Consider the following 144179-nt stretch of genomic DNA (forward strand, 5'->3'; position numbering starts at 1 on the left):
ATAACTCGTCCTAAGATGCTAGCAGAACAAGCGCTAAACACAGACTGATGGAACATGCGCACAATCCGGGACGTCCCCTCTCCTTGTCACTCGTTACGCAAAACATCGCTCGTTAAGCGAGTCATTTTTTCACAATTTATTTTGCTTGTTATGTGAGGTTTCACTGTAGTTTATGATGTTTTTTTGTAATTATTTGTATTAACCATTTCAAATCTTACATTTTGAATATTATTTTGGAGTGTTTCCATTTTTTGAATTTGAATGTAAACTAATAAATAGGCTGATAATGTCTGATTTCTAGTAATACATTACTTGTTTTAATACTGTAATTCTAATATAGTTTATTTATTGTTGTTAAATTACAAACGATTAACTTGAAGATTTATTTTATTTACAGTTTTAAGAAAAGAAGAATATCCTATGGTAAATATTTTACTATTAAAAGTCTATTTATTTATTTATTATTATTTTAGTTTAAAAAATATCTCAGTTTACATACCTCAATCTAAAGGAAATTGGTTATAAATCACAATTCATTCATTAGTTGTTAACTTAAATTATTCTTTGATTGTAAATGATATTTTCTAATTATATACAATGGTTAAGTACTAAATTTGTATTTTTAAATATTAAATAGTTCATAACTCTTGTAACATGAATACTATTAATGATTAAGTGCAAAGTAATTGCCACTAGAGATAGGCATTAGATGCCAGGTCTTGCTAAATTTGATATAACTTTAATTACAATTATTTTAATAATTAATTTAGAAGGTTCTGAAAGAAAAGAATCAGCCTGCGGTGCGACTTGAATCCACAACTCTTCTTACCTGTGTGGTCACATTGTCAATTACACTAGCTGAACCTTCGTCTGATCCTTGCTTCCAGAACTATTAATTTAGATATAATCATACTTGGTTACTTATGGCACCGGCCGGAGACAACTCGGCACTCGTGGCCTATCCAGCTGGCACTGTAAGTAACAAGTATGGTTATATCTAAATTAGTAGTTCTGGACATGAGGATTTGATGAAGGTCTGGATAGTGTAACTGGCGACATGACCACGTGGTAAGCAGGAGTTACAGGTTCAAGTTCTGTTTTTGGGTTGATTCTTCTCTTTCGGAACCTTCTAAATTAATTAGTAAAATATTACTTTAATTATAGTTATTAAATTTAGCAAGAGATGTGCCAATGCCTACTTCTAGTGGCAAATTACTTAGCATTTAATTATTAATAGTAGTAGTAGTAATATAGCCCAATATAATCCAGCAAGCATTTGGCTTTAATATATAACTATCAGGTTTTAGATGTTGATATTTGTACTATTAAGTAAATAATATCAATAATTATCTAATTAAGTTTCTTTAAGAAATTGTTTGTTAACTAATATAACAGAACTATATACAGTATATGCATCTCATCAATCTCTGATATTTGTTTAATGTTAATAATTGAACACAATTTGACAATGTGTAAGGTTAAGTTTATTAAAAGATAACTGCCGAGAATAATTTTCTTTATTATAAGAAATTTTTTAAAGGAAATGCTTGTAAATGAGTCAAATCAGAAGTGTGCAATTGTTTCCTACTTGCAACCTTAAAATTTTGATACTAATTACATGTCTTGCTTACAACTTTAATGCCATAATTGTCAATTCCTGTATCATTCTATCATCAATCTTATATTAAAATCCCTAATCAATTATTTCCTTAATCCGCTATGAATCCTAAAACCTTGATATCTGAATTGACAAAGTCCGCAATCTTTCAAACGTCTTCCACAATTTTCAAGTTGCGCAATCCGATTTAGCCAATGATTTCAAATAGTTCTCACTTATTATTATTTACATTATTGACTTTGTATATATTTTACACATTGCTATTATAAATATATAACATCTTTGTCACATTTACAAAATACTCTTTTCTTATCTAATATTTCAAAGAACAATAAAAATGTACTGTAGATGGCAAAGTCCACCTTTTTGGTCATTATAATTAACTTTTCTTTTATTGTGGCTAGATGATCGAAAATGTAGTTAATCTGGAAAATTCGTTAACAACATAAACAACAGTTTATATACATTTTATTTTATATTTCTCATTTCTTCATTATCATAGCAATCACTATCTTTTTTTTAGACATCATTTTCACAGTGTTTACTTCACAAAAGACTGGAGGTGACTGAAACACTGAAAAAATAATAGCTATGGGTTGTATTATTATTATCAAGTGTCTGACATTACTCCCCAAAGATACAAAGACACATCTGAGTTAGAAGTAACTTCGTGTACCTGTACCTACACCTCTCGACCCATTTCATTGGTGAAATAATATGTGGTGAAGGTCCCTAAAGTTTGATATTAATCAAGTTCAATAAGTTTCGAGCTGCCTGTTATAGGATATATAGGACACTCCTTGGCAATATGAGCAGTAGTCTACACAGCTCCACACGGGCAAAGTGGGGACGGCAACATTGACCATTTACGTAAGAGAAATGCACGTCTTCCTCGAGCCATTCGGAATCTATTAATTTGTGTCCAATATTTTCTTGGTAGTTCAAAGCCAGGTTGTTTGATAGTAAGGTCTTCTACCAAATGTTTATTTGTTAAGTTATACGAGGCCCATTTCTGTCTCCACTCCTCCTCTGGGGAGATGACATTGTGGGCCAATTCATTTAATCTCTTCCAAAAAGGTTTTCTGGATTTCAGTTAGTCCAGAGAATAATTCCATAAATCATTATATACGGGTAATGTAGAGTTAATGAGAATATTTCGCAACATCTTTTTGATACTATATTTTCTCCTGATATCTGGTAGGGCTATGTTAGCAAGTGTTGGAAGCCAGGGTAAAGGTATCAATCTTACAGTTCCAGCCCATGTCGTCCTAATCAGTTTGTATTTTAAACCCTAATAAGATTGTATTCTCGTGGCAATTTTTGACTTTAGTTTTAATAGGTGTTGTTTATATGCAAGTCTACGATCCAATGTCGTCCTGAGATAAGTCAGGTTAGGGCTAAGATCCAGAATTTAATTACAGAATTTGATGTTGAGTTCAGTACTGGTCTCTCTATTATTTAGATGGAAGCAAGTCAAGATAGATTTATTGGGGTTTGGTTTCAGTCCCCATTTATGTAGATAAGTTTCCAATTTTTCCATATCAGTTATTGATGATCTTTTCCAGTTCTTGAAAAGTATGATTTTGGGTGGCTAAAGCAGTATCACCTACATAAATGAACTTTTTGCAATTTAGTCTGGGTAAATCACCAGTATAGACATTGAAGAGAGTGGAAGATAGAACAGAGCCTTGAGGCAAGTCATTTTGTAAGAGTTTATACCTGCTTTTGTTTTCTCATAAGTTTACCCGAAGTTTACAGTTTGATAACATCTGGTTTAGTATTTTTAGTACAGATTTGCAGTAAATAATTTTTCCTATTTTCAATAATAATCCATTTTTCCACACTGTCATAAGCTACTAAAAGATCTATAAACACTGTATGTTTTTTAGTTTGTGCTTGAAGCCGTAGTTAGTCAGTGTGAGTACTTGTTCACAACAGCTTTTTCCTTGCCAGAAGCCAGTTTGTTCTGGAGGTAGGAATGGTTCGATTATTGGAGTGATTCTTTGCAGTAGTATACGCTTGAATAACTTTAGAAGTATGCAGTAGAGAGAAATTGGACACTTCTTTATGAGGTTTTAAAATGGCAAGGATTTTTGCTTGTCTCCATATCTTGGAGAGCTTACCATTTTGTAGAATGTCTGTAAATAATTTAGCTAGCCAGTCTCTTGCTTTAAGCCCAAAACAGATAAGGAATTTAGGCAATATTATGTCTACTCCTGGAGCTTTTTACCTCTTGAGAGTAGAGATGGCAATGTCTATTTCATTCCTGGTTATTTTGGTTGCTAAGTGTGTTTGATCATCTGGGAGTTTCCTATATTCCTTGTTAACTTTCTTCTGTTGAGAGTCTAATATTTTAACCCTTGATATATTCATCAGGTGTTTGGCAAAGTCCTCAGCCATGATTTTAGGTTGGCCCCTGTTAGGAGTGGAAGTGTTGCCAAGTTTTCAAAGTAGAGACCAGGCTTTCCTGCTTGATCAAGTCCAGGCTGTTCACTGTATCTACCCACCTTTCTCTTCTGGCCTCATCTAGTGAACTGACAAGTTCTGCTATTGTCAATTTATTGGTTTAAACTTTTTATACAGTTCCTTACTTTTTTCACTCCAACCAGGTATGTAGGATTTACAGTACTCTCTGGGTATTTGAATTTTTGCAGATTTAATTATTAATTTTTGAAATCTTTTATAGTTTTTACATTTAGAAGATATTCTATTTATTGATATATTTATAGTTCTATATAATGTGTATAGTCGTACTAATTAGCTTTGCAGAGATTCCATCTTAGAATAAGGGCACCTTTTGATGGTTGGGATTGATGTGGTTAAGGTAATTATTACTGGTTTAGTTGGCTTATAGAGAAGAGGTTAAGGATCTTGCTGGAGGGTTATAGAAAGGGATCGTTAAATTTTGAGATGAAACAAAGATAGGGTTATGGGTGTTGAGTGAATAATAACTCTTGAAGTTACAAACAATGAACTTATTAACACGTTTACTACCATGAGAAGCACAGCATTTTTTGTTCGAAAGGAAAGTAGAAATTTTTTATAATTGAAAATCTTAGAATACAGTAATACCTGTTTTCGTTGACTTCAGTTATAGTCGGTTTCGGTTTTCGTCGATTGCCTTGGATTTCGTCGGTGTGTCCAAGTGACCTTGCTGCTAATTTTGCGAAAACAAAGGGTGACCCACGCGTTTTACTGCTCAGTGTGGCGTTATTTCTCGTTGTGTGAGCATTACCCCGCGACGGCCCACCATCGGCCAACGTTTCTGTTCCCCAAACACTGGAAGTTTGGTCGTGGGTTTGTGCTTCGCCAGGACGGGCTGATCACATGGAGTTTTCTGGGTTTTTCTCCTTGTCTGTAACGGTCGAATAGGGGCCAGTTACCCTTAAATGGATTTCCCAAAAGGCATTATTCCCCCGCGATATGACCATCATAAATGCATACGACTACTATTAGATGACAGTTACGTCACACTTTACCACAGGTCAATATAGGTTAGAAACTCGTATCCAACTAACTTCTACAATACAAGACATTACCCCGAGCATCTAGCCAAACAATTCCATTGCTTTCCTTTAGATTAGTTTCTTTATATTAATTTCTTATTGGTTTTAGTATTTAATGCTATATTAATTCTCTATAAAATGTGTTTTTGGTATGTATTTTAGACTGTCTAGAATGAATTAATTGGATTTACATTGATTCATATGGAAATAATTGCCTCGGTTTTCGTCAGATCTGATTTCGTCGATTGTTTTCGGATGAATTATCGACAAAAACCGAGGTATCACCGTATTAGAAAAGATTCAACAAGATATTAAGCAAACTCAAAGAATACTCCCACAGAATTCCTAACAATGAACATCATATGCTGATTCATAGAAAGCAACCTGCATTACACTCAGGCAAGAATGTACTGTACATGGAAGTTCTTTGACTTTTTACATTTATAGGTTTTCCATATGTCTATTTTTCTAAGAAATGAATTATGTTTTATAAACCAGAAATCCAGATAAACAGAGTTTCACTGTATTCTTATCTTATATTCAGATTTATTAGCTTTTTGATCAATTAAGTTTTTCGTACATCCTACAAGCATGCTAATGGGTTGTTAGTATAAGTGAGAGTGGTATTTAATACAGAAATTAGAAAATTACTATCAGATATGTTTTCCAGAATTTGTTCATTTATTACAATGAATTATAACACAATCATAACTTCTATTAAAGATGCAAAATGAATGTTCTAGGTGTTTATTTCTATCTCTTAACATCAGTAAATCTCCAGTTTTCATTTTGCTGCTTTCTTGGAAACCACTAGAGTATCTTCTTCAAACCTAAGTATTTTCAGGCTTAATCCAAATTAAAACTGTACAGCATCAAATTTAAAAACAGATAACGTTGATGTTGCAAGTTTTATAGCATGTTTTGCTTCTAATGATTGGCTGAGAAGCCCAAAAGTACATGACTTAAAGAAGATACTGGGTCTCCAAGAAAGTAGAAGATTAGAATGTTTCAATTCAGGCTTGTAAATTCCAGAATTACTTAAATTCAGTTATTAGACTAGAAATTTGGAGGAGAACTGCTTATGATGCTTCTTGACACAGAAAACAGAAACAAACTGCTTTCTGTGTGTCAAGAAGCATCACGAACAATTATCCAAAATACAGAAGTGAAAAACTTGATCATTTTGGGCCCGTATTGGAAGAAGATCTTCCTCAATTGGAGAGTAAAAATTAAAATCTTTCATAGTTTAAAGATATAAAAAATGTTAATAAGTTATAAGAGAATGCCATACATTAACTCAATACAATACTATGGAATCTTTATTTTCATATATTTTTATAAGTAAAGATAAACGTTTCTTTAAATGATAATTTCTGTATCGTTTCAGTGTAAACATGTTTTAGCTGCCAGACTCAGTCAAGCCATGGGACTTTGCAAGGAAGTTCAATATTTGGATAAAACCTTAGCATTAATGATAGCCAACATAGAATGATGTCAAATTGTTTTTATTAGTAACATAACTCATTATAACAATGTAATATTGTACTGCTTACAGATAAATATTTTAATATTATATGAAATTTATTTATAATTTAAATTATCAATTTTTGTCACAGATATACTTCAAATTTAAGATTAAAAAAAAACAAGTGTAATAATAATAAAACTGTAGTAGTCTACGTTTGATGCTTGTATTTTTGTACATACAGTAGAGTTGCAATTATCTGATATCTGAGTTTACAATTATTTATCTGCAGTCGAGTCATATATGATATTCCACTTTGAATAAAGTGGAATATCATATGTATACAGCATGCAGCACATTATACAGCTACTTAACCAATGTAGCTGTATGATGTGTTGTATATTGACAGACAAACTGTATAGAGATTCTCACTTCTGCCTATCAATGTATCACATGTCATCATGGCGCTAACTTTGTTCATTTATCCGTACCAGTAATTTATGTTTGTCCAAGTAAATAAATCTAAATAAATAAACCAAGTAACTAAGCTTTCATTATTTATTCTAGTTTACCAAGTGATAAAAAAACCATACATTAACAAATTGTATCTTGAATCTTTTTTAGAGAATTCCTTTACAACAAATTCAATGGCTGATGCAACATGAACTCCCAAAAACCCACACCACGTTCTAGCACACTACTTATAAGAGTAGAGTGGTGAGACTATAATCTGCAATATATCCTGTATATTATACAATTTGTAGTGTTATAACTAATAGTGAATATGTAATCTAAAAATTAGTTATTAGCTTTTCATATCATTATTGCATACTCATGACAAACAATATAAGTGAAAACTATGACTTTGGTATTCATTTCTTACAATTCTTCTAAAATTTTTTATTTATTTAGTACATTTTTATACACTGAATTTCATCAAAATGTTTATCATTGAGAAATATAATAAATATCTAAACAGTAGATTTCACGTGATTCGGTGTCTCGGTTTAATTTCTTACACTTTATACCAGTGGCATAGCGAGGGGGGTGTAAGGGGTCTATCGTGCACTGGGCGCCACTCACAGAGGGGTGCCCAAATGGTCTCCAAGACAAACCATAGGTGTTTCTGGAGGGGGTGTCAATAAAGCGTCCTGCCTCGGGTGCCAGTTATGTTCGCTACGCCACTGCTTTATACTCTAAATTATATTCACAAAGTTAGAGTAAATTAACTTTGGGATCATAAGCATCCATTTTTATACAGCAAATTAAATCAATAGTTTTTGATTATGAAGACTTAACTTATGCAAGAATGCTTTTGTTCTTAAGGTTGCATAAAAAAGTCAAAACCCTCTTAAAAATACTTTTTTTTCAATAATTAAAAGTGTATATTTATATTTGTATCATCTAAATACTTTAAATGTGATTACTGTTTGGATTAAGGTCACAGTAATCAATACAATAATCTGTTTGCAGTCATGTTAAGTGTAATTTAAACTTTTCATGTAACCTGTCTTTCCATATGTAAGACCATGTTAAGCGCTTTCAAGGTCCTGGTCACAATTTCTTTAGAGGCATTATGCAGATATAGAACAAAAGCATTAGTAGCCAGAAGTGAAATGAGGCTTAAAGAAGGCAAGGCCATGGCCATGTATGCTCTTTCATTCATGTGCCTTTGTCTGTGTATGCAGTACCAATCTGTATACACTTTATTCAAACCTTTATTTATACATTTCAGGGTAATGATCTTAGTTATATGGTCTCCTGGTTCCCTACTCCACTTTTTATTCACAAATAGTTGTTGGAATTTCGGAAATAATGTATTTATTAAATAAAATGGCACTAGGCGCGTGACGAGGGTTAAAAGATGACTATACGGTATATATATATTTATAAATACTACATTTAGGCATAACATTTCGCTTTCATAAGCGTCAAAAAACGAAAAAGTTCTATATGAACATTGATTTTAAGATTAACTTCTAAGGAAAAAAAAAGGTTAATGTCACCCTTGGTGCCAAGATGGCGGCTCGTCTCTGATTCCAGCAAGGAAACAGTGGGACACACATTCTAACCTATTCTAATAATTTTGTTGGTAATAATTATGGTAATTTATTAGAATAGGTTAGATTAGTGCGTCCCACTGTTTCCTTGCTGGAATCAGAGACGAGCCGCCATCTTGGCACCAAGGGTTACATTAACCGAAAAAAATTGAATTTATGATAATTAAATTTAGAAAAAATCTATAATAATGTTTAAAACTACAGAGAAAATCGAATCTGATCAAGAGAAACTTTATATATCAGCATCAATTGAAGACGTGTATCCTTGACCTGGTTCTGCTCACGTTCAAGCGAATTTTGTGATAAAAGTGTATTACTCAATAGAAGAGAACGACCTGAGTTTCTAGCCATTACTTTATATTAAAAAAAATCCATGAGATAACATTGGTATGTAGAGAAAAGTATATTTTTCTAGACGATCTTCAAATACACGAGATACAACTGCATACCCTACACAAAATCTACGTAGGCTACAAGATAAACATAAGGATCAGCTGGCATATAAATCTCTTCTAGAGACATTGTAGAATTTAAATACTTTTTGGAAATTCGAGAGGTTAGAGACCAATAAAAATCTTCAAGCCTATGGTACCCGGTATCAATCTAATAGAAAAACATGGTTTTACACACTTAAATCGTTCATTTAGTTTGAGAAATTTACAAGAAAGTCGAATTTGTTTAGTCTATCTATACTTATCAAACAAAATACTTTCATATTTTTAGAATTTGTGAAAATAATCTCCAGACACAACACGATCTTGATAATTTATATAGCAAAATCTCTTAATATTCCTTAAAAATCTCTCCACTTTTTCGGAGAAATGAATGATTTTCGGTTAGAAGTTGATCTCAAAAGTCGAATTTATGACTTTAAATGTATAATTTAAAAATATTAAACCATATCTGAGTGATGCAAAGAGGTACTTCATACAACGCAGTTCCTTACAACACGTGAAATTTATGGAATTGCGAGTGAATTAATTGTAAACAATACAATTCAAGATTTTTCCTATCAAATCCAATTTAAATATATAAATTCTATCCAAGAAGAATAGGGCGAATGTTTTACTTTCTGGCCAAAAATTCCTGGGTATAAAGCTTAAAATTCGCAAGATTTTTTTCCTATAAAAATAGCTTGCGTGTGAGGGGAGAGAACTATCTAAAAAATGTACACGTGGGACATATTTTCTAAAAATAGGTATATTAAAATCTTAGCGACCTCTAACTTTACCGGCGATTTAAGAAAAAGCCACATTACAGGGGTGAAGTTTCATCCGAGGCGATAAATAGTGACTTTATCCGCGTTAAAACGGGAAAAATGAATGCTTTAAATGTAATTAACGGTATTAATTAGGGGGAAAATTACTTAAATTTCGCGTTGCTTACGATAATTTGATATTAAAATCAAGTAAAAGTTAATAGATTATGTGGGAAGAACAATAAGCAATAGCGTTATCTCCAGACTGCACCCACGATATTGAGTCATGTGGTATGACTCACGATCCTGTAGTAGGAAGTCTGAACGTGTTTCACTTTGATCTGACTTGAAACCGAGTGTTTACATAGAAAGTTTCATTACGATACTGTATCGGTATCTAAAATAATAATAAGTATACATTAAAAAAAATATGATAATTCAGAGTTATAGAGAAAATACACTCGATCAATCGTGAGTGGGGCCCAAAAAACACTGCAGTACATTTAAAAGTTTTATGAATTGCACATAAATTTACGTAGGAAATTTCGTGTAAGAGTGTATTTTACACGAAAACACTTATTGTAAGTGGATTTTTAAGATAAATTTATGTTTTTAAGCTTGTAAAATCGAAAATCTTCTCGCTCACTGGATTTATTACAAAGAAATTCGCAATTTAATGAGCGATATGTCTGTTCTAGAATATAATATTTATCTATAACAATAGTGTATATATTTTAAAAATATTTTCTATCTTTGAGTAAATTTCATTAGATTTTTGGCAAATTTGAATGCCATAAAGTATATCATGTTAGTTCTTAATGGTATTGATAGATACATTAGATATTGTATGGAGAATTCGTAATTTTGAAGCATTCCTTAGAAAAAAAAAAATCTAAAAAATCGAGTAATTTTATGTCTAAATTCATCTAGAACGAACATATTTTTTCAGATTTAAACAATAAAATTCCAATAAATTCGATTAATAGATGCCTTTGTTTAGAATAGAATCCGGGTGGAACGAACTTGGAAAAAAACGCTGTCACTTAATGTTTCAATTCATTAGAAACTCCTTAACCAAGGAATTGAGGATATTTTTCGATTTTCGTTAATAACTTTAAGGATCAATCTTCTATAAATTAGTCGAGACGAAAGATTTTCTGTTTTTAGTACAACAAGAAACCCAATTCTCAGAATGGTATTCCCATTTCGACATCGTTTCCTTTAATGCACAACTGGGAAGCTCGCTTCTAAAGGTCAAAGATCTAAAGATAACATTAAGTTGAGAAAACAGAAAGTTTTCGGGGATTTTTTTAGAGGTTTTGTGGCCAAAATTCCATCGTAAATTACCAGACTCGGTGAATTTCTTTAATTATGGAGTAATACCTTCCGTATTAATGGCACCTTGGGATACCAGTGACATTAATGATGAATTTGTGCCATTAATACCATTATAATGGTGAATTTTATACTTTTTTTTCACGAAATTTTACAGTATTTTAAGGCACTTTTTAACTAAAATTAAAGCGAATTTATCCTCATTAAATCGATTTTATACACTTTTATTAAAAGCTTATTATGTTTTAAGGTAAATTTATACGTTTTTACGCTCCTAAAACCGAAAATTTGCTTACTACTTGCGTTTTTTATAGAGAAGTTCGCACCTTAATGAACGATATGACCATTCCAGAACGCATAATTTATCTATAACAATAGACGAATGATAAATTGACACGTGTGATGACGTACGATATTTAACGGAAAAATGAATTTAAAATTCATATTTATTTAAAAAAAATTAATTTTAATGTAAATTATTCTGTCATAACCTTTATAAAATTACTCTAATTACGCAACCAGAAAAGTTTTTTCACGTATTAAATTAATCAGCTTTAAAGCACTAGCGACAGAAAAAGAAAAGGCAAATTAAAAGCAAATTTTCTAATTTAGTTATGATAAATTCTACTGAATTTAATTAATTATTAAACACGTGGATAATATATTAACATTTTATGTAATAACTCGATTATACAAACGTATGAAAGTCGCTTAATGACTATTAAACATAATGAAAAATACCTCATACGTGATCAGTGAACGTTAAAAATGTAAAGAAAAAAATGTACGAATGATATGCCCGGACACGAAAACGTGTCCTGCAGGTAACAATGAGTGCAAGTTAGAACATGAAAAGCGATGACGTCAGCTTCAAAACTAAGTGTCTCGCGCGTTAGTAGTGTGACGCAAATTGCCTCGACCCTCCAGGAATTTAAATATCTAATTAAATTATTATTATTATTATTCCGAAGAAGTTGAATAATAATAATAAATTCTCGATTGCTGAACCGATAATATTCATTTATCAAAAAAAATTATTACGAGTTTTGAATATATATAACTAATTATTCGATTGCTGTGTGTGTTTTTAAGGCATATTTATGGTTTTTTGAGTGATTTAAGTCACATAAAATGTTTTTTTTTTTATATGAGTAAAGCTACTTGTGATTCTAGATACATTCGAAAATACTTGGAAGTATTTTTTTTCTTTTAAATAAAGAAAAGCATAAACCTAGAAAAAGTTGCGTGTTTATGCGTAAGATCGAGTTTTTAATAAAGTAAAATGGAGAAATTCGTAAATTTAAAGATAAAAAATCAGTTGTTTTTACTTATTTATTGATTTATTACAGTAAAATATACAATTTTATCCGTTCTAGAACTTATTTTGTGTCTATAACAACAAAAAGAAAGGTAATTAACAATTATGAGGACGTACTACGTTCAGCAGAAAAAATTATTAAAATAATATTTAAAAAATAAATTTATGAGATAATATTAAGTAAAAACGTGTAAATAAGTAGTCTACACTATTTACAATATTTTAATACAATACAAAGTAGCAAACTTCTCTAAAAAGTGTACATTATAATACCAGTTTATACATTATATCGTCGAAGATTGTTTTAAAAATGCCATTTTCTCATAAATGCTCATTTAATTAATGAGCTAGACTATTTTTTCTTTAAAATTACTTATGATAAATTATTATTATATTGTTACTAGAAATCGAAATACAGAGATTCGCAACGTATAATACTCAGCGAAAAAATTGCAAATGTTTAATTTTAAAATATTTTTTGGTAATGATATTGAGTAAAACGGTGAAAATAAATGTCATACGCTATTTAAAATATTTTAACACAAGATAAAATAATAAGTTTTTCTTAAAAGTGTATATTTTGTTAACAGTTTATACTCTCCCTATTGAGGATTTCAGCAAAAAACATGCCCATTCTGTAAATGATATTTCGTGATAAATGTTAATTTTAATTAGTGATCTACACTATTTTCTACAATTATTTTACGGATTTATTAAATTTTTTCTATACTAGAAATCGAAAACCGGGAGACTCGACAGCGTAACATATTTAGAGGAAAAATAATCAAAAATATAATTAAAAAACAAAATAAACGCAATAATATAGAGTAAAAATGCGTAAATAAGCACTACACACAATTTACAATGTTTTAACACAATAGAAAATAATAAAATCCTGTAAAAAGTGTACAATTTTCATGTAATTTTACACTCTTCACCATCGAGGACCGTAGCAGAAGGTATCCATTTTGTAAACGATATCTCATGATAAATGCTAATTTAATTAGCGTTGTAGATTATTTTTCTTTTAAATTACATTATGATTAATTTTTTTTTTTTTCGTTACTAGAAATCTTTATAAAATAAGAATTTAAATATAAAATCGACCGGTTGACGTCTAGCAAACTTAGCAGTCGATACACGCTTTTTACTTAAACAGTATAGTAGAGTTACTCGTGCGTTAATTATCGATTAGCTGATGTAGAAAGAATGCTTATTATTCACCACATCAACGTCATGTTTCTTAAAGAATATCCTTACGTACAGAAAGGGATTAAAATCCTCGGAAGTTAAAACCATTTTCCTTATTTAATCCCTCAATCTTAATGGGACTTAAATGGAGGAAATTCCCTTTTAAAAAATCCCTAAAAATCCAATTATATATATAATTATTATTAAATTCGACTTAATGTTAATTAATTTATTAATTAGTAAGCCCTTACGTGAACGAACTTGTTTTGTTTGTAGAATATTTTGACCTCAGCATAAATATATTTTAAAATGTTACTCACCGTGATAAATATTATTTTATATTTCCTGTTAATTAAATTTATACTTTAAAAAAAACTAAGTTTAAACTGGATTTTAATACATTTATTTTTAAATTAAATATTAAAAAAAGCGGGAAAATCCGCTTTAAAAATTACATTATCAGCTCATTACAGCTACTGTATATACGGTATAAGGATTTAATCTGTGTTAATCTTTTATAATAATTTGTAAACAACCGTTAATTTCCTGTACTTTTTTTTTTCTATAATTAAAGTAAAAAGCTGTAGATATTTTTCTATAATACGTTATTGATCAATTAGTTTAAATGTTAATTTCATCGAGTATTGTTACGTAACGGGTTAAAAAATTTCAAAAATTTAAATATTATAGAAAAAATGATTTCTCTGTAATTTGCAATTAATTAATTTTTAGATTTAATTAAATATGTGAAAATGAGGTATAAATACGACAACATTTCTCTCGAATTTTTAATTAATAAATTAAAATTAAAATGTAAAATTTTTAGAAAAATGAAGCGTAAATATAAACATATTTCTCCGTAATTATGAATTAATTAATTATTAGTTAAATGCAATATTACGGAAAATATTCTCTCTACAATCTGCTACTAATTAATTGTTTAAATTTAAATAGAAAAATTTGTAACAAGCCTATTCTAGAATGAATCTATAACTTTAGTACGTTAATAAAAAACTGAAAATAATGATTATATAATTTAGAAAGAAGCGATATATTGTCTATTTGTATTTTAATTAGCCGATTAAAATTAAAAATAAATAAAATAACAATTTAAAAAATTATAATATAACTTATAATAGACTAACTGTTAATATATTACAAGAAATTAATTTTCTTAAAATTAATAGAAGCGTTTAAGTGAAAGAAAGATACATAATTACTGCAGTTAATGTTATATCAAAATGGACTGGAAAAATAAATGAAGCATAAATATAAAAAATTTAATTAATTAATTAAATTTTAATTATCAAACAAGTTAAAACAAGAAGAATATAAATAAAAGTGTTTTATCTAAAATCATTTATATCTAGAATTTGTCATGATAATATTTGTATATAACATTTGTCTATTATATAATCCAATAAATAAAATGTTAATTAAATTCATTTTTTTAATTATTATTATTTATAAACTGACTATTTATAAATATAAATTCACGTGTTTCTTCCAGAAAACATGTTAACAAGACTTTTCCTGTTTGAGTAGAGTAAACCAACACTTTGAATGAATGTAATTTTTTATTTATTTATGAGTAAAAATATTCTTTTTTTAAAAAAAAATTGGATCATAATAAACATTTTTAATTAATTGAATATACAGAGTGGCCCAAACTGGAACAAACTATCAATATTTAAAAAAAAAATAGAAATTTAATTTATTAAAAGTTGATAATTTCTGCCTTTAAACAATTTATGGAGTGTTTGCAAGTAATAAAGCATTTTGTTGATTAAATATAAAATAAATATAAAAATATAGAAATCATTGCGTGTCTGTCCACATTAATTAAATTATATGAATGAAAATAAATAAAAAATGGTAATTATATATTGCTTTAATTAATTAAATAGTTGAAAAAGTATATTTAATTTAAAGTATATCCATTCAAACTGATACAATATGCCTACTATACATATACAATACACACAGGTCCCTACACGAAAATCCTTGTTGACAAGTTTCTACAGGAAAATAAATTTGTGAACAGTATGTTTTTCTTTATTTAATATTATAGATGACAAACTTATAAATTTTAATCTAATCCTTTGTATATAATATGTACTTAATTCTGTATAAGAAAACATATTTTAATAATTATTATATATAAATTAAGCCTTATAATTTTATGAGAAATAAATAAATATAAAATTTTATATTTATTTATGTATTTCCAAATATTCCAGATTTTTAGTAGAAAATATAACAAGGGCGCAGTATTTTTAAATAAATCAATTTATTTATTTATAATTAATGTTATAATTATAATTAAAATAAATTAATGTTTTTTATAAATAATGGATAGAAAAATGAATATTTAAGCTTTATTTTTATATTTTTAATTACTTTAAATTAATCAAAATTATTTATTATTCTACAGATTTAATTGTTTTATAGACTATAACGATAATAAAGAGCGTTTTATTAATAAATAACTTTATTTTCTACGAATTATAAAAGCCTTTATTCATATTTTTCAATCGTTTATGTAGATTGAAAGAAATTCCCAATATTTTTTTGTGGAATATAAAAAGCAGCAATTTATATATTTTTTCCATAAATTATAAAAACGTATTTTCACGTTTTTAATTCGTTTAAGTTGGTAAATTTTAAGAAATCCGCGATATTTACTGTGGAATATATCGAGAGAGATTTTTTTAATAGGTATATGAACTTTTTTAATATATACGCGAAGACTTTAAGATAGAAGAAAGAATTATTTATTAATATATAGGAAATATCGAGCCATATCCTTCGATTTCAAAACAGAAAATAAGCAGTGACCTGATTGTCTGCACGACAAGAAAAAACAACCCCGAAAACAGCTGACCCGACATGGAATTAGCCTCCATTTAAAGATCCGAAACAACAACAACCAACCAATGACGATTAGCAATTAAACACTAGCGTATTAGCCTATCGTAGAGGCTAAGGGTCACGTGCGCAGACGTCATTTTCGAATCGGTCCAATCATCTCCCGCGGTAGGCGATGACGTCAGGCGGACTAGAATTGAATAGAAAAGGGTGCGACTGGTTCGGAGATTTTTCCTTAACATGGCACCCACGATCGGTGTTAATTTAAGAGTTACGGGACACTGTAATCAGGGTGGTAGGAAGTATATGGAGGACGCTTTCGTTGTCGCCTATCAGCAAACGGAAGACGAAAAGGATTTAGAATATGCCTACTTTGGTATCTTCGATGGACACGGTGGACGCGAAGCAGCATTGTTTGCCAAAGAACATTTGATGGATTACATCGTCAATCAGAGGAATTTCTGGTCCAAAGACGACGATCTCGTGTTAAAAGCTATCAAAGATGGTTTCTTGGCCACCCATCTCGCTATGTGGAAAGAAGTTGGTAAGTATAAAGTCGTTCGATGTCGAAATCTACCGCCCTATTTTCTATCTCGGAGGCGTACGGATAGACGCGCGACTCCCGTCATTCCACGCGACCGATCTGTCTATCCCGTCATCCTTTGCTCATTTGTTTTTAACTGTCTTTCCCGTCATCCTTTGCTCATTTGTTTTTAACTGCCTCTCCCGTCATCCTTTGCGACTGTATAAAAAATATATATATATATATATATTTTCTCATTCCATTTTGTGATATAATTTTTAGATATTTTTATGTAAAAATACAAAATTTAATTCTAAAAACGCGAAAATATCATTTACTCCAACGAGTTTAGACTTGTTTGCGTGTTATTTAGCATATAAGGAAGACAACATATTTTGAATTTTTAAATTTATATCATGTGTCTTCATCAATTACACAAAATTTATAAATATTATGCCTCTTTTCTTAAATTATTAACATGAATATTGCTTGATATAAACAAACTCTTAATTTAAAAATTTAAATTTATTCAAAATGTAGAATTTTGTAAAAATTAAAACAATATTGATCATAACAACACAAATTAATGTGCCTATCTCTGTTAATATCTTTTCTGCAGTGATTTTTCCCCGTAAAGGTGAATACCCTCGAAATTTATCCTGTATCTCTAGTGGTCGTGAAACTTCTATTTGGTTTGACTTTGTCCTCGCTCGTAATCTTGGAAAAATATAAATATCTTCTATCTCCCGTCGGTTCTGATCCTCGGAGAGAATTTATAAATTTACAATTTCTGGGCGTAAACAAATCCCGAATACTTTATATTGTTTATACTCATTATAGGCAATGACTATGAGATTTCGTGCCCTACTTTATGAAGAACAGTTACATTTGTTATATATTATATATGCAATAGTTTAAGATTTTTATTGTATTAATATTTTATATGTTAAATTTTTATATATAATACATTAAAGTAACCTGATAATTACTTCAAATATCAAACGAATGGCCGAATTCCTTATCTGTCTTACGGCCCGATAAATACGGCGAACGGCCGGATTCTGTATTTTACCGAATACGTCTACATCTTGTAGTATTATTGAAATATAAGACACACGTACGTGACTAATTTAGCATCTGTTAACTAGGAAAAATGTCATGAAACTTCTTGACTTCGGTATCTATCCAAGTTTAGAAACAAATAAAATGGTAGACCTAGTTTGAGTTCATTGAATAATAATTTCGTGTATGATGAAACTTTCAAATCTAAACTCTTATCTCTTAAATTTAAGCTTAAGTATATGTAGAATAACTGAATATTTGAGAATTATTTTAGATCTTAGCACGTAGCTTTATTTTAATTATAAGATCTTCGAGGGACAGATTAACAGATAGTAAAGAGAATTTATTAGCGAACGTCGTATTAATTTGTATTGTTCCTAAGAAGTTTTATCATTTTCGGACTTTTATCACGGCGAGATAATCAAACTTTGCAATCGGTCGATCGACTAACGACGTAACGAATGTCCTTTCTCAAAAATTGTTTTAAAATCAACTGTTTGATGACATATTTTGGAAAAATAATATAAAATTAGGAAATTAAACCAATTTCTTAAAATTAAAATGTCTTATAGAGAAATAAAGATTGGAATTTTTCAGATAATTCAAGGAGTGTTAATAAAAATTAAATTTATTCATAATAAAAATGCTTGTCATTTGAAGTAAATTCTAGTTTATAATTCTGCAGCCGAGTTGACTTTTACGGATTTTTTTGTTTTTGTATACACAAATCAAAGCAACTTTTAATTAAATATTTCTTTAGCATTCATAAATAAGAAATTTGTCTTGTAAAAAATGTTTTATTAAACAAATCATTATAATTTGAACCAAATTACAGTTTAATTATAACGAAATGCGTATTGACGGATCCTAACTACACTTTATTGACAATGTTTGTCGATCGGTTCGTTTTTAAACACTCGCATCCACATTTCTTTCGCTTACGACGAATTTAACGAATGAAACACAAATTGTATAAATAAATTTCTTAAGTTGCTAGATGATTGCTTAATTTATATGAAATTTTTACGCTCGCTCTTCTCTGCATGAAATTCACAATACCTGTTTATTTACCATACCTGAATACATTTATTTGATTATAACAACTGTTTTAGAACTTATTTTAGAAATCAGATACACATTAAGATAAGAAATGATTATAATAATTTGAGGATTTAATTCGACAGATACTTGTTTATATTATTACCCAAGTTCATATGTATACAGTATTGATTTTAGCTTAACATGTGCCTTTTTTCTCATGTTCAAATTTAAAAATTGATGTTTTAAATTTGAAGATTGAAAATTAGAAGTAAAGAAGCAGAGTATTCATTCTTAAAGTTTATATAATGAAACTTTTATGTTTCCTGTTTATTTCACACACATTAATGATAAAAACATTAAACTTTTTTTTATAAATAAACTGTAATAATGATTAGAGATTAAATTCTACCTGAAAATACAATTTTAAAAAGTAAAGCGCATTTAAAACAAAATAGTACAGTATCTCCTATATTTTTACTGCTCAAAAAGAAATTTTACTAACAACAAACTCAATGGTATATCGGTATTATGTCGAACAACCCAAAAACGATTCGCACGGAAAAAAATTATCCAAATTTCCTAATATTTAGATCGTCCGGGATCCGAGCGATCGTCCGTTAGAAAATAGACGAATGATAAGTTATACGAAATTGAGAATTTCTTCTTTTATAAAAATATCACAAATATAGAAAATATGGTTCTATATAAAGATTTTAAACAGCATTAAGTGTACTTGACTTTTAATTGCCGGTTTACATTTGTAGATTGCTAACAGGTGTTTATACTAATAAAGTAAATATAAATAATTTTATGACCACGCTCCAGTTATTATTGATGCAGCAAGGACCTTTCTATAATTTATATTTTTGCTTATTACTGAAACTTAGGATTTTTTAAAAGTTCTGTAACGAATTTTTCCGTTTATTTAAGGCGTATTTATTTTATATCGTCGTCTTATTTTCCTTGCAAGATTTCTTTAAAAAATTGCTTTTATTACTCAGTACGTTTTCTTAATTTATATTTTTACTTCTTAATTTTCAATAATTTAACACAAATATATCAAATCAGTACTGATTTTATGTATTTAAGAGCTAAGATATAGAAATTAGTGCCTTTTTTTTAAATATAAGGATGCATATAATTTGTCTGTAATAATAATTTATTCTACACTGCAGCAGATATATATATTATCTAGAATGCTTTAGAAAAGAGCCTTAATATAAGTTTAATTCTTGATCTTTAAGTAATCTGAATGTATCGAATGTTGCAGAATTATTTAACCAACTGTTTTGGAAACTATCAATAGAGAACTGGAGATTTAGAGCATGATGACTAAAATAGAAATCAGAACATTGTAACTGTAACTTTATACAAGGGAAAATTTCTTAACTAGGTAAATTTAATATTTATTCCGCTTCTGTTTAATACAAAAACAGTTTTAATTCCAAAAAGCATAATTGATATTTGATATCTATAAACAGACAAGCGAGTTTTCAGGTGTGGTCGTCATCTTGAACTTGTTAATCAGAGAACTCGATATTACGTTTAGCATTGTCGATTTGTTTGATACAGTTTGCTTACATTATTTTCGCATATTCTTGTCATAGTTAATTTAAGAACTGTAATAATAATAGTTATAAATTCTCAAATTTAAGTACAGGTTGTCTGAAAAGTTACTGTGCAGTGGAAAAGGTGTAAAAATGAAGTTTTACATGCAATATTGCAGGTAAAACTTCACTTTTATTCAAAGATATTTATGCATATTTCCTAAGCAAATGCCAGAAATGTCTCCAGAGACCTCAAAATCCAGGGGAGTGAGATCTAGAGACCTAGCTTGCTGATTCTAAGGGAGATTATCTAATTGGCAAAGAGATTTTCAAAAAAACCAGAATACCTTTAAGCAAACAGTAACACTATGTAGCAAGGTGGAAACATGGGTCATACAGCTTACAGGTCTTGTATGCAATACTCTGCATATAATTAATGTCATAACTTTAATGTCATTGGAAATTTGTAATATGCAGTGAGTAGTAAAGACATTGCTACTCACTGTACAGTAATTTTACAGGCACCCTTTATGAATTAAATATTTATCTACTTATTAAAAAACATAACACTGTGTGAAAAAAACAGTGTTACATAATATTCAGAGTTGCTTTATAATTATTGAAGGATCACCTTAATAGAAAATAAAACAAAACATTTTTATAACAATTTTTTTTTTTAAGTAAGAAGCTATGTCAGGATGTAACTAATATTTAGACACACATGCACAATGTACAAATGTTATAGGGAATTCCCTCATGCAGCACAGACCAGTGATGGTGAACCATTTTGAGTCTGCGTGCCATATAGTAAGCATACTTATCTTTAAAAATGTTTATGCCTGTCAAAGTTTTAGACTTTGAATAACAATATTTCATGAAATGTGCCTTAATTAGAATAAATGTAACAAAGTTGATTTAAAAAGGAGGATAACAAACAAAGGATAATTGAAAAAAAAAAAAAAAAAAAAAAACAGGTGATACATCAAAATCACATGATACTACACGTCAGATGATTTCTCCCAACGTGCCACTTTGGTCACACATGCCATAGGTGCCCTGGCATAAACCAAATATGGCAGTAAAAATTGAAACAAGATGATTTAGCATCAAAAATATAAGATATAAGGTATTCTGTGTTCAGAATTTCTGTAATATATATTATAAAATTTGTATGTAAAGATAATTGTCAAAGCAAATGCATTGTCTGTCATCATAATGCATATCAAAAATACAATTTCCTCATTTTGATCAAAATACAGTACAAAACGGTATGTAGCGAGGTTGCGGCCGAAGTTTTCAATGCAAAACGTGAATGTCGGGCATTCGGCGCTGCCTTCCTGTAAGCCTAAAAGTTTGATAATGGCATTTGGAACATCAGTGGAATCACGCTCGACTTTCCAAACACCGTTGTCAAACTTCTACGGGAAGGCGGCGCCGAATGCCCGGCATTCACTTCGACCGCAACCTCACTTTTGTTTATTCTTTTATTTTTATCAAATTATTTTGATTTTTCTTGTATTGTGAATGTTTTACTCGAAACATTAATAAATAGTTTAAATTTACCCGCAATCACTGACAATATGTATTTTGTGTATCAAATTAATATTACCAACAATTATAAGTAGAAAATAAACCAATGAGTGAGGCTGTCAAATATATTTCTTTCCCTGATATAAACTGACTTTCAAGATCTTTTTGAGTTAAAATCTAGACCAAAATCTACTAACAATTTAAAAAACTTAATTTCATATTAAATCAATTTAAAAGCAAATGAAGAAAAACTAATTTAAAGTAAACTACAGTCCATTATCCAAATCAGTTGGAGACTGGGGTTGTTCGGATAACTTATAAATAATAATCGTGGCTATTGTATCATTAAAAATTATTTCTTTATTTTGTACAAACAAAATAAATATATTGAAAAATATAAAAACAAAAAAAAATTATATTTTGGAAGCTCAATTCAATATTCAATTCGGCACGACACAGTCCAACTGGAATGCTTTCGGTTGATCAGCTTTCGAATAAATGACGCTCTACTGTAGTTACGTTTAGAAACATTCTATTTACATTTTGTCTTCATTAATTTGGGAAAGATTTTGTATTTAGGATTTATTTGTATAATCTTTAGAATGTCATTTAGCAGTTTCAAATATTTAAAACTACTAATTATGATTATTTAATTACCTGTATTGAAGCAGAGATTGATTTTGAGTTAACAAAACACAAGTACACTACTGACTATTCAGCAGACCTCAATTAAACTCATTACAAGTGGATCTGATTTGTTGTATGAATGAAAGATAGGAAATGATGTCCTAATTTGCAAATATAATTATGAAAAATTGTGATGCTTCAGACTGGTGCTTCTTAAACTATTTACTACATCAACTAACAGTTTTCTTTACCTCATGTATTAGGGATCAGCATCATATTTTTATTAATATATTATTACTTTGATTGCCAGATTTTCACATGCACATGTACAAATCTATGTATGATATGAAGGCACGTGACACAAATCAATGATATAATGGCATAAAAAAGCAATGAAAGTATCTATTGTAATATATTAGATTCTCAATATACACCCGTAGTTGTGTATATTTTCTTTGTTGACTGGACAATTGTACAGAAAACAATCAATACATTGCTGTGAATTTGATCTAGATCTATGTTGCTCAAAGTTCGTTTGTCCATGTATTGGCACTGGTCCGTGAGCCATTGGCTGCTAATCTGCATAGTTTTGCATACTCTTGTTAGTTTTATATATATATATATATATATATATGTACAGTACAAGAAGAAAATATGGTACATGGTAATTTAATATTGTTTTTTCCCCTGCAAAATTTTGGATTAATATTCCAAACTAAAGTCTTCACAACATGTCCAGTCAACAAAACAAACAGATACAATATTAAATGTGTATGTTGTATGTGTGAGATCCGACTTTTATCAGATCCACTTTTTTTTTAATAATTCGTCTTAGAAATTTTTCCCTAGTATAAACATCCTGTCGAAAGACGGCCCTGGACGAGAAACTATGCGTCCCGGCCAAATAACCATCAACAATCCTTTGTCTTTAGCTTGTAACCTGGATAGTCTTGCAACATTAGTTTATAGTTACCGTTAGAACTCGTTGCATGTTTTTAGTCCCGGGAACACCTCTGACACAAATCGTCATCCGCTTACGATCACATGATCTAATTTTTTAGGCAAAAACTACAAAGCCACTCCTTCCACCCCCTTGGGGGAGTCTCCTATCATCTGCCGGACATAACGCCGTCGCTCGTCGTCCCCGACTCGGACCTTTTCCGAACGTCTCCGCGCTCAGTCGCGAACATATATAAAACTGTGCCTAATTGGATACTAATCTCCCCGTCAAGGAAATCAAGTGTTAACTCTCTAAGGAACTAAATTGAGGTATGAACCGCAATTGTAAGCTCTCTCTCTCCCCCTACACGCATTAGGGAAATTAGTTAGATATTTGTAGTTGTGTCCATTGTTATATCTTAATAAATCTTGTTTTATTGTTAAATGGTCTCCTTCTTGTCTCGAATATCGCTTCGCCTTATCGTCAACCCCATCCATCTTCCCTCCTATCCACTCGCAGAACGCGTAACGATCAGAAACGAACAGCCATCCTTGACAAGTGAACCGGAAACGGGAGATACGACATCCTCTTACCTCCCCGTTTCACATATTGGTGACAATCGAGAGGGGTTTCGACTCTTTCGGACCCCCCGAAGTCACATATGTAACATTCTAATATATACAATGGCCACTTATAATCATGCATTTTTAAATTTGTATATTACAGAAAAGTATATTTGCATTACATTATTAAAGGGCTATAATTAGTAAAGTAACTAGTATTAAAAAATAACTGGCTAGTCAAAATCTAACACATTTTAACTGAAAGATATAATTTTCGTAGTATATATACCATCAAAAATCTACAAAAATATAAGTCAGCGTTTCTCAACCTCTAACAAATCCTCGGTCCCCCATCAATAAAACCATTACGTAGTATTGCCCCTTCACTTCAAAAAAATTTTGTTGGGCGTCAGCCTCGGCCCTCAAATTCGTATTGCATCGAATAGACTAGTGACTAGTATAATGTTAATTGTTTAATTATTGTACGATATAACAAATAAAATATCTAATTATTCTTAATATAATGTTTTACTATATTGACCAAAAAATTGTTTTTTGCCCCCCAAAATTAAATTGTTACTAATTGCCCCCAACGTGGAAAAATCACCCCCGTTGAGAAACACTGATCTATGTGATGTTATCATACAACCTTATGTTTCAGTATAAATTCATATGGTTTCTTTTATGTTTTTAACAGGCATTAACTAATATCTCAAATGCAAAAATTGTTTTATGATAAAGCTTTTTTTTTTATCTATTTTTAAATAAATTTGAAAGCAAATATATTTACAATTAATTTTTAAATAAAAAGAAATAATAAATACCATATTGTCTTGAATGTTCACTTTTTTCAGGTTCTGGTATCTATGAAAATAGGGTGAATCTTAGATTTGACGTCACTAATTATGATGTATCTAGTGCCATATGTCGTATTGTTGTCACTAATATAAATCATTAAAATGATGCGAGGGAATTAGACTATATTTGTAGTAGTAAATATCACGAGAGGTCAACTTATATGATAGACTAATTAGAGTGACCTAAGTGCTTGGATGAAAATCCCAGAAAATGTTGTGCAGTGCTCTTTCGAGAAATGTTGCATTTCTTATTCTTTAAATGGCAGCAAGGCTGATTGCACATGGAAAGATAACAGTGTCTAATCAAGTGTTAGTTCAGAAGAGCCTAATACAAAGTGAAGAGGTTTCTGACTTTGATACCATGGAGGATAGTGATAGTATGTAATAAACACTGAACAAATTTTAATTAACAGAATTAGTACCGTTGACATAAATTTGTCTCGAGTTGTCTATTTTTTCAAAAATAAAAATCCTTGGGTAAGCATGCAAAAATTAACGTGTCTTATGTTTGAGTACATATATTACTATAAATTTCAAGGGATTAGAACAGTGATTCTCAATGTTTTTTTTTTTGTCATGGTACACTTTTAATAATTTAAAAATTTGGCAGCACACACGGTTATTTCGGTAAGTGATTCTCAATCGGAATCACTTACCAATTTCGGAAATTCCAAACGTGCCCTAGGAAGGTAGAGCCAATTGAACTTCTTGTGTGACGTTGCTTATGTATAGGTATTCACAGTGGCGGCACACTTCAAAAATCAGTGGTTGAGTATCACTGGATTAGAAAGATGGCTGTTCCTGGAACAACCATCTTTCTAATTGTGTAAATGTAAATGTAATTGTGTAAATTAAACTCAATTCAATTATGTAAAATATTAATTTTATAAATGGATTAAATCATTGCACATATAATAATAATCTTATGGTAACCAATAAACTTTGAGGAATTAATATTCTTAAATGTAGACAATTTTTATCTGTAAAAGTCTATAGATGTAAATTGTATGCAAACAAATAAATATGAAGACAAATTTGTGTTTAGAATACTCTGGAAGAAAAGACACAACCTGGAACAGTTGCTCGAGGATGACTCTCTTCTTTTCTTTCAGGATATCATAAATGTAAAAATTTATTTATTTACTTTAACATAATTAAATTTATTATGAGATGATGGCTTAACCACCTACTTGTAGACAATTATTAGTTACCCTTAATATAGCCTGATAAAAAATTACCAGATTGTTTGGTATTTACCAAATTATGTATGTTATTTTATATATATAATTACACTACCTAGACCTCCAACTGATCTTCACTTCCAGATCAATTAATTGATCAATCAACTTAAACACAACCATGGCCACTCACCGTACCAACTGGGAATGACTTAGCACTCATGGCCTTCCATGGTTGTCAGCTGACTTGTGCTTTATATGTATATGTATATATATACACACACACACACAACACACACACACCACACACACACACACACAGGTATCCCTTGCTTAATGCGGGATTTGATTAATACATGAGATTACTTGCAGAAATCCATTTTTATGTGGTGGCAGAAATTTTAATTAACACAGCTGTAACAGCTGTCTTTATTAACATACATATGCTTTTCTTGGCAAATAAGGTGTTGGTGAATTTGCTATTTTTGTGTACTAAAATAAAAATATTAACCAATAATTTGTTCTAGAGGATAGTGATTATTCAATTAAGTACCAAGGTACCTTCGTATTTGATTAAAGTAATTTTGATATACTAGCATTTAGGGATTAATTAACCACATTAATCAAGGGATACCTGTACACACCATGCCAGGATTAAAACATAAGTTTGAAGAGAACAATGAAGAGCCATGGATGCTAGTCATCTCCAGTTGGCACTGTGAATGACCAGTGTGGTTATATTTAAATTAATTGCTCTAAAAGTAAAAATTAATTGGAGGTCCAGATAAGGTAACTAACTATCAATGCAATTGCACAGTAAGTGGGAGTTGCAGGTTCAACTCCAGTTCTGGGCCAATTCTTTTCTTCCAGAGGATTCTAAGTTAAAATTAAAAATTAATGTATTGATAAATTTGTTTTTGATGCAATCTGACAAAATAATTGTCTACACCTCATTAACCACTCAGCAGTGAGGGACGTATATATACGTCGAGGGTGATCATGTGGCAGTGGTGAGGGACCTATATATACGTTAAATTCTTTTGGGGGTATCACCAAAATCTAGCCAAAAACTACCGCAAAAAAAAATTCACATAAAAAATGAATTATGTAACAATAAAAAAAGACTTTTCTTTACTAGACATAACTGTTTACAAATACTTTTTCTAAAACGGAAATGAGAAAAATTGCGTGAAAAAATACTTTAAAAATTTTCCAGGTATATTCTCCACTACTAAGGGATAGAACCATACCTGACTCTCCCACTGCTGAAAGGTTAATTAAACACAAATGTGCATCTATATATATAATTGAGATACGTTGATGATGATAAGTGCAGAGCCCAAACGGTTAGGAGTTGAAAGTTGAAATTTGGTACACAGTTAGGGTACGTCACAAAAATGTACACTAAGAAGGGATTTTTCAAAATTCCTCCCGTTGGGGAGAGGTTGTTAACACTTCCCTCGTGGGGGAAGTGTTAACGCTTCCATTCTTGACACTTCCATTGTTAACAATGAACGTGCAGATGCGGTTTTAAGCGTTTTTGTGGAAAATCAAACATATTTTTAGACCCATCTAAAAATTCTCTAATTAGTCTGGAAACAGGGAGACCCAATTCTTGCATTCTGTAGGAACGGGTAAGATCGGCTATAATGTAATAATCTTCACTATCGTTACGTTTTGCCTGAGCAACGCCGGGCTTATCTGCTAGTAATTCTATATTTATATTAATCAGATTGTTTATTGTGTAAATTATAAATTAACTTATTCACAATTATTTTTAGAATCATCACCAAAAACTGATAAGAATATCCTTCAGTATATAATTAGTGACGTAAAAAATTCAGTTGCAGCATTGCTACAAACTTTGTACGGGTTAATTATTGTCACCCTGTATAATAATTTATAGAATTATTGAAAACTGTTCACTCTTGTTTCTTTGTAAGTTGTTTATTTTTGTTCCATCTGAAGATGGAGCCAAATTGACTTCTAAACACTTTCAGAACTAAGCTTAATTTTGTTCTTATTAAATGTTAAGTAATTTTTCAAATTTTTTTTTAAACTAGCAGAATACCATGAGCCTTATATCAGCCACACATTCCTTTGTAAAACAAAAAACAACCACTGCAAAGTAAACTGGAACTATATATGTGTATTTATTTGCTGGAAATTTGTGTTTAGGTGTTATTCTGTTCGTTCCTTTGTAAACTACATACACAGATAATTCAATATTGCAAAAAGTTTCTTGTTGACACTCTGTATAAAATGACAGGAAAATTTCAGAACTTTGAAACAAACCCAATATTTCCAGAACAAATCATCAGTTCAGAAAACAAAATAGTTTATATCTCATCTTTAGACCCAACCCTATCAACACCTAATTCATTCAAATCCTCTGAGAATTAAGAGAAGTTTAGCTAACAAAAATCTCCTTACAATATACATATACGACGGAGTCTATTTACAATGAATGTTTTATAAATTTATTTTCCTTGACATATTTTGTAAATTATCAATCTACTACATGATCATCATCTATCTACTTTTACCTGATTATTATATTATATGATTATGATTATTTTCTCTTTTGAAAGGAGAAATAATCATATCCACAACCTTCACCACACACACCATATAAGAGTTATGGAAAGAATATGTATATGTAGAGAAAGGTTGACAATTAAAGAGTTGAGATTTAAGGTGTTGTTCTTGTCTTTAGGGAATGTGAATAGGAAAATGTATCTCTCTCTCTTCTCTCTACATGTTATTTTGCCACTTAAGTTATATTTTAATTGGATATAATCGTGTATATACATCACTAAAATAATTTAAAATCCTTAAATCCTTAGCCTGATAGTTAATTAACCTAAAAAATAATCCAGTTATTACTTTATTGCTAATAACTAACTAATACCAAAGCCAACTACTGCCATATGCTATTGGGCTAATAACAGCTATAATATAATTATTAAATTTATTTAGAGGGAGGCATAGGCACCATCTTTTGTGTTAAATTATTTAGTAATTTATTAATATTATAGCCGTTATTAACCCGATAGCATACGGCAGTAGTTGGCTTTGGTATTACAATGTATTGGATTTAATAGAGTCGTTTGTTAATAACTAACTATCGTATTTACTCGCATAAGACAAGGTGTGACTTTAAAGATCAAAATAAAGAAAATTAGATTTATTAATACAATTCTAATTTTATGCCAAATGCACGTAAATGCACACATTGTCCCGCAAAAATTACTGGCATTTTAAACTTTAAGGAAAAATCTCGTAAAATCGACAACATATCTCTCTCCGTCCGACAACAACCACTCTCCGTCAATTACACTAACGAGTTTCTCCGAATTCTGATTTCCGAATAATCATCTGTTTTCACCCGGCAATAAATTTAAACTTATATCAGGCTCCCATGTGATTTTAGAATTTAATTCAAACGCTTTGCATTTCCTATTGCTATTCATCTTTACTCCCGATAATACACAAGAACGATTTAAATGACCCAGATAAAATACTTTTGTTTTTAAACACCGTAGGGTGAGCATCGTGTAAAAGATGCGAATACACTGTTCACAAAAATTATTGCAAAAACACAAAGAATCCTTCGCTGCGCGTATAGGACAACCTAGGTTTTTGAAGTAGTGAAAAATGAATAAAAACCTCGTCTTATATGCAAGTAAATATGATATTTATTAAATCTAATAATAATTATTAGGATTAAAAATGGTAAAAAATATAGAATTTGATAATTATTTATGTTGTAATTAGCAAAATAAATTATTTATAAATAAGTCTTGGTGCATGATAAGCCCCTAAATAAATTAATGCTAAATGATAATTGTAACAATTAATTAATTTAATACTAAGTGGGCCGAAAGCTTAATAGTAATAATGTTAGAAATAAATGTTTTATTTCATTAAAATATACTGAAATGACATTTAAAAAGTTGAGAAATTGTTTCTAAATATCCTGGAAACAACACAATAACTTTACACGTGCAAGTAATAAACACATTATATGCCATATAATTATCAATCTCACTTACATATACATTTTTATAAAATTTATCCTGGGTTAAAACCAAATGTTTTTGAACAATTGCCAGTTTATGATCTGTCTGAATGACCTTCAAAATTTCTTGGTTTTTGAATTGCTCGAGTTCGACTTTCCTCTAACTACAAATTAGAGAAAGGTTGAACTCGAGCAATTCGGGTAATGCTACATTAAGCATAATGTTACTTCAATTATGTCATTAAAATGGACTTTACAGTAACCGTACTAATGGTACCAAATTCAAATTTTATAGTCTGAATTACTACTATTTACTGTTTCCTCAGCTCCTTCTCTATTTTAGACTTTCAACATAAGCTCTTGAAATTATAGGACACAAACACATGTCAGCATGTGAATTGCCTTATCAATTCATTAGATGCCAACAAACTTGAAAATAATGAACTGATAGCAGTTTAAAATTCAATTCTTAAAGCATTAATCTTACTCTATTATTAAACTAATCTGTTGTTTAAAGTAACATTAAAACACATAAAATTTGCAAAAAATCATTAAAATTCCAGTTCCCTTTACAATATAACAGTGTAGAAATCAATAAAATGTTTACATAAATTGGCTTTTTTAATCAATGTACTGACTCCGTTAGTCATAGAATAACAGTTTAAATATAATTATTAATATTAAAAAATAATATTTACAATAAAATTTATACCTTAATAGTTTACAGATAAGAAGCAGATAAAACTTCAACAGTTTGGTTCAGAATCCAGTCATGTAAATAGTGAGAAAGCGAACACCTGCTTATCATGAATGTTACTTTAACACCTGCAATTCTATTGTGAGAGAAAGGGGAAAAGCTAAAATGATTGCATTTCTTTTTTTTTCTATATTCATTTAATTTTTTAAAAACTGTATTAAAATATAATTACAAGTTCTTTAACCTTCTCGTACCTGCACAGTTATACAAAGCTCATTAATTTTGTATTTTAATGCAAAGACCATTAGAATATGCCGTTAACGTTTCGATTGCCCGTTTTCCTTCATTACTTCCAATCTTAATGGAATGTGTTGTTCTTCATACATCACTACTACTAAAAGTAGTTTTCCTTTTCCTAATATAAAAGAATGAAAATTTTGTATTGTTCATACAAATTTTTAAGTCGTTACTAGAATTATTTTCCAACTTTACTATCCGAGTGGTTATATATAAAGTATTCTTTCTTATCCGACTTCATACATTGGTTCTAATTAATTTTTTGATTAAATTACTACAGTCAATTTTTCTGGTAGCCCCATTTTACCATGCATTCAACACAAAACTGCATCCGTTCAAACTAATCTGGCTTCACGTGCACTTTAAACACATTCTACTAAGCTCAAGCTAAGCTCAAAACCATTGCATAGTTTTTCAATTTTTAATAGCCCTTGTAATTTGGATTCAGTAAAATTGCTTTATTATCTAACATTTTTAAGAAATTTTACTATATTTTATTGGTTTTAGTGGTGGTAGTATTACAAGTGTACTTCCTTATAGAAGTAAAGGAGCTTTGTAATTTTGATTTAATGCAAGAATTAGTAGACGTGAATTTGTGTGTGGAGTTTTTGCCATTATATTTAATCTGATGTAAGAAAGAGAAAATCAAACTATCAAATTATATCATTTTAATTTCATGATATAGAATTCGGCACAAAAAAAGTTCCTTACAAACCAGTGTTTTACTTGGAGTTACTCCTGTTGTAGCATTTATTCAATTAATTGTCTTCTGATTCTGTTCTCTTAATGGAAATTACTTGTCTCATTTTTTAGCTCTTTTTACAGAGGAGCCAATGACCTGCAAATGAGTATAATACTGTTATTCGAGGAAAAAAACTCTACAAATTGAAAGCAACGATGTAAAAAGAGCCGAACGACTAGTATTTGGTTAGCGACAAGAAAATGCACTTTACTATTTTGCAATCTTTCTTAACAGGCGACCTTGTTTTAGTATATCAAACAACCTTGACATCGCCGGGGTTCACGAATAGCACTTGCCGGATGCTCCTGCAGAATATTTATTATTAGATTTCTAATTCACATTTTAGCCGAATGACATTTTTGAACAATTAATATTTCATTAAAAATTGAAATATTACAACTTAATTTTATCTAAATCAAACGTACTACAATTTATTATAAATTAGAAAAAGTGCGAAATGCAATGTCGTGATAGACTCTAGTGGAAGAATATAAGTTATCTCGACATCGTTAATACGAATCTTTCAATTATTAGCAAACAAAAGAATAAATTAGCATTGCTTTTTGTCGCCGTAACTGTGGGGATATATGATTATGTTTATATGAACACATTACTTGGCTCCATCATCAGTCAAACTAACAAATATAACAAGTGTTGGATCTGATTTCACGTTTCTCTTACGGTAAAGCTTTAATATGGAAGAAAATATTTCTAATATCAATTTCAGGTTATAGATTTATCATGAAAACAATCTATTTTCTTTAATAGACAGATTATATTATAGTCTTTTCTGATAATAATATAGAAATGTGGGTTCTACATCATCCTTGAAGGGACAAATTGGAGGTTGAACTACAGTATTTCATTTCCATTTATCCATTCTTCCAAAACAGAGATTATAATGACGTCTACACCTCGAAATTTGAAGCAAAGAGCTCATTAGAATACTGATTATGTCAAATAAGCATTTCAATTTAGTCATTGCCAAGTTATATTTTCTTTCAAAGTCTGAGAAATGTAACATTTTTATGTATGCTTTAGGAAGTTCTTTTTAAGCATTAATAAACATCAAAATGATTATTATAATGATTGTGTATAAGCAAATATACTTAATTAAACTAAATAGAGAATAAAATAAGGTAATAGCAAATATTACAAATTAAAAATAATACAAAATAGTGTTTTGACTTTGTAAGAATAATTATTTATTTTCTTAAGAAGAAATTTGAGATAAGACTTTAGTACATATACGACAGATAAAGAAAATAAGAATATGATTAGAAAAGTTTTGAATGTAAATCTTAATATAAATTTTTATCAATAATATATTTACACACTTCCACCAAATGCAAAGAAGTTTCTCGGAAACACGTTTTAAATAAAATTCCTCCCGAAAAACGAGAATAAATGGAAATCAAAACTTTTAAGTTCATTGACCTCGCCGAACACACACGGCCATATTATGTTCACTTCCTGTAACAATGAACTTGGCATTCTGCCAACTCATCCATTCCACTTTTGAACTTGACCTCCTTTGTAAACCCAAACAAATCTTTATTGACATACCTGTCTGCTCGGAAGTTTAGGCCGAAAGAGTAATTGCCTAAGACGTTACTCGACAGTCAAATTTATATATTTATTACTGTTAACGGTAATAAAATTGATTATATTTTTAGGAAAATGGCCCAAGACGATGTCCGGACTACCCAGCACGTCGGGAACTACCGCTAGCGTGGCTTTTATCCGAAGGGGAAAGATGTACATCGGTCACGTCGGCGACTCGAGAATCATTCTCGGCTGTCAGGATCCAGGTAATAAAAAGATTCCTCAAAACTTAAATCTGTAGATAGCATCTTAAGTATAAAAAATTAAGACTTAGTTTTGGGAAATGGTACAGTATCTGCCTGTATAGTAAATATCTGAATAACATTTGTATATAAATTTCTAACTGTATTCCGTGTAAATTTTTATATTTTTGATTTGTAGAAACGAAACTAAAATTGTTCTACTTTCACTACATTATTTTGAATCTAAAGATTCATCTATTACTTAATTATTTGTTTTAATTACAAATAATAAAATCTCTCAAGATAAAATTAAATAAATTTACATAAAAATTGTAATTAAAAGTGAAACTCTTAACTTTCAAAGAGTAAGGGTAATTTTTTTGTGTTATAATTGTGAAAAATGTTAACGTTTTCTCAAATACAATAAACATACATTTGAGTAAATACCTAAAAATACTTTATGACTCCATTTTCATTCTAACAGCTATCAGTCATCTTTAAGAGAGACTCTTAATATCATATTCAAACTTGACAGTATATTTATCTTAGTATTCCAATATACTGTCATTTGCAAGAACACCTTTCACACACATACAGTCCCAATAATCATAGTGACTAATATTTTAATAGCTATTTTTTAAAAATTTACTACTTATATATTTAAAAATTAGTAGTTAGTTTACTTTACTTGTTTCAGATCCATTAAATTAAATATAATTTTGTAAAGATTTAAATTAAGTTGTTTATTGTAAAGTTTACAAATGTAACAGTTAGTATGTTAATTTGTTTCCACTAGCTTCCAAATGTTTAATAATATAATTAGACATGTTAGCAATTAACAGTTGAAACTCGTCACAAATTTTCAACGTTCATTATGGCATTTATTAAATCTTTGACACACAAATCCCACAAACGTTTCCTATTGAATTTAGATCTGGACATAGTTACACCTATGGGTACCTTACTCTCTTGATACACCCAACCATTAATATTTCTCCTATTAAATTTATGTAACTTGCTCAATTCTTTCTCCCATTAACCAGTTTTAAAATGGTTTGTCCGTGTTTTCTAAACTCAACTCAAATCTTAACAGATGACTACCTTAAACTCATTTTAACTGTTCCAGTTCATTTCTAAGGTCGTTTCAATAGTTGTGAACTTCGTCCAGGCCACTGCACCATATTCTGTGATGAGAAATTCAAACTTCTTATCAGAGAATATGATTTAAAAACCAGACTAATTGGAACACAATGTGATGTCATGCAAAGTCGAGACAAGCAACGATGTGGTGTGCTTCCAAGCCAATTATTTCATTCCTCTTATATCATTATCAAATGTAGAATATATAACAACTCAATAAATGGTCCAATAAGACCTAGGAATCCATAAAGACAAATCTGATCTAAAAAGGTCAACAAAATTGTCAAAAGCCTACATAAATATACTGAATGTATCACGTATGGTGATTATGGCAACTACCGACAATTAAAAGTATTGATTACATAAAAGCTGTTGAAAAATAGCTAATTTAAAAATACCAAACTACCTGAAATCTTTAAATTTTTACTATTTTTACTTAACTGTATGAAGAAGCAAAGACAAGTAAACACCTGGATACACCTACCTGTAATTTTCATTCCAGAATGTATTTTCAGGTCATCAGTAAGAAATCTTGAAATTCTCTGTTGTAGGGAATGAATTTCACTCTGAAATGGAATTGTGTAAAATTTATTATACCTTTATACTTTTGTGACATCTTTCTTACATAAATGTCAAATATATTTCTGAGATAAAGTTTTTAAAGCTACAATTATGACAAACTTGATATGAAATATGTTGATTTTATACCTTTCTTGTTTGATTTAAGATTTAAATTACACAATTTGCATATAGCAACAATTTATTTTTAGATATTTTTAAGGAAACCAAAATATTAGAAAGTATTTAATATTTTTAATGCATGCATGAAAATACATTACATGCATGCATCATATTTATTTCTTACAAAAAATAGCAAGTAAAGATCTAGATCAAAAGTAATATATGAAAATGAAATAGCCACTATACATAAATATGGAATGTGACCACCCCTTGCAGTAATGCAGGCTTCACAATGACATTACATTCTGTTGATAATTGGTCTTTGCTACTCTAATGAGCTACTAGATGCATTGTCCTTCCAAGTCTCTGCAGATGTTAAGGCAGCAACAGCATCATCTGAGAGCATCCTACATTTGCTCTATGAAGTTAAGATCTAGAGATCTCACTAACCAATTCATGTATGCAATTCTCTCCTGATAATTAACTTATTCTTTTATAATATAGATGTACTACCTATTGTACTTGCACAGGGGTCAAATAATGGAAGTCTGGGATTTCATCCCAATATTTTCTGGTAGCTGAAATCCTCTTGGAAGCACAGAAATCTATGCACCCACTTAATGAGATGCTATCCCAAACCATAATGCTTCCTCCATGTCTTTTTCATGGATATTATAGCTGTCCCTTGTTTTCTCCAGATCAAAGCATGCCTTGAATTGCTTTGTAAACCATATCCTTACTCATCTGTGAATAGCACTGTTCTCCAAACTCATGTTACGATTTTACAAGTTTGAACGTTATAGACTTCAATACTTTGAAGTACTTCGGTGTAATACTACACTTGATTTAGTGACAATTTTAGAGATTACTGCTATATTGAGGTTTGACTGTATATATGAATATTTTCATCATCACGTAAGTGTTAATATAGTGTTAGGTTGATTTTAAGTTAACATAAATATTAAAAAATCAACAATTTAAGTTTTCTTACAGAAATTCTAAGTTATTGATAACATAATTAAATGGAGTAACTCAAATTATTGTTATAAAATATACAAAGCATTTTTATTATTATAAAATAATTTGTTGTTTACTTTGAGATTTTATTTAGCTAAAACATCAGTTGAGATAAAAATATAGAATTTAATTATTTTACCAGATTAAGTCTAAAAATAATCAACATATATTAATTTTTTATAAAATCTGATATTTTAATTTGTAGATTCAGATATGTGGTTACCTCAGCCGCTTACTAAAGACCATAAACCAGAATCTCCTGCCGAGAAGGAACGTATTTATAGTGTGGGAGGGCTAGTAATGAATAAAGCTGGAGTGGAGAGAGTGGTTTGGAACAGACCTAGGCTCGGTCATAAAGGACCGATCCGCAGAAGTACGCATTTTGACAAAATACCGTTTTTAGCGGTGGCAAGATCGTTAGGTACGAACTTATTACATCTTTTAGTAATAGCATGCAAATTTTTTAACGATCAGTAAATTGTTAATTTACTTTTCATTAAGTTTTATAAACGTCAAGGTCATTTAGAAATATAGTTTCATGTTTTTCTAGAATAAATCATTAAGAATATATTTATATTTTAATTCAGGCGATCTATGGAGTTACAACTATCAACAAGGAGAATTTGTAGTGAGTCCAGAACCTGACGTATGTGTTGTTACTCTCGATCCTAAAAGAGACAGATGTGTTATTCTCGCATCCGATGGATTGTGGAATATGGTGACTCTATGGGATGCCGTTCGCTTAGTACAAGATGCCGAACAGGAAAACGAACGTTATATTCTTGAATCGGCACATAAATCATCTATAGTAAGTACTTGGTTATTAATTCTTCATCCGTTTTAGCACAAGATATTATATGAATATAATGTGCTTTATTATTATTTATGTAAAGTTAATTGCTAAGTATACAATAAGGAATGCTTACAGGAACCAATTAATAGAAATTAAATATATTCACACCTTTAACGTGTCCAGCATAACGTTAAGTTCCATAAAAACGTTTTCGATCCCTTTCAGAGATCTTCATCAGTTAAAGTTTACCAAGAAACGAACAAAATTTGAATTTAAAAAGAACGAATATTTCAAAACTGGTCGTGCATCTAACGGTGAAAACGTAAATGCGTTCCTAATGACGTCACCACCAACGTGAAATTTAAACATGCAAAATAATTCTAGTTCCCGTATACAAATTACCCAACGGTAAAAACAAAATTAGACAGGAATGAAGTGAAGCGGCTTCTGCGGAGACGTAAAATTATGTCATATCCGTTTTATAGAAAGATTTCCAGGCGGTTGATAAAACTGTCCGAGTCTCTATGATTGATGCAGTGTTTGCTGATGTGTGCTTTGTGTATCTTTATTTTTTCTGTGTGTTTCACCACTTGTGCTGATCTGGTAGGTTTAATAATCTCTGCCTTGTCCCAATTAACTGTGACATCCTGCTCCTTGGCGAATGCAGCAAGTACCGTACTATCTATGTTTTTATTGACCGCGTATGTAGAGAGGGACACATAGTAATGAAAGTATACTGCAAGCCGGCTTATCAACCTTACATCATTCCCACGAATTCATCAGACCCAGAACACCTAAAATTAACGGCTTTTAAATCATGGATAAAGAGAGCTCATACGCACTGTACCAGCATATATGATACGCACAGAGAGTTGGATTACATACGCGAAATACCGCTTCAACATGGTTACAGAAGACAAACGGTGGATACCCTCATTAAGACCTTCCAGCCACACAACCGACGTATAAAGGAGAACGAGCAGAAAGAAAGGATTGTCCTTAGTTACATACCGTTTTTAAACCAAATTACTAAGAAAGTGGTCAGAAAAAGGAATATCCGCATTGTTTATAGACGTAATCCCACGGTCTATAGGCTTTTGAGAAATGATAAGGAAAGATATAGATACAATAACCTCACAGGAGTGTACTCGATACTGTTGAGAGATAATAGATTCAACTCAGATCTGGTTTACGTAGGGGCGACCATGAGGAATTTGAAAAAAAAGGATCGAGGAACATAAATATGCGGTCAATAAAAACATTGATAGTACGGTACTTGCTGCATTCGCCAAGGAGCAGGATGTCACAGTTAATTGGGACAAGGCGGAGATTATTAAACCTACCAGATCAGCACAAGCGGTGAAACACACAGAAAAAATGGAGATACACAAAGCACACATCAGCAAACACTGCATCAATCATAGAGACTCGGACAGTTTTATCAACCGCCTGGAAATCTTTCTATAAAACGGATATGACGTAATTTTATGTCTCCGCAGAAGCCGCTTCACTTCATTCCTGTCTAATTTTGTTTTTACCGTTGGGTAATTTGTATACGGAAACTAGAATTATTTTGCATGTTTAAATTTCACGTTGGTGGTGACGTCATTAGGAACGCATTTACGTTTTCACCGTTAGATGCACGACCAGTTTTGAAATATTCGTTCTTTTTAAATTCAAATTTTGTTCGTTTCTTGGTAAACTTTAACTGATGAAGATCTCTGAAAGGGATCGAAAACGTTTTTATGGAACTTAACGTTATGCTGGACACGTTAAAGGTGTGAATATATTTAATTGCTAAGTGTGTTTGTTACAAAAAGTTCAGTTTCTAATCAATTTTCTATATTGAATTTGAAGAGGAGAGTGGAAACATGCTATAATATTTATTAAAAAAACAAAAGTATTCATTTAAAAATAAAAGGATAATAAATGCAGGTATACAATAAATGCATAAATACAGATATATATGCAAGCATATATATCTGTATTTATGTAATTTAATAAAATATGATTATTTAACCTATTTTAAATTTTACCACTAATATATTCAAGTTATACTATTGTCAGTTGTACCACTTTTCCACTGAACCCCTCATTTAAATTCAATTTTTTGCAAAAAATACTAAGTTCCATTTAAAAGTATTATTATAAATACATTTATTAATTTGATATGTAAAAATTTTTCCATTTAGAACAAGCAGGCTAATAATCCATCTAAACTCTTGGTCGATCGAGCTCTGAATCGTTGGTATAACTTAAAAATGAGAGCCGATAATACTAGTGTTGTTACAGTATTGTTAGATCCGCCAGGACCTCCTAAAAGTGAAGTTTTACTCAGGCAAAGGGTAATGCAGAAATTACGTCCAAGAGATGAAATCGATTCATCCGGAGGCAAGTTAATTATAAAATAATTTGCTTTGTTTTTAATTTTAATTGTGCTTTTTATATAAGTAATTCATGTTAGCAATAAAATTTTTTAATGTAAATTAAATCGAAATAGCAGAAAAAACTCTGAAATTTATGTTGTATGCTTGCAAGAGTGAGATGATAATATAATTTATATATATAGAATGTAGAGCCAAACATTGCAACAAGCTAAGATATAGCTTGTTGCAATGTTTGTCTCTACACCGTGTGTGGTACCCTCTCTCCCTATTATCTTCAATTAAAACTGTATTTGTTTTCTTGATAAAAATTATTTTTATCAAGTGCACTGCTGTATATAAAATAAATATTTAAAATTAAAAGAATTAAGAAAAGTAACTATTATAATATTTATTTTTCAAAATATTTTATAGGTCAAGTAGAAGGAGATAGTTGTTATGCTAAATCTATTAGAAAAACCGAACCAGAACAACAAGAGGATTGGCTCCATAAGAAAAAACTCGATTTCTCGGAAAGTCGTAATACTTACCTACCAAAACCAGTCGTACTATCGCCGAAGAGTGTTGTTACGAAACGTGTAATGGCAGATAAACATTCAGAATGTAATTCGTGTTCTTCACCTATGTGTAGACAAGAAACATGTAAGGAACAAAGTTCACATAAACTAGAAGAATTTGATTCTTTAGATAATGCATTGTCTAATAATTCTGACATTGAGTGCTCAAGATTAAAACCGGTGTCTAATCAAAATTACGTCGATTCAGTTGCTAATGCCTGGTTAGAAAAGAAGACAGATGCAAAATTAAGCATTAAAGATGTATGTTTAAGGAACTCTCTGCAGTCTAGTGACATTTCTGGTAAGGAGCAAAGACGATTATCATCAGATAGGGAGAACAAATTTAGTGCTGAAAAACACTGTTCATCCGAGATAAACTCTACAGATATGGACGGTATCAAACAGAGTTCTCAATCGGACGACGAACAGGAAGGAGAAGGAGACGACAACGACAGACGGAAATCTGAAGACGATAAATCTGAAGTTATAGTGGGTGTAAAACGGAAATTTTCGGTAGACAACTATGGTTCTAATTCGTCGGCACCGCCACTTAAACACCTGTGTGCACACAACCGTAACCAAAGTTGGACAAGTGATAATTTTTCTAGCTGTCGAATTGCAGCAAGGGCAATATCCAGTCCACACTGCACGAGGACTCGACACAGACTTCGTAAAATGAAAGCATAATTTAATTGACTTTTGTACAGTATAAAGATTTAACATGCGTCGCATGAAGAAATTTCTTAGATACAGCCGTGCACAAAATTAAAAATCTGTATAGATTTTCTTATGCTGGCGAATATGAACCTACTTTAAGTATGTAATTCGAATGTGTTTCAAGAAGACAGCTTGTAAGTGAACATATTTAATACAATAGTATTAATAATTAAATATTTCTTTCGCGAAAGTAGATGAAAGAGATGAATTTTTTTTATCTGTGCAACTTTTTTACAGACTAAATTATACCTCATTTGAGTTGTATCTAAATCCTCTATTGAGGAATAGGAGTCATTGACTTGCTCATTTTTAAGAAACTTGTATCGACAGTAAACAGTATATATGTATGTGCATACATACATACATGTATGTATATACTATAAACTGTTGACTACGAATGATGATTAATTAGCTTGTAAGATGTTTCAATGTGTTAGTAAATAGAAGACCAATCAAATGACCTCATACAAACAGTTAGGTGCTCATGATCCACTGTTTGAGCCCTGTTAAAAAGGTTTTTTAAATAGATTGTAATTATTTATTTGATGCACATAACTAGGTTTAGAAATACAGTATAACTTTACTAGAGTTAAGAATAGTATCCAGTTATTTTTATAAAATTCTCTCCGATAATTGGGGGAAAACAAAAATAAAAAAAAAAAATAATAATTTCAATTGTAATGTTTAGAAGAATCTCAGATTCCTCTATGCCAAATTTTCTGTCTTCTAAAGACAGTCGACTAATTCTTGTAGCGTAATTACAATCATTTCACTCATTGCAGTTATCGCTACATATCTGTAGCTGTTAAAGACATGCAAAATAAATAAAAAAAAACCCATCCAGGTGTAAAATGAGGAATGTTGCAGGTACTTTGGAATAACTTATCCTTTTCATAATGCAATATAATTTTGTAATGACAGTCATATCATTTTTAAATGTTAAATACAGATGTCATATGTAGGAAAATAAGACTGAAAAAATAATTTAAGACTTTTTTTTACAAATCTGCTGTTTATTAATATGGGGAAACAAAAAAAAAATAATAAATAAATTACACTCGTTCAGGGGAGTGAACTCTGTCCATATTCTGTGATATACCCTGATTTTGTGGTGAAATAGTTTTATTTTAATGTCAGGATATAATGTAAAAACTGCTGTACCTCGTTAGCTTTATAAGATTAGACGATAGTAATTTCGATGTCTTGTCGGATATGTATTGTGATGTCAATTGAAAAGTAAAAAAAGAAAAAAATATTGAAAAAAATTCATTGTCATTTCTTATTTAAATTTTCAGTAATTCATATATAAATAAAACTTTTATATAAATTATATTTATTTTGTTTTCTTTCTATACTTAATTTATTCATTCTTAAATGTGTAGTAGATTTAGAAAGTGAAATTATTTTTAATTTTACAAGAAAATAACTTCATTGCGACAGTAACGAGCAAAGATTCTCACATTATTTTATAGAATTGCATACATTCATTTTAAATGTTAAATGGCAAGATTGGCTACTTGTTTGTTCAAATGGTTATTTTTTTTTTATGCTCCTGCATGCATTATTAGTAGTAACAATTAAAAGTATTTATTATTAAATGAACGTCATTGACTTTTGATATAATAGAGTAATATAGGAGAGTAATGCTGATTGCTATATTCAAAGATGTTACAGCTAACTACAAAATTAAATGCTAAATACAGATCTTTATACAAGATGTGATAAGAGATGGCCGGTATTGTGGTAAAGAGAGAGATGTAAACGATAGCTGCTATAACACTCGGTGGCATAGCGTGGGTGTCGGCCACCCCCTTATTTAGGTATCTGAATTTAAAAGACTAAAATATACAGTAATTCTAAAGAACTTTTCGGCAAGAACAATCATCATTATTGTGTATTGTACAGGTGTATTGTACAGGTGTATTGTATTATTATTATTTATTGTGAAATTTTGCACCCCCTAAAAGTGCCGCTCCTGCTGCCCCACTATGCTATGCCACTGATAACACTGCTTAGCAAACATTCTACACACCATGTAGTATATTCTTTAATTATTCCAAGATCTCTACGGGTGGAAGTAAACAACTCTATGTTGTTTACAAAATTAATTATATCGGGGCTCCATAAAATCAAGCGTCAATAGTACGTGCAAAGTAATTTAGTGAAACTAATAGCAAATCTTGCCAATTAAAATTCTAAAAAAATATCTACATATAATAATTAAGTGTAACTTTATATAAAATGAGAAACAAATTTTGAACTGTCAAACAAAGAAGAAAGTTCTTAGCAATGCAGTAAACATAAATCATTATAAAATATCAGATAAGCCTCATAAGCATAAGATTTGTCTAACTTTGTATTTTCTACAGTTGTAACTAGTTTTTATTTTGTAAGGTTAAATAACAAATACAGTTATTAAAATTATTTTCCGATAGTAGAAAATAAACTAATTTACGTTAAATTTACCAATATAGACTGCTAAATAAGACGACAACACAGAGTCACAGATGTTTTCATATTTCGTTCTCTAGGATTTATGATTTACATTAAATGTTAATACTGTACATGTACTATTTTAATATGATTTTATACACTTTTATTCTTATTTATTGTTTAGTAACATGATTTTATGTGCTTCTAACACTTTTCTAGTTATATTACGACTTCAATATTTGTGGTGGACAGACGTAAAGTTGAATGAAATGACTTATACTTGATTTTTATTTTTCATATAACTTTTTAGACAAACAACGTATAATCGAAAACGACATAACCCGAGGTATACCTATACAATATATATCTGCATTAGGTGCAATAAAACATTTTTGACATACCTTGATACTTGGCTTTCTTCAATCAATAAGTTGTAAGTCAAACTTGTAGCCAATCAGATAAGCAGTGTTAGTTGCAACTTTGTACTGTATTGTGAGATGTTTCTCAACTATCAAAATGTAGTCACTGAGCTTTGAATTTGTAATTGATACTTCAGTCCATAATTTGAGATAAACATGGAAAATACAAGGGCATTTTTTCAACCTCCAATGGCCATAAAACAAAGATAAGTGTAAGTAACAAAATGAATTTATTATCAAAAGTTAGGTACAAACATGGTTACTTTTCACCATAATCACCGTGAAGTTTGAGGCATTTGTCATATTCGTGGACGAGCTTTTCCATCCCTTCTTCATAGAACGTTTTCGCCAGGGAAATGAGATGGCCTTAACACATTGTTTTGAAGATTGTCATTAGTCTCAAACTTTTGCTCTCCTAGCCACATTTTCAATTCAGGAAAGAGGTGGAAGTCTCCACCACGTTTAAACACCCAGCATATAGCCCCGATTTAGAGCCAACTGAGTTCCACTTCTTTCCCAAACAGAAAAACTGGCTAGGAGGGCAGAGGTTCGAGACAAATGACGATCTTCAAAATAACATTAGGGTCTATCTCGAGTCATCGGCGGCAACATTCTACAAAGAGGGGATGGAAAAGCTCATCCACAGATACGACAATCACCAAGAAGACTGAGGCATTTATGTCGAAAAGTAACCATGTTTGTACCTAACTTTTGGTAATAAATTCATTTTGTTATTTACATTTGTCTTTGTTTTATGGACCATCGAAGGTTGAAAAAAAAAAAAAAAAAAAACAGCCTACCTATATTGAATTAGGCTGAAAATGCCGAGTGAAAAATAAATTTTGAGATAGACAGGTTTAGCAATAGATACATACTTCACAGTTTCAATTTATTAACTACAGTTGCAGGCTCAAGAAGAGTAGCTTCAACTTTATAGAACACAAAATATATGCCAGAACATTAACATTTCATTAGAATGGCTGGCTTGCTAATTAAAACTTCATCAGTAAGTTGCATAACTTTCTCAGTGAAAAATATAAGCAGCATTAAGACACAGCACAAAGTTAAAATTGTGTGTGGCTCTATTTGTTAAGTTTTATATTATTATAAAAAGGCTTAATTTAGAGATGAATTTTTTTAAAAATTGTAAATGACAATGAGTAAAATTTTCATTAGTTCTGGCCCCACTCAAGGTAGGATATGACTGTCACCTTACTAACCATTAAACCACCAAAATTTAATAATATCAATCATCCTTACATATATTTACCATGCCAAATTTCAAAATGTTGAGATTTGCAAAATTGGATACAATCATATTTTTACATGTTATATACCTAACAAACAGAAAAGTAAAAACATGTCTGTGTTGCAGGCACAGATTAAGATGACAGTTCTCTATTGTTACCGACAAGACGATAAACAGTAAGATGGATGCATAACAATATTAATAGCTGGTAAACTTAAACAGTATGAATTATCATGTGCATATCAATAATTCAATATCAATAAGTTTTACATTATTTCCCAATTTATTGGAATCATATAAGCTAATCGGGTCAAGTGATTCATTTTAACTAAACGAAATCATTGTTAAACGACATTGGCCGTCGTCTTTGTAACTTTATCAGTAACAAGCAATTATTTATTGTGATGGTCCCAAATAATTGCTTGTTACTGATAAAATTACAGTCAGACCACAATTATTAATTTTTTGATTTAAAAATCATAACTTTCGGTCCAGATCCTAAGTTCATATATAGTTAATCCGGGTCTTTGACTCCTAAGCTTTCCATATCTGATCTCAGTTTTAATCTATCTTGACTGTTCTGGAGATTAAACAAACATACCACTGAGCCTATTACTGGTGTGCATCTTCTAATAGAGTTCGAAAACGTTCATAATGATCTGTTTATTAGAAGATGCACACCGGTAACAGGCTCAGTGGTATGTTTGTTTTCTTTACTCTGATGTAGTATCACTGTTGTTTGTTCTGGAGATTAATGAAGGACAGGCAGTCAGACAAAAACAGGAATGTGCAGGTCTGCAATTTGAAAATTGCAGCCCAATTAATACTTTTTTGTACATCTAATCCTAAGTCTACTTCCAAATCAAGTTAATTTTCTTTAAAACTTAGTTGCAAATGTGATTTTTCACAAATCATTTTTAGATTCAATATTCTGGAGTTAAATGAATTTCTGTAATTTTCTTAATCTTATTTTTAATAACACACACTTCAACGTGGAAGCATTTAAAGAACTTTGAAACTTGGATCATACAAGTAAATGTAAGTAATCAATCATCAACTAATAAACTCTTTTATAACCAAATAACTAGGTATTAATTATTGATGGATGTGCCAAGTCTATCTTAAGTCTGTTTCATAATCAACTATTCTGTTAAGTTTCAATAAATAGCTTGCAAAGTTTTTCTAATTTACTTGCAGAAATTTGTGTGATGCTTGGGATTAGTTCACTCCGTGATGTCTTAGAATATGGTCAACAATGTTTTTTTTTATTATCTTCTTTAAATACAGGGTCCTCCAGACAGAATACAGTAGTTTAAAAAGATAGCAATTATGTTCATTGTTACCCAAGAAGTATGTATCGTACATCAGTTGATAGAATAACTGCGAGTTTCATCTCCCATCTGCATTCAAATGTCTTTTTGTCTACTGTCTCAAGGAAGTCCATAAACAAAAATGGTGACTTTGCAACAGAGAAGGCATTTTGTGTTTTGCAGTTTGTAAACTTGGAATTGGTCATCATTGTGCAATAAGTGTTTGCCTTTCGTGGAGGATCGCTTTGAAATTATCTACGGAATCAATCGTCGTGTTGTACAATGACGACAGACTCCAACTTCGCAAACTGCAGAACAGAAAATGCTTTCTCTGTTGCCTGTTGTCATTTTTGTTGTCCAGCACTTCCTAGAAGCAGTAGACAAAAAAGACATTTGAATGCAGATGGGAGATGAAACTTAGACAGTTACTCTATCAATTGATGTACATTGCATACTTCTCAGGTAGTAATTAATATAATTATAATAATTTAAATTGGTAGTATTCTTTTGAGAAGATCCTGTATGAATCTTAGCAAATGTACTGTACACTTGCATTGAATATCAGGCATTCTATAATACCTAATATTCAATCCAAGTTGGAATCTCAAGAAATTTTTTGTGGATATGGTAATCCAGATTGTCAATCTATTTCTCATTATCTGACTGACCTTTACAGCAGATAAATCTATCCATAAATGGACCAGTCCATGATCTGATGTTTGTCATGGTTTAATAAATTAATCAAGTCAGTATGCTTTATTTATTTAATAATTTTGAAATGCAGACTTCCTTGATTATCAAATTTGACTAATTTCAAAATCAATAATTATCTTATTGCCTATATTTGTTTAAATTTAGAACAGAATTCTGATTTTCTACATAATTTAAAAGATACAAATGTTTTATTTAAATGTATTTATTGCAAATGCGCATTTATATTCTACCTCTAAACTAACGGTTCCCAACCAGTGGTCTGCAAGAGCTAAAATACAGTCCGCGAAAGATTTTAAAACTTATTCATTTTAAATTATTATTCCCACATTGATACAAACTGAATTTAATTTTTACTAAAAATGTCATGTTTTCTATTATAATAGTACTGTTAAAGCATGTTACTCTTAAGTTTAACGATTACTTGTGTCAACAGTTTTGATTAAAGTTTATTTTTAGATTGATACAGTTTATTTTTCTTAAACCTTGTGGTCCCTGCTAACAACAATGAAATCAAAGCGGTCCCTGGTCAAAAAAAGGTTGGGAACCGCTGCTCTAAAGGTAGAGTAGAGGTAGAATGTAAATTCTTTCTAAAATGATATCAAGATTCTATAGTAGTACCAACAGCAAGCAATTTTATCATCATATACAGTTATGTTTTGTACAGACCGACTGATAGGCTGTTTTTAAGCCTGAAAAAATTTTTCCAAAACTAGGAGTTGGCTTTTGCAGTAGGTATAAAGTTCAAACCTTTATCAGTGTTTCAATAGGGTGTTTATAAGACAAATGTTCATCAGGATAAGATTTATTTCAATTAAATTAACCAGGAATAAGTAAGACATACATGCATGACAGTAGGAAGCTTAGGTTAAAACGATGTCATTCTTCCAGTTATTTCCAGCAGAGGCATAATGCTGTGACTCATGACACACTAATCTACTCGAAGAAGATTAATCCAGTTGCAGGAGGAGTTAAAACAACCCAGTTGTTAGAATATTGATCAAGTTAGCCAATTCCATTCTGTTCAAATGAAAAAAAGTTAATTGGTTCAAAATCTTGATCAGGATTAACTCTCCTTGTGTAAACGTAGTTCAAAGAGTGTGAATAAGTTGAATGGTACTCCTAACCATTGCTGTGCATATCTAATTGTAACTCCAAAAGGTTGCCACAAATATTTTTAACTAGAACTCTTACTTGGTGAACTGAAGTTAGAGGACAGGGTACAATAAATAATGTAGTGCCAAGAGTTTTAAAGTTGGCTGATTGATGTTGGTAACATCACCAATGCAACAAAGTCATACTATAATGCTTTACTATTGCATATCGTAGCAATTCTATCACGATTCTACGCCGTGCAAACCATTAATATTTTATCGAATGTATTTTGAATGGAATATGTTTACCGATAGACTTTGTGCTCTTCTCAACAGAACTTATTGAAGATTTTCAAAACTTGCTTATGGTATAAATTATATAATGTAAATAATGCATAATTATATTTTTGAAGATTCATGCTACATTTGGTATCTTAATAAAATTGGTAAGGGCATAACAATATGCTTTTGCTATAGTCATATCCATATTTGTTAATTGTCTAATTGTATCCTATGGTTCCTACCATACGATACAACTTACATGTGAGAATCAACTTATATGGCAGGTATAAGGCAGAATTTTGAGTTGAAAAGCATGTGGTCAACTGGCATATACAACATTTCTTTTATTCTTACTCCTGTCATTAGTAATACTCTATACAGAATCAAATTGGAATTAATCAGATATCTTGGAATTTCATATCTATAAATTTACTTCCATTTATTCATTAATGTTGTTGAATGTTCCTAGTTTGTCGCACATTCTAACCTAACCTATTCTAATAATTTGGTTGGTAATAATTATGGTAATTTATTAGAATAGGTTAGGTTAGAACGTCATCCTCATTGTTTCCTTTCTTCTATTTGCTCGAATCAGAGACGAGCTGCCATTTTGGTCAGCGTAGGTAAATTTAACCAGTAATTGTATTTGAACAAGAGAAATCAAATTGTATTGTATGTTATCTAAAAACATGCTATATAAACAAGAAAGCATAAATATGTGCAGTTTAAGATAAAATCAATAATAGTAATTAAATATAAATAATAAAATTTTCAAAACAGTGAAATGAACACTTACCTCAAGTGCTTACACTCTCTTTCTTTCTTTATTTGTTTTGTTCATCTGGAGATTCCAGCCTACATACTCGTAACAAATGTCTACCTTCGAAGTAAAGTGAACCGAACAACTCTTTCAAACCATTGTCATTGGAAAAGAAGTAACTGTATTTTGAGATGAAGAAATATTTTCTTTTAACTTCTGTACTATTTTTTAAAACGGAACCAAAATAGTCAAAAGAAAACAGAACTAAACTTTCTTTGTTTCTTATTTTACTTTAGCAATTTCCTTTGTAGGTTAATGTTACCTTAGGTTCCAAAGTGGCAGCTCGTCTCTGATTCCGGCAAGGAAACAGTGGGGACGCACGTTCTAACCTAACTTATTTTAATAAATTACCATAATTATTAGCAACCAAATTATTAGAATAGGTTAGGTTTAGGAAAACGTGCGTCCCCCACTGTTTCCTTGCCGGAATCAGAGACGAGCTGCCACTTTGGAACCTAAGGTAACATTAACCCCTTTGGATTATAGCTCATTGTTTATTTGTTTTGTTCGTGAAAATGAAAAGGAAAATATATTGCAAATAAAAATGATTGCAGAAATTGATGTCAAAGATATTGCAAACGATTAACCTCTGAATACTTTCCACCATTTTCAATTGCGTGGCTCATGCAAATGAATTTCAGGAAGTTTGGTAAAAAGCGCGCGTATTGTTGAAATATACCACGTTCACCGAATTCCATCGTCCTCTTTAATCATTGTAATCATTTAAAAATAAAATACAGCTCCAGAATACCTAATATAATTATAACCCTTAACCCGTGAGGTGAAAAAAAAATACGCAACTCGTGAAGTGGAGTCACTCTGACTCCAGAACTATTGTTACAATCTGTGTAATTCAGAAAAGGAAGAAAAAGGGTGTACTATAGATTACTATCTATGGAATTTCAGGACTTTGATTATATATTTAAACTCAGAGGACCGAGACGAGTTCAACGGTACCCTATTTTTGGACCGGAGACGAAAAATAAAAAAGTTATCATACTTTTTCACTTACCATACTTTTTTAATGCTCTCATGAAGACGGCACCATAGTTGCTAGTACTGCCATCTTGCGATAAAGTCTGCAAACCATGACGTCGGACTACCGTCATCTCCCGGAGGGTTAACACGTGATACGAGAGCGGAGAGAGCGACGCGTCTTCCGATCATCGCGCGATCGCCATTTCGGTTAATGTTACTTATGGCAGCGAACATGGCGACCCGACTGACCTCTCGTATGGGCGCCACCACACGCCGCCATGTGCTAAACTAGTGATCGATTCACGGTAGTTCTTGAACAAAGTAAAAAAAGGGGGGAAACGTCTACTAAAGGCAATTTTAACGGCAAGCGACGGGACCCCGGATCGCGATAGCGAGGCCGACTTAGCGGAGAGCGACGCGACTCCCTATTATCGCGCGATCGCCGAAAAAAGTATGATAACTTTTTTATTTTTCGTCTCCGGTCCAAAAGTAGGATATCGTTGAACTCGTCTCGGTCCCCTCAGTTCAGATATATACTCAAAGTCTCAAAATTCCATAGGGGGTAATCTATAGTATCCCCAATTATAACCCTTAACCCGTGAAATGAAAAAAAAAAAAAAAAAAAAATACGCAACTCGTGAGGTGGAGTCACTCTGACCCCAGAACTATTGTTACAATCTGTGTAATTCAGAAAAGGAAGAAAAAGAAAAATATAATATTAAAATACTTTTTACCCTTTATTTAACACACTAGAAATATAAAGTAAAATTTTTAATAATCAATTAGAATTTTAAAAAAGTCAAACTTACTGAGGACGCAGTGCCCCCACCTCACGTGTTAAGGGTTAATAAATAAATTGTATGTGGCGCCATCTGTAATGAGATTTTGTTAAAAAATCTTTTTGTGTTATTAATTATTATAATTACACTTTACCAACCTTTAACATGCAGTCTATTGTATTAACGTAATCTAATGCTTTCGGTCAATTAATTGACCTTCATCAGGATCGAACTTTATAATAAATTATAAAGTTACAAATATTGTTCATTTTGGAAAGTAAAGATAAGAAATGTGTTTTATTTGTGTTCATTGTATTTTTTTTTAACTTTTAATAAAGTTCTATGAATATTATTCTTCTAATTTACATACTGTATATATGTATATATGATATTAATGACATAATGTGCAATGTTATCCAGGGCCGGCCTTCTCGATAAAGGGGCCCGGGTGCAAGAAACTATTTGGGCCCAAATGTTTTTCTAAAATAAAAAAATTTACAAACACGAACATATATTAATGCATGTTTATTTAAAGCGTGATTTTGTTCTTGCTAATACATTAATTACTTCAGAAAAATTACAATTTTTTGCAATTTCTTTTTCGATGCTTAATATAGCAAGTGCATTTAAGCGTTCTGCACACATGCTGGATCGAAGATAATTCTTTATTAATTTTAATTTGCTGAAAGAGCGCTCAGCACTTGCTATAGTAACTGGCAACGTAAAGAAAAGTTTTAATACAGTTAATACATTTAGAAATAACTCATTATAATTATTATTTAGTATGTATTGCAATATATCTTGTGCGTTATTTACATCCCTTTCATTCAAAATCAAATCCCGTAGCAAACCAATTTCCTGGATTAGGTTTTCATCTACATCTTTGTTATAAAAATTTACAAAGTTTTTGGAACATTTTTCTAATTCATGTTTTTCTAAGGTTTTCATATCAGTGATTAATTTGAAATCAGAAATAATATTTGGTATACTTTTAAATCTATCTTCTATTTGTACAATAACCGTATCAATTAGAGTGTTAAAAAAATAACATCTAAATTCCTCTACCGGGTTTTCTATAACTTCATCTTCTGCTATTTCGGAATATAACCTTTTTCTTTTTCGTATTCGTTTTTCAGGAAAATGTTCTGAAATATTTAAATTACGTGCTAGCACTTTTGCTTCGTCTAAAAATGTGTTAAATTTTGTTCTTAAATTTTGGATTTCAGTTTTAATTTTATTGACTAAATTAAAAGCCGACTCAAGAATAATTGTTTTTGCTTGAAATAGTATATTGATTGCGTTGATTTTAGACAACATTGCAAACCATACTACTAAACATAAAATAAATGGCATTTCTTGTATTGAATCCAATAGACTTTTAGCTTCGGATACCGCTGTATTATCGTTACTTACATAAATAAATTCTTCTAGGGCATTACAAGTTTGTTCAAACTGTGTATACACTGCTTTAACCGAATCTATTTTGGCTTCCCAACGAGTGTCACATAATGGTTTAAGAGTAATGTTTAAATGTTTTTGTAGAATTTCCCATCTCTTTGTAGATGCAGAAAATAAGCAATATAAACGTTGCAATATCCCAAAAAAATTTTTACAATATATACTGCTGGAAGCGGCATCACAAATTAATAAATTAAAAGAGTGTGATAGGCAAGGCACATATATTGCATGAGGGTTTAGAGCAATTATTCTAGATTGTACACCTTTATATTTCCCTTTCATGTTGCTACCGTTGTCGTATCCCTGCCCTCTGCAATTCATAATATCTAAATCAAGCTCACTTAATGTTTTCAATAGAGTTTTTGCTAGTCCTTCTCCAGTCACATCAGTTGCTTCAATAAACCTTATAAATGACTCATTTATAATTAATCTTTTCTCTTCAAAATTTACATACCTAATAATAACTGAAGTTTGTTCCTTATGGGAAATATCAGGAGTACAATCCATTTGGACACTATAGTATGTGGCTGCTTTTATATCGTTTTTAATTTTGTTAAGGACTTCATCTCCTAACGCAGAAATAATTTGTTCTTGTGATCTATGTGCTAAATGATGCACAATTCTATTTTTCGAATTTTTTATTCTGTTTATATGATCCATTAACACAGAGTCGTATTTACTTAAAAATTCGATTAAACTTAAAAAATTTCCATTATTAGGCGTTCCTATTATTTCATGGGTTCCTCGAAGTGGAAGATTATTACATGCTAAAAATAGAATCACATCTACAATTCTTTGAAATAGTAATTTAAGTCGTTCCGTTTCCTTATTTATATTAACTTGATTAGTTTCATCAATAGTCGAACATAAATTTAGTCGTTTTAGTAATTCTTTCCAAGCAATAAACGAATTAAAGTGACAAATAGAACGCTCATGATCTTGAATTACAGTTGACAGCTTTCTCCAGTTACTATAGCCACCTATAAACCGTGTAGATTGTTCATTTCCTCTTCTTTTAGAAAATAGTATACAACAAAAACAAAATACCGAGTCTTGCGTTTTTGAATAAATTAACCAGCTGCGAAGCTGGGTTTCACCATTTGGCATTTTTTTAAAGTAGTACGTAGTGGAAAATGACCTACCTTCATCATTCTTAGCAAAAACTCCTTTGTGTTGTACAGGTCCGGTTTTAACACAAAACATTCGAAACTTATCAGTTATAATACTTGGCCATAAATCTGGATCACTTATGTTCATTTGATCATATTCGTTATTGTCATTTTCGACGTTATTTTCTGATTCGATCATATTTGTATAAACATGCGGTTCTTCAACGAATTTCACAGTTTCAACATTTTCATTGCAAGACTGTGTAGTTTGTGCGGAACTTTCTTCTCCAGTTGAAGCTTGAACTGTAACTTCTGAAGTCGAAACAATTTCATTGCTGGAATTACTTCGTAGCCAAGAAAACAGATCTACTTGTGATTTCTTGAAATTTAGCTTTTCTACTTTTTTCTTTTCTGCTAATTTTCTTTTTTGACACCCAGAGGGATATTTCCTTGGCATGGACATGATTAGATGTAACAATAATTAAACGTTTTGTAGTATGACACGTCTTTCTTTCTCGTGCTGAACTCGAACTCTCACAACTTCTCGGAGGCTCCTTGTAAAGTATTGATCTTTTAGCAGAGTGGGAACAAAAGAAGCGCGACCTTGTCAATTGGACCCACGTGCGGTCGGGTAATACCACTTGTAAGGTCAACACCTTACAGAGGGAAAACAAAGGAAGCGCCGGCTTTGTCAATAGGACCCACCTGTAGGCTGTAGTCAGACCGAAAGTTCCAGAAATAAGACAGACAAAAAAAGATAGAAGAAATTATAAAAGAAACATTAAAACTACGATTATATACCAGGGGCGTGCCGTGACATTTGATGATAGGGAAGCTGTGTTTCTGTAAGAAGCCGACATCCAGGGGCAATCAGTCAATTGCGCGTCAGTGATGGTCTAGGCTCCATTCGTATCGTTTATTCGATAAGCCAGTAAAAACCGTAGACTTCTCTAAATGCATTTTTAATATCACGATTACATTCCGAATCGCTAGCCACGATATAAGGGCTACAATTAAAAGTAAAATAATAAAAACTTACTCGGTGAAATAAAATATGTGGTGGATGTACTGGTACATACAAAATATTCTTCAATTATATGAATATACTTTTAAAGAAAATTATAATTAAATATAGCTTTGCAAAGAAACGTACAGTACATAAAGATATAAAATATTCTTTACTTTTAAAATTTTAAAACAATGTACTTAGTCAAATAGCTCCCTACCAGTGGCTAATGGATGGAATCGAAGACGGTTGCAGAGGACTGCCAAATCCCCAGGGTGCTGATACCGGTCAATGTCAAATACCTCTTTTGTCGCATCACTAGTATATCTCAAAGGACGCGACAGGGCTGTTGTAAATTTTAAACGTTTCTCACCATAGCCGTAAAAATCTAAATATGTTAAACTTAAAAGTCATTTGTTTTCTAACTAATTCGTTTTAGGACCAGGTGTTGTCCACGGAAATTTCCAAAATTTACAACTTTTCGGTCACTCTCGTCGAATTGGAAAAATTTGTCTTTATTACATCTAATACAATATTTCGAAGAAATCAGTCCCCACTATACTCGGCTGTATATTGGTTCGGTTAAGCTTTTGTTTAAGTAATATTCCGGCTCTTTCATCGGGGTTTTGTTTATGTCCCCAATTCCCTAATCGCTTAATTATTTAACTACTTCTTAAGTAGAAATAAGTCGAAACCGGTTACTTTCTACTCGAATATTTGTAGTATCGGGAAAAAAGTGGAAAGACAAATTTTTATGACAAACGAATACATAAATCGTATAATTTTATATGGCCGACGGCCACAGTATTATTTTCATTTCTTAACGCGGGCTATATGGTTTTGAAATTTTTTTTAAAAAGTCGAATTTAGGTGGGGATCCTCGGGAGTTCCCCGAATCAAATAACAAAAACTAAACATTCGCATCATCGAGAATTAGTTTAAAGATTGTCGAAATTCAGAGATCTACAATAATAATGTTTACGATAAAATGTACTTTTCGTCATACTGATAACGATAGGAATATTGTCAAGTTTTCGTGTGCATTCTTGATAATGTTGGGGCCCCCTCAATCGCGGGGCCCCGGTGCGTAGCATCCGCCGCACCCCCCGATGGCCGGCCCTGATGTTATCTGGCTCACTGCTGTTATCAGAATTAGTACTGTAGCCCTCCTTTTGAAAAGTTTGGGGAACACTGATGTAAATGATAAGATTAATTAAATTATTACACGATATAATAGGCAAATCTATGTGAGGAAATGATTTTTAATATATTTAAAAAAATCAGAAATCATAGCAGTAACTCCCCGAGAAGTAAAAAAGTCACTAACTGACTGCATATACAGGAATCAGAGTCGCCGATTTTCGGGGGTCGATTTCTTTTCCATCCAAACACCCGAAAAAATTCCGAATATCTCGTTTGAAAGAAAATTGTTTACTTAGGTAGTGTGTAAAATTTTGAGATTTCCTATAAAATGGTTGACAAAAATATAAGCAACTGAAAAGTGCAAAAATTGACAAAAAAAGCTGTATTTTCTTCTTCGTCGTCGTCATCTAGCACTGCAGATGTCTCAGAGAAAAAACTACTTGCTCTAGAAAGCTTAAATTTTAAACTTAAGCCTCTCTCATTATCAGCGAAATGCTCACAAAACTTCTAGGTCAACAGGTCAAAGTTCACAGGAGTTGCCCATAGAACTAATTCAGTTTTACGGATTAATTTTTTGGTCATTAAGAAAAAATTGCATCAAAACAAATGACTTTTATTCAAAATGTTCAGGACCCGAGATCTAAAACTTGGGGGTCAAAATCACTCATTCAAAACTGTAATTTTAGCTTTATTATTATAATATTAATATTTTATTTTATTTGTAATATCATTTACATATTTTTTTTAACTTTATTTCTCATTTTATCAAAACTTACAGTAGAAAAATTTGATAAAATTAAAAATAATCTAAAATAAAGTTATTTTGAATTTTTTACAACCAAATAACAAAAATAACATTACAAATGTAATAAAAATGATATAAGAAATATATTAAAAATTGGTTAATGTTACCTTAGGTAGCCAAGATGGCGGCTCGTCGCTAATTTCATCAAGGAAACAGTGGAACGCACGTTCTAAGCTAACCTAACCTATTCTAATAAATTACCATAATTATTAACAACCAATTTATTAGAATAGGTTAGGTTAGGTTAGGTTAGGTTATCCGAACGGACCACCCCCCGAAAAATTCCTGGGGATTATTCGACCCGTTCGGATTCGATGCCGGGTCACCCAGAGCAGTAAGCTGCCACCTTGACCACTCGGCCATCCGGCCGCTGGCTATCAGCTTCTAGAAGAGTATTAATTATTATAAAATGGCAAAACTTAATTTTTAGGGTTGGGATAAGTTTTATAAGAAGCTTTTCTTAATTAAAATTTTTTTGATTTGTATTGTGTTGTGTCTTCTATTTCTACAGGAGAGTTTAATTAGGATATACTCATAGGACAATTTCATAGGAGATATTCATTAGAGTTGAACGTAAATAAATAATATTTTCTTGTTTCTGATGAATTTTAGATATTAATAACAGACAATTAAAGAAGTATAATAAAATTAATTTTATATTCTACAGATAAATTTTCTACATACGTAATAAATTAACAAAATAGTTTCACAGATTCTAGTCGCCAGGGGGCGTTTTGTCGCAACTCTATTTCGAAATTTTTGAAGGTGTCGTTTGTTTGTGTAGCGAAAGTCTGTGTTAAATTATTTAAAAGATTAAAATGAAATACGGACAATTAGTTATGGGTCCTGCAGGTAGTGGAAAGGTAAAACTATTAATTCAAAATTTAACGTGAAATTTAAGTAATTGTTTAGTTTTAAGTATTAAAAAGTAACGTCGTTGTTCAGTCACGTGGCTCTGGAACCACGTGAGTCTCGACATTGACGTGTATATTGTAGATCAACACAAAAATTATGCTCAAAATATGTCGTTATTGCATGTTAAATAAATTATACATCTTTAGCAGGTAAATTATACATAAACCTTTCAAAATTAATAATGCTGACATTTAAATATCAAGTTAATGTTATTGTTTACCTTAACTTTTATTTATATTCTGTTATGATTGAGTAATTCAACGAAAATTAATGTAAGTGCTGTTTCAGTTAAGTCTGTCTATAGACCAAAGCAGCTTTTACTCTAGAGGATTTGAATAAAATTCATTTGAAATTTGCTGTTAGATTAAACAGTATAAATAGTCAGTTTCTCTTCATTTTATATTAAATAAAGAAAATTATTGACGTTGGTTATAATTATTTGTGATGTAAATTAGTATGACATTCTGTCTACATAAAGAATTGACTTGAGAGAAACATCGTGCGTGATGTCCCTTCTGTTAAACCAATTGGCACGTTCCCTAATGATGATGGCATTTTTTGCTTAATATTCCAGGCAATAAGTAGATTTTGTTTCATTTTCTCTCACTAGATGACAGAACAACTTTTCTGTTGTGTTAATTTTTTCATAGGATGCATTAATTGTAAAGAACCTTGCATTTAACAACTACTATAGCGAACTTCCTCTTATTCCAATATTCAGGTTTATTCTGGTAGACACACGTTTAACAAATCGTGAAGAAATTGGAGGTAACTTGCCACAACTAAGCAATTAATGGCTGATGCTTATTGGTTAATACCCAAGTTGATTCTTCCCATAGGCAGACTGTAGTGTAGAGGTATACTGAATATATTGTTAGTTGTGCTTGGAATCTCTAGTTGCTTTCTAACTTGTTGCTCATGACTATAAATGTATTAACAAAATTGATATTAAAAACATAAATCAATAGCAGAATATGGTTATATTTTAGCAGCAAATTATAATCGTAAAAAGTTTTTTCTGTTTATTTTGAAATTTGATACTTGAAAGTAAAGCATTCTATTATTGAAGCAAACAGCTCTGCCTTTCTGGAAATCACAATGAAGACTTCCACTTAAATTCTAATACTTTTTGGGCTTTCCATCCTCCTTACATACCAGCACTGTTGTAAGAATCTGCACTTCTCTGTCACATTACAATGGTGTTGGTATTTCTGAGAATGGGCTGGAAAGTCCATAAGTGCTACAGTTTAAATGGAGTTTTTTATTATATTTTTTTTGAAAAAACAGTTTTATATGTTTAAGGAAATTGGAGGAATAAATTTTGACTGATATTAGTAAGCTTATTATTTCCTCTGACAGTATGATGCAATTTTGGAAATGTTTCCTTGTCAAGTAGCTAAATAAGCAAATCAATGACATAGATAGTTTCATATTAAATAAACTACGTCATGGCTTGCTTACTTAGCTGCTTGACAAAGAAACATGCCAATATAATAGCGAGGTCGCGGCCAAAGTTTTCAATGCAAAAATGTGAACGTCGGATGTTTGGTGCTGTCTTCCTGTAAGCCTAGAAGTTTGACAATGGCATTTCAAACATCGAGCATGATTCCACTGATGTTCTAAATACCATTATCAAACTTCTAGGCTTATAGGAAGGCAGCGCTGAACATCCGACATTCACGTTTTCGCATTGAAAGTGTCTGCCGCAACCTCGCTATTCTCTAGATTTATAATTTCACAAGGCTTGTGACATAGGTATAAACTATAATGTGTTGGAAATAATGTTTCATTTTCATATCAGTTTTTATTTGATTTTTAATTTGTACTTACTCTAAGATATTTTCAATTTATTTAGATTTGTTTTTATTATTATATTTTTTCACTATATGAAATATTATAATGTTTTCTTTTATAATTTTATTATTATTATTCAATAATCTGTAAGAGAGAAAAGCAAAAATAACCCAATCAATCTGAATACAATCACAATGAAAATAAGTATATCAAACATTGCAAAGCCTGATATGTATATAGAAACACAACTAAATGATCACTTTAAATAATTGGGCTATAACTTAGTATTAATCATTAAATTAGCAGAGTTATAGCCCAATTATTTAAGGCAAACATTTAGTTGTTTCAGAATGAAAATGAAGTATTTTATGCTGTATCACTTCCTTTTTGCTTATCTATATCTATATTTATATATATATATAATCGAGACAAGTTGATAATAATAATAATTAGCGCAAAGCCCAAACGGTTAGGAGTTGAAAGTTGAAATTTGGTACACAGTTAGAGTACGTCACGGGGGAGAGGGACAGGAATAAGGCTTAACACTTCCATCAACAATGGAAGTGTTACGTAACAATGGAATTGTCAACGATAAAAGTGTTACGTAACAAGAGAAAGCGACGTGCAAGACGCAGATGCAGTTTTTTTTCGTTTTTGCGGGAAATCGAACATATTTTTAGACCCATCTAAAAATTCTGTAATTAGTCTGGAAACAGGGAATCCCAATTCTTGCATTCTGTGAAAATGGGTAAGGTTGACTATAATGTAATAATCTTAATCTTCACTATTGTTAATTTTGTCTGAGCAATGCCGGGCCCACCCGCTAGTATATATATAAAAATGGACATGTTTGTGCCTATATTTCATTCTGCAGCCAAAACTATACATCGCACATGAATGGTGTTTGTGTGAGGTAGTAGCCCCAAGTCTCCCATCGTACACTATGGTGGTTGCGTCTCGATAGCTGTAAGGGTGTGGGAGATATGGGGGTTGAAAGTGATTGACTTCGAAAATGTGTGACGCTTCAATGAGAATGTTCCAGTTTTTTTCTAGAAAGTTTTAGAACCTAGAGGTGAAATTTGGTACACAGGGTACGTAATGAAAACGCACACTAAGAAGGGATTTTTCGAAATTCCCTCACAGGGGAGAGGGAAAGCATTAAGTCTTAACCTGAAAAACAGCTTTTACTGTACTATTTTAGATGGGATTTTTTGTTTTTAATTACATTTAGTCTTCATTGAGTACTTAGGGGTATTAAATTGATAACATTTCAGACATTGATATAAATATTTTTTACATATTTAGATTTTTTACCAAATGTTCAAACCATTTTAAATTCAAATTTGTTATTGCATATTGGTTCGATTATAGAACGATTGTAAATGTTCCAGAAAATTTATCAAATTAAAAACAGTTGGTTTGATTCTCAGCAATTCTCAGCGGTAGGTGTTATGTAACAATTTACTATGGTTGTTGAAATATTGAATGTAAATAGGGCTTGCTTGCAAAATCCGTGCGAACGAAGTCGCGGATAACAGCTGGGAGATATGTGGGTTGAAAGTTTTAAGAATGGAAGTGTTAAGAGAAAGCGACGTACAAGATTTACAGGTGTTTTTATGCGTTTTTGCAGGAAATCGAACATATTTTTAGACCCATCTAAAAATTCTCTAATTAGTCTCTGTAAACAGGGGACCTAATTCTTGCATTCTGTGAAAACAGGTAAGGTTGGCTATAACATAATAATCTTAATTTTCGCTATTGTTACTTTTTGCCCGAGCAATGCTGACTTATCTGCTAGGAAAAGAAAAGTCTTTTAACGCACGTCTTTTATATTAAAAAAAACTATATTGCATATAAATGTACGAACAAAAAAAAACCCAGTGAAGCGGGTACTTGCAACTAGTATAACATATAATCATTTGTCAATTGAATGCTTGTGTATAAGTCACAAATAAATCATAAAGTTGTGTAAAGAATTTTGATAATATCATTGATGCATGAAATTTTTTAAGTAGATAAAAAATTTTATCTTAGTAAAGTAAGAAGTAATCTGTAATAAATCTGTATATATACAGATAGAACTGTATGATTTGTTTGTGACTTATACACAAGCATTCAATTGACAAATGATTCTATGTTATATAAGCAAAAAAGGAAGTGATACAGCATAAAATACTTCATTTTTATTCTGAAACAACCAAACGTTTGCCTTAAATAATTGGGCTATAACTTTGCTAATTTAATGATTAATACTAAGTTATAGCCCAATTATTTAAGGTGATCATTTAGTTGTGTTTCTATATACATATCAGGCTTTGCAATGTTTGATATACTTATTTTCATTGATTGTATTCAGATTGATTGGATTATTTTTGCTTTTTTCTCTTACAGATTATTGAATAATAATAATAAAATTATAAAAGAAAACATTATAATATTTCATATAGTGAAAAAATATAATAATAAAAACAAATTTAAATATATATAAATGAGGATGTTTGTTTGATCGTTCAGTATGCACTCCTAGACTGTTCAATCAATTGCTATGAAACGTGGCAGTTACTTTCAAATACTTCTAACTTAGATAATATTGTACATCCCACCCCAAATTATTGATTGGATTATTATATATTGATTAATTTTTGTCTACATTTGATTGCTGGCTTCCAGGTAGCACTATCTATTGGAAAAAAAATTAACTAAATATAATTATTACAAAAAAACATAGCATTTAAAAAATATATATATATTACATTCACTGAATTACTGCGACAATGATATAGCACAAAATAGATTCGCCATTATTTCATTACTGCAACAGGTAGCATATATCAGTTGCCTGTGTGAAGTGTAGTAGTGTTTTTGCCCCTGTACATCATACTTTTGCTGTTAGCAATAGTGTCATGCTGGTTATGTATCTAACTCCATTTGGGGAAAAATTTTTAAATTGAAATAATGTGACTTGCAGTACAAATCAGAAGTTCATATATAGTTAATCTGGTCCTCTTTCTGTTACGATTTTCATGTCTGGTCTTTACTTTCATTTATCTAACTCCATTCTTGAGATTAAGGAAGGACAGAGATGGATGGATGACAGTGGAAATTTATAGGCCTACAATTTTTTCAACCCTCCAGTAACTGAATGCATAACCCTCCAGTAACTGAGTGCATAAAACCACTGAACACCAGTAGTTGGTTGCGGGTTTGCGCGTGGCCAGTGAACTGGCCACATAACACTTAAATTGGAACCAGCTTTATGTAAAAGTCTTTCTAGGATACATTCTCCTTGACAGATCACCCACATGTTGCATTGTCGTAACCAAATAAATCAAACCAATTCTAATAATTCTTCTACAAATGTGATAGTTACGAGAACATGCTTAACTACTAGAAAACCTGGACATTCCACTTCCTCCCCTGATTTCATCTCCTCTTACTAACTCATAAACCCATTGTCCCAAACATCTTTTACTGATACTGCTTAAGATGTTGTACTGACTGCTTTAACACATTTTAAACATTTTCTTCTTCTGTACACAATTTAATGAATTTTTGAAATGTGTTAAATTGGTTACTTGGTGTGATAAACCCTTACATAAGATAAAGTTTGTAGTTATATAAATCAAATACTATAATATAATATAACAGAAGGGTTAGAAGTATGAAATAATCTAATAATCTTGATGTTTGTACTTATTTTTTGCCTGGGAACACTGGGCTTACCTGCTAGTTATGATATACATCACAACTTTTTAGTGTCCTTTCTTTAGGGATGGCAAGTTTATTTTTGTTATCTAATTAACAGTTTTGTTGGCATTACATTAGAAGATTTATTGTTTTGTTTGTATAGTTGGTACTGGAACTGATGTATTGATACTTTAAATATCTTCTATCTTTTTTGAATAGATTTTTTTTGACTTCTATACATTAATTTTATGAATTTTTATATTTTACAAATGTTGTTTTTATAATTGTAGTCCACATATTGCAGTACAATGGTGAAGTATGCTCAAGACGTGGGACGACAAATAAACGTCGTTAATTTGGATCCAGCTGCCGAATATTTTGATTACGAGATGGTAGCAGGTAAAATATTTAAAATAAATTTATAATGTTTGTATAACTCCAGTGAATTTATCATTAAAAGATGAAACATGAGAAATTTATAACATATATTACTTTTTGTTGTAATTAAGACATTAATATCCATGTTACTCTTAAAGTTGGACAAAACTTTATTGGCACTTCTAACAAATACTATAAATTGTAGCATATAATTTGACTTTTTAAGCCTGAAAAATTGTGTATGATTAGTAGAAATGCAGTACCGATGCGGGGGTTGCACTACATGGCACCAAAATAGCCACTTAATATTTTTATTAAAGTGGCAATAAAAGCCCTAGTTTATTTATTTTGACATTTAGCATGAAATTGAATCACAAAGCACACACTTCAGGAAAAACAACAGAATGTTGTGCTCCTGTGTGATGGGTGCAGGAGCACAACAGAACAATTTTTTGGGGTTTCACTTTGATCTTTTCTCAGTAGACTAAAGCATAAACATTTTGGCATGACAGAACATTTGACATACTGTTTAAGCATTGTGGTCAAATGTGTTATTTGGCATTATCAATTAAAAAATTATTCCTGTTTCCAAGTGACAGTTTAACTTGTTACTTTTGCTTTCCAGATGCCAAACTGATAATGCTACCAGCACCTGCATTAACTAGTAAGTAAAACTGGTGGCAATAAATAATTTGAAGTGGCAAAAAAAATTTAAAACTGGTAAAATAGTTGGCGATTTTTTAAATTTTTCACAGCGACTCCTGCTGACGATATGTCTGTATTTCAGTTTTAGTCTACTGTAAGTTTGGTGATTGAGGTATAAAGCAAGGTATGAAGCCTTCATGACACTTATTAATAATTATTTTGTAAGGACTACTGTAAGTGTCTACAATTAGTTCCCATTCTGTCCACATTCCTCGACTCTGTAATTGGTGTCCCTGCTTGTTTTTGGTGTCTGTACTTGTCTATACGCATACTTTTAGTGCCTGTATATTTGTACCTATATCTGTATACATATCTATTCTACTGTGAATGTTATTTTTATTTTACCTGAGATTCACTCTGTGACTGTGTTTGAATTTCTGCATGTGTATTTATGTATTAAATCATTTGTGTTTAGTTTCCCTCAATACTTTTTTTTTTTTTAATTATTGTAACAATCTCTATGTAACTATTTCTATATAACTAATCTTTTGCATTTTGTATATTTTGTTACAAACTAATTTTATTCTAGTATCTAACCTCCTTTACTCCATTTGTCACGCATTAATTAAACAACTGTATCTGTAATTTGTTTCATTGTTTTGAGTTTGTACTGGGTTATACTTGTTGTGGCACCCAGATACATTGTACACAATGTGTTCAAATAAAATATATGTCTATGTCTATAAAGCAAGGATAATCCTAAGCTAGAATTTTGAGTTAAAAATCTTGAGATGACAAGTTAACTTACACACTGCAATTTTCATTATAAATAAACAAGGTATTAGAGTTGTGCTTTGAGTTTTTATAACTCATATTCAGTTGTAGAAACATTAAATTCCAGTAATAATTAAGATTTAAATGACAAAATACATTTGAAGGAATAAAATTTAAAACGGCGCCTTTAAACAAAGTTCTTAAGCTTCGTATGAAGCTCGACTAAAGCATAATATTAGCTGTATTCTTTGTGATAATCTTCAATTTTCAAATAGAATTTTCTTCATTTGTCTGCGAAATTTTGAATTTTTAAAAGATGGAGGAGATTTCTGATCGAAAATAGAAGATTTTCGTGTTTACAGAAGTTTTTCTTGTCATTTTTTTTTTATTTCCTTCTTGTAATTTTGTTATTAAGTATTGATATTATAACATTTTAATTATGTTTAAATTTATTTAACAGAGTTGATATCAAATACTGAATTTAATGTAATCATTATTTTCTGCTTACAGATATAAGAGAATTGATACATGTTGATGATGTAATGGAGGATGAGGAGTTGAGGTTTGGGCCAAATGGAGGTCTTATTTATTGTATGGAGTAAGTAATCATAGAATTTCAATTTATTTAATAAAATTTACTCATTTCAAGTCATATTCACAATTAAACCAAGTATGTTCCTAAATATTTTTATTCATTCCTGCTCATTTTTAGAGAAGAATGTATTTGAAACTGATTCTAAAAGTGTTTTTCATCCAGACAATATAAACAAAAGCAATAAGCCAGAATGTTTGAAAGATAAAACTTTAAAACAAAATTGTTGTTAATATTATCATACGTGACTAAAAATCACTCATAATAAAAGGCAAGACAAAATATATAGACAATATATAAATTTGTAACTGGATGTTACAAGTTGTATAGGACAGGGATGGCGAACCTATGGCACGTGTGCCCAAAGTGGCTTGTATAGAGAAATCATCTGGCACGTAATGTATCATACGATTTCCATTGATCATCTGTCTTTTTCAATCATCCTTTTTTCAATAAGCTTTTTGTACATTTATTCTAATTAAAGCATATTTGTTTGATTTCTTTAGATATCATTATTTGAAGTCTAAAATTTTGGCACACACAAACATCTTTAAAGCTAACAAGGGGAGGGCACGACCTGGGAAATTCACTCTGGGATGAGACTTGGTATATAGGTAGTACTCCTTTAGGATGTTTAATCCTCAAAACAAGAAAATGCAATGGCCGGCCAATTTTAAGAAAAAGGCCTCTAAAAATTCGAGCTCAGCTTATGTACTAATAAGTTTCGCTAGGTCGGCAGCTGCCGAGCAGCTCGGTCGACATCGTTCTCGGCTACCACCAAGTCGTTCAGGGTTCAAATCTCGGTCTCGATTAGTATTTTTTTTTTTTTTTTCTTTCTAAAAATTTTTTAAAATAAGTATTTTGAATATATAAATATTAAAATTTTATTATAATAAACAATTTCATTTAAAAAAATGTTTAACACATATTACATGCCATTTTAATTATAATAATACAAAATAATTAATAATAATAGTTATAAATAATTAGTTATGGAACAACAGTTATTATTTATTATTCTATTGTATCAAATTTTTCAAAGGTTACTACTATTATTAATTTTCACCACTTAAAAATAAAAAGTATAAAACATGTCTTTTATATTCATCGGTTATTTCCATTTTAAGAAAAATAAACAACTAAAATGTTCCCAATTCCAACAGTATTATATAAATGAGATCCAATTTAACACTTCAGTGTAAAAAGTATCACATTAGACTGACATTTTCAACAGCAAAACAAGATTTTTCTCAAGGTCATAAAAATGTGCATGGACTTATGGACTGACCTGATATTTGGAGACAAGGTGTCAATTTACTTTTGGATTTGGAAGAGATCATGGTGTTTCGTAATATATCACACCATAATACAAATAGTTTCAATATTTTACAGTAAAATGTCTGTGAATGAAGATACTATCAGTTTACCAATAGTTGTTGATGATTTATTAATATACTTATTAATTATTTTGTATTATTATAATTAAAATGACATGTAATATGTGTTAAGCATTTTTTTAAATGAAATTGTTTATTCTAATAAAATTTTAATATTTATATATTCAAAATACTTATTTTAAAAAATTTTTAGAAAGAAAAAAAAAAATACTAATCGAGACCGAGATTTGAACCCTGAATGACTTGGTGGTAGCCGAGAACGATGTCGACCGAGCTGCTCGGCAGCTGCCGACCTAGCAAAACTTATTAGTACATCAGCTGAGCTTGAATTTTTAAAGGCCTTTTTCTTAAAATTGGCCGGCCATTGCACTTTCTTGTTTTGAGGATTGAACATCCTAAAGGAGTACTACCTATATACCAAGTCTCATCCCAAAGTGAATTTCCCAGGTCGTGCCCTCCCCTTGTAAGTGTACTTACTATATGGCACGTGGGCTCAGAAATGTTCGCCACCCTGGTATAGGATATGATAGACTGTTTAATAGTAAAAGAGATGAGTTTCCACTGTATCACCAATAACAAGATTTTCTGGCTTAACTAGAAATGAGGCGTTAAAGAAATTTGGAAACAAGGTAAAGTTTGTAATTAGATATATAGATGATCTAATAGATATATTTGTAAGTATAAACATCTTAAATCTGATAGTTATATATTAGTCAAATGATTCCTAGATTACATTGGGCTATATTACTACTACTATTGTTAATTAACCTATTCAACGTTGAAATTTTTCTCTGTTGCCTGTGATACCATGTTGAATTTTCATCGACGTTAAGCCTAACAAATTTTTCTTAATCGTGGTTATTGTGTCGTTAAAAATTATATTTTTTATGCTGCACAAACAAAATAAATATATTGAAAAATATAAAAACAAAAAAATTATATTATTGAAGTTCGTTTTAATATAAAAATTGTGATGCATAGCGACATCTAGTATCAAAAACGTTCTGATGCAGACACAAAAATATTTGGGATCGCCCACGTAGGTCAATGAGGTCAACACGAAAATTTTCGGGAACAACGCAGGACAGGTTAAATGCTAAGTACTAGAGGCAGGTGTTAGGTGCTTTCTTTAAATTTTATAATTAATTTAGAAAGAAGAAGAAAATAAGGTTATGGAAGAAGAAAATCAGTCCAAAGCAGGACTAGAAGCCATAACTCCTGCATTGCCAGTCACACTACCTGGACTTTTGTCCAATCCTTGCTTCCAGAACTTATTAATTTTAGATAGAACCACACAGTGTTACTTAATTAATAATAGTAGTATTACTATAGCTTGATATAATCCAGTAATTGTTTGACTTTAGAATCTGACAGATAGTTTACATATCTGGTGACAAACTCTTATCTTGTACAGTACATATCAATTCAAATTCCATGAAACAGGTAAAGTTTGGCAGTTCTTTTTGTATGCTCTTCTGCACATATAACAAATATTGATATATGTTTTAATGCTGCGTCATAATGTCGTCGTGAAAGCATTTTAAATATTAAAAGGAGTTTAAATTAGACATTCGTTACCAGCAAAGCTCATTTAAGCTAATTTCGGCTGTATTGCTTGACAGTGATTCTGTTATTTGTTCAGAATACAGCTCTTGATGAAAAAGTTTAGGGTCATTTTAAGTATTGAATTCTGAATAGTGGACCAAGACAAAGCATATTTCCAATTTAGATTTATCTGATAATTCTAAATTTTATCTTTTAGGTATTTAGTTAATTCTGACTGGCTTGAAGAACAACTTGTTGATGAGGAGGATTCATACACATTATTTGATTGTCCTGGTAAGGTCTTTCAGCAATTTAACTTTAAATGATTTTATCTGTATACTGTAATATAGAAGATAGTTGTACAGGGTGTCTGAAAAGTTAATGTGCAGTGAGAAATTTGTAATGACATTAAAGTCATATATATAGCAGTGCATAAAAGACGTGTAAGGCTGCATTCACACTCCCGACGAGGACAAAAACAATTGTTTTTATCATTCATCTTTGTCTGTAAAGTGTTTACATTAGTCATTATCGTTGCTTTTTCGTCATAGTTGTTTGTCATTTGAAAGTTAGCCAAGATTCAACATTTGTCATTGTCGTAATGGTATTGGCCAACCAACATGAATTTCCCACATTTCTTTGAACAATATGGAGGAACTGCTAATCTCTTGTGCCGAAGAAAGAGGCTCTATGAAGCTTAAGAGATGGTCAAAAGTATTTGGAGACACATGAAAATAATTTTAAAAATTCATTGATATCTTTTAATTGTAATTCATGGACTAAGACATAGAATTTGACTTGTGTTTTTCTCTCAATACCAAGGCCGTGAGTTATCGACATTTTGATATTTTTCTTAACAAAAGTAATAAATTCTGCTGTCAACATCAAAGAATTAATATTTTACTTTGCATATCCAATTTTAAAACAGATGAGTTCGGTGTAAAGCAGAAAGCTGTGGAATAACACTAAGTCTAATGTAAATTGCACATGCTCTAAGATGAAAACTAACAAACAGTATGAACGCTTTGGCAATAAATGAACATGATGAAAGACACGCCGTCATTATCATTTAGGATCTGTGTTCTTTGTCGTCATTAGTATGAATGCAGCCTAAGTTGTGTATCCTGTGTTTCCACTTTGCGTATATGGCATTACTGCTTGCTCACTAATATTTTATGGTTTTTGGAAGATTTTGTTACCTATTGCATACTCTCCCATGGGATCCAGCCTGCTAGGTTTCTGGATCTTGCTCCCAGATTTTGGGTCTTTTGGAAATAGGAGAAACTGCAATGTCATATGTAAAACTTAAGCACTTAAATCTTTTCCCTGCACATTACTTTTCAGACACCCTGTAAAATACAATACACAGCTTAATGAATTGCTGTTTTATTAGTGACTTATTACTAATACAATAAGTAGTGATTGATCAATTTTTATAAATTGTCTGCTGTATTTATGCTTTAAGATTTTATATACAAATTGTACATAAATTCAGAGTTAAATTTATTTTCTAGAAAGTTACAATTGAAGATAAACAGTAATAAAAATTTTGTTTATCTGATATAACTTTCACAGCTATAGAAATACAATCAACTAGCAAAGACAATCCTACAATAAAAAATTGACTCTGCTAATGTGTTATTTGTGTTCCTGGTGTTCCTTAACTTTAATGATCTATAAGAAGAACTAAAGGTTCATATGCCTGATGGGGTAATTTCTTTCTTTGTCACCTCCTAAAGTGTAATTTTGGGTGTGGTGCTTAATTCAAGTTCTATTTGGACCTTATGTCTGCTTGAACTTGGCAGTATCTTTATTCTTAATCTTGACCTCTGTTCTCTTGTGAGAGGTTGAAGGCCAGGCCATTTGTATTAATCATAATTTTCTTTTCTGATGTGAAGTTTTGTATCACTGTCATCTGATGGCATCTTATTCCATCAACTGATGTAGCAGGTCTTTTCTGAAATCATGTTCATTTCTGTCACTAAAGGATAAATTTGTATTTATCTTCTATTGTAATATATTACAAATATGTTTTATTGTTGACGAAATATGTTTTAATATATTAAAACATATTTTGTCCTAGATTTTTAACTTTTTAGAACTATATTTTATTTACGTTAAAGCATATAGTATGTCAATATATCACTAAAGCATGCGTTAAAGCTTGTAGCATACTACATGCTTTAATGCAGTATGGCTGATACATTGCCTAATTATATTTAATTAAATAATAGTATAATTGCTCACTTTTAGTGATGCAAGTGTATATTGTGAGATATAAATGCTAATAGAAACTGTTTCTGCTGCTGTGTTATGTATTCAAAAAGTTAACAAAGAATTGATTAAATTGAGTCTTTCTACAGATCCTAAAAGTGGTACAAAAGGCATATATATATTGTAACAGGTATAAAAATGTGCATAAGGCTCTGAATCAATCTAATATATTCAGGTGAGATTTGCATTTTTTGTGACAAGGGATGGTGATGAGAGGAGTGGCTATTGAAGAAGAGAGAAGCAACTTTGAACATTTCCAGAGTTGTTAATGTTGTTCGCATTTTAAGTGAAGATTTGAACCAAGAGGAAGGTGTGCTCATTCAGTTCTACCTGTCTTCATAGCTGAGAAAGGAGATCAATATAAAACACATTGGAGAGAATTGGAACATATCAAGAGAGTCTTCTACACATTCTAATCTAGAATGCCAGTACTAGAAAGATTCGATTTTGAAAAAATTCTACCTGAAGGTCTTAGTTGTAGACTAAAATGTTAGTAACAGAAAACAAACTTACTTAAAACCCGATAACCGGAGTGGTAGAATTACAAGGAATGCTAACGTTTTTGAAGCCCCGTCTGGGCTCTTCTTCAGGCTTTATAGTAATATGAGAAGCCGTACGTCAAGAATCGAATAGTTTTCTTTTGAAAAAAAAAAGACTACTATAAAGTCTGAAGAAGAGCCCAGATGGGGCTTCAAAAACGTTAGCATTCCTTGTAATTCTACCACTCCGGTTATCGGGTTTTAAGTAAGTTTGTTTTTTGTATTTCATCCCGATGTGTGAAGACGATTGTTAGTAACAGTTTTTTCACTTATGTGCAAGGCCTAGATAAGATTTGTGAACTTTATATTCATTAATGCCTTGTTATTAGAAGATTAATTTAAATCATGTCTCGTCCAGACATCATTTTGATGGCAGATACAGAAGAAAATTTTTGACAAAATTATTATAGAACATCTTATGTAATGATTTTATTAAATACTAGTAGTATTCTGCTTATGATCCCAAAACAAACAACAGGATTCTGAATGGGTTGGTGTGACATCTCTCAGACGAAAGAAATTGAAATTCGAAAAGTTGCACATGAAAATAACGACGATAAATTTTTGACTTGCAAGGTGTGGATAACAAGGAATTTATACCACAAGGGAGAAGAAGAAATGTGAAATTTTATAGAGACTTCCCGAAATGCAAATGCATTTCAGGAAGTCTGTGTGTTTGCGCCCATTGCATTCAGGTACCAAGATTTTTTCCTGTTCCAAGCTTGCAGGCATGTGTCAACAAAAGAATACAGAAAAAGAATCTACCTTTTATCATCTCATATTCACTAGGTTTATCCCCCGCATACTTGTTTTTTCTGAGTTTGTAAAAAAGACAAATTTATGGATCGAAGAGTGTGACTAACAAATTAAAGACAACTGGGAGAGATTTTCTGCAGCTCTGAATGTCACATGACCATGCTAAAGGGGCATATATGTCAATGGATTGTACTTTGAATAAAAAATATATGATTGAATTTTAATTCTTGTCATAAAATTTATGGACTGCACTTATTTTAGAAAGTATTTTTTTTTAAATTCCAGGTCAGATAGAATTATACACTCATTTAGACATTATGCGAAAATTTAGTGGACATGCTTCATAGTTGGGATTATCGAATTTGTGCCATCTACATCCTCGATTCGCAGTTCTTAATCGAACCCTCAAAATTTCTTTCCGGTGTTTTGACGGCGTTGTCGGCAATGATTAGTTTGGAGATTCCCCATGTAAACGTATTGAGCAAGATCGATCTGTTAAACAAGAGAGGTAGAAAAATGCTTTACAGGTATGTTTACTCCTGAATTTTGAAATTAATTTATAATTTTTTCCTCGGTAAATTGTAATGGTTTAATTATATAATTTTCAAATTATTATTTAAAATATAAAATAATATCAGAATTGACTGGTTTCAATACTTTTTATGTTAATTTGTAGAGATGTGTAATGTTTTACCGAAAGTATAATTCGGATATTTTTCACTAGAACAGTTCTTGAAATAACAGTTAGTTTAGAGGTTATTTATAGTGCAAAACCAAATCTGTTGAATCATAACTGCTAGAAATATGTCAAATTTGGAGACTAATAACCTCAATAACATACAAAATACCATCTGAAAATTATTAAAAACAAGATTTATTTAGGTTTTGCAGATCTAACATGCTTAAGTTAGAGTTAAAAAAAAATAAATATACATTGTACATTGGACAAATATATTGATACGAATAGTACAAAATGAAAGCAACAGCATATATGTATTAAAATAAGTTACAGAAGTGTTTTGTGCATGCAACTATGAAAGTATCACTGTTTGAAGTTTTAATAAATTTGAAATTATCATCCATTGAGCATGGAGTTATTGATATTTCCTGACTGCATCGTCGTTTTAGGTTTTTAGAGCCCGACGTCAATTTATTACTCGACGAAGATTCTGCATCTACGAGATGGAGCGAAAAGTATAAACGTTTAAGTGAGACAATAGGAAAAGTGGTAAGTTTAATAACATTTTTTAATAATTAGTTTTTTGTTGAATAAAAATGAATAAGATTAGCAATTATGGGATTTAAAGTTATTTGCTTTGCAATCTAATTACTGTTCAGTTAATCATAAATTGATTTTTTTCATTCAAAACAAATATAATGACTTCCTAATTATCTGAATGTAACAATGTCGTATGATTATTGAGTGGAGTGTAAGCGGAGCTCTGCGTAAGTCAGAAAGTGTTTTGTCTGTAATCAAAATTTAAAGCGACCGCGCAACATGATTTTCTATATATACGCACAAATCAGCAAGGCCAATGTCGTGACGAAGCCAAAAATTTGAAATTCAATCTATGGGCCGAGATATTGAAAGTCAAAATTTTCCATGTAAAGTCTGTAGTCCAATTACTAGTTGCTAGTTATTGCATGCTAAATGTCAATCAAATTTATTTTGATTTTTACAAAAGGCATTTAACATGCATGATGTCACGACAGAATCAATTTTTAAAAGCACGAATGTGTGTGTCCTGCATCTGCACGTGCGTGTTTTGAACTGGTTGCTGGTGTTAGTAGGCTGCTAATGGACATGCACGTTGTCCCTGAACCTGTAGGTTTTAAACTGCTTCAGACAGAATATTAGAAGCACATCACCATATTTGTGTTTTCATGTCAAGCGAAAACAGAAAAATCTGTGCTATGGAGTTTAGTTTCATTTTCCTAGAAACACTTTTCTGAAAACTGCACTTGTCATAAACCATAGTACTACTACTTAAACCTTTAAAAATACAGATAAATTACATTGAAATTTGTTTCTTACTATCCTGAAGGAGGTCATTTAAGATGACCAAAAACACTTAAGTTAAAATTATGCCTCATTTTTTAAAGATTTGAGTAATAGTACTGTGGTTTTCCTATAAAATACCTAGTTAATACAGTAAACAGTTTTGGAGTAGAGTAGATAAGCATGCCATCTCACATTAAATTTAATTATTACAAATAAATAAATTTAGAATATTCTGCAAGAAAAGATTGGTCCAGCATGGGACTTGAACTCGCAACTCCTGCTCACTCTACAGATGTATTATCGGATATGCTATCTGGATGCTTCCATTCTTGTTTACTTTTAGTCCAAATTGCATTATTGAAGGAAACTGAAGAAAAACAAAAAGAAAGTGACTAGAAAGAGATGCTTGTTATAAAAATTACAGTTGGCAATATGTTGCTATTTGTGGTAGAAAACATGCCAACAAGTAAACACAATATGTAAAAGTGTGAAATATTTCAATCTGTCTGTTTCATTTTCAAACACAACACAACAAAAAATAAATATATTAAGTTTGAAAGTTCTATCATACCTAACTCTTTTCATTGAGGTGTATCCTCTTTACAATGATCTATTGCTTAATCCAACATCGGTGCTATATGCCTATGGAACCTACACTTTATTACTGATAACTAAAATATATACAAGAGTTCTTCTACTTAAATGTTCAAGTTAAGAACTTTCAGACTTACAAACAATTTGACTTATACATCTAAAATTAAATTTTTATGAGGATTCTGAAGTTCTCTTGCTGCTCGTGGGGTGACATTGAAATCAGTTTTGGCCAGTAATAAATAACAAATTTTCAATAAATAATTAATGTGTGGTTATTTCTATTGCATGTTATCATTTTTGTTTTAGCACTAATTCTGAGGTCCCACTGCCACTTGTGAGATGGCATTGAAGTTGGTAACATTGGAGTAACCATTTTTCACTATTGTTTGCAATTTTTATAAGCTTTTACTATTAGTGTTTCAAAAATACATTCAAAATGTAATAGTAAATCTATCGATGCAGATAAATGCAAGAAATGTGAGTCTATTATAATGGAACTAAAACCAAGTGTAGTAGGTGAAAAAAACCACATTTGAGACACCTGCTCTAAGCAGTAGCGAGTAGGTAAATGAGTGTAACATATTCTATTGAGTACATTGAAGGATCGAACACTAATAATAAATGGTTATTTTGTATACAGATGTACTGAACTTCTAGGTTAATTTGACTTACGAACATTTCAACTTATGACCTAACCTGTTCGTAAGTAGGTGAGCACCTTTATAAGTTGTGTTCACTGGTAGACATATAGTGCTAAAGCCAATGAAAATATCTGTGGTTAGTTTTTTGTCTCGGGAATAAGAGACCAAGAGACATTTGACACTTAACATGTTAAATTATGTTTCTGTTAAAAAGGGCTAAAGTCAGGCTGAAGATTCTTTTAATTATTTCATGGTATATTTCAAAAGCTAGCAATCTGATTAAAAAACAATAATGTTTTCTATGAAAAAACAACTGTTACATTTAATTTTATGCATCTAAAATTTATTGATTGATAAATATCAAGTTTTACATAATAAAATATAAAGACCTCTTTTCCAGAGTTGTTAGTAAGGTTGAGCCAAAGTTTTAAACATGAAAACGTGTATGTCGGACGTTCAGTGCCGCTTTCCTGTAAGCCTAGAAATTTGACAATGGCGTTTGGAATGTCGAGCATGATTCCACTGACTTTCTAAACACCATTGTCAAACTTCTAGGTTTACGGGAAAGCGGTGCCGAACGTTCGACGTACACGTTTTCGTGTTTAAAACTTTGGCCTCAACCTCACTATTATGTTCTCTTTCAATAAGTTATTGCCTGATTTGGCTTCATTATAAGGTAGATGCATGAAGGATAGGTTATAGTTGCATCTTTGCTTATAGTTGCTTTATTTAGAAGTGGACATTTAAAAATATTTTGCAATATCATTAATACTTTGTAAAAGTGTGTGATTTTTTTTCTGGATTGAATGATCCATTATAGAATATTTTATTTGAATACACAGATAAAAAACTTAAATTGGATGCAAAACAATTCCATTAGAATAATTTTAAGCTTAGTGTCATGACTAACTAAATGCGAAGAAGACAATTATAAATTCTGAGAATTCTAAGTGAATGGGAATTGGAACCTGAAATTTTTACAAATAGTCTTACTCAAACTGTCAGAATTTATTATTCATTATACAGTTAGCTTTATAATGGATTAGAATCATCTGCAATAAACAAAATTGAAATTTATGTAGATATAACTAATAGCGACATAGCAACAACGACCACTGTTCTGTGGAATGTGGGTGTTCCACAAGCTTGCCGAGCGTTAGTTTTAATAGCAAATTTATTCCAGTGCACTACAACATATGATTTGTAGACAATTCTATGTTTATCATTTCATTTAATACAATAAAGTTGATTAGTTTATTGCTTTATTGTTTTGTGAGAATAAATCTGGAATTGCCTATTGATTTTCGAATATTTTGATGCAATACTCTGTGCAATAAAAGTATATGGCGTTCCTTGAGCTCAAGTAGGTTGAGAACCACTAATATAGATCGTCGTGTGTTGATCTTGTGTCGACAAATATAATAAAAAATTTACTTTGCATTTTAGTTTTTAAAAATGTTTTTAATGACGAAAGATGCTTTACAATAGTATAAGGGTTGAGTAAATCATATTTGCATGATTTTAGTACTGTATATTATATAATACAGACAATCATTTTATTTCTTACAGATAGATGATTATAGTTTAGTAAAATTCCAGCCCCTCAACATTAAAGATGAAGAAAGTATTTATGATTTATTATTTTCCATTGACAATGCAATTCAGTATGGAGAAGATCTAGATGTGAAAGTAAAGGTGAGAACATTGGAAAGCATTTTTTTTATCGTGACTAACATTTTAAACACCGATCTTTTGTTGTATAGTTTCGTATTGGACTAATGCTAAATGCAAATGTGTTATTTGATGTTAAAAAAATTTAAATTTTCAGTTAATTGCAATGATTTTTAAAAGAACTTTAGGAATTTTTCCTGTTACAATTTTATTACATTTTATTTTTAATATCTTAGAAATAATATATACTAATTCAGTAATAAATACTAACAATCAGTTTTGAAGTTTTGTAAGAACTAGATGCAAATTTTAATTAAGTTTGTTTAATTATTTCAAACTTCTTCGGGACATTAGTCGAGAGATCAGATATGAGGCATGCTATTTATGATCCATTAAATATAATTAGAAAATGTATTAAGCTGTAAATTTATTTACCAGATAGGGGATGGGCAACCTGCGGCCCGCGTTAATATTTTTTGCAGCCCACGTCGCATAAAATATGAATAAATATATCAATTTTCCAGCTTAAGGAAGTATGCAGCAAAAATTCAAATGTTATTTTCTACAACTTATGTATGTGAATTGTTTTTCTGCAATGAATTTAGTAAAAATTAAAACAAGAAACCAGCCAACATACACATTGAAACTAATTTAAAACTAGCAGTGACTCATATTTAACCAAATATTTCCAATATATTACATTTACATCAGTTCCGGAAGCTAAATTAAGTATACCTATGCTAATTTATAATTATATATGAATAAATAAATGTGATTTACCGACATTTTCCCCTTATTTTCTCTTACGTGTGGCCCGCGTCGGTTCAAAAATCTCGAAATGCGTCCCGTACATAGAAAAAGGTTGCCCATTCCTGTACTAGACCATCACACGATGATGTATAATTTTAATTTAGTTAAAAATTGATATTGGGTATGATATAATCGAAGAAAATAGAAAATAATTTTGATGTTAAACCAAAAATATCTGGTTTCAGAATTTATAATGTTTGAATCTGTATTCTGTATCTATAGAAATATAACATTATGAGCTTAACAGGAGATAGACAAATTAAATATTTAATATATTCCTATATGTAATGTGTGGAATTAATACGGTATATTAATAATTTGTTTGCAGGATTTTGCAGAATACGGTGACGACGACGACGACAGCTGATCACAGACACCCAACGGCATAACAAGACATGTTGAATTGTATTTATCTGCTATAACAATATTTGTTAGTATGTATATAATAAATTTTATTAAATAAAAATTTTAATTTTTAATTATTTTGCCTAATAAATTTATTAAACGAGCAGTTCTTTTTATTGTATTTATATAAATTTTAATATATTTTTTTTAATACATTAAAACATTATAAAAATTTTGATAAGTAAAATAAGTTATAATTTTTAAAATCTTAATAAGAATTTATATTTTATATACAAAGATGATAATTACTTATAAGTCTTTAAACATTATAAAGTATTACATCAGAAGATTATAATGTTAACATTCTGCTACTTGTAATTAATTTAATTAACATGGCTTACAGTAAAAAATCTTTAGTTATACAAGAGTTTAAATTGAAGTATCTTTGATTCTTTGGGATAGTTTTAAATTTTAAAAGTGTTATAAGTACTAAAAACTGTCCTTAAAATAGAGAGATAAACAAATTTCTGATAAATCAGGAAATAATTTTATATCAAAACACATTGCTTTGTGGCCACCTCGCTTATGTAACTACTATTTAAATTCGCATATAAATTTGAACTGTGTAATAATTTTTTTTCTGAAACTTATTTCATTGGGGTTATTTATTCTGTTTATGGATACTAAAGAATTTCATTTAGTTTGACTGGATACAGCAATGCAACACATGGGCTATCTGCCAAGGGATATATTGGGATGACTTTCTAGGAGATTAGCTCCTATTTACATGTTAGTTTTGATCCTATGACCTCTATCAAAATAGTGTTTGAGGCATAAGTTTTGATTTTTATAAATATGCTCTTCGCAACACCAAATATAGAGTAAAGTATAAGACTAAAGCAAACTGTCTATCAGCATTAAAATTCTCCATTTTCAAATTATTTAATTAAAAATAAGTTTTATTTTTAGGTTTTTAATTATATAACTTGAAAATAAACAACTTTAATGCTGATGGACAGTTTGTTTTATTCTTAAGTTTAAATTTTATAATCTCTAATTATTAATATTTTGTCTTTTATTCTGTTGTTGCTAAAATCTGTACATATACAGAATATTCTAAGGTAAAATCTATTTCAAATTCTTTAAAGGTACTTACATTTACCATTTTGAAGCTTATTTAATGTAGATTAACACTATTGCATCTACTTTACTGTTTACTTTTATTTAAAATACTGTAATTAGAAATGAAAATGCGCTCAATTTTGCTCTTGTAATAGCATCAAATAGCACTCCTCGGTTATTGAACTTCTCCCAACCAATATAAAAACACTTCTGAAAATACCTTCTCTTTCATTGATTTTCTATCATTTTTTAATTTTACATTATTAAGTGTATTTTATGACTTTTAATCACAATAAAATGAGCCCTTTTTTTTATTTATGGAGACTTTTGATTTATTCTGTTATTTCTGTTTCTTGATATATTCTACATTTCAATGTGCATTCTTGTCAAATATATTAGATGTTTTCCAATGGATTTTCTTAATTGAACCTGTAATAAAATCATATTGTATTTATTTTATTTGTTCAGTTTTGATGAGAAGAGGCTAGAACACTAGAATAATGTTTTTATTTTCTTAATTTATTTGTTTTTAAGTTCCAAATATAGCATTTCAGAAGTTATAGGTTTTGAGAATTCTCTCGCACATATATTTGATATATTAATAAATGAGTCTTCAAAAAGTCAGTAATAGGTTTAATAAAGTAATATTTTTAACTTTTTGAAAAGCTGTTTTCAAGTTAAACAATTAAAATTTACACACAAGAAGAAATTTTAGTTAAATTTGTTTGGGCAATTTTGTACAATTTTACAAAGCTTCTAAATGATAAATGATGATTATAAGAAGAAATATTGAAACATTATTACTTAATTTTAAGTGAAATTATAAATTGCAAGCTGAAAATATTATATACAAAATTATAGTTTAACTTCAGTTTATGCAAATGAAATATTTAAATAACCTAATGATGAAGTAAAACTATAATTTTGTTGAAAAATCAAAGACATACATTTTAAAAATCCACCAATAAATTTAAAGTGCCTTTCTTGGAGTTAAACTCTAATGTTTCGGTACGTAAACATCATATCAGTAGTCAATAAGAGAAGTATGGATCAAGAGATGATTAGAAATCAATGATCCCAGTAAGTTTTCTCAGTTTTTGAGTTTTATAAAATATTTTCGTGTCAATAAAAGTGATTTGGACTAGTTTTATTCAGGGTAGCTCCAAAACACAGTTAAACATCGTAAAGGCTAAATTGCTATCTTATTCAAATACTCTTAACCACTCGGCAGTGAGGGACGTATACAGGGTGGGCCAGCGAAAACGAAACGGCAGAGTGTTCGTGTTCGTCCAAGAAAAGCGCTCGGACAGGTCGATTTTACTCTCGAGGGGACATCTTATGCAATAAAATTTTTGCGATTCTGAATATTAACTAAACAAACAATTTTTCCGAAATAAATGTCTGTTTAGTTAATACAAAATAAATGAGTTTTTAAAATTTTTTGTTGTTTGTTGCATTCAGAATCGCAAAAACTTTATTGCAAAAGATGTCCCCTCGAGAATAAAATCGACCTGTCCGAGCGATTTGCTTGGACGAACACGAACACTCTGCCGTTTCGTTTTTGCTGGCCCACCCTGTATATACGTCGAGGGCGATCGTGTGGCAGTGGCGAGGGACGTACATATCCACTAAATTCTTTTGGGGGTATCGTCAAAAACTACCACGAAAAAAAATTCACATAAATGAATTATGTAACAATAAAAAAAGACTTTTCTTTATTAGACATAACTGTTTACGAATACTTTCTCTGAAACGGAAATGAGAAAAATTGCGTGAAAAAATACTTTAAAAATTTTCCAGGTATATTCTCCGCTACTAAGTGATAGAACCATACCCGACTCTCCCACTGCTGAAAGGTTAAGTAATGTAAATTCTATCAGTTTTATGAAAGAATAACATGCTCTGAATTTAGTTTCAATTCATATTTACGAGTATACTTACAAGTACATAGAAATAAAATAGTCTTAACTGATTTTTTGTCACACTACATTTGAAGTTTCCTTAACAAGTATGTTGAATTACAAATATTTTACATTAAAATAGTTTTAATTAACGATGTGGTTTTTCACTATTTTTCAGTACAAAATAACTGAAATTATTCTGTTGAGGATTATAAATTATTTTTAATATTAAATTTCTAGAATTTGGAGATTTGTGATATTTTTTTTTTGTAATCTTTAATAGTGTTATTGTGTAGAGTCTATTTTTCTATAATTTCATCATTGCTAATGACAAAAAGAATGATATAAATCACAGATTACCATCAATATTAATTTAAAAGAATTGCAGATGATGTGAAAGAAATGATCGATAAGAATTATTCTTTCAAAATATGAGAATTTAAATAAAAATGCATTTTTATTGGGCTGCAATTTGAAAAAATTGTAGACCTATAAATTCTCACTGTCGTCCACCTGTCGTTCCTTAATCTCAAAAACGGAGTTAGATAGATGAAAGACGAGACCGGACGTGGAAATTGTAGGGCAGGAGGGCCCGATAAAATACATAAGAACTTTCGATCCAAACCTGAGATCGTGTTATTTCGATTCAAAAATTTCCCCCGAAAGGTGTTAGATGGATAATGAGCTTGACTCTATTGCTAAAGGAAAAGTATGATGTACAGGGGCAAGTCACTACTAATTTGAGGTGGAGAAAATATATTTTAAATTAAAAATAATTGCTCATTACTTATATGTTTTCATGAAAGTAATGGTTGTAATAACGTATATATATAATTGTACTGCTCTTGCATATAAATGATTTTATAAACAATTATGAAATAGAAATAATATTTTATTATTATATTCATTATATTAAAATATAAATATAAAATTCACTAGTTTTCTTTGCAAAGAAAAATATCATGAAATGGCACAATAATCAGGTTTGAATATACTGTTGACCTCAACTGTATGGGCCTAAATTTACCAGATTTTGGAAACAGTGAATCAGCTCTGCTTACTCCAAGGTATCTGTCAGAGTAATTGAGCATATCTGATTACTGTTACTAAGTAGAATGTCTGAAAAGCAGCTTGTCGGCTGCTATTGTTTGCATTCTTGCTTGGAAATATTGCTGTATTGCCCAAAGTCAGGAGGCTCTATCTCCAAACGAATTGAAAATCAAGTTGTGCATTTGGTATTGTATCTAATTTGTATCCTTTGATATTGCCCAATATTTAGCATGAGCATTTTCTATAATGTTGAACATTTTCATGTTAGATGTAGCCTTCATTAATACAAAGGATACTAATTAACTATGTTCAATTGATATCGTGATATTATTTAACTGTTTTCAATTTGTTTGGAGTTACAGCCTTTTGCCTTAGGGTGATAGTGTTTTTCACTTGTATTTATAACAATATAAGCTGTTTGTGTTCTTGTATCTCATGTAAAATTCATTTTATAGTTGACCATGAAGACACCTTTGGATACAATGGACAATTTACATTATCAGATCATTACTTGCCTCAAAAATCCTTAAATTTGATGATGTATTAAAAAAATAATAATAATTTATTTTTTTATTTAGTTAAATCTCTCTCAAAATGTTTCAAGAGTTACGAATTTATTTTTGTTTGTGTACAGTTTTTCTCTTTCTTTTTATTTGTTTTTGGGCTGCAATTTGAAAAAATTGTAGAACTATAAATTCCCACTATTGTCTGTCCATCTGTCTTTCCTTGATCTTGAGAACAGAGTTAGTTAGATGAAAAGTGAGACCAGATATGAAAATCTTGAGAGGAGGAAGTCCTGATTAACTATTTATGAATTTCTAATGCAAACTGGAAGTAACATTATTTCAATTTAAAACTTCCTCCGAAAGGAGTTAATAGATGACGGGCATGACTCTATTGTTAAAGGAAAAGTATGATGTACAGGAGCAAAGACACTACAGTGCTAATTTGAGGTGGAGAGCATATATTTTAAATTAAATAAGTTAAAAACATGATTAAAAATTACAGCCCAGCATTGTGACCAAGTGACAATAAATAATTGCTCGTTATAATTTATTTTTATTAATGGTATTTTCAGTTCATTCCTGATGATATTTGCTATACTTATTATTTATTGAATAATAATAGAATATCCATAAATTTTTCGTCCGACGGAGAATTATTGTTCTATAAAAAGAAAGACGAAATCTGCCCAAAAGGGATCACACTTATTTTCTATGTTCCTAGACAATACACTTTTTCGGCGACTGACCTTTCTTTGTAGGCTACATGTCGCCGGTAGTATAAAATAATCCTTGTAAAACACAAAAATATTTCCAATTAAAATTATAAAATGACTTCTTAAAAAGGAACTGGTGATAACAGATGTCTTGCTTACGTCCATCAATACCTTCTGGGGGTGTAACTGCTTTTATCTACTGGAAACTAGCACTGGAAAATGTAGATTTTTTTTAAAAAAGGAAAGAACGAAAAATTTATGGATAAACTCACAAGTGTCGTCACCAGGGGGCAGCTTTCCTTTTTTTAAAAAATCTACATTCTCCAACACTCGTTTCCAGTAGATCAAAGCAGTTACACCCCCAGAAGGTATTGATGGACGTAAGCAAGACATCTGTTATCACCAGTTCCTTTTTAAGAAGTCATTTTATAATTTTAATTGGAAATATTTTTGTTTTTTACAAGGACTATTTTATACCATAGGCGACATGTAGCCTACAAAGAAAGATCGGTTGCCGAAAAAGTATATTGTCTAGGAACATAGAAAATAAGTGTGATCCCTTTTGGGCAGATTTCGTCTTTATTTTTATTGAACAATAGAATATATTCTATTTTAAATTTATTTATTGCTTTATATTTATAATAAGGATCAGTTTTGTTCAATTTTCAAGATTATTTTTGAAAAAATATTTTTACATTAACAAAACTAATCTCAAAAATAGAAAAATGCAGTATAAAAAAAAATAAAAGACAAAACAATAGTAATAAACTTGTATAACTGGTACTGTACAATGCAATGAATAAATTGTATATATGCAGCAAGCTTTAGACTTTTGAATGATTTTGTGAACGGTAAAACATGAGAAATGACTACAGATCTTTCATTACGTATTCAAATTCAAAAATTTTTGTTTATTCACTTGCAATGGTTTTAATGTTGAAATTTTTGTGTCTGTTGTCGATACTTTTGTGTATAATGTCAAATCATTCCTCAAAATTTCCTTTAAAATCTGATGACAAGTAGTAAAGGTGCCAGTGTGTTGACTGGGGATACAGCTTTAGTCCAAATTAGTTCGGATATATCAATCTTTGTTTTCGTAATCCAGGTATTCTGGCAAAACCTATGAGCAGTATGTATGGTAAACCTTTTAACTCTGCCATATGATCCTCTTCACAACCAAGAATCAAGAGTTAAAAGTTGAACCAATTACCACTTACAGGTTAACTTCTAACTCTTGATTCTTGGTTGTAAATATGGACATCAGTTATTTGAAAGGGAAAAAACAGGTTTAAAATTCTTAAAAATTTGATCAAATTACGATTAGTATCTAGTTTGTCAAATGTTTTCAAATGTACTAAGTTCTTGAGTTAAGGTCCATAGACTACTTTGGACTGATCTAGTTACTTTTCTAAAATGCAATTCTTTGCTGTTTAGTCAGAAGAAAGGACAAGTTATCTTTTGCATTAGGTTACTGAATAGAAAAACATGTTTAGCATATATCTAAGGGAATTTTTATAAGAATAGATAAGAGCGTAAATGGTCTACCACATCTGTGATTCTGAGAATTACTAGTTTAAGACATTGAATGTACTGCAATGTGAATAAGGGGTGCTGAAATCCTATCTTACTTTTCTATGTAAACTTTGAGATGAGTTTGAGAATTTCAAAACAGCACTTCTAACATCCAAAGGTTTCGCTCGACGACTTTATTCATTTAATTTGCTTTTACAAATGCATTTCGGAATGATGTATACTTTCATTCTCTCCTCGATGATATTTAGATTAAAAAGTAATACAGTGGACCTTCGTTATAGTGCTGCTCACTATACCGCGCACTCGGTTATAGTGCGGGCGATGTTCGCGACGCAATAAGCTCAAACACGTTTATACACGACCGTGCGGCGTTAGTGAGTAGCACGTTTTATTGTTACTGCGTATTGAGTAATTGTGTATGTATTGAGTTCCTGCGTGTATTTTGAATAGTGTTTAATTATTGTATGCATGGTGAGTAAAAGAAAAGCTTACAGTGTGAAAGAAAAGCTTGACATTATTGCTAAAGTAAAGAGGTGAACACCGCGCCTCTCAGTATAATGCGGGTTTGTTTCCCACCCGACATACACGTTATATCGGGGGTCCACTGTAGTTCCCAACGATTTTTAAAATTCATACGCTTTCGGTCGTACACTTTAAAATACTTGCCGAAAGCAAATAAAGTCGTCGTCAAGCAAAGCCTTTAGATGTTACAAGTGTGTTTTGAAATTCTCAAAGAAAAAAAACACATCGAATGTGTGTATAAGTTTATCATATCTGTTACAAGTTTAGTATAGTTAACAAAGAAATTTATGTAATTTATTAAAATATAGATACAAAAATATGTAAATTTATTAAAAATTATAAAAAATTCTACACTTATTTTAATAAAAATGGAATTTTCATATGGTGAATTGTGAAAAATAATAAATTTTTTCTATTAACCTTTACATTGTCTTGTTAATTATAAAAGAATGAGGACAATAATATTTCAAAACAAGAAAATATGACAAGTTCCATTAATTTTCTATTTTTATCTGCATTTTTAATGAGTGTAAATTCTTATTGTAATTAAATTTTCATTTTATTAATAAATTAAAGATAAGAAAGTTCAGAAAATATTGTGAAATTAATATATATATATTTTTTGTCTGCATTTGTAATGTTTAATTGTGTAAACAAATTGTTTTTATTTTTTTTTAATTCAGTTAAAATTATATAAATTGATAATTATAGCTTCAAAATATATAATTAATGATCAATGGAATGAATCAGTGATTCTCATCTTGTTGTTCCATTAAATTTTCAGGAAAAATACTTACATTTATGATTATAATAAACTCTCTATAGTTTGTTTTGAAGATTTTCAAGTCTTTTTTTTGTAATAATTTAACTTATTTTTCATCAGATTAACTATTTTTGGAACATTTTTATCTTCTTTGGAAGTTAGGTCGTTCTTGGAAGGAAAATAGCAAATTTTATAGGTTTTTTTACAGTAGGAATGTGAATTAACTCATTTAAAAAAATACAATTACAATGCTTAAATCTACATGCAAATCTAATTAACTTTAACAGCAATTTAACTAATTAAAACAATTTTATTTATTTAATAAAAATTAGTTTTAAATTGGATTTTTAAATTGTAGAAGCTGCTATTGAACTTAGATTTATATATTGATATGAGACGTCGTAATTATATTTTTTCGAATGTATTATTTGCATTTTCCTCGTTAACAAATGTCCATTAATGCTATTTTTTGTGCGTAATAAAACCACGATTAGCCTATTTACAATAGCGGATAATAGTTAAAGTTTTTTGTTTTTAAATTGAAAATAAAATAGCAAATTTTTTCATATAGTGCCTTAATAGACTGTGTATAACGCATTAAAAGAGCTTGCAACACGAAAAAAACCATGGCGAGTTGTGTTAGGTTGCTTCAAGGATTTTTCAGGAAAAGCGCTAATTACGTTTTCAAGGAAGTGATATACAACACTTGATACGTATTTTTAGTGTTATTTTATTGAATTGTTAAGTGTATACTTCTCTATAATCGTTTGTAAGAATGGTGGATGATGTCCAAGTCTTTCACAATAGCATAAGAGCAAGTTAAATTCGAAGCTTTCAGAAAATAATTTGAAATAGTGAGTCCTTAAAGTATAATTTATTATAAAATATTTCGTTTAATAAGCATCCAATTCACAATTTCGCTATTTTTTTCATATTTTTATGAAATCCAAACTCTTGGAGGAATCGATACTGAATCGTGATTCTTCCTTCAGGAGTTTGGATTTCGCGAAAATGCGTTATATCAGTAAAAATTCGGTTTTAATTTTTTGTTAGTACAGTTTAAAGCATACGTTAAATTTATTTAGATAATTATAAATAATTTAGATTATTGTAGGGAATATTGCATAAGCATGATGATGGATAAGATGAAGATGGATTATGTTATGCCACTAGCAACTTTATCATTTTCTTTTTAAAAACTACTTCAAATTCGCTGAGTGGATAAAACCCCCGAAAACTGGTACTTTGTAGCGGGTTCGCGCCTAACCAACGGGTTGGCCACGTGGTTTTCCAGCCTTCGCGTATTTAACCCCTAAATAGAAGCCAGTTTCCCATACAAAGTTCTCATGGGAGTCATTTACTTTGGCAGATCCGCCCACGCATTGTTATGCCATATACTAGGGGTGGGCAAGCAAGAGTTCAAGGGAGCCGAAATGTAGGTTTTGCAAAATCCATGGGAGCCGCAGTTCTGTACTGTCGTGGTGGATAGTATGGTAAGGCTGGGAAGGATAGCACTTTCAGCAAGAGCCGCATTTGCCCATGCCTGCCATATACTATCAAACCAAATATAAGGGGAAGAGAGCCCCTTATCCTAATTGCATAATTGGAAACGTTTGGTGTAAATTTAAAGGATATGGATTCAGCTTTACACGAAAGTTAATAATTTTTATAATTTCGTGTTAATGTTACAGAGCTATTCATTACCTGAAAAAAAATATATATATAAAATTAATTTATTTAATAATTTATTGTTAAATTAACATGGAAAAAAGATACAGATTTTTGAAGTTATCTTAAACTTAAAAATCTATCTTGATTCTGATCTGGGATCTGGTAAGATATCTTGTTACATGTTTTCATTAAAAACTAGTAAAGCATAAAACTAGCGGCTGCGTTTGAAGTGCTTATTGTTTGTTCTGGAGTTATAACAGTAACGACATGAAGGTGTCGAGAATGTTGCGTGGGTAAACTCATTCATTAAGATCATTTACCATAGGCACCACACGTTGCTACTCGCATAAGTGCAGAACATGAGTACTGCTTGCGTGTTACACTCATACCCTGCAATGAATTCTTTTGAGTTTGTGTTGTTACTTTCGTGTTGCAAAGTATTTGCCATAATAATTTGCTATTTAGCATGCGAACAACTTTAGTAATAAAATAGGTAATTCAATCATTAAGAATTTCTGTCTCAGAATTCTGGACTGGGATCTGGATCTTTACACCTTATTAAAGAGATACCATTGCAATCTGGATTTGTAGAGCAACAATCCAACAGCCAATTCTTTTAGTTGAAAACTACTAACAGATTACTTTAACAGCAGCCAACATGAATTACAAATATTTGTAATGGATTTATAATCATCAACATTCATTCATTCATTCTATATTGGACTGAATTTGTAGAGTGCTTCAGGAATATTGTTTAAAAAAACGAGTAAGAAAAACTAATTATTGAAAACTCGGGAAATTTATTTTCAAATTATTATTAGCGTGAATAATTCAGAAAATTTCCAAGATAATAGCGAGGTTGAGGCCGAAGTTTTAAACACGAAACGTGTACGTCGGACGTTCAGCGCCGCTTTCCTGTAAGCCTAGAAGTTTGGCAATGGCGTTTGGAATGTCGAGCGTGATTCCACTGACTTTCCAAACGCCATTGCCAAACTTCTAGGCTCACAGGAAAGCGGCGCTGAACGTCCGACGTACACGTTTTCGCGTTTAAAACTTCGGCCTCAAATTCGCTATCTTCATAAATAAACATTCCCAGAATACTTAAATTACACAAGGATTTTACAGATAGACAATAGGATGAGTCAATAAGAAAAAAACATGCAACATTAAGATTGGTATAATGATTCATTCATAGATAAATGCAACAGTATATAGATTTTTATCGCTATGTTAAGATGACTTCTAATAAAAAGTGTAGCATATACACTTGCAGTTTATCGTCTAATTGTTTTCCCGTTTGTTTTGTAACATCAAAAATTCTATTGGGCATAAATAAAATATATAATTATGTAGTAGTTAATTGTTTTTTAGACCATCTTATTAAATACTAAGGAATAAAAAAATTCAAAATGTGTTTTTATAAAATAATAATACATCAGAATTATGCATTTTTTTCGAAGTTTAATTCTTAAGTCTTAATTTATATTTAATTTAAATCAAATACATTTGATGTTTCTCTATTAAATTGCCTACTAATTGTTTTTTATGAATCTAAATTGTAATATGCAATATCTAATGATTTAACGAATTTTTTGATTATTCAGAATAAATGACCGAATAAGAGATCGAATTCTTAATAATAATTCCGAAGTATTTTAATGGCTTGTCTGCTTGGAATATTTTAAATAATAATTTTCCCTGTTTTCATAGCTTTTGTACTATTTTCCTTTGTTTTTTAAAGTTGTAAAACATTGCTACAATAAATATTTCACCACTAAAAACCGTTAAAATCTTGCGAAAACCGTAATGCTCTATTTCATGAAGCGCTCCAACTTTTGGCATCGGTGTGGGATTTCAGTGATGGTAGGGAGGATATACTTTAATTAAATTATTTTAAATATAATTATTTATTTATAATTAATGTAATTTGTGATTTTTTTATAGTTATGAATACAATAAAAATTTTTTTACTCGTTTATATGGGTTACAATTAGCTGTCACTGTGATTCACACGCAAAGAGGACCAGTTGTTCATAGATTTAGTGCGAATATAAGCAAAATTAAGTAAAAGTTTCTGAATTAAATAATTGATAATGCTAATTTAAGTTATCTTAAAAATAATATTTGCTTAAAAATAAGTGCTAATTGTATTTGCAAAGCATTGTCTACTTTCATAAAAATGGAAACATTTATCTAAAGCTCTTGAACTGTGATAAGATAAACGTAAATAAACATTCTGTATACATTTCTTATCCATTTAGTTAAGTACTTATTTATTTTAAAATAAAATTGAATCTAAAAACCATTGATGCTGCGAATTTTCTACAAAATTCAAACGTAACGGTTTTCTCACCATCAATTCCATCGTGACGGGTTTTAAAATGATTATAATGTGCTAATTTAATGCTATTTAAATTAAATTAAATATCACATAACAAAATTTTATACATTTAACATATTTAAAATGACTCAACTTAACGTTATAACCATGAAATTAATGTAATTTTCCATATTAAAACGTGCAACATACGTTCTATAAAGAATGATTTTCTCATATTTACCGTTAAGAAAAAGTGAAAATGAATGTTTTTAATACAAGAAATTACTTTATTAATAAAATATTTTCATAAATTGTCCGTTTAAAAGCAAAATTAATGAATTTTTTCCATATTAAATCAAATTGTTCAATCTACAAAACATTATTATAATGATGATTTGTTAATTAAGAACATTTGTTTATAATTTTTTTTCTTCTGATGAAATTAAAAACAATAGGATAATTTCTATACAAAATGATTATAAATGTAAGAAAAATATTAAATATGAGTTTTCCATAAAAAAAATAATTGTAAAATTTTAAAATTTGCCTTTAAAATTAAGGCTTTTGCTATTGAAAAGTGAGGAAAATAGCTTATACCTCAATTATTTATATTAATAATTCTTAGTAAAATTTTCAAAGCCAAACTGAAATTATCTTTTTATTTTATAATTAGTCTATGCTTTTGTATTATTTCTTAAAAAATATATATATAAAATAAAAAGGAAAATAAGTAGGCTAATAATATAAAATTTCTTAGTAGTTGCTTAACAGACTGGAACCACTGCACTAATGTTCAGTTTTATTTACATGTGAGAGCCATTTGTAATTTTATTTCTATGACCTTAAATATATATATATTTTCCCCTTCTCTATTTAAACAAGTTATTCTACTGAATAATACTTCCTTTAAAAAATTCTTTTCGATTTCTAAAATATTTGCGAAATGTTTTAAACGAAACTGCACGCTTTTGAATTAAATCTATTTAAAATATAAGGCCAAATAATCTAGGTTTTATAGTAACACAATTATAATTCTATTTTCAGTTCATTTCCTTTTTATATTCATGTACATTGTAAAGGATTTCTATGGAATTCCGTTATATATTAACTGCTGATTTGATCATCTATACCGCTTTAGTGCGTGTAATTCGCATTTTTAGTTATAAAACTGTAAAGTTTGGGCTTATAAATGGGTAGTTTTTAAGTGCTTTTTGGGCATGTTAAATTAAAGCAATGTTTCCTTCAAGATCCTGTTAAGATTAGGTCGATCCTTTCATCTTGCGGTCTTTGCAACACGCAGGGCCTTCAGAGGAACTAGTCAATCCTACGAAAAAAATCCTGTGTTTATATAATTATCTTTTATGTGACAGTTCTTCACGCACGTTTAATCATAAAATAATCCTTGAGAAATGCATAAAACAATAATACTTTTTTTTTTTAAATAAATATACATCAGAAACAAGGAAAGTCTCCATTTCGAATATTACATATACATAAAAATATATTGGGAAATTAAGAAATGTGTTTGTAGAACAATTTTTATAGATTACGCATTTAAAAATATCCAAGAAATTAATTCAAAAGGAATTTTTAAATTGCCTAAGACTATTAAAAAAAAGCGCGCATTTCATTGACATTGCTTATGTTACAATTAAGTTATAACACGTTTACGCGGTTAGTAACATATCTGAACCGTAAATATATGGTTGTAGCATAAGCAGAATTTCGCATACGAAGCGTGTAATTAAACAGAGCGGCATTTTCTAAGTTGTTATAACAACAACAATCTCCGAATGCCATTGTGTAATCACGGAGTATGCGAACAAAAAAAATTCGCATACTCATTAATGGAATTACATAGAGCATTGGGGTAATTTTTTTCTTGTAATTTTTATAAATTTATCTTGTATATATTTAAATATTTTTAAGCGTAATTAAAATTTTTAATTAAAAATAAATCCGAGCAGCCGACGATACCCTCATCATTAGCGTACTCTAATTTACATAAATGTTTTAATTATTAAAAAAGAGGACATAAAAATGATTTATTAATATTTAAAAAAATTAAAAATATAAAAGTAAATAGTAATTTCGCTTTAACGCAGTTAAAATTTTTAATTAGTGAAGCAGACGATACCTTATTAACAGTAAGCTTTAATTACATTTTTTTATTTTTAGAAGTCAATGACGTCAAACCCGTAAATTCAGCAGGTGGCGTTGTATTCGCACCGTTTCCTAAGGAAGAGGGAAGTCGGAGTTGTGCTGATAAATCGCTTATACAAACCTTATCAAACTGATAATTACAACGATGGTGAGTAGACATCCGCACGATTATCTGTCTCGTTGTTTTATCGCGTTATATTTACTCAACAGAGATTATTAAAGGCGATTTAGCGTAAATTCCATTTTGTCGTCTGCTTCTCCCTATGTTTATGTATAGCAGTTAATATGGGAAATTCCCTTCGTAATTATTCTTTCTTCACGTATTAAATTCCCTTACGTCACGCGTAATGCCGATATTAAGAATAAAAAAAAAAAGTAAATAAAATCATAAAATCAACAAGTGTAAAGGTCACTTGCTGCTAATGTGCACAATCTATTGCCATTTAACATGTCTCACTCATTAGCTGGTGGGATAATCGATGGAGTGTTGAATTCCTTTAGAAATTCAAGGAGGATGTTTAAATTTTTATTTTTTTTTAATAATCAATTATTGTTAAATAATAATTGGTGGCGTTTGACTGTTTGTGTTCCCGACAGACTCCTCCCGTAGGGGAGCTGCCCACAGGCCACCCAGTGTTTAACGTCACTAGTTATTGACTGGTGGTAGTTCTTGAAAGAAAGAAAACAAGGAATCATATACTGCAGGGGTGGCCAACAAGTCGATCGCGCTCGACCGGTCGATCGCCAAGCAAATTTTGGTAGATCGCTAGCGATGTCTTGACTTAATGTATTATATTTGTAACCGGACACAACTGTGTGCATGCAGTTATGACTCTACTCACAAGCAGTGAGTGCACTTTGTACTGAAACAGTATATAAACATAGTATGTATTTCACACTTCCCCTTCCCACTTAGACTATGCCTATGACAACAAGTCGATCGCGACACATTTTTACGATAAAAAGTAGATCTTATGTGCACAAAAGTTGGCCACCCCTGATATACTGAACTAGTGGAAAACTCTAAAATGGTGTAGAATGCATTGTGAAAGGCAAGAAACCATAAATATGATAACTTTCTTATTTTTGGTCTCCGGTACAAAAGTAGGGTATTTCGGTCCCCCGAGTTAAGATATATACTCGGTCCCGAAATTCCATAGTGTGCAATCTATACAACTTCCATATTTTCTTATAAAAGATTTTTACTTGCGCAATTGCCCATTTTCCCCATTGAAACTGAATTATATCTGCATTTTTCTAGAAATTTGTACTCTTCCTCTTTGTCTCGTCCCAGTTTGTCTGAGTTTCGGTATCCCCCTGCCCTTTACGGATGTCCGACGAAACTCCGGCCCCGAAAACCTGTATTGCTTTATGAATGACAGATACCATAAGTAGAAATGAAACATGAAAGAAATTTTTAAATAAATGTAGTAAAATACATAAACTGTATAAAATTTAATGAAACAAATGGACGTCTGCCGAAGCTCGACCCCTTTCCCCTTGTTTTACTTGTAACCCTCTCCCCCTTCTGGTGTGGATGTCGTTTACGGACAGCACCTAGAATAATGCACTATAGTATAGTATATGTAAATGTAAAGTTAAGTGTTTTTGATTATAATTTATTTAATATAAATGCATATATATGTAAAATTTATGTAATATCAGTTAAGTATGGAGCAAAGTTTCTTCTTTTCCTGATTCTAAGTCACATAATTAAAATAAAATGACCGTAACAAACATCTTTATATAAAACCCAATTCGTAGACGCTATCTTTATTTACATATAAGTAAAGATATATTTATTTATTAAAGCAATTACTAAATTTATAAATATATATAGATTGATAATCATTAAAAATTAAATTGATATTAACTGAAATCTGTAACAGTTTCATTAATGGATACAGAAGTGTTAAATAAAATAATTTATATTTGGCAAACTGATAATTTGGTTTTGATTTAATGTTTTTAAAAAAAAAAAAAAACATTGTTTAGTGTATAAAATACACTATTTAATCAAATATCATATCGTTGCCTTAATTTGGTATTATTAAAACTGCACAAACCAGACAATCCAGGGAGTAGACGTGTAAACATGCTTTCCTTTAACCAAAAGCATATTTTAAATCTTGCTATAAAAAAATTTTCCACACATATTTCTGATGCATTTTTAATGATGATCCCTGGACATGCCATATTAGTAAAATTTTATTTGTTTATAAATGTTTCTGATGATGCCCGATTAAAAATGTTTCGAATTGTATTTTGTTACATATTTAAAAATAAACTCAATGTTGTTGTCATGCAAACGTTTTGAATATAATAAACAATTGTTTTTTAAGTTATTGATAAAAGGTAAAGTTTGATATGTAATTATCATAAAAAGAGATTCTATCTTGGTTGCAAATGTTTTATTATGTTACAGGGAAAATAAGATGAGTAATACTGTAAATTGATTTTTAGTCGAGAAGAAATTAATTATTGTGTTGTACTTGAAAATATACAATTACTGGTACGCTTGATATAATAGTTATATAAAAGTCAAGTAGAATTTGAATTAGGATAAATAAATAAAAATAAATGCAAATGAATCTGCTTTTATATTAACATATATACGAGATAGAAAATAAATTTATAGCAGTTAAAGCAATAAATTTATTTTAACATTTATAAAACATTTATGGCCGATATTGAATGTTTAATGTCTTATCTAATCAGTTTGAAGTAGAAAATGTATTTTATTAATTTAATTACTTGAAAATTTTTATCAGATTTGAAATTTTAAATTTAAAGGAAAGTAAATTTTGTTTGCTAACGTATAATTGAATAAGTATTTTAATAAAATGTTTTGGATATATAGATTAAAAAAGTTATGTATATGATCAAATAATAATTTTTTACAAAGAAAAAAATATATATAACTCTTGCACAGATATTTATTTTTGTTTATCATATCTGTTTGGTTAGTTTAATATTACTTTCAACAAAATTCAAATGATAGGAAAAATAAACAAAATTTATGTTGTTATTGAAACGATATTTGTAATTGAGTGAAAACGGATTGAAAGTTTACAAATATATAACTATTTTCAGTTGCAGAAATTTCTCCTTCCTCTATTATTATTTAACTATTGAATTTTATGAAGTAAAACCTGTTCCACATACTATATGCTGGTGTTTTACAGAAGGGGAAGTACTGTACATGTACAGTATAATAAACTTTTTCATTGGCTAAATTTAAATATATCATACATTTAATTACAACAAACTTAAAATTTTATTAATTAATTATTTCATTTAATATAATTTATTTTCTACTATTTAAATTTCATATAGGATATTTTATATGTATTTAATTAATTAAGAAATAAAATTTTTCCTATATTTTATTACCATAAACCATTAATTTTCTAAATATTGTTTTTGTAAATTAGCCAATTAAGTAGTGTATATAATATTTTAATGTGAAATTTAATGTCATATGGTTGTAGTATTATAGTTATAATGGGAATATTATGAAATTAAGACAATAAAAAATATAGCCTTATCATCTAAAAAATTAACATTCCAGAAATAAAAGATTTAATTTTACATGTCAACCAGAAATATGAAAAATGATATACTGCTTTTTTTGATATAAAGTAGAATTATAAAAATTTGTTGAGTAATTACTAACTTATTTTATTACTGATTTGCATAAATGCATTGAAATATAGCAGATTCTCAATTTAATGGATCTGGATTTAATGGACAAAAAATTTTTGTCCTAAAGGAAAACTTTATAACTTCCTTTTTATATTTGTGGATGAGCATACAGAAAAGTTGAGTTAATGAGTATAAATTACTCAATGTATACTATAATAATAATATATTTATACATATACATTATAATATCGTTATTTCAAAATCCTGCACATTGTAAGTTCACTTTTAATATATCTTTATTAATAATATATGCTTGATTTAAAGGGAATTTTGGCTTAGGAAATGGTGCTCTTCCCTTCCCTAATTTGTTCATTAAATCAAGGGTCTGTTGTGTACATATATTTTTTATTTATAAATTTTGAATTTACATACTTGATAATTATTATATTGATTATTTGTAATAAAAAAATTGTTTGGAAATGTGTTTTTGACAGAACCACAAATATAAAGTATGAACTTATCACTATTAAATTAGTTTGAATTTTATTAAATCAGAAAACCTAAGAAAATTTAAATAATAATCCTATTTAATTGCTTTGTATATAAATAAAAATTAATATACAGATTTATTTAGTTTCTTTTTATAACTTGCATTCATTAATTAACAATCATTTAAAGGAGGAAATAATTCAAATGATTAAAATAAAACAAATTGAAGTAAGAAAGTCAGAAATATTTTGGATATTTACAGAATATAGTTTACACACACACAATTTATTTTAAAAAAGTAAGTGTTATCAAAAAAATTACTTTTTAATTAGGATGTTATTTAGCAGATTTTATTAGCTTTAAATGTATAAAATTTATTGCACCTATTTCAAAGATTTTTATCATCCAGAAAGAAGTTTTAGCTCAAATTACAAAATGTTGATTTGCTGATGGCAAGTAGTAAATAAACTGACAATAGGGCTTGAACTACCACAATTATTTTTTTCCTCTCACTTGAAATGTTGTTGACTTTCCTGCAAGCCATTTTATTTAATGTTTGTTTATTGCTTGTATAATTATATCCAAACATTGAATTAATTTAGTAGTAAATTATATATATATTTTATTATGTTAAAAAGAAGCAATAGTATTAAATGAAGATATAAATCTTATTTTTTAAATTTAAAATGTAAATATATAATATGTTTTTTATTAACATCAGATATAAAATTAATATGTAAAAATATTTTTTGCCCAGTATAAGAAATATAATCTAAAGAATATTACAATGAAGTAATAAATATCTGAAATTTATTTGATGAGGATCATAAATTTGTCATTTTTTTTCTTAAAAACAAAAATTGTTTTACAGTTTTGAATGTTTATTATTATTTTCATAATAATAATAATAATCATCTTACAGACAGAGAAAGATCGAATTTTAAACAAATTATGTAATAAAAATTATATTATTCAGAAGACAACAGAAATAAGAATGAATGATATTGAAGGAAGCAATTTAAATTAATTAAGCATTGGCTTTTCAAGTACACAGTTTAATTAAAATTGATCTTGATTCATTACATTATAAGTAGTTATTATTATGTCAAATTATAAAGTATATATTTGCAACAAGATGCGTTATAAATTTAGCTGTAAAATAAAACATAATTATCGTTAAATAAAAGCATGTAGTGAGTAGCAGACATCTACAACCCACAAATTAATTTATTTAAATAATATTCAAAACTACATTAGACAATTTTATAATTATCATCATATGTGATATGCATTAAGTATATATTTAAGTTACAAAGTTTTAAATATAATAATAAATTTATTTATTTTTGAAAAAGATGTAAAATAATTTTAATCATAACGTAAGTTTGAATAATTTAACAAAAGCTGCTTTCCTGATACATGAAAGGAATTAAAAAATACATGGATACTAGTCATTTAAAATCTTACAGTATTTAAAATATTAATTCTCATATAAAATTTAACTCAACCACCACAATATTACTGGTATACAAGACAAACAAAATATGTAATTACCATCAAACCAGCTAAAATTCAATTTAACTAATCGTTAAACAAATGTTTTCATTCATTTTCAACAGTCATCCTCAGGTTTAAAAGTAATGGAACATTTGTCCAAAGAACACAAATTCCAAACATTTTTTAAAAATTGCATGTTGTGAAAATACACCCATGCTCAATGTTGCATTTAACAAAGTTAAATTAGAGTTCAAACTGGCTTCCATTTTTTAAAAAATACTAAATTTATATGAAATATAAAAACGAAACCTGACCAAGGTCTATTGCATGTCAAAGCACACCTTCCACATGGCTGCTAATGGGTCCATTTCTTTAAAATTAATTTCTGTCCCTCTTCTAAATGCTTTAAATATTTCTAGTTGTTGAAGATATTTCAAGTTGGCAGGGTCATTACAATGTTGTAATAATCAGGCTTTGTCAAATTTTACCTGGACATTGTTATCACTGGTGAAAGCAACCAATGCGGTAGTGGATAGACCTTTCTGAATCATATGTTTATGCTCCCTGATCTTCATTTTTAGATCACTTGCAGTAGCTCCAATACATTCACATGGATGGCCCACCTATGATTATTAAGAGGGATAGTATAGACTCTGGGGATACAATTCTGGTTCAATTGGTCCTTATTGTTTCTAATACTAGAGAAAACAATACGAGATCTCCTGTATGCAATCCTGTTAATCGTAAAGCATTATATTTCTTTCTAGATGTTGGCAAGGACCTTATTATAAGTAACAGGTAAAAAAGGGATCATCTTTCAGTTGTAATGTTTTTGCTGGATGCTCCTGGCTTACAAGAGCATTGATAAGGTGTGCAGGTATCCATGCTGCCTGGCTATGCTTGAAACGAGGCTGCTAATGAGCAGTTGCTGATAATGATGTCCAGGTTAAATTTGACAAGGCCCAATTATTACAGTGTTGCGATGACCCTGCCAACCTGAAATATCTTGAACAACTGGAAATATTTAAAGCATTTAGGAGGGGACAGCAATTAATTTTAAAGAAATGGACTCATTGGACTCATTAGCAGCTGTGTGGAGGGTATGCTTTGATATGCAATAGATTTTGGTCAGGTTTCGTTTTTATATTTCATATAAATTTAGTATTTTTTAAAAAATGGAAGCCAGTTTGAACTCTAATTTAACCCTGTTAAATGCAACATTGAGCATGGGTGTATTTTCATGACATGCAACTTTCTAAAAATGTTTGGAATTTGCATTCTTTGGAGAAGTGTTCCATTCTTCGAAACTTTAGCATGACCATTGAAAATGGATGAAAACATTTGTTTAACGATTAGTTAAATTGAATTTTTGCTGGTTTGATGATGGTAGGTTAAATTTTGAACAAAGTATGTAATTATGTAATAAATAAAGAACATTATTTTTTATGAACTGTCACAAACAAAATTTTTTTTACCAGTAATGAACTAAACAAAACCTCCGAATGTTTTCAGCCTTCACCAAGGTCTGCTCCAGGTGCTGAACTAAACTGGTTTCCTACTTAGACCATTAGAACAATGCTGTTCAATTTTTCAAGTAGGAAGCCAGTTTAGTTCAGAACCTGAAACAGGCCTTGGTGAAGGCTGAAAACATTTGGAAGTTTTATTTAGTTCAATACTGGTAAAAAGGGTTTTGTTTGTGACAGTTCATTTTTCACTCCAGTATTTCTGATTAGAAGACTGTTATTTCATTATTTTTTATTATTATATATTGTCATAAGAAAATTAAACATTGAAAATGGAATATATATATACAGTAAGACCCCGTTTAACGGTGCCTCACTTAACACTGATTCAATATAACACAATCTGCTCAAAGCCTTAAAAAAAAGCTCCAAATTTATGTTGATTTTAATTTTCGTCTGCATTTCATTTATTCATACATAATACAATTATTTACGAACACAAACCAATCAGCAAAAGATGGCAAAAAGGTGTATTTTCTTCAAATGTATGTTTGTTTGGTGCAATTTTGGAAAAAATATAACATCATGGATGCCACAGGAAATATCGACTTGGCTTGTCAAGAATTAACTGATAAATGCATGAACAGAGTGTGGAAAAAGGCTGAAGGTATGCAAGAATTCCCAACGAGAAGAGCCTATCACTATATTGTTTGGTTGACTAAATTGTCGACCTAATCGATACAGCATGACTAGGAGATGTGTACGAGCAGGATATTGAGGAGTTACTACAGGTTTCTGGTGAGAGCCTTACCAACAACAACCTTCAAGAGCTGGCAGAACAAGGAATTCATGTAGAACTGGAAAATAGAGATTCTGAAAATGAAGAACCCAAAGAATTTCTTTACAGATTTCCTTAGTAAAGTTTAGTAATGATAACTGAAATTGTTGATCAGATTGTAGCAAATGATCCAGATTTTGAAAGGAGTGCGAAAGCAAAATGTGGTGTTTGGATGCACTCTTAAGAATTTCAGAAGAGCCTGGACCTTCATCACAAAAAATGAACTTTACATTTCTGTGCACATATGTTAATGTGTTATTTAACATATATTATTATGCAAATTAATATAAAAAATAACCTAAAACTAAGGTAAAATCAGTATTTTTGGTTGTGTGTTCATCTATCCCTATTTACTCTGTTAAAATGACCTTGTTTAACGCTGTTTTGCTTAGCACTTTGTTGTCTAGGACACACATCCCCTGTGTTAAGTGGGGTCTTATTGTATGTATGTATGTGTGTATATATATATATATATGTAAGCAGAGTTTAAAATCTGCTACTCATTAGCACCCCTCCCCATTAACTCCACATCTGTGATCATCAAGAATTCAGAGAACTGAGGGGTCACAAAGGGGAAAGAATAGCTTGGTCAAGGGATAGTGGAGAGAGAGGTTCCCACCTTTCACACTGGGACATACGTGGAATGGATGTAAAATTCATCTGTGCTTGTGATCACCTTTCTTTTTAGTTCAATTATTGTATTCTTAATATTTGTGATATTACAATGTATAAGAAATAAACAGAAATTGTAAAGTATGATAAACAAATTGAACAAAATAATTAACAGCAGTACAATAAACAGGTTTTGTATGATTAAGCATTTTATATATAAATTTTATATGAAAGATTTTAAAAATAATTTTTATGATGGTAATGTACTACATTTTGATGAATAATAATTTTGAAATATAATATTGCTTATTATCAATGACATTATATTTATTCAAATACTGAAAATTTTAAAAATGATTTTGTGTAGTAGTAGTATATCTGTTAGAAATTTAAATGAATATTTACTTACAATTATTTTTATATTAAATTTTATTTGTTATATATAAATTTTTTAAAATAAATTTATTTTGTTTCATATACAATATATTCCCCTTATCCATGGTATTAAATAAACGTTAGACCAAAAAAAAACTCCAAACATTAGGAACTTGTAAATTTGAATTCATAAATTTTGTCTGCTTGTGCTTGGGCAGTGTCATGAATCATCCTTGTGTCAACTGTTTTCCCATTCTCCCATTCACACAGTCATGGTATAAAATCCACAATATAAATAATCCCATGCTCATGGTATTGCTATACTAATACTGTATATAGTAGTTTATTTAACTTGTTTTGCTTAATATGGCTGTATAATTTTTATATTAAACTTTATTTTAGGTATTTATATAAAAAGATGTGTATTATATAGGGTTTGGTATTATCCACAATTTTAAGCATTCAGGGTCCAATTTTAGGGTTGCCAACTTTCTTCTATAAAAGAGGACATTGTTGGACATTACACAAGTGAAAAAACAATGTGTTGCTAATATCATGATATGAAATAATTTAATACATATAATGTATAAAATAGATTTCACTTTTGTTTACTGTAAATTATAAAATGTAAAATAGAAAATAAGTAAGTTTATAACAATTCTAACATTGAGTTTCAAACTGTTACACATTCATCCTAATTTAGTCTCTAAATTTTATTTGCTTGTCTGATTGTGATTAATAGTAATGACTTTCTCGTTGTTACTCTATTGAGTGACGAAACTGAAACCATTAGTAAAATTACAAAAATATTAAAATTCCTGTTAAAGGGCTTCATCACATTATATTTTGATAAAATTTGTGAGGTGTACGCTTTACTGTTTGTGAAACTTTTTCATCAGTGTGGACTTCTATTATTGTTCTATAAAATATATGTATTAAAATGAAACTATTAGTTTATATTAAGAAAAAAAAATATTGGTGTGACATCTGCAAAATTATTTTAGCTATAATAAAGTAAAATTAAACAATTAAAATTGTACTGAAAGGAGGGCATTTCTTATATGACGAGGACAGGAGAACAATATAGTTCAGTGGAGGATAGTTGGCAACTCTAACCTATTCTCCATGGCTATAGATATGAGGGAATACTATATTTATATAATCAGAAATTGCTAAAGTATATAATATGAATAGTATAAATATCTAATAAAATAAATAACTAACTAAATGTATCAATGTTGTTACTATATTACTAACAACAAAATACAAAATTACATTTTAAAATTATTCATAAGTTTTTGCCATACTTGAATAGTTTAGTGCCTCTCAAAATAATACAAATGCAGGACAAAATGTAAGAACAAGACAGATTTTAAAATGGAAATAATACTTTCTATAAAGATTATTTTTAACTTAGCTATTATTTCAATATTTTTATTGTTATACCATGCGGTTATAATAAAAGAACCACTATTCAATGATATCTAGAGAGAAATATTTAACAATCCAAATGCAACCAAATCTGATATAGTGACATTTCAGTTCATTCAGAAGTGTTTTCTTAAAAAGTTAGTACCAAAATATTGTGATGTCCTGGACAGGTCCAAACCATCACAAAATTTGCTAAAAAGCAGTTAATTTAGAGAGAAAATTTAATTGTTTAAAAAGGCAAGAAAAAAATGGTTGCAGTTTGATATAAACAAAAGATGTCGATCTTTTGTTTATATCAAACTGTGACGCAGAAACCATAAGTCGTAGAAGGAAAGTCATCCTTTGATTGGTGAGAGATTGAGTTCAGCTTCAATTTTGATCTCACTTGTGCTCCAGGTGTCACGTTATGGTTCATAACGAGGGACCAGTCACTCGGGAAGCGTGATTGAGGGACATGGATCCAATCAGAATGGACAAAAGAAAGAACAGGGATTGATATAATCCCCAACTTTCCGTAAACTGTAAAAACTGTGCACCTGCACACGGTTAGTCAACATGCAAGATGCAGTTTTCCTTCTTTGTGCCCATCCGGAGAGCCGTGCCACAGACGTCAACCAACAGAGTCTTCCCATCTGCCGTACAATTAACACCACTGTCCCGGGGCTACCTTCAATCGACAAACAACAAAACATCACTGCTCTGGACTTACAGTCAACTGTGTTAAACTTATTTTTTGTTTCATGGTGTAAGTTTATTTTATGTTGAAATAAATGGTTTTGTAAGATACTTGTCATCATTGTCTCTGCTGCCACTATCCACATATGAAATGACCCTAGACCATCACTGATGTGAAATTAACTGATTTCTCCTAAAAGTCGGCTTATTTACAATATTATTATGGCATTTTTAATGATGCAAGCTATAAACATTCTCTGATGCAGGAGATACTGATCAATGTGGTCTCTATTTTGAAGATGTAAAACCTAACTGTTTCACAGTGTGTTTAACAGCCAACTATAATTAATTCTCTCTGATACTTTTCACATGCCTGTTATATTGTCTTTTCGTCAAATTTTGAATGTCCTAAATAAATTACACTTTTGTGTCCCACAGCCAAAAATTACATGATTAAAATCTGAGAATGAAGTGGCCAAATAGAAAAATGTACAACTAATCACATACTGGTGAAATGTTGAGGAACTGTTGTATGTGAATGGTGCTGTATCTTGCTTAAAAGTGAATGACTCAAAGCATTGTTGCTTTTTGTCATACCTCTAACTGCAAGTGCTGTGCATCTCTCAGTAGTTTTGAAGCATTATAGAGCAGCAGTTTCTAAAGTGTGTGCTGTGCCACCCTAGGGAGCCACAGCTTCCTCACAGGAGCACCACAAAATATTATAAAATTTTCATAACTTCCACTTTCAATTCAATGTGATAAGATGTGACATCTAGCAGACCTGATGCAAATCATTAACTCAGTAATAAAGGTGGCACACAGAATTGCAAAATGTAAAAAGCCTCATACCATCGCAGAAAAACTCATTTTACTGGCTGCTGTAGATATGGTAAACATTATGATTAGTGGGTCTGCTGGGTAGCAGCTTTCAAAAGTGCCTTTGCCTAATAACACTATTGGTGGCAGAATACAGCACATAGCAAAGGACCTCCAATGTTCAGTTATTGAAAAAATACAAGGAAAGGAATTTGGATTGCAGCTAGATGAGGACACAGATAATAATAATAATAATGCTCACTTGATTTACTATGTACAGTTTATAGATGATGATAACATTGTAGAAGATTTTTCTCTTCTGTAAAAGTATCACAGACTCACAACTTGTTCACGATTCTTGATATTTTTACAGTGGTGCCTCGTATAACGTACGCTGCGAACAACGGACTTTCTGTTTGGCCTTTACGTGACTCGAGCAACGGACTGGCTGCGAACAATGGACTTTCCGGCATAATTGGTGACTGCTCCATGGGTGCGTTCTTTAATAGCGGTCGCTCTATGTCTCCGCTACTACGGGAGTGCGCTACTGTTTGTGGGCATTTAGGAACGACAGTGAAAGAAAGAAAGATGGCGGCGCCCGCACTATTGATAGTATCGTGATGCAAATCTATAATTCTAAAATATGAGCTTTTAAAGTCAAAAGAAAGGCCCCAATAGTAAAATTTAACCATAAAATAGATTATTTGTTGAAAGAGCATTCAAAACAGCCACGAAAAAAATTAGAATGCTGACTACCATTCGAAAAAAATTCGTAAAGACATCACCGCGTGTGCTAACTCGCGCTTTCACAATTTCTAAATTTTCATTTATAAAACCACATAATGGACCCGGAAGCGAAACTATCTGAGCCATGGAGGACACTATGTTGCTTTCCACCGTAAACTACTACTACAAGCAGCCGTTTTTGCTGTTCGACGGCGCGCGCTCCCACCGGAATTTAGGAACGCGTTCCACAGGAATTTTTAAACGGATGTCACTTGCGCAGAGTTATGCGGAGGAATAAAAGAACGCACCCCATATTGATTTTTTTATGATACAGTACGGTTATTTTATGCTGCGGAACGAATTAGATGTTTTAACATGTATTTCTATGGGAAAATGCATTTCGTATAACGGACGTTTCACTTAACAGACGTGCACCTGGAACGGATTAAGTATGTTATATGAGGCACCACTGTATATCCGAAAATAATTTGGAATGGACCAAATGCATTTGTGTCTGTACTGATGGTGCTCGTCTATGTTCGAATGTTATGGAGGATTGTAAGCACTTTTCCAAAGCAAAACCCCGATGCACTGTGGACTCATTGCGTTTTTCACAGGAAGGCACTCACATCAAAATATCTGAGTCCTGCATCGAACCAATATTTGAGTCCGCATTGATATGTGGTACATGCAGTAAACTTTATAAAAATGGACATTGAAGGCAAGATTTTCAAAAAACTATGTGAGAATGTGGGATCTGAGCACATCTTTGTTCTACTACAACACTTTGAGAAAGTACAAAACATTACCACAAGAGAGCGATGGCTTTCTTTAGGTAATGTTTTGTCTTGTATGTTTGAACTGCAACAGGAAATTTATATTATTCTTAAAGAGGAAGACCATAAGTATGCTGAAAATTTTGTGATTGAAGAATTTTTTGTAAAACTAGCATACTTATGTGATATTTTTGAAAAGCTGAATGCTTTGAATCTTTCCCTGCAGGGAAGCAACATGCACCTTTTAAAATTGATTGAGAAAATTTCAGCTTTTATAAAATAAATTAAAACTACCCTTAAAAAGACCTCCTGGAAGGCATCCCCCTAGGAAAGTCGCCCAAAGTGTTGCGTTGCCATAACAAACAAACAAACCTAAGTTCTCAAAAGTGGTTTTATCCACTTGGCTCCTAATGGACATATATAATTAAAGGTACATTAAATTAAAAAAAAGTTTGCATTTACCAAAAGTAAAAGTGAAGGTTCTGTCCTTATAAGTCTCCTTTTCAAAATTGTGTGCCAAAATTTTTATTGTTTTGAGCTGATCGTAAGGGCACAGCAACCCCTAGTATTGTGACAGCATTGGTGGACAAAATTGAAAAAACTTGACAATTTCAAAATGTGGTGAAAAAGGCTACAAAATCCTGTAAAAATACAAAAAAGGCATTACACCATATTTTGGTATAAAAAAGACCTATCTTGAAAATTTTGCCAAAATATGACTTTATAAGACACAAAAACTTTTCATTTATACTCAACATGACCTGAAAAATGTCTGTGAAGTCAGGAGTTCAATAGGACTCATTAAAAAAAAAGGACTTTTCCTTAAAATCCAAGGCCTAATAATTATTAAAATTAATACTCAACTTCTGATATCTAGTTGAATTAATTAATAATTAATCAATCAATCAAAGAAGACAGTCTGTTCAGAAATATTTTTGAATCCACCATTTATTCCTTTTATGAGTACGAAATTCAACAATTATAAAAATTTTAAAGCTAATTCGTCACCAGAGGGACACCACAGAAATCTACATTAAACAGTGCTCTCCAAGTAGATATAAAAGTCTGGAAATCTCCTACTGGATAGGTTAAAAACCTGAAGATGTCTGTAAGATCTGCCAGTTTCCGAATTTTTTACTCTTGTTTTAATTTGGATGTTTTTAATGTGTTTTTTAAAGGAACGATTTTTACCTGCTGGCATAGCAGCCTGAAAGGAAAGGTCTGGTCGTCGAAGGGTGTTCTGGAACACGTAAAATAAATAAATAGTGGATTCAAAAATATTTTTGAACAGACTGTCTTTTCTTTGATTAAGTAAAAATTGCCTAAGGACAAAATTCAACAATTGATAATTATTAACATGGCCCAAAAGTAGCCTGATAATTTTACCAAGATCATTTGACTTAATTAAAATTGTGTTATGAAGGTTTATATTTATTACAGGAAATTCTTTTAGCCCTGAGTAATTAAATTACTTAAAATATCTATAACCGTGAGGTAGATAATAGTAGGGCTTATCACACCAATGATAATGGGCACAAACGCTCAAGAATCAAAGTAAAAACATTTAATAAAACAAAAACGGGGTGTACAATAAGATGATTACAAAAGTATAGAAACCGAAAAATCCAAAATGCATTTCGGACTATTTTCTAATATAAAATAGTCCCTCATCAGTTGGTTAACAAAAGGTTTTAGTATACTTAAGAATTATACGTAAAAATTATACAAGGTGAAAGAATAAATTTAAAATTAAACTAAAACTATGCCTGAAGCTGTACAATATAGAGATGAAAATGTTGCCATGATAGTATGAGCAGTAAGCAATATCAATAGCAATATCAATTGTTTTATTAAATGTTTTTACTTGATTCTTGAGTGCTTGTGCCCATTATCATTGGTGTGATAAGCCCTACTATTATCTACCTGACGGTTATAGATATTTTAATTAATTTAAAGGTTTATATTTATTATTCATTGACTGTTCAACAACTGTGATAACATCTTCAATGAATTGTGAAGTGATAAATTTTAGCTCTTGACTAAGTTGAACTTCCAGATGTAGTTTTCCTCGAATCAAATGGTCTTCTCTGGAAAGCTTATGGAATCAATGGTCTTGAGGAATAAATTCTTATGATTGCAAAATTTTCTAAGTGTAGTTGCAGCATTACATTGTGTTCATAAAATAGTGTTACAAAATATGTGCATTCTGGCAAGGTGATGACCATCATAGCTGATGATAAAGAAATTCAGCAGTTGTGGTCATTTTTATATTCAGAACATGGCTGTAACATGCATGCTTATACAAAGGAAACTACTTTTTTATTACTTGCAGCACCAAAAATGACGTAATGGTATGTTTTGGTACAAACTTTTTTACGGATGTCTTCTGCATTTTCTGAAATTCACATATAAGATTTAGTTGCACTTGTACTGATAAGTATCTCTCTAGGCACTGTTGAATAGGGATACTTTAATTACAATAACTTGGTAAATATATTAAACAATAATAAATTTCCGAAAGATGAAAATAAACCTAATCATTAGAATCTTTGTTTTTTAATTTCAGTTTTATTCAAGTTAATCATTTGAAATAATTTATGAAGATTGGATTACAAAGATATTTAAGTCTTGCCAATGATTAGTTGATATTGAGAAGTTTGAGGTAATGTAATCACTTAAAATCATTTTAAATAATACATTGATTTTGTTCAAAATAATTGAAAATCAAACCAAATGTTAAATATTGATTAAAAAGTGTATTTATTAAATTCACTTTACAGATATTTTAAAATAAATCAGTTGATCTAATTCACAAAATAACACCTTTTACTTATAGCTGAGATAATTTTATTACGAAAACTAACGTTTTCAGCTTACTCAATAAGCCATCTTCAGGTTTTTAACTTTCGAAAAAAGGAACACTATCGTTCCATTAAAAGAATACAATTGTTTGAAAAAATTCAAATCATTAGTAACGAACCAAAAAATAACAACATGGTAATAAACAAAAAAGGAAGAACATGGTAATATAAATAAATAAATATACAAAAATAAATAAAAACAAAAAAGGAAGAACAGGTGGTAATATAAATAAATAAATATACAATAAAATCGTTATAGTGGGAATAAGAAGTAAAAAATGAAAATAAAAATGATTCCGCTGGTGATACTTTTTTAAAAAGAATGGCAGATTATTGAGGAATGATGCCAAAACAAGCTAAGACAAGCTTACGAGTTCGTGATACATTTCTTAACTACGAATTTCCAAGCTGTTGGTAGGCTGTCAGCGTCCCTCGCATTTATGCATGCCTCTTCCAACTTGCTTTTATAAATTTCGATTTTTTCTGCAGTACTTGCTAATGTTGGGGAGCTCAAGGGTTTTACAATATCTGCTTCCTCCCATTTAATTACTGAGCCTTGGGTCTGCGCGTATTGCGAAAGCACTGTTGCGTTTGAGTCTTTCCTGACGTCATACTTGTGTTTTTTAAGTCTTTTCCCTAAACTTCTTGTTGTGACTCCAGTGTAGTCTTTTTCGATACCTAGTTCTGCGTTATCGTACGGGATTTTGTACACTTTTGCTTTTTCTTCCTTTTTAATGCGATCTAATGCGGACAAAAGTAAACTTTTGGTAATTATGAAAAGACAAATGTACAACAAAGCGTTGGAGGATTACATAACAAAAACAGAATGTGAAAAAGTCGAATACAAAATCATCGAGAGCATTGATAGGAGAGTCAAAAAGCTAGCGGGAACAAAACTTAACACTATTTTACCCTTTCTTAAGAAATGCAGTAACGCAAGACCAGGGATGCCAAGATTGTTTGCATTCACCAAGACTCACAAAGAAGGGAAGGAAATAAGGCCAATAGTAGAAAAACACAAGGGACCGACTTTCATCTTAGAAAAGTGATTACACAGATTTATATCCTCTCAGCTTGATAACAGCGCACTAGTAGCACAAGATCCTGTGAATGTGGTCGAGGAAATACAAAACTTATCATTAATGGAAAAGGAAGTGGCAACAGTGTTTGATTATGAAAACATGTATCCTTCCGTAAAAATCGAGTCTTGCAAGGAAGCCCTTTTAGAGTTCTTATTCGATGTAAACCCGGAATTAGTATGTTACAACAAAGAGATATCAGAAATGGTCAATCTAGTATGTTATGAATCCTGCTTTAGTTTCAACGGCCAAGCATACAGACAAAAACGGGGAGTACCAATGGGAAGTCCGGTCTCAGGAATATTGTGTGAGTTGGTCATTAGAAAACTGGAGAAAAAAGTTCTGTATGATTTTAAAAAGGATGTATTTTATTTCAAGAGATACGTGCACGATGTTCTTATTGTATGGAGGAATAATAGTATGATATGTAAATTCGTAAAAAGAGTAAACAGCAACAATGACGGCCTAAAATTGAAAATGGAGCAAAAGAGTTCCCTTGCTATCCATTTTCTAGACATTAATATTGGTGGAAAAATGCCCTTCTTTGAACACAACGTGTACATAAAACCAACACACAGCCCACTTTATATTCTATCGCATTCTAACAACCTGTACCATTACAAGCTGGCAGCATTCCGAGCTCTTATCAGAAGGGCCTTTATCTATTGTGACAACGTTGTTAATAGAAATAAGGAAATCGACAGAATCACGCAAGTGGCCGAATCCCTAGGATATAAAAAAAAGGCACAATAGCAGGATTAGTTAAAAAGTATGAGATGGGCAAAACAAGAGATTCAAAATACGTTCCCAGTAAAATCACAAAGTTTACTTACGACAAGAATTCAAAAGGCATTATGAAAGAAATTGCAAACCGCAAGGAGACCAGAATGGTTCCAAAAAGAGCTCCGAACCTATACACAATCTTAAGAAATGTTAAAGATCGCATTAACCTGTAAGCTGTGCACTCGATAATCCGAAACAACACCGCTGTTGCGTACAGGTTTTGTGGTTTTTAAAGTGGTTTTTCAATTTGCGATATCTCGCTTAAAAATTGTAGTAGATTTTATCTGTTTTCAGTTTTCTATCACTTACATATTACACTTTACGATTGTTAACTTCAAAATATTACGTATGTTTAAAAAAATTAATAAAATTTAAGATTTTAAACTATTTTAAAAAATCGTTTTTTTATAAATATTCCATTAATTTGTTACATACGTTACTTAGACATGTCTATTTTCTGTCAAATAAAAAAACTGCAGCTTTCTAAATCAACGTAGAGAAATAATACGGCCTTTAGATTATAACGCCGATCGGCGTGGGGGGGTGGTGGTTTTTCTAAATCTAGGTTAATACACTTTTATTATTGATGATGTGTATTTGACTCTATTTATACGTTATTTAAACTATTGTACTAATCGTAGACTATAATAAGCGATTATTACTTTATTATATTAACGACTATACATGTATATCTTATGTATTACGGAAGTACCACCATAACCGGAAGTACTTTGTTTTTTGAAAGATTTATGGCTGAATGGTTTAAAAAACAAGCTTATTTGTTAAATAGGATAAATATACATAAAAATTTATTAAATTCATGCTAAAACTAGATAAGAATAACGATTTATAATTGTTTGTTTACGTTTGTAGCTGACAATGTAGCTCGAAGTTGGTATAACTTTTTCCAAGAAAGTTCCCACCCCACAAACCCAAGTCGATGCGTATTGGTCAAAGGATAGTCATTTAGCTATAATATACCAATTAGAACTTAACGGGCATGCTAACTAGGATTTTATTGTCAAATGAACAAAAGAAGGGTCAATCATAGACTTAACATGGAATGGAGGAGTTTTGTGCCTAAATTTAAAAATACGGGGTGGTAACAAATATCTTATTTGTTGAAACAGACTTAGTCTATGTAGATAAAAGCCGATCAGTGCTTAAATCGCCACCAACTAGTTAATTACGAAAAAAAATTGACACTTACTCCAACTGGAGTACTCCGCAACAGTTTAACGAAAACCAGTTACTCCAATAGCAGTACTCCGCAAACAACTGGTTAAGAGAAACTTGTAATAAACTAAATTCCAGTAAAGAAGGTTTTTATTTTATTATTTTCACATTAATTACTTCAAATAGGTTGATATTGTCTTTAATTCACGTTCAGTTTAAAGCGGAGTGCATTTACTTCTTTACCATTTACTGTGTACCTACTTCACTAAAAAAAAATATCAGATAAATGTTAATTAAAAGTTATTTCGTTTACATATAATTTTTTAAAAGTATTAATTGATTTAATTATACGTCGTTTTGGAGAAATAAACTTTTGCAATTTTCTTTTTGATCAATACTTTTACAACGTGTTTTCCTTTTTAATTAATGAATCAAAAAAATATATCTAAGCTATCTATCTAGCTTTTTAGAAACTAAATTTTCTTTGTGAATAGCACGATGTACAAGCAACATCTCTGGGTTGTCATCTTTTATTAATTTTAAACAACTGCATTTCTTGCCCATCATAGCAGAAGCACCATCTACAGCACATGGTATTATAATTTTCATTGGTATTTGAGTTTTATCTAAATATATTTTTAGCTTATTGTATATATCAATGGCAGTAGTTATGGTTTTCAATGTTTCACAGAACAACATCTCTTCATTGAATTCATCATTGTCAATATATCTTACGTAAGTCATCAATACAGCTTAAAGTTGATTCATCCATCTGTATTCAAAATTTTCTTGCTCTCAACTTTTCAATTAGTTGCATTTCTACATCCTTAGCCATCTCATCTATTCTCTTACTAACAGTTCTATTGCTCATTTCTTTCACAACTTTGTCATCTTTTTCCAGAACTTTTTTGAGAAAAACTGATATAGCTGGCTTAATTAAATCCTCCCCTACAGTAGAACTTTTCCAGATTTAGCTATGAGCAGAGAAATTTTGTCACTAGCTTCAAGAGTATGGCTTTTGTTAGCATTTTGTCTAGAAAACAATGAATTTATTCTTGATCTTTTTTCAAATTTCTCCTTTAAATTTTTAAATTGATTCAAATCATAGTTAACATGCTATGTTTTGTCTTCAAATGTGCATCAAGACGACCCTTTTTCGTCGATTCGTTGGTCAAACAGTGTTCACACAACGGATAAAATGGTAAACGAACATCATGAGTAGCTGGTATGAAACTGAAATAAAATACTCATGTGAATACTGACAAACTTTTTTCTTGCTTTCACTACTCATTTTATGTACAGGGTTAGGAACAAAATTAAAATAAATTTATAAACGAGAATTTAATACGAACACCCACAAACACATGAATTAACTGTAACCTTAACATGCACATGTTGACACTTGCACTAGTTGTAAGCAGAGTTTAAATCTGCTACTCATTAGCACTCCTCCTCATTAACTCCACATCTGAAATTGTTAAGAATTCAGAGAACTGAGGTGTCACGAAGGGGAAGGAATAGCTTGTCATGAGGATAGAGGAGAGAAAGGTTGCCACCTTTCACCTTGGACATGTGTAAAATTCATTTGCTTGCATGGTCACCTTTCTTTTTTAGTTTAATCATTGTATTCCTAACTTTTGGTGATATTACACTAGTGGTGTTATCATTTTCTCAGAAACCATATTAAAAAAATATTTTCGACAAATGAGATTTTTTTTAACAAGAAAAAATGTAACAAATATTAATCATTTGCACATTGCCCCCTGGTAGGGCATGCACCCCATGTTGAGAAGCATTGTTGTATAGGATTGCCAACTATCTTCCATTTAATTGTATTATTTTCCCATTGTCCTTTTATCAATAATATCCTCTTTTTGAATACAATTTTACGGTTTTAATTGTTTGTTTTTGTTCAATTTTACTGTTGTCATCTGCTATAATATTTCAGTGATGATATTTTTCAATATTTTTTTTCTTACGCTGAAGTTGTTCTATTAATTGGACAAGCAAATAAAGTTTAGGGATTCAATTAGGGTGGCATTGTTCTGCAGTAATGATTTTTACATTGAGTTTAAAATTCTGTTTAATGTTTCATAATTTACAGTTAGTCAATAATATGTATAACATACTACAGTAGTTTGTTATAAATGTCCTCCGTTGTACAATGTCTATTCTACTTTTTTTTTTCTTGTGTGTATAAATGTAAGAGAGTTGGCAATCCTAATACTATAATTTAGGAGTAGAAGTAGACAATGCTGCCATCATGTATTACATTTAATAATTAATTATTAGAGAGCAATTTTACTTTCATAAAGTTAACTGTTACTGAAGTGGATATTCAGTAAAGTTTTAATAGACTTTTGACACACCAATAAAAAAACACATTTTTAATGAGATTGACAATTATGCTAACCTTTGTCTGTGTTTGTACATAAACTAAACAAGTGATTACTTCATGTTTTCCTTATCATGTTTGTCTTAAAATTTGTTAAAATAAGTTTGAATTATATATGTATATAAATTCATTTTTATTTTAAAAAAATGACTTTAATTAATTGAACAAACATTTTTGATGACCATCATTTAATGGTCATCTTCAGGTCACATAACAAAGATATAAAATAGAATAAGATTTTACATATAAAATACAATAAACTTTTAAAACATTAAAAACATCACCATTTTTTTTTTTTTTAACATTTTTCTGGATGAAAAAAAGTTATTTTCTTACTACCAAAAAAATTAATCTAGTATTGAAGATAAAACAATTAAATTTTTTGTTGTTCTATACTGGCACAATGAAGTGACTCCTTTCAAACACTTGGCAGGTTATTCATCTTTTTATTCAGTTAGAATGCTAGTTACAAATTGCGTTTCGGGCATTTGCCCCTCTTCAGCTAACTTAAAAGTACAAATTATGAACCTACAGACAGCAAGGTAATGGATTGACAGGTAGCGAACTTGGTGACAGGACATTCGAACTTGACGAACTGTAATTTATATCCTAATTCGTCATCAAAAGTTGTACAGTAACTATTGTAGTATTTACAGAAACAGCTCCTGTACATCTGTTACGACGACTCAATCCGGTTCGCTATAACACATTAAGATATTTATAATTTTGATATTCCAAACATTAAACGTTGATAGTTAACGCTAATGATTGACAGGCAAGAAACGTAGTAAACTATATCCAGTTCTATGGAACAAGTGAGAGTAAGCTGATGGAACGATGTATATCTTAAATCGTAATACAGATTTACACAATAACTGTTGTGGTTCGTTCAGAAGGGTCTTGCGCACAACTATCCCAACAGTCTAATTAAATTTCTTATTTAAAAGATAAAAACACTTAAATTTATTCAAGTATGAGAAATTATATTAGTTACCATTTTATTTAATGGAGATGGAAATTTTATTTTTAACATATGGTTTCATATATAACAATCAATCAATACTAGTTGCTAAAAACTATGATTAAAAACAACAATACAAATTCACACATTATTTTTATATTAAAGTAAATTATGAAGAGAGATTATCCTAGTAATGAAATTTAAAATTAGAAATGATGTTTTTATAACTGATTAACTCGACTGTTTTAATTACAGATTACGTTCTCTGGTTCATACATATCCATATGAAGTGAATAATGCTCAATAATAGCTATGCCTTGGCCATTCAAAAAGAGAGAAACTTCACTTCAAGAGCATCCTTTAATGGAAATTGTGTCATATCCTGATGAACACGATGAAGACGACAGACATCTTGTAGAAACAACTGTTAATGAATATGATGATAATACTGCTGATACCACTGTTCTGGTGAAAAATTCCAGGAATACAAATCATTCTGAAAATTATCCGAAGAAGAGATGGATTCGTTGCTTGAAAAATTGGCCATTGTATCAAGGTTTAGCATTGTCTTCAGCATCTAGTATATTTTTTTCTTTGTCATCTGTGATAGTTAAATATTTAAAAGACATACACCCAGGAGAATTAGCATGTTTACGTTTTGTTGGTATTTTGATTTTTTCTTTACCCATAGTTATAGCCAGTAAAAAAGAACCATTTGGGCCAAAAAATCTTCGTAATTTATTAATAGTACGAGGGTTTGTCGGTTCCACCAGTTTATTCTTGAGATTTTATGCTCTGCATTATTTACCTATAGCTGATGCTTCGGTAATTATATTTAGTGTTCCTGTATTTGTTTCTGTTTTGGCAAGAATCTTTCTAAAAGAACTGTGTGGCATTTTTCATGTTATAACTGTTATTTTGACATTAATTGGAATTATTCTCATTACCAAATTACCTCTATTGATCGTCAATGAAATTAGTAATTATAATGTTGATCATTTATGGGGTGTTATGGCTGCTCTTCTATCCACATTTTTCGGAGCAAGTGTATATATTGTCATCAGAAAAGTGAAAGGAGTACATTTTGCTGTGATCATGTTTAATTTTGGGTGGGTTGCAATTATTGAAACAACGATACTAACAGCAGTCATTGGTAAATTTACTCTCCCAAAATGTGGATGGGAGCAGTGGCTTATTGTTGCCCTTGGCATATTCAGTTTTTTGGGACAGACTTGTCTCACATTGGCTTTAAAATCAGAGCAAGCTGGACCTGTTTCCGTCGTCAGAGCAGCTGCAGATATCGTTTTAGCTTTTATATGGCAAATAGTATTTTTTGACGAGGTGCCAGATAAATATAGCATTAGTGGTGCCTTGCTTGTTTCATCTTGCGTGTTGTTAATCAGTTTGAGAAAGTGGATTCTTTCTCTTCCGGAACATTCATCATTTAGAAAAAAGGCACACTTCTTAACCATTTAATTTTATTACCTGGGCATTATATAAATAGCTATATGTCATTACAAGTTTTTTAATAGTATTACATTTACTAAAGGAACTTGTACTCACTATCTAGTATTTATTTTTCATTTTATTTATGAGTTATAAACTATTTTAAAAAGTTATTATTTGAAGGTGTATGTTTGATTAAAAATTGAAAAAATATCTGTGATATGAAAGCATGGCAAAGTTTTCAGGAGGATATCTTTTTAAAAATTATACAAAGGAAAGTATGTGATTTTAAGAAATGAAAAAACACACACTCAACTCAAACCATATAATTATTAAAACAGTTTCGGCATTATAGTACTTTAATATTACCAAAAATACAGCTTTGCTGGTATTTTTTACATTGGGTACGTTCGTAAAGTCAAACAAGTTAAACACGTTAGTAACAAATTGTTCGAAAAGTAGTAGTCTCACTCAGTGCGCATGCTTTGCAGTGATGACGTTTCGAACGAAACTTTAACAAAGCTCACGAAGGAAAGAGTTAGTTTACTTCGTTAAGAAAATGGCACCTGACAATATCGATGTTTCTAAATCTACTCGAGTGTTTAAATTATGAATTAAAAGGTGAAATGGTTGAAATAACTGTTCATCCGAAGCAATCTAAGAAAAATATTTCGGATAAAGTTGCACTAGCAACATTCATATCTTCGATTTTAGAAACAGCCATTTAGTTATAAATGAATCGTTCGAAAAGTCTAACGAAATAAGAATAATGACGACATCATTCTGTTTAACTGTTTGACTTTACAAACGTACCTATTGTATTAAGGTCTTCAGTCAATGAAGAACATACTGTCTGAAGAAGACATTAATATAATGTCAAACGTAGTATAGCTGTTTTTTTGTTAACATTAAACTACTATAATGTTAAAAGACTGTTTTTAATAATTATAATATATTGTACTGTATTTGAGTTTAAATGTTATTTTCAAAATTCTGAAAAACTTTGACTAAATTATTTGTTAATATATTTTGACAATGTTTGAAAATGAATATTCGATACAAATCTCAGAAAAACAGAGATATGAAAAAGACACTACTTATAAATATCTCTTTAAAATAATTATTATTTAACCAATTTTAAAGTAAACTTTATTAATTAAATTACAGTAGAGTGTTGTTTATTCGAATCAGTTGGGGACTGGGGTTGTTCGGATAACCGATTATGTACGAAAAAATATATTAACCTATCAGATGTTGAAATTTTTCTCCATTGCGTGTCACTTCACATCGAATTTTCGTCGATTTTAAGCCTAACAAAAATTTTTATAATAATAATCGAGGCTATTGTATCATTAAAAATTATTTCTTTGTTTTGTACAAACAAAATGAATATATTAGAAAATATAAAAACAAAAAAATTATACTTTAGAAGTTAATCTAGTTTCAAAAACGTTTGATTCACGCGACACAGTTCGACTGGAAAGCTTTCGGTTAACTGACGTTTCGGTTGACTGGCTTTCAGATAAACGACGCTCTATTGTATATTCATATGTTTATTTTTAAAATCATACTTTATTTACCACTTAAGAGGAGGTGTGTTATGAATGTTGAATGGAATATTTTCTAGTCAAATCACTTGTATTTTTTAATCTTTTTTTCCTTGCTGTATTTCATATATTGCAAGTAAATTATTTTCATGTTTAGCTTTATAACATAGTTATTTTTTTTTGCTATATATTACACATAAAATATAGTTCACACTTCTAACATTTTATAAAATGCAGTAAATACATACAGTTTATTCTTATACTTATTTTTAAAAAATTTAAAAAAAATCCAAAAATATGTAAAAAATTAATTACACATTGCAATTTTAACAATGTATGATCATTATTTTGAATATAATGGCTTGATTTAGCTTTCATATATGCTATGTATATGTATATAAATATATAAAAATTATATTCAAAATATTGATTTTATATAAATATTTATCACTTTAAACAATTCTAATCTAACAATACTTTTGCTCATCTATATTCTATAATAATTGTAGAATTTTATTAGTAAATTTATTATATAAAAATATAACAAAATGAACTTGCAATAACTTAATTATAAGTCTGTGTTTCTGTAGTTATTTAATTTATATATTAGTTTTTAGGTAAACAAATCTTTAAAAGTAGTTTCTCGTGTTATAGAAATGTTTATAATTATTAATTTTGAAGTAAACTTTTGTCAGATTATATATTATTTTAAATATAGATCGGTGATAAATTATGATAGTTTAAATTTAACTTTTAGTTTAAGTATAGAATTTGAGAAAAATGACTCACGAATCAGAACTACTGAAAATTTGAGGGTTTTCTACAAATGGAGTTGTAATTTGATTAAGTTAAGATGGAATTGAGTAAGATAAACTGTTGAATGTTTTTATATGAAGTAATTTATAATTTTTCTATCGAAAATACTTTATTATAAATCATTATGCAGTTTTAAATATACAAAAGTTGAAAGAAACTTTAAAATTTTTCTATTATTGAATAGTATGGGAAGTCAGGGTATAGAGTTAAGACTGGTATTCTTAAAATATAGGTCACAAAATGAAAATAGAATTCTTAAATACTGTATTTATGGATCTTAAATATTCTTATAAATATAAATAAATTTAAAATTATAAATAAATATTCATTAATCATATTTAAAGAGTTCAAATTATTCTATAACTTTACTATACATTTTGAATTATTGAACATCACAAAAGTTTTTAATTTAAATTATTACATGGCTTATGAAATTCATAAATGTAACAAAAATGTGCAAATCTGAATAATGAAATCACTAAGACTTAATCTACCATTGAATTATGCAGTTCAGATAATTTATTATACATTTTCTTATTCTTTGTATTACAAGATAAAGCAATTTAATATGTTGTATTAGTGGTGGATACAGAAGTACCCAAAGGGGCTGACTCAAAAATTTAAACTATTTGAATAATTAATAGATATGTTTTTATTAACAATGCATTACAATTGTATTTCAGTCAGTTATATAAACCATATTTGCTATTATAAGTGTTTTAAAAACATCTTGAAAGTTCATATGAATAAATTTTAAGCCCTCCTCACTGACGAAAAATTTAAGTCCCTGTAGTAGTCCTCTTGTTTCTGCCATTGTGTTATATTAACTTATGTATGAATTTAAATTAATTCTCTGAATGTGTCTTTTCACGCAAGTTCAATTAATTATTTTTCAGTAATTTCAGATTTATTTAAACTACTATATTTTTAAATCTTAATATTTTCTAGTTTATTGATTTAGTTTATACAATCAATTTAAAATAATGATTAAGGATATATTACATTTCAAATTTACTAAAAATGAACCTTTTGAATATTTATAATTTTTATATTGATGGTTACAATATTATTCAGTTATTATTAAGGTACATTTTTGTAGTTTGTGATAAAACTGTTTCAGGGAAATTGTGAAAACAATTTAAATTGATTTTAGTCATTTAGTGTTCTTTGATATTAACTAGTCATTTAGGTTGGATAAAATTCATACTGCTTGCAATCAATGGATAAGATGCTTATCATATAAACTTTTCATATACCATGATGTAATTGGTTTCCTATTTATTCAAGAGGTGCAACTAGAATTGCATAGATTCAAAAAATGTAGATCCATGATTTTTGAACACTAGATTAAAATGGAACACATTTGCAAAGTTCCTGGTGACAGCAATATAATAGTGACCAACAATAAAATGAGTCTATAAATCTATCATTATATTTAGCATTAGGCTTTTATTCAGGTCGTATTGTTTATTACTAAGGCTACTAGAAAACAAATTCTCAGAGCAACAATGTTGGTTTTGATGGATTTTTCACATCAAGTTGAAGTATATTGTTTATATATAGTATGGTATTAATAATCTAAATCAGTAATGAGCAACTTTTTCTGGATGTGGGCTGCGTGCAATTTTTCTTATGGAGTTGCAGGCTTTAACCAAGCAAAGTATTAACATACTCCATAACTGCCAGTATACTAGGTGCTAAAATAATATATGCTAATGATATGCAAACTAGTAGTATATCTTAGTTTGTTATCAAGTTTAGTTTGAATGTTCATCACAAATATCAGCTTAATTAAGGTGTTGCATAATGGTACATGGCAGAAAACTGGAAAATAAAATTACATTGCCAAAGCCCAGGGGTCATATATTAGAACCATGCAGGCTACAGGTTGCTCATGACTGATCTGAATCAGTCATCTTAAATAAGTAATATATTATATTTTTTTAAAATTTAAGAGATACAATTATTCTCAAAACAAATCATATATCTGACAATTGATCAATCAAAAGTGAAGTTAAAGATTAAAAATCTAATATAAAATATATTTGTACAATATTGAAGACAATGTAAGTCCTTATGATTGTCCATTCACAGTCAGTGGAATACAATTAACATTAGTGGAACCTACCTTTCTTTATACCTTTCTCATCTCCATCTATGTGTGAGGTAGATTCCACTAGTGTTAATTGTGTTTTGGTGATTGTGAGTGAACGATTGTAAGACTTCAAAAATATATTTTATTTTCTACCTTCAATATTGTACAGAAGCACAGTGTTTATTATTTAGTTTTATTAATATGCAATATTGATTTATTTTTATACAATTTTATGTTTATGTAAATTTAAATTATTTGCATAAATAACATTTTAAAATATTTTTCAGAATTCAAATTTTTAAAAATTCTCTTATAAATAGATTTTTCGGGATTTCAATTTGTTTGTACAGGATTACATTCTATACATTAAAATTAGAAATAACTCTGTTAGTGCAGAATAAATATTTAAACTGTAAGAGTTTATTCTTTGTGATAACTTAATGTACAGTACACACATTTGACATTGTTATAACAAAACTTTGAATATAAAAGATGTCACGGAAATGACTCTAAACAACTATACGTTTAGAATATACAATAAATAGTGTAACTTTTATGCATTTATTTTTTGATTAATATATTTGCTTTAAAAACATATTTTAATTGATGCAGATATATGATTTTATAAAAAAAAAGATTCATACATTAGTATAGAAAGTTTCATTAACATGAAAAAAATTTACTACCATGAATATATAATCTATACAGTTTTCTAGTATAAATATCTAAATGATTAATATTTAAAATTATGCAATTGTTTCACATTTTTTTGTTTTAATTATATTAATTTAATAACATTGTTTTATTAACATTTCTAGATTTCTTTCAATAGTTTAATAATTATTAATGGTGGAATATTTTGAAATATAAAGTGTAATGCTTGATTTCTCATCACTTTAGTTATAGATAAAAAGTTCAGAATTTGCATAATTTACGCACAAGAAGTCACAGAACAGCATGAAAGACATAAATCATACATAGCTGTAGCTACATTTAAAAAAAAAAAAAGAATTTTTGCACTAAACGTCATTAAAAAAAATAGTGATATTTAAAAAGTTTTCTACTTAATAACTTAAATTTAAATATTCTTTCTATATACAAAAATGGATAACAATTTAAATAATTGGTTAATTTCCCTAACTGATATATTTAACTTTTTGAATTGTTCATTTTTTATTAAAAATTTTGTTTTTAGTTTCAGTTTTATGAAATTAATTGCAAATTTCCTTTCTCTTATCTCAGTGAACAATTTCATTTGGGTAAGTTTTATTGATTTAAAATATTTAGAGTACCATTTAATACGAATTATTTTTAGATATTAGGTTGAGTATGTTCATGTTTTTAAAATAACAATATTCTAGCTGCAGAGGAGGATTATTTTAAATTGAGAAAACATTTCAAAGATTGTATTAATATTCTGTGTTATGTTTTATAACTGAATTATTTCAAAATTTTTCCATTACATTTTTGTCTTCTGGATATTTAAAAAATTTCAACATCACAGAGATTAGAATATATTATATATTTTCTCATCTCTGTAATTATTAATATACAGGGCTGGATTTACATAAGGACATTTGGGGCCGGTGCCCAGGGCCCCCACAAAACTATGTATAAACATAATTTTTTTTCCTGTTACTGTGACAGCCTAATGTGGCCTAATCACGAGGGCCACAGGCAAAGAAAACCAAACCCGGGAAAAAACCTATGGAACATCGGAAAATTTTGGGAAAAAATTTAACATGGGTATTTGTCAATTAAATTAAAATAATTAGTTTTACACAATAAAATATATGTATGTTTACAATAACCTTATTTTTAAATGAAATTTACAGCTTCCTAGTTGAAAGTACAGTATTTTGTGTAAATTTTCTAAAGCATCAAATTTGCCTACTCTTAAAGGGGGCCCCACCGAATTTGTGCCCAGTACCCCTGGATTGGTAAATCCGGCCCTGTTAATATATTATGTATTTTTGTATCCTACATTAAAATTTCTTTCTAAAATAGGATATTGGTGATCCAAAAACATTAAAAACTATAACACAAACATCCTACATGTTGGATTATCTTTGGGCTTTAATTAAATTTATTACTAAATTATAGATTGAAGATAATCTGGCTTGTAATGTTTGACTATGAGATACTTTGGCTATAGTAATTTGTTTGTATTATTTACACAAAGGAAATTCTAAGATTATTTCATTAATAATATTTTCTAAAAGTTTAGTTCATTGCAGTATTATAAACTAAATTATATCATAAATTTTCTGAACTGTTTTAATTCTTCAAATTTACTTCAGACCGCATTAATAGAAATTTTTTGGAATTTATTATTACATTTAGAAAATTTTACCATTACTTTAGAGTTATTATTGTGAGATGTAGTATTTCCTGTTAACATTAAATAGCTTGCTCTTTAAAATAATACTGAATATACTTAACCATAATACTATACAAAGATCATTTCAAAAATAATCATCATCAAATACTACTAAAAATTTTTATTAATATTTTAAGATTAATGAGGGATTCTGAAATGCAAAGAATATGTAGTAACTAACAGTATGATTTATCTAAATTCTTTTAAATTTTTCTTAAAATATTAAAACATCTAAGGCATTTTCAAACAAGAAAATAGAATGCAAATGAATTTTAATGAATAATAATAATAATTGTTTATTGAAAATCAAAATACACAATATCTTGATAATCTTCAGTTATTAAACGACAACACCTCTGATTGACAATTATACTTTGTATCATAAATTATTACAGATAATGTCTTAAGTTAGAAAAAATTATCATCAAAGAATTAAATCTCAATTATAAATTCAAATTATTGCATTAGCTTATTTTAACATTCACTTAATCTCTAAAAAAAACTTGATATTCCTACGTTACTTAATTACCAAAAATGAGCTTCTAGTCAAAATTTTATTAAATTATAAGTTAAATCAGTTGGTGGTATAAGGAATTTAAACTGTGTATGAACTAAAATTTTTTCATACATACCTCCACAAACACAAATAAAATTTTAAAATGTAATAATGTTTATTGCCACGAATTCCTTACATTTAATTGGAGGACTGCACATTTCATTTAACTTTCAGTAGAGAGGAAAAATTTAAATGTAATAATAATGCATTTCCTTTTAAATTTCATCCAATTAAGAATGCATTTTCCTAAAATTTATTCAAAATTTAATCAAATACTTATGAAGCAAGAGTGTTACACATGTTAAATAAATTATTTAAGAACTTTAAATCTTGCATATCTAAAAGAAATTATGCTTCGTGAACAAAATCAAATTTGAAATATAAACATTTTGTCATTAAAGATTTTGTACGAGGGGAAAAATCTCTAATTGTTGCGTGTTGTTGACACAAAAGAAAAGAGCGAGTTTGTATTTATGTTTTTATCTATATTAACGGTTACCTTTAAGCTCACATAAATGATTGTATAGTTGTATATATATATATTCAGAGATTTACACTATTAATTAGATTGTAAATAAAAATTAGGATACAAATTTTTTGATAACGTTAGTATTTAATGAATACTTAATGTCATAGCTTTCATATGAATAATGGTAATTTTATTTATTTTTTAATATATTTATTATCTGAAATATTAGTTAGGTATGCACAAATAAGTTATGTAAAAAGATAGTCATTTAGTAAAAGTACAGAAGGTAAATATTATTTATTCCGAAGGTAATAAAATTGACAAAAGCTTTTTGATTATTAAATTAGCCGAAAACAACTTCAATTTACACATTAAATATCACAAATTAATATAGAAAAATGTATATTAAAAATTTATATTTCACAAAAAAAGAAAAACAAAAAAAGTGATCTAGAGATATTTCTGTAGATAACTAAGCAAAAACAAATACAATTTCATATAATAAAGTAGTAAAGAATAGAAACAAGTTATGAACAAAATTGTATTTTTAAAGTTTGCAGAAAAAAAATTGTGTATAAAAATAAAGCTTATAAATTGTCACTTTTAGTTTTTATATTTAATTATTTTTCTTTATCAAATGTTTTATTTAATTAATTACATGTGAGTTCTATGATTAATGTTGAAATGTGTATATGTAGTATTTATACTGTATATACATAAAAGAAATGACATTTTTACACTACATGATTAAGAATACACTGCATATGTAATTATGTTCTCCACTATCATATATTTAAGGATAATTATATTACAGATAATCTGTGTTTAATAATGGTAATAAATAATTTAAATAGTTATATTTTTTTAATCTCAGAATATCTTTATTGTCTACAGTGAATAATTTAAGATTTATTTTGAGATTTTATAAACATTTATTTATTATTTAAGATTAATTTTCAATTTCTGTGCTCATTATATTCTAGAAAAATAATAGCAGAAACATATCCATTAATATTTTTTGCAACGATCTAGCTGCAAAAGTCAACGATTAGTTAACCAAATAATTATTTTACATTTTAAAATTTATTTTATATAATTTTGTATACTTATTTAAAGAATGTATAAATATATTAAAAATACATAAATTAATTTTGAATTATGCAAGTGTACGTGATCAATTAGCATACAAAGTTGTACGAACTTCTGTGCTTTTCAAATTGAACAAATCGAGCGCAGTACCATTCAAAAGTTTATAACAATTTTATTTTTAAGAAATTCAGTTCAAAAGCTTTTATCTTTTGTTTTCTGACATTTTGTTTAACAATATTTATATACAATATATGTTTTGGATTTATTTTCGTTGTCCAATGGAAATATTCGTGTGTGTGACCACAATTTATACATCCTATTTCTGTTAAATAAGGATGTTACTAACACTAAAATGTTTACTTCAGGAAGCCAGATGTTTAGTTAAATAATAATAAATGGTTTTATGCCAACCCAGGATAACTTTAATTTACAATTAAAGTAAAACCAATTACAGATTTGACTTTCCAAAGTAAGCATTTCCTATCGGGAACGGTAGGTGCCGGAGTTGCGCCAAGTAGTATAGGAGAACGTATAAATGTTTGAACATTCTATGCATTTAATATAATTATGTATCTATTTTTCCTAATTTAATTCGATAATTCCCAATAAAACAGCTAAATTTGATAAGAAGAATGATCTTTTTACTACGGCACATTTACTACTATTTTTAGTGATTATAATTTATTTTATGAGAAATTTCTTACAAGAGAGAAATTCAAACAATTTGGAAGTATAAAAATATATTTAATGCGTGCAAACTTGAACAAGAATAGAACGTGTTAGGTAGATTAAATGTTTTTTAGATGCTATAACGGAAGATGGTTATTAGACTTTTGAATGGTACCAACGTTTATTGAAAACGAGGAAATTAATTTGTGAAATAAGAATTATAATGTGTTTATTATCTGTTAAATATTAATACAGTGTGCCTTAGTCATTGAATTATACTTTTGTAAATGAATAAAAGTTGTACGTACGAATGTCACTTTCCCGTTGTAAATTAATGAGTGTAGTTTCAATATGTTGTATCTTACGGTATGCAAATGCCGCTATTATTGTAAAAGTAGTTTGTATTTGTAAAAAAAAAAAAAAAATTGAAAATGCATTAAAGTTCACTACAGAATCATACAGAACTTGTTCATACTTCAGTTTTTCAGTCATGATTTTTGCGAGGAACATTTTTGTTTCCTTGGGGAGTAATATAATTATAAGAACCTTAAAGAAATAGAACACTCACATACACATTAAAGCACGCTTGTTTAGAATTAAATCTATACGAAATCAATCAATATTGGGAGATTTAATATCTAATTGTATTACTTTCTTAATGTTTTGCATACCTTAGTATTAATTGAAGTTTGATTTCGAAAACGGGAAAAATATTTCGTCGTTATTTAAGAAATGGCCCTTAATGAATAGTCTAAATGGACCGTCGAGTCGATTGGTAAAACTGCAAAGTTGGTGGTATTGCGTCAACTACCAATTTCAAATTCAGATTATACTTTTTCAATCGATACAAATCGATACTCCCTCGATCGATCCCATTAAAGTATTCACAAAAACAATAATGGTGAAACCAATTGTTTCGCGATTTGATATCACCACCGAGAATTGTTATCCGGATCCCCCTTCACGTTGCAGATAAGAGCTTTGTGTTTGTAAACTTGCTTTTTTTTTTTTTTTTTTTTTTACTGCGGGATAAAAGTAAAACATTTATGAAGCGAGTAAAGAAAGTAATAATCAGAATTACAGTGACAATTTACCATAACTTATAACCATAGCAGAGAGTTCATTTCCGCAGAAGTGCGAGTTTTGTAACTTAATTTTTGAATTTCGACAGTAATTTTTTATAAACGCGATATTTACCAGAACGTACTTCACACAACATACAATCTGTTGCAAGAATATAAACACTTTATTATAACACACAAAATAATTAATACCAGCTACGTGCTTCTTAACGTTTAAATTTTGCGTTTTGTAATTATAATTCAACAAATCATTACGTAAATAGAAACAACTATTTTAAATTTAAAATAACAAAACAATCGATTGTGTCTTTCATCTTAAACGATGTTCGGCACATTACTGTTCGATACATTACACTCAAACCTGTTTTTGTGCGGTCTTTTTTTGTGCAATTTTTTATTTTTGCGATTTGTTTTGTGTGATTTTTTGTGTGCGGTATGTGAATTTCAATCAAATTGACATACTGCACAAAAATAATTGCACATGTAAAAAATCGCACAAAAATAGACCGCACAAAAACAGGTTTGAGTGTAATTTCGACCATTTAGGCCAATACATTTCCATTTACAACAGAGAGTGAAATTTATAGCAAATTAGTTGTAAATTGTAATAAATTTTAGTGATTGCGACGCGGCAGTTTAACAAATAATTGTCATTTACGTTTTCAAAGACAACTGTAAATCTCCTTTAGGGTTATTGAGTGTTATGTTTCGACGCCTTCTTTATATTTAAAAGACCGGAAAATATGGAATGGAGAGAACTTCCCATCTGAAATGTTTCAATGAGGAATTCAATAAAGTATCGATATTCAAATTATAAAAAAACCCACAAAATTACCAAATTTCGTTAGAAAAATTACCTTTATTGGAAATTTTTTTGTAATCTTAAAGCAATTTCTGAAAGAGAGACACAGCGATTCTTTACCGAATCTCTTCATAAAATTCAAAATCTGAAAAGTTATTAATGTTTATTAATGTATTATAACTACACGGAAACGTAATAAACGATTTACTACATAAACATATATTTTAAACATATTAAACCTTTAATTTCTGTTCCAATCCGAGATCGCAGTCAGCAAATCTTCCGATGTCTTGAAAAGACGTTTGCATCTAAAAAAGAAATGTAACACATTTTAAAACATTGCAAATGTAAACACTGGAATTTCGACAAAAATACTTTACAGCAGACGTGAAGGCACATAACGAGAATCCAATTAAAGTACAGAACAAAGAAAAAGCAGCGCAGAGTAAAGAAAAGAGAACTTTCAAAGCCAACTTCAGTTCAGAAAAGTTGGAAATTAAGTACATTAGACTCGTTTGCATTAATAAAGTGCCGTAGATTATTGTAAATACGTAATTGAATGGTCCGTTGAGTTGATTGGTAAAATTCCAAAGTTCGTCGTGTTGCGCTATAATTTCGTTCAGTTGAGATTTCAAATTTGGAATGTTCTTTTTCAGCAGATACAAATTCTCTGATAGTTTTTCGAATGCCTTCATTGCAGTAAAGTGAAACAGAACGAGGAACGTAAAGATGTATACTAATGCACCAAGGATTAAAGCGCTGCAGATACCAACTCCGATGCAGCAGACAAATGGTTCGTATTTGAAGGACTTTCCCTTTTCTAACGCAGGATAAAACAAAAAAACGATTATACATTCAAAGAATATAGTAAAAGTAACAGTTGTAAGTACTGCAAGAAGTTGTAGACTGTTGATAGTATCGTATAACTGATGTTTAGGAAAACGATACGACTTTTCTAATTGTATTTTTGGGTTCAGTTTGACTCTTTTGACAATACTGAATATTACAGCCGTGCCCAAAAAAGTAGTAGCAGAAGACATTCTGACGAATATGTCATACTCGAATACCGAGCACAAGGAAAAGCAAGGAGTTACGTCCGATACGTAAGGAATTGTCATACATATAAAAAGAAAGGAATGCATCCAATGAAAGCATTCAATAAATGAGATGTAAAAGTTGAAAGGTATGCGAAAACGACCGTCAGTGTTGAAGTTATGGGAGCAAGGAGTAAAAAATTCCCAGCCGTAGACCATCGATATTGATGTAAATGAAGAGAGAAAACACTTCAGACATATTTCCTCTTTGTGATAATCAACCGCAGGACTTGCGCTCGAGATGATTCTTATCATAATTTTTAAGTAACTGAATTAAGTTATGAGAAAATAAAATATATAATTTAATTTAAAACAATGACTCGCAATTATTATTCTTTTAGGTAAAACTAAACCCAACAGTTTTGTGTAGAAACCAGACTAAATGCTTTGAATTAAAATTTTACTGCCTACCCACTTATATAAGTGTTATATATTAATATTACTTATATAAGTACTGTTTATTTTTAAAAAAAATCTTTATATAACTGAAATGGAATTTTGATGAAATACTCCCATAAACTCTTTGGAATTTTAATTTTTCAACAAACATGATAGTTTATGATTAATTTAATCGATAGATAAACATTAACTCTTTCTATAAGTGCCGAATGCACTTACGTGTTCGTTCACTTTCTAGGCAGATAGGCAATTTACTTGCATGCTTATTGCTTAAAATAAACGTCGTGTTAAATGACAGTGGAGGTTTCCTGACACGTGTGTGACCGAGATACTGTAACTCGCATTCGAACCTGTTTTATTTTTATTTGTTCTCCTGTGGATTTACGAAGCAACTATTGTTTTTTATCTCGGCACGCCGTAATAAAAAATGTATGATTCGTAAATGAATTTACATAAAGAACGATTATATTTCGATTGTATGTAAAACTTCTTTTTTTGTGAGGAAAGATTAAAAATATTTCAATTGTAATAGTGGTTTATTATGATAAAAAGGAAAAAATAAAAGAAAAACTGATTGAACACGCGAATTACTGAAATTTAAATAAAACCCGTCCGATGATTTTCTGTCCATTGTACACCAGTGCCCATTGATAAATAATGATAATTGTATCTTATAGAAAAAAATTCAGCAACGAGTTACTTACCTATTCCGGCAACATTTGGTGGTGCCATCTATTGAAATATTTGAAGTCAACATTCGCCACGTAGAGTCTATGGTAGGATTACCATTTATCAACTGATCGCGCGCTACGTGTCAATCGGGTCGATGATTGTTGTAAATTTACATTGATTTCTATGGCAAATTTTCCATTTGATCTTTACCGATGCACATTTAACGTGTGGTGTCGATATAAAAATTTTGAAAACATTTTGAAAACGAGTTGTCTCGTTGGAGGAAACCTTAAATAAGTAGTTAATAACTGGAACATTCCATTCAGAAGCTATGCTTTTGTTTACTAAAAGATGTTCTTCATTTGAATGTTGAATGTAAAATATTATTAAAAGATTCTTTCTTTTTTTTGGTTTTGATAAATTCGTTTTGTTGCTGGATCCACGAAAGAAAAAAAAAGGAACTAATACTTACCCCAATGTATTTTGAATGTGAATTATTTAATTGATTGTGATGTTTTATCAAAATCAAAATGTCATTTTATTGTTTACCATCGATAAAGAAAGCTATATGACCTTTGAAAACAATTTTTGTATTATTTATATAATAAATTGTTCACAGAAATGGCTAAAATCTTAAGGAATTTTCATGAGAAATTGCTGATTTCGGAAGCATTATAAATAGAAACAAAAAATACATTTTAAGATGAACAATAATTTAACAAAAAGTAAGTACTACGATTACTTTTCTTTTCGAGAGAGATCCCACAATCTCGTGCGTGACATAATACAAGATGGCTGTGGAAGACGTGTCGGGCTATGGACGGCGAAATAAAAAGGATATTGTATTTCGAGACACGATGACATCTGTCCATTATCAGCAGTGCCAATGGGGGTGAAAAATTTCTCTGCAAAAACAGAAAATAAAAAAAAAAAAAGTCGACAGCACTAATAAACTATTGTTACCTGGTCTTCGCCCAGGGCTCGTTACTTTTCAAATACGCCACTGATTATTAGATATATCGCAAGAAAACGTATTGTATTTATTTCTAGCCAAAACTTGCATTTCGTTTGTCGGTGATTGTCAGGGAAAAATTTTCTGCTAGCGAACCCTTTGTTAAATATTTCGAATATTACCACTGGTTACATCTATAATATTCAGTGTTGTAAAAAGAGTCAAATTAAGTTTAAAGATAAAATTAAGTAAGACATATTCTTTTTATACTGATCAACTATATTGTGAGATCGAAGGTGGTAGGAGGAAGTCGTATCTCCCCTTTCCGGCTACAGGTCATTGACCTTTTCCTTGTCAAGATGGCTAAGGGTCAGTGGCGTAGCGTGGCTGTCAGCCGCCCGGGGCGGAAGAAAATTTCGCCGCCCCCTTATTTAGGTATTTCAATTTAAAAGACTAAAATATACAGTAATTCTAAAGAACTTTTCAGCAAGAACAATCATTATTATCGTGTATTCTACAGGTTCAAATTTTTACAAAATATTATTATTTATTGTGAAATTTTGCCGCCCCCTAAAAGTGCCACCCGGGGCGGGCCGCCCCTGCCGCCCCCACTACGCTACGCCACTGCTAAGGGTACGTTCGTTAAGTCAAACGAGTTAAACGAGAATGACGTCATCGTTATTCTTGTTTCGTTAGACTTTTCCAACGATTCGTTATAACTAAATGGCTGTTTCTAAAATCGAAGATACGAATGTTGCTAATGCAGCCTTATCCAAAATATTTTTCTTAGGTTGCTTCGGATGGACAGTTATTTCAATCATTTCACCTTTTAATTCACAATTTAAACACTCGAGTAGATCTAGAAACATCGATATCGTCGGGCGCCATTTTCTAAACGAAGTAAACTAACTTTCCTTCGTGTGCTTCGTTAGAGTTTCGTTCGAAACGTCATCACCGCGGAGCATGCGCACTGAGCGAGACTACTACTTTTCGAACGATTCGTTACTAACGCGTTTAACTCGTTCGACTTAACGAACGCACCCTAAGTTTACGATTTCGGTCCCGAGCGTCAGGACTCTTCTTGTCGGGCGAGTGGATGGGAGGCGAGATGGGGTCGACGATAACGCGAAAGCGATATTCGAGTCAAAGAGGACACCATTTAACCATTCAAACAAGATTTATTGGAATTAAACAAAGGATACAATTACAAAAGTTGACTAATTTCCCTAATTCGCGTAGGGTTCCAGAGAGAGAGAGAGAGCTTACAGGTTCAGTTCATACCTCATTATTAGTTTCCGTATTGAGTTAGCACTTAGATATCCAAGAAGTGTATATCGGTATCCGGGAATGGCACACATTTATAAAGTCACGACTGAGCGCGGTGACGCTGGAACTGATGTTCCTTTCAGTGACACTGACATTTGTGATAAATTTTATACCGATGGATCTAAGCTAAACAACAACGGGTGGGGTATGCATTTATGGTGTACAAAAGTGGTGAGGGAATTTTTCACAAGCAGTGCCATCTAAACAACAATTGTACTGTCCTGCAGGCAGAGCTGTGTGCTATTCATCAGGCCCTGGCCTGGTGCAATGACAATTTTAACCATCAAGCTATCAATATATATACTAGTAGTAGTGGTTTGGGCCATACTGATCACAAAATTAATTTTCTTATTACAAATTTGAATTAAATTAATTTTATTTTAACAATATTTGAAAGCTTCGATCATAAAATTAATTTTTAAGATTTCTTTAAATATACAATTAAGTTGCAGCGATAATTTAATTAAAATTTGTCAATTAAATTAAGTTTACAAATAATATTTAAAATCTAATAAAATAATTTTTTGAAATTATGTTTTTAAATTAATTATTTTCTCAATTCATATTTATTATAAATATTTATTGAATATATTAAATTAAGAATACAAATAAAAATTTGTCTAATAGATCAATTCAATTCATTGCTTGAGTTTTCATATTTAGAAAACTATTTAAATCAGTTCAGTTTTCATATTTAGAAAACTATTTAGTTCAGTTCAGTTTTCATATTTAGAAAACGATTTAGTTCAGTTCAGTTTTCATATTTAGAAAACTATTTAGTTCAGTTCAGTTTTCATATTTAGAAAACGATTTAGTTCAGTTCAGTTTTCATATTTAGAAAACGATTTAGTTCAGTTCAGTTTTCATATTTAGAAAACGATTTAGTTCAGTTCAGTTTTCATATTTAGAAAACGATTTAGTTCAGTTCAGTTTTCATATTTAGAAAACGATTTAGTTCAGTTCAGTTTTCATATTTAGAAAACGATTTAGTTCAGTTCAGTTTTCATATTTAGAAAACGATTTAGTTCAGTTCAGTTTTCATATTTAGAAAACGATTTAGTTCAGTTCAGTTTTCATATTTAGAAAACGATTTAGTTCAGTTCAGTTTTCATATTTAGAAAACGATTTAGTTCAGTTCAGTTTTCATATTTAGAAAACGATTTAGTTCAGTTCAGTTTTCATATTTAGAAAACGATTTAGTTCAGTTCAGTTTTCATATTTAGAAAACGATTTAGTTCAGTTCAGTTTTCATATTTAGAAAACTATTTAGTTCAGTTCAGTTTTCATATTTAGAAAACGATTTAGTTCAGTTCAGTTTTCATATTTAGAAAACTATTTAGTTCAGTTCAGTTTTCATATTTAGAAAACGATTTAGTTCAGTTCAGTTTTCATATTTAGAAAACTATTTAGTTCAGTTCAGTTTTCATATTTAGAAAACGATTTAGTTCAGTTCAGTTTTCATATTTAGAAAACTATTTAGTTCAGTTCAGTTTTCATATTTAGAAAACGATTTAGTTCAGTTCAGTTTTCATATTTAGAAAACGATTTAGTTCAGTTCAGTTTTCATATTTAGAAAACGATTTAGTTCAGTTCAGTTTTCATATTTAGAAAACGATTTAGTTCAGTTCAGTTTTCATATTTAGAAAACGATTTAGTTCAGTTCAGTTTTCATATTTAGAAAACTATTTAGTTCAGTTCAGTTTTCATATTTAGAAAACGATTTAGTTCAGTTCAGTTTTCATATTTAGAAAACGATTTAGTTCAGTTCAGTTTTCATATTTAGAAAACGATTTAGTTCAGTTCAGTTTTCATATTTAGAAAACGATTTAGTTCAGTTCAGTTTTCATATTTAGAAAACGATTTAGTTCAGTTCAGTTTTCATATTTAGAAAACGATTTAGTTCAGTTCAGTTTTCATATTTAGAAAACTATTTAGTTCAGTTCAGTTTTCATATTTAGAAAACGATTTAGTTCAGTTCAGTTTTCATATTTAGAAAACTATTTAGTTCAGTTCAGTTTTCATATTTAGAAAACTATTTAGTTCAGTTCAGTTTTCATATTTAGAAAACTATTTAGTTCAGTTCAGTTTTCATATTTAGAAAACGATTTAGTTCAGTTCAGTTTTCATATTTAGAAAACTATTTAGTTCAGTTCAGTTTTCATATTTAGAAAACGATTTAGTTCAGTTCAGTTTTCATATTTAGAAAACTATTTAGTTCAGTTCAGTTTTCATATTTAGAAAACGATTTAGTTCAGTTCAGTTTTCATATTTAGAAAACGATTTAGTTCAGTTCAGTTTTCATATTTAGAAAACGATTTAGTTCAGTTCAGTTTTCATATTTAGAAAACGATTTAGTTCAGTTCAGTTTTCATATTTAGAAAACGATTTAGTTCAGTTCAGTTTTCATATTTAGAAAACGATTTAGTTCAGTTCAGTTTTCATATTTAGAAAACGATTTAGTTCAGTTCAGTTTTCATATTTAGAAAACGATTTAGTTCAGTTCAGTTTTCATATTTAGAAAACGATTTAGTTCAGTTCAGTTTTCATATTTAGAAAACTATTTAGTTCAGTTCAGTTTTCATATTTAGAAAACATTTAGTTCAGTTCAGTTTTCATATTTAGAAAACGATTTAGTTCAGTTCAGTTTTCATATTTAGAAAACGATTTAGTTCAGTTCAGTTTTCATATTTAGAAAACGATTTAGTTCAGTTCAGTTTTCATATTTAGAAAACGATTTAGTTCAGTTCAGTTTTCATATTTAGAAAACGATTTAGTTCAGTTCAGTTTTCATATTTAGAAAACTATTTAGTTCAGTTCAGTTTTCATATTTAGAAAACGATTTAGTTCAGTTCAGTTTTCATATTTAGAAAACGATTTAGTTCAGTTCAGTTTTCATATTTAGAAAACGATTTAGTTCAGTTCAGTTTTCATATTTAGAAAACGATTTAGTTCAGTTCAGTTTTCATATTTAGAAAACGATTTAGTTCAGTTCAGTTTTCATATTTAGAAAACGATTTAGTTCAGTTCAGTTTTCATATTTAGAAAACGATTTAGTTCAGTTCAGTTTTCATATTTAGAAAACGATTTAGTTCAGTTCAGTTTTCATATTTAGAAAACGATTTAGTTCAGTTCAGTTTTCATATTTAGAAAACGATTTAGTTCAGTTCAGTTTTCATATTTAGAAAACGATTTAGTTCAGTTCAGTTTTCATATTTAGAAAACGATTTAGTTCAGTTCAGTTTTCATATTTAGAAAACTATTTAGTTCAGTTCAGTTTTCATATTTAGAAAACGATTTAGTTCAGTTCAGTTTTCATATTTAGAAAACTATTTAGTTCAGTTCAGTTTTCATATTTAGAAAACGATTTAGTTCAGTTCAGTTTTCATATTTAGAAAACGATTTAGTTCAGTTCAGTTTTCATATTTAGAAAACGATTTAGTTCAGTTCAGTTTTCATATTTAGAAAACTATTTAGTTCAGTTCAGTTTTCATATTTAGAAAACTAGTTTTCTAAATATGTAAACTGAACTGAATTAAATAGTTTTCTAAATATGAAAACTGAAGCAATGAATTGAATTGATCTATTAGACAAATTTTTATTTGTATTCTTAATTTAATATATTCAATAAATATTTATAATAAATATGAATTGAGAAAATAATTAATTTAAAAACATAATTTCAAAAAATTATTTTATTAGATTTTAAATATTATTTGTAAACTTAATTTAATTGACAAATTTTAATTAAATTATCGCTGCAACTTAATTTTATATTAAAAGAAATCTTAAAAATTAATTTTATGATCAAAGCTTCCAAATATTGTTAAAATAAAATTAATTTAATTGAAATTTATATAAACATTTAATAATTAATACATAAACTTTGCTTTAATTTTAAAATAAAATTAATTTAATTCAAATTTGTAATTAGAAAATTAATTTTGTGATCAGTATGGCCCAAACCACTACTACTTATACTGACTCAGCCTTCTCTAGAATATGAAATGTACTCTAAGTACTGTCAGCAAAATTAATCATTTGGCATTTGAGAGCAACAACAGCTATGCCCTTTCCTGGGTTAGAGGGCACCAGGGCCTGCTTGGGAATGACAGAGCAGATGCTCTGTCCAGGCAGGCTGCTGAGGACAGTAAAGGTGTTTATGCTCACAATCTACAATAATCTACAATAATCTACAATAATCTACAATAAAGAAAGAGGAGGGGCTGCCTACTTTTGCAAACTTAGCCCACTAGGAAGAGAAAGGGGTGTAGAAAAGGTTGAAGGAAGGGTTCTGAAGGGATAGGTATAAAGTAAAAGGAGGAAAAGCAAAGGTGAAAAAAGTTCTTAAGACCTCAGAGCGCTTCATCGGAAATTATTAACAACCATAATTACCAAAGTTAACAATACAGTTATACAATATTAACAATTACAAGAAATGGCCCGGTTATAGTAAAATGCAAAACCCATCACACATGGGTAGGTAGAAAGTAACCACGAACACTGCAATGATACAATAATATTACGAACAGGTTACAATTTTAATACGCAGAGAGAATGAAGATAGCAGCTCATTATAATATGATATAATAATACAGAATACATGGTACGTGAGGACTCGATACATATTAATAGGAAATTATTTTATTTTTATTTTTATTTTATTTTATTTTTTATTTTATATTCTTTATTATTTTTTTAAATTTAGAATCTAATACTAAACTAATACTAGACAACTAAACTATGTACAGAAGAATTTTACATCGCCGATTTCGTTGTTTCACTGTTTTCATTCTCAGGAAGTTTTTCTTTCCTGTAGAAGTCTGGCAGAAGAGCCCTGGTGTTTTCAATAAACTTTTCAAAACACTTCCACAGATTTTTCTTATCAAAAATGTTTTGTAGTGTCGGTGGCCAATTTTGACCTTCTTGAATGCATTCTCTATAGAACGGAATGCGTTGACCTTCATATCGTTCACAGTGGAATATAAAATGCAGAGCATCTCCTACGCTATTATTGTCGCACCGGCATTTATTAGTGTTTCTCTTCTCAGGGGATGCCCTCAGGGCCACTACGGGAGCCCTGAGGGCATCCCCTGTTTATTGTTCTCTTTATACGAATGTAGTTAAAGTGAAACTCGATGTATCTTCTGTTTAAGTAACTATCTAATAAATTGTTGACACTTCTTGTATTGTTAACATCTTTGAGGCAATTTTTTATGACTGGCCATCTTAAGTGGTCAAAGGCTTTTTGTAATCGATTGCTATTAATAAAGCATGTTTGTTCTCCTCCCATGCTTTGTATACAAATTCTTTAATGTTCAATGCTGCGTGTATCGTTGATTTGTTTGTTCTAAATCTGAATTGGTTTTGGTGCATTTGGTGCATATAGACTCTTGTACAGGTGTCTATTGATCCGTTTAATAAGTCCGTCAAGGACTTTTTCTCATCACAGGGAGTAGGCTAATTGGCCTGTAATCACCAGGACTAGATGGATTATCGTGCTTTGGAATTAACTTTATATTGGCCATCTTCCATTTAGCTGGGAAGTAACCATATTTTAAACATTCATTGTATAAATAAACAAATATGATTAAGATCTCCTTAAATGCATTTTTTAACATTTCTGCTGTTATATTATCCAGACCTGGTGCTTTGTTATTTTTTAGAGAAGAGATAGCATGTCTTATCTCTTTGAATGTAAATAATCTGCAAGTATCATAGTAATCATTGGTGTTTACTTCTGTACCTGACTGGCCATCTGTGTTACAATTATCCAAATTGGTATCAGCAGGAAAATGATAATCAAGGATCCTATTAATGTTATGTTCAATATCGTAGTCTCCACTATCTTCTGTTCCTTCGTTTCAATCAACAATATCTGGTAGCTTAAGTTTCTTTCTATTTCTAAAGACGAGTTGATATGAAATTTCCCATGGACCTTTGGAGTTTGTCTTGTTACAAAATTCTCTCCAAGCTTTCGGTAGCATTTATACTCTTTTTATACTCCTTAAGTTATTTTTTGTACTTATCCCGAATTCTTTGTGTGGTTTCCTCATCCAATGTCCTTAGATACTGCTTTCTAGTTTTGTTAATCATTTTCCTTTGTTTGTCCAACTCATTAGTCCACCAATGGTTTCTTTTGTTTGCAGTAATTATCTTGCCTGCTTGGTTGCCTGCATTTTGGATGTCTTTAGTCACGTGTTCAACAAAGGTATCAATGTCTTGCTTCGTATGAATATGTGGGAAGTCGCGATTCATCCAGTTTTCATTAAAAAAGTAACGAAAGAGGTCCCAATTTGTCTGTTTTATGTTCACCTGGGCATTCTTGTTGATGACATTTAAATGTTTTATTTGTGTGAACATAAACCTATGGTCACTTGCCGAGGTACAAAATAACGTTTCGCAATTCTCTATTTGCACCAGTTCTGTTGACACCGGACAAACGTCTGTCCATCCTCTAGCGTGTAGTGTGAATAAAGTCGGATGGTCAGTCATATTAACCGAGACTAAACCAAACTTTTCCATCAAGTTAGTTACCAGCCGGCCTCTGTTATCCTCCTGTATATTAAACCAAACCGCCGATTTGGCATTTAAGTCGCCAGCAACAATCACATTTTCACTATCCACTTTTCTTAGTACCTTCTCAAGTTCATTAACCCCTTCCTCATTGTTCATATATGGCGATATGTAGGCGTTTATTACATATATAGGGGGATTGTGATGTATTATAGCTGTTGTAATTATCTCGGAAGAAAGGTGTGGAATCAGTGCTATATCTATCAGATTATTGTTAATCCCTATACAGCTTTTTGGAGTACTGCCATTGTTTTAATAAAGGATTTGCCAATTTCCAAGCCTCACTATTGTGTTTTTTACTGTATATGGCTCTTGAATTAAAATCAGATCAGCTTCAAGTTCGTTAGCTTTATGCATCATTAAAGAGCTTGAAGCTTTTCCTCTTTGTGCGTTAATATGTAAAATATTAAGGCCTACATCAGAATTATTGTGATGGTCTTTCTCTTGCCTATTATGATTAGTGTTAGTCGTTATGCTCACAATGCAATAACAAAGAATAGTGCTAGAGCTATTTTCAGGAGAGAGTGTAACCATACTTGGGAACACAACTGGAACAACAAAAATACAAGTGCAACTACTTGCCTTTTTCTCCCAAGTACTTTTGACAACTTAGGCCAAAACAGATGCTTCTTCACCCATGAAAAAGCCCAGTTTCTGACTGGACACGGATCATTTGCCAGCTACCTGCAAAGATTTAAAATTTAAGAAGAAGGTACCTGCACCATTTGCTATATGGAGGATGGGGCCACTGCACTACATTTACCAGTGCCCAGTGAATGAAAGCAATCGGCTGAAGCTCCAACTTCTTACTGGTGTGGCTGGCATACACTGGCCTTGCCCTCCATTGATAAGTTGATAAGAAATGGTTTTGCTGTTCCATTTCACACGTATTTGAATTCCTTACAACTGTAGCCTGAGGAAGACCCAGATGGGGTCGAAAACATTTGCTGATTTGTGAACATTTCACTAGAGTTTCAAAGGTTTTGTTGGATAAATGACACTTTGTTTCAGGAACTGAAAAGCCTCATCAAAGATTATTTTAAGCACATGGGCAATAACAGAAGGCCTCCATAAAGGTGCTGTGTTTTGTAGCTTCATCACATTGTCAAAAGTATATATATATAATCTGTATGTATTGTAAGTACTACCTTTGCCTATGTGTGTGTATTCACTCTGTCTAATCGATAGCCATGTGTGTTATCCTTTGTCCTAATGTCATCTGGCTAATTAATTCAGGTTGTTATTGTATTTCTATGCATTATCTTTTACTCCTAGGTTATGTAGCGTATAATGTGCCTTGTCATGTCCTTCACCTGTTAATTCTTATGTTTTATTTTACAATTCATCGCACTAATTATTTTGGTAAATCTACCTCTCACGTGTAAGTATTATAGCCATTTCTTGCCTGATAATATTCGGCTTTGGTTGATGTATAGCTTTAAATGTATCAGGTGTAGTAAGGATGTTTGATTAAGTATATTTTATTTTGCTAGTAGTACTGTATTGTATCAGTTAGGTATATAGTGTGCTGCAATGATTCCTGTATATATTTTCTATTTTATTATTGTATGTTTGTATCAGTAATTATATAACCTTTCTGTCTTATTACCTCATTTATAGTTGTATTTTAACCTCTGCAATGCTCTGCGGGGCAGAGGTCTTTGTAAATAAAGGTATTATTAAAAGGAAAGGAAAGGATGTTACTGGGCAGTGTGACTTGAACAGGTTACAGTAGGCTACAGTTCAATCTTATCTAAGAAAGATACTGTATAATCAAGAAGGCTCAAGCAGATTAAGGAGTAACAAAAATCACGTCTGAGAAATAAAGAATATTGAAAAGCTCGTAATGGAACCTAAAACAGATCTGACGACAGAAGAATGCAAAGAACTCTTGAATGAAGAACACCAAGAAACTCAGCAAGATATGTTTTCTTCTGAAAAAGAGAATTAATACCGATATCTGCTATTAAACATCTTTTGAAGAAATGGGAGGATGTCAGAACAGTCTTAGAATGGCATCCAAACCAGGATAAGATTAATAGGCTTGGGAATCTCTACAATTACAATGCTATTAATTACTTCTGAAAAATCCTGAAAAAGGGAGAAAGGCAATCGACATTAGACAGATTCTTTAACTCTCATAAATGGAAAAAACATGACTAATAAAAATGCAAGACTATGTATATATGTAATTTTATTATTACATATAAATAAACATAGTAAGAAAGTATATATTTTTTTATTTTTGGAGTTTCCAGAATGAATTAATCGAATTCCCATAAAAACCTATGGTAAATCGATAATTGGTTAACGAACAAAGTCTTGGAACAGATTATGTTCATTAACCAATCACCCACTGTATATACATAAAGACATATGTACAATTGCCATATTGCAATCAGAGTTCTGCCAGAACTCGATAAATAATAAACTGAAATCTACTCTATTACTGGTCGATAATTAGTCGTTCTAAATAATACTTCTACTTTACATATTACAGTAGCCAACTGTGCTTTGTATATCTGAGAAAGGTGCTGCATACTACATTCTTTCTCTACGTGCTGGTTAATAGCAAGGTTGCAGCTGAAGTTTTCATCTCTAAAACATGAATGTCGATCATCACTTACAAGATAGCAGTGCTCAACGTTCATGTTTTAGAGATGAAAACTTTGGCCACAACTGTGATAATACCTGTAAAAACTGGAATTTATACATAATCCCACAATATAATAATCAATATTCAAGAAAATATTGCAAAGAACCAAATTTAATTTTGTATAAGCTAAGAATTCTGTTCATATTAGTTATCATTCTTGTCTTAAAATTGCATAAGATATGTCAGCAGTCCTAGCAGCATATCTTACGCTGCTAGGACTGCTAACAGCAACAAAGTGTTTCTGATACACCAATAGCTTACTAGGATTGCCTCAGAAAAGGCATTTGGACAATTCATTACAATGAGGTTTTTGCCATGTATGTTTGTGTGGGTTACTTTAATCTTGGACACGAGTGTATATAAACATCCCATAATATAATCATTTGTAGCATCTTATCATGATAACTTGACCAACCTGTTTCTTTTCTTACTCATTTTCAGGTGTAAAATTGAAAAGATTCGAATATTTGAAGCATTATTTTATCCAGAAATATGCTACAAAGAGCTTGAAATTACTATGGATAAAGTTGGTGATGTGTTGTGATACAAGATTCTCTAATAAAGCAAAATAGAATTAAACCAAAGACAGTAGTAAAATAAGAAATATGGCTTTTTCATCTTAAAAACTATACTTTTATTTACAGTAATTAATGAATATTTATAAACTTTTTAGTTTTATTAGTGTATGGCAATGTGACACATGGGCAATCTGCCAAAGGGAATGTCTCCCAGGAGGTCTTTTATGGAAAAATGGCCCCTATTTAGGTGTTAATAATGTGAAGAAAACTAAAAAATTTCACATGGCCAGGTGCAATCCCACAACAAATTACTAGCGTTCAGTGGTTTTATCCACTCGGCCACTGTGGACACGACTAATAAATAACTAGATGACTAAAAAAGTAATGGCATTAGCCTGCGGCTCTAGAAAACCAAGAAATTTTTGTGGTAGTTTGATACAGATATGTCAGTTCCATTTAGGTCCATAGTCAGGAATTTGGAGGCTAAAGGAATAATTTCAAAAATTGTAACTGATATTTTTCCTTTTTTCAGCCAGCATTTAGCCTATTAGCTACAGTTCAGGTGTAAAAATAAGTAACAGCAACCTAACTTTATCATGAAAACAAAAGCATGTATTATATATTGCATTTGGACACTACTGACTAAACTGAGGGACTAAGTCCATAGCATGGGTCTAAGTCCATCTATCATCATATGGCTGATCCCATTTCAGTATCATCAGAACTATGACAGGCACAAAAGACACTCTTAGTTCCTACAATGTGAGAAAAGCAAAAAATACGGTGTTAATAATTTTTAAAAATTCATTATTTTCTTTACTTTAAACAAAAAAGTGTTTTGATTTAATGATTTTTACATACTCTTCCATCAATGATGCTGTTAATACTCTGTTATATCATCCTGATGATAGATACAATGATGTACAAAATGGTGCTACCATATTACGCAGCCAGTTGGTTGAATCCATCCATAAGCTCCTTGTTGATTTCAAACTGCCGAGTACTCGGCCAGACCTTCATCTTGCTAAAGAGAGAGTAATTGTTTGGTGCCGTGCCTCGGCCGTAAGGGAGTGGTCAAAAATTTCCCAAAGTAGTTCAAACAAACACTCAAAATTAAATGAGTACGTTTACAAGTACAGGAGATTCTGTCAAGCTTAGAGATGTTGAGGATTCAAAAATTGTACTCATTGGACTAATTACTGCACCTTTAATAGTGAGATTTTTTACTTAAAGGTGCAGTAATTAATCAAACATAATCCAATACAAGCATTACAACCAGATTTTAATTTGTTTCTGGTCATTTGTCTTTAGCAAGCATTACAGTTTCTGTCCTGAATGTGTATTGTATATTACAACTTACAACTGTCTTATAGGGTCCTAAAAAAGCATTAGCAAATAAATTATCTATAAATTTTAAAACCCATATAGTTGATGTAATAGTGTTTCTCGTTTAGTTATACATTTAATTAAAAATAATTAAAATTGCCAGGACAAAGAATATATTTACAAATTAATACATCGAAGTACCACATCGGTGTCTTCTTTTTTCTTAACGTCCTTTCCACATTTCGGGAACATATAGTCCTTATGGCAGAGTCGAGCTTCCTTTATAGGCTACTTCCTCCACCTCAATATGTAAAAATGTATTAATATGTATAACTAAACATTAATTTTAAGTGAATTGTGCCAAAGATTTGGGAATATTTTAATGCTGTTTTTTACCATACGCAGTGCAAAAAGTTCGTAAGTCACAATTTTTAAAAAACCGTGCTTTTGATACCGACACATCAAAAGCACGTAAACTTTGTGTTTAAAGTGAAAAGAATTAATTGAAAAAGATATTTAAGTCCCATTTGGATGATTGTATATTAGCTTTTGGGCGTAACACAAATTAAATGCAAAAAGTGCACAAGTCGTCGTACCAATTAACCGGAGGCTTTAGATCGCACGGCATTTACTTG

General features: G+C 30.2%; 4 protein-coding genes and 1 long non-coding RNA gene across 6 annotated transcripts in view; 4 read left to right on the plus strand and 1 right to left on the minus strand.

The window, feature by feature from the left end:
- The window catches only part of LOC136969185 (zinc finger SWIM domain-containing protein 7-like), an 11953-nt gene extending 5256 nt beyond the window's left edge, over window positions 1-6697 (plus strand). Inside the window, exons 5-6 of the mRNA XM_067263278.1 lie at window positions 398-423; window positions 6512-6697. Coding sequence (XP_067119379.1) covers window positions 398-423; window positions 6512-6616 — 131 coding nt within the window. The 3' untranslated portion in view covers window positions 6617-6697. The remainder of the gene's footprint in view (window positions 1-397; window positions 424-6511) is intronic.
- Window positions 6698-16722: 10025 nt separating this feature from the next.
- Pp2C1 (protein phosphatase 2C) lies at window positions 16723-42590 on the plus strand. Its single transcript, XM_067263272.1, has 6 exons — window positions 16723-17103; window positions 33861-33995; window positions 37015-37230; window positions 37397-37617; window positions 39795-39993; window positions 40401-42590. The coding sequence occupies exons 1-6, from the start codon at window positions 16800-16802 to the stop codon at window positions 41228-41230; spliced, it is 1905 nt and encodes a 634-aa protein (XP_067119373.1). The 5' UTR covers window positions 16723-16799; the 3' UTR covers window positions 41231-42590.
- A 12095-nt stretch (window positions 42591-54685) lies between these two features.
- Window positions 54686-56024, minus strand: LOC136969179 (uncharacterized). Its single transcript, XR_010879783.1, has 2 exons — window positions 55085-56024; window positions 54686-55008 (listed from the first exon to the last, which is right to left on the minus strand). It is a non-coding gene; the product is annotated as an uncharacterized lncRNA (long non-coding RNA).
- A 1597-nt stretch (window positions 56025-57621) lies between these two features.
- Window positions 57622-78349, plus strand: LOC136969181 (GPN-loop GTPase 3). Its single transcript, XM_067263275.1, is given in 9 exon segments — window positions 57622-57719; window positions 63543-63651; window positions 65560-65647; window positions 68801-68877; window positions 72438-72478; window positions 72480-72679; window positions 73281-73380; window positions 76959-77084; window positions 78199-78349. Coding segments are annotated over 9 exon segments (825 nt in total). The 5' UTR covers window positions 57622-57674; the 3' UTR covers window positions 78238-78349.
- A 14146-nt stretch (window positions 78350-92495) lies between these two features.
- LOC136969180 (solute carrier family 35 member G1-like) lies at window positions 92496-117210 on the plus strand. Of its 2 annotated transcripts, XM_067263273.1 has the most exons (3): window positions 92496-92627; window positions 108389-108484; window positions 115333-117209. In XM_067263273.1, the coding sequence occupies exon 3, from the start codon at window positions 115390-115392 to the stop codon at window positions 116551-116553; it is 1164 nt and encodes a 387-aa protein (XP_067119374.1). In that variant the 5' UTR covers window positions 92496-92627; window positions 108389-108484; window positions 115333-115389; the 3' UTR covers window positions 116554-117209. The 2 variants fall into 2 exon arrangements, with proteins under 2 accessions (XP_067119374.1, XP_067119375.1); XM_067263274.1 differs by lacking the exon at window positions 108389-108484 and having other exon boundaries at window positions 92513-92627; window positions 115333-117210.
- Window positions 117211-144179: the final 26969 nt, after the last annotated feature.

The sequence above is a fragment of the Centruroides vittatus genome, unplaced genomic scaffold (assembly GCF_030686945.1).
Source record: "Centruroides vittatus isolate TY-2023 unplaced genomic scaffold, ASM3068694v2 contig_1753, whole genome shotgun sequence".
Taxonomy (NCBI): domain Eukaryota; kingdom Metazoa; phylum Arthropoda; class Arachnida; order Scorpiones; family Buthidae; genus Centruroides; species Centruroides vittatus.

Bases quoted from the DNA above. Each gene is read 5' to 3' on its own strand.
- Pp2C1 (XM_067263272.1), top strand. From the start codon at position 16,800: ATGGCACCCACGATCGGTGTTAATTTAAGAGTTACGGGACACTGTAAT. The intron at 17,104-33,860 runs GTAAGTATAAAG...TTATATTTTTAG, and splicing joins CGCTATGTGGAAAGAAGTTG to GAAAATGGCCCAAGACGATG. The intron at 37,618-39,794 runs GTAAGTACTTGG...TTTTCCATTTAG, and splicing joins CGGCACATAAATCATCTATA to AACAAGCAGGCTAATAATCC.
- LOC136969180 (XM_067263273.1), top strand. From the start codon at position 115,390: ATGCCTTGGCCATTCAAAAAGAGAGAAACTTCACTTCAAGAGCATCCT.